We start from the raw sequence: 144,179 nt of genomic DNA on the forward strand, positions 1-144,179 counted from the left end.
GTTCAAATGATAATTAACAAACATATAAAGCATATTTGTCCACTCATATGTTGATAAGAGTATTAAAAACTTGAAAAATATCCCTCTAAGGTACATTTAGAACAGATAAATAATGTGCGATTAATTTGCGATTAATCACGATTAACTATGGACAATCATGCGATTAATCGCTATTAAATATTTTAATCGACTGACAGCCCTAATTTATATCTAAGAATATGTTTTGGGGTATTGACAGTTCAGCTACCAATAGCAAGGTGATATTGACCTGTATGTTTCATATTTGCACATTTATATATTTGTAAAATACTTTGTACTGAAGGTTAGACAGGAAACCGGGTACAGGAAGTAGGAGAATGTGAACTGAATAGCATGGCAGTCGACATCCATGAGCAGACTGCTACAAATGTTCCCTTTGCAACCTGAAGAGTAAAGGGTCAAGTCCGTCAGAAAGCAATGACTGTAAGTGTAAGTGTAAGCCTTACACTTACCAGTGGCGAGCCGTGAGCTTTATACCTAGGCCCTCTGACCCCCACCCCTTCCCTCGAAAAAAAGAAAAAAAAAGAGTTATTACGTCACAGCGTATACTTCAGCGGAATATCAAAACAACGGCCCAGGGTGCAAAACGCATCAATGACAGCGACCCTCTACCACACAAAACAACACCTGTGAACCCAATTTGTATTCTTTGACATTGAAAATGATATTGCATTGTGTTTGTTACTTTCGTTGCAGTTGTATGTCTTAAGTGTAATTTGGCATGCTTTTATTTTGAAGGCGAGTTCACGCTGTTGACAGGAAGTTGTTGTTGCTATGGAAACAAGAAAAGTTTCACAGCGGGCGGAACTTGTCATATAGTCCGCGATAATAAAACCCACCCATTTAGAGGGAAGATATGATTGGTCAATTGTACTGTCATTTGACATTACTCTCTCGTTCAGTTACTATAGCGGGCCCTCTGTGAATCGCAGAGAGGCCCGCTATAGTAACTGACATTCAAACAGAGACTGAACAGGCAGATTCGAACGATTTATTTATTTGGAAATGTTATTTTATTAAATCAAGTTTTTTTTCGGTAAAACAAATGAAAAATATAACAAAAATAATATTAAAAACATATATATTATAAATTTTTTTTTTTTTTTTTAATGTTTTTAAATATTTTTTTTTGGAATATCTTAGGCCCTCACAGAGGGCCTAGAGGGCCCTGACGGCTCGCCACTGACACTTACACACTGTAAGGATTAGTAACATGTATTGTGTTTATGTGATGACATTTGGAGATGTTTAAACACAATGAGAAAATGCGTTACCATTCGCGCTAGCATTTGCGTTAGCATTCGCGCTAGCGTTAGCATACACGGTAGTGTTAGCATACACGGTAGTGTTAGCATACATGCTAGCGTTAGCCATACTAGCCTGTACACATGCTTATTGCACAGCTAGCATTAGCTATATTTACCTTGTTTACACTTAGCGGTCCTATGTGTTAATCTGTGTATGTTACACTTGCATGTATGAGATCATCAAGTGCCTTGTAACTTCTTTTTTTATAGTTTCACTCCGTTTGAATGTCAGTGGACTGCAAATAATTCAATAAAGGAGCATGGCTGCTCATTCCCTGGCTCTCAAAAGAGTTTGGCTGGCTGTTTAATCTATGTTCACACAGAGACAGGACAACACATAGAGAGAACAGTACACCTATTGTGTAAGTACATACAAGAAGGTCACACAGTATAATCACAAATACATAAACTCTGTTTTTATTAAAAAGTACAGGCTGCGTATGTGTTCTCAGCCTTGGAGGAACTTGACATGTTTTGGTATGAGTCTGAACCTCTCCTTAGTGGTTCATTAATAAAACAGATATTTCAACGTGTGCCTACTTTGATCATGTACTGTTGAGGTTAATTTCAGTAGTTGTGTGCTATCATGTATTTACAAAGTGTGAAGAGGAGGCAACTTTAGAATAGGGAACCTGTTCAGATCAATTAGAGTCAAACTACTAGCTTATTGGTTATGAACAAGACTTCACTTTAAAATAGGGAACATGTTCTTAGATATAAATACCTAATTTTTAGTTATTTAGACTTAATTAACACTTATAGTTTCATGTCTTGTTACCTAAGAATAGATCATATTTGTTAAGTGTTATTATGGGATAATTACTATTCTTGTGGCACTACTGCCTTATTAGGCCCATATTGAGCAGCGCATATTAAGACCAAAACTCATGTACAACAACTTCCTTACTTGCAATAAATCAGCACTAATTAGAGGGTTATTGAGGAAAAACTCTCAACTAATGGCGTATTACTTGTAGAATAAGGCATTAATAAGTGTTTTATAATGACTAATAAAGAGCCAATATACTGATAATATGCATGTTAATTAACAACTAGTTGATGGTTAATTTGTGTACCTTAATATAAAGTGTTACCACGTATCATTTTCTCCTTTTGAATCTCAGCAGGAAAGATGGAGACTCTTAAAAAGATCCTCGTCAGCACTTTGGAAGATTTGGGGGAAGAGGACTTTAAAGACTTCAAGTGGACCCTGCAGCAGAAGGTCCTAGATATCCAAGGAATCCCAAAGAGTCGGCTGGAGCATGCAAACCGGAGAGCCACAGTGGATCAGATGTTTCTGAACTACGGCATAAATACGTTCAAAGTGACCATAATGGTTTTGGGGGAGATAAAGCGGAATGATCTAAAGGAGAAATTATCAAAACACCCTTCAGAACCTGCAGGTAGGTCATTAAAAAGATGCTACAAAGATGGGACTTGTATTCTTTATAACCCTGCATCGTGTTTTTTGACTGTAATATATACTGTGAGTGTAGAACAATGTGAAGTATAATGCATTTTTCATTGTGGGTTATACAAAATTATATTTGATTATATTAACTTTCGTTTAAATTATTTAACTACTATTAAATAAACTACTATTGTGTTAAATTAGGAAGATGTATTTAGACACGTGTTATTTGTAGTATCTCCTCTAATTTTCCTTTTTGCTTCATTCAGAGATTGTTTCTGAGTGCCAAACTGAACTCAAATCAAGCCTGAAGAAAAAGTCTGAATTCATATCTGAGAAAATCTCAAAAAACGAAAATGTAAAACCCCTGAATGAAATCTACACCGAGATCTACATCACAGAGGGGGGGGGGTGCAGAGGTCAACATGGAACATGAGGTCAGACAGATTGAAATAGCATCCAGGAAACCAGACAGACCAGAAACAACCATCAGACGAGAAGACCTCTTTAAAGCCTCACCTGGAAGAGATGCACCAATCAGAGTGATGACAAAGGGAGTGGCTGGCATTGGGAAAACAGTCTTAACACAGAAGTTCACTCTGGACTGGGCTGAAGGCAAAGCCCACCAGGACTTCCAGTTCATATTTCCATTCACTTTCAGAGAGCTGAATGTGCTGAGAGGGAACAAGTACAGCTTGGTGGAACTTGTTCATCACTTCTTCTCTGAAACCAGAGACGCAGGAATCTGCAGGTTTGATCAGTTCCCGGTCGTGTTCATCTTTGACGGTCTGGATGAGTGTCGACTTCCTCTGGACTTCCACAACACTGAGATCCTGACTGATGTCACAGAGTCCACCTCAGTGGATGTGCTGCTGACAAACCTCATCAGGGGGAAGCTGCTTCCCTCTGCTCGCCTCTGGATAACCACACGACCTGCAGCAGCCAATCAGATCCCTCGTGAGTGTGTGGACATGGTGACAGAGGTCCGAGGGTTCACTGACCCACAGAAGGAGGAGTACTTCAGGAAGAGATTCAGTGATCAAAAGCAGGCCCGCACCATCATCTCCCACATCAAGACCTCACGAAGCCTCTACATCATGTGCCACATCCCAGTCTTCTGCTGGATCTCTGCTACAGTTCTGGAGTACATGAAAACCGGAGAGGGAGGAGAGCTGCCCAAGACCCTGACTGAGATGTACATCCACTTCCTGGTGGTTCAGTCCAAAGTCAAGAACGTCAAGTATCATGGAGGAGCTGAGTCAGATCCACACTGGACTCCAGAGAGCAGGAAGATGATGGAGTCTCTGGGAAAACTGGCTTTTGAGCAGCTGCAGAAAGGCAACCTGATCTTCTATGAGTCCGACCTGACAGAGTGTGGCATCAATATCAGAGAAGCCTCTGTGTACTCAGGAGTGTTCACACAGGTCTTTAGAGAGGAGAGCGGACTGTACGAGGACAAGGTGTTCTGCTTTGTCCATCTGAGCATTCAGGAGTTTCTGGCTGCTCTTCATGTCCATCTGACCTTCATAAAGTCTGGAGTCAACCTGCTGTCAGAAGAACCAACAACCTCCCAGCAGTATGAGGTCAAACCTGAACTAACACATCTCTACCAGAGTGCTGTGAACAAGTCCTTACAGAGTCCAAACGGACACCTGGACTTGTTCCTGCGCTTCCTCCTGGGTCTTTCACTGCAGACCAATCAAAAACTTCTACGAGGCCTGATGACACAGACAGGAAGTGACCCAGACACTGAAGGGAAAACAGCGGAGTACATAGTAGAGAAGATGGATGAGGATCTGTCTCCAGAGAGAAGCATCAACCTGTTCCACTGTCTGAATGAACTAAATTATCATTCTCTAGTGAAGCAGATCCAATGGTGCCTGAAATTAGGAATTATTTCCACATATAATCTGTCTCCTGCTCTGTGGTCAGCTCTGGTCTTCATCTTACTGTCATCAGGAAAAGATCTGGACGTGTTTGACCTGAAGAAATACTGTGCTTCAGAGGAGGCTCTTCTAAGGCTGCTGCCAGTGGTCAAAGCCTCCAACAAAGCTCTGTAGGTGAACACATAACTATCCAGATTGAATGTATTTCTTTTTTATTCAGAAATAAATGTATAACTGTTTGTAATTGATTTAATTTATATAACTGATTCCTCTCCAGACTGAGTGACTGTAACCTGTCAGAGAGAAGCTGTGAAGCTCTGTCCTCAGTTCTCAGCTCCCAGTCCTCACGTCTGAGAGAGCTGGACCTGAGTGACAATGACCTGCAGGATTCAGGAGTGAAGCTGCTGTCTGCTGGACTGGAGAGTCCAAACTGTGAACTGGAGACACTCAGGTTGGTGTAAAGCTGTTTTAAAATGTTGACCATCTCAATTCTATGTTTCGTCATATACTATTTATTGAATAGACATGTTATTGAATTATTTCAGACTGAGTGGTTGTAACCTGTCAGAGAGAAGTTGTGAAGTTCTCAGCTCCAAGTCCTCTTGTCTGATTGAGCTGGACCTGAGTAACAACGACCTGCAGGATTCAGGAGTGAAGCTGCTGTCTGCTGGACTGGAGAGTCCACACTGCAAACTCGGAACTCTAAGGTAAGTGAAATGTTGTTCAAAAATGCTGACCCTCTGAACACCCAATTACTTATTATACTAACTGTTGGATTAACCTTTTATTGAATTATTTTAGTGTTTGCACATTGTCAAAGAGAAGTTGTGAAGCTCTGTCCTCAGTCCTCAGCTCCAATTTCTCTCGTCTGAGCTGGACCTGAGTAACAAGTTAAATGTTTAGGTTTTTCCATCATCATGTATTAAACGTGGCAGCAATGTTATAGGGAAGTTGATTGCTAATAAAATAACTTGAATCATATTAATCTCTATTCTAACGTGTGTGCGGCTGTGAGCTGTGTGTGTGTGTGTGTGTGTGTGTGTGTGTGTGTGTGTGTGTGTGTGTGTGTGTGTGTGTGTGTGTGTGTGTGTGTGTGTGTGTGTGTGTGTGTGTGTGTTTATTCAGTCTGTCAGGCTGTCTGGTCACAGAGGAAGGCTGTGTTTCTCTGGCTTCAGCTCTGAGTTCCAACCCCTCCCACCTGAGAGAGCTGGACCTGAGATACAATCATCCAGGAGACTCAGGAGAGAAGCTGATATGGAGACTCGAGACACTCAGGTATGGACACTCAGGTATATTTATTTATTCAGTCAGACAGACAGACAGACAGACAGACAGACAGACAGACAGACAGACAGACAGACAGACAGACAGACAGACAGACAGACAGACAGATATTGTATCAGATTGAACATAGTACAACAAATGTAATTCTAATCTCCGCCTAAAAAAACACATTACTTATAGTGAAAACCAGCCTTGAATGATGGGATAGTAGCCCAGAACCTTTAATATATCATAAGTACCCTGTGTAATTTTTTAGTGAGGTTTAGCACAGGTAGGTCAAGGTGGACTCGCCTTTGTATACATTTGGTTACCATCAGTGCCATTTGACCTTTCTCAGGTACCACACTGTAAAACTAATTTTACCTTTTTTGAAAATTCACCCAGCCCTCCATACCTTTTTTCGCCACAAAGCATTATGAGGCGCAAGCTACCAGTCAGACCTATGCATTACGCATGCATTATGATTACGCAGAGCTGTATCTCTGGAACCCATTGGTCAAATTGGGTGATGTACACCTCCTTGTAACCGTTGGAGCCAATAGAATCGAGGGGCAGTTCATAAATCCATGTAAACATTACCATTGGTCAGTTAAAATGACTCAGACACAGCATGCCCTAAAGCAGACGCCCCGGCCTGCTCAACATTATACCCCGTTTATTACCAATAACTATAATGATGGATTATCAGTAATAATTTCAAAGTGACACAGAGACGTTGGATTAACCTTCAGCAGCGTTTTATGGCCTTGAACACAACTTTTGATCACAAAACAGCAAAGGTAAGACTTAATCATCATGGCTACGTAAAGTGAAGTTGTTTTCTTGCTCTTTCCTGGCTGCTAGTTCAGTGAGTTTTCGTACAGTGATGAGACTTATACCCATGGAATACGTGGAATCTCAGCTTTCATATGACATGTCGTTTGTGCAGATAGCATGAAGTAGAAAAATCACTATTGCCACTTATGTGCGCTAGCACCGTTAGCATGTTTTCGTTAAGTGCTGATTTAGACGCTTGGTGTTAGACTTGTGTTCCGTTTAGGTAAAAATGGTTCATATCGTCAGTTAGCTGACTTTCTTCCCGTTAAGTGGGTATGCCACATTAATAGCTTAAATGTTAACAAGCCCTGGGATGGTGTTTCTTACAAGATGCGTCTGCCCCCGATGCCGGGGGCAATTGGCTCTAGAGGTTTTAACATGGTACCTTCCAACTGAGCTCATCTGCATTGATTGATTAAGTCTCTATTCAAGGCAGCATTATTCTGTTGCTCTGTTTGAGAGTCAGGAACACAATGACCAAATGGATTTATGCTTGTTTGAATGACTTTGAGTGGTTTAATACAAATAGTGACAATGTCTTCGTCACTTTCTTTCTGCAGGATGGACCATGGTGGTCTGCAGTGTTTGAAACCTGGTCTGAGGAAGTGTGAGTGTGTTGTGTTTTAAGTTTGATTCATCAGAGCTGCACGTAAAGGCCCCTATACCAAACAAACACCAAAGAACACGTCCCGACGGAACACGACTGTTGTGTCGCCTCACGTCTCCTGCGTCTTGGCCAAACTGTCGCACTGGAACACACCGCAAAGACTTCAGCCGACGGCCAAGAAGCACGTATGAACTGCGCATGCGTGAGTGGCAAAAGAGGCAACCAGAAGACAGACTGCGTGATATATACAAACAACAAATAGCTACATGCTCCACAGCTCCAGCCAAGCAGCACAGGGATGAAGTATGCCAATATTTTAACAGTATCGGTGCAGTGCCTTTTCAGTGGGGAAAGATATAGCAAATATGTGTGCCTATCCTGCTATTTGTGTTTATTCTTTTAATCACGCAGCATTAAGAAACCATAACTGTCGGTTGCAGCCGTAGCATTATTATTGGTTTAACTAGCCTACTAACAGTATATTTTTAAAACATTTTAAAATGACCATCTTGAACAGCTACAACATTAAAATACTTCTAGGCAGATTGTGGACAGTAACAAAGTACATTTACTTAAAGGGGACCTATCATGCAAAATGCACTTTTGTACGTCTTTTATACATGAATATGTGTCCCCGGTGTTCCAGGGAACTCACCAAGTGTCAGAAAACACAACCCTCTCTATTTTCCTCCATACCCAAATCTCTAAAAAAGGGGCTGCAACGGATCTGATAAAAACTGATCCAGATTTGAACACTGTCCTGACGTCAGGACGGTGGCGCTACGGCTATTGGACCAACTCCACCAATCAGGAGGAGACAGCCACGGCCATTGCCATTCGAAAGCGCTGGAGACGCTGTAGTACATATGCCAGGCCTGTAGGTGGTGCTGTTCTCACTGAATCTGCCCTTGCAAAAACAGGGGTAAAATAGTGCAAATTGAGCGAAATGAGGCATGGCTAAAATGCATGATCTGTTTGGTATTTTGAAAAAAATAAAGTATAAATATGCCTTATATAGGTATGGTCCTACACTATATTATTATAATATAGCATGATAGGTCCACTTTAAGTACTGTACTGCTCCACTCCCATTCAGGCAAATAGTGTTTCGCTAAACTGAACAGCCAATCAGAGTGATTTCTTTTGCCGACATCCTCCGCAGGCTCCGCGGCCGATTCAATGTTGAATCGGCCGCGGAGCCTGCGGAGGCTGTCACTCTGAAGGTGTCGGCACGGCCGAAAAGGCATGACGGGGCAGGACCAATCTGAGTAGGGCGACAGGACGCTCATCGGCGGCCAGACATCTATCGACGGCCGAAATCGGCTTGGTGTGTAGGGGCCTTTAGGCTACAGTTTTACATTTTCTTGGCTTTGTGTTTCTGTGGCTGCAGGGATCCACAAACACAACAAAGTGAACACAGTGATCCAACAGCACTAATAAATACATTTCAAATCAGCAGAAAGATAACTTCTTATTTTCACCGTTGTTGAGAACAAGGCGTGCAAAAGTATACGGGTCGTGCTGCAGCTAGATTTTCCTGTCCTCTGTTAGAAGGTGTCGGCGACGGACGTGCGAGGAAGAACGGCTTTCCACAGGCTGTTCCAATTTAAATACTTTATTGATTTCCAGGGTAGTGATTTTTACATGCATCGGTAATTGGATGGGTGTGGCATCTGTAATATAAAGATAAACAGGTATGAATAAACATGTATTATAGAGGGATAATGACCAGTGACATTGTTACCCCTAGATTCCACCGGGTCCGTCTGCGGCGCGTTACGGACGCGTTACGGCTGCGCCGCGGTGCTCAAGGTGATCGCGGCCACTCTAGTCAATGGGTGCTATTCCACCACACGGGGCGCGTTACGGCTCAGACGCGTCCCAGAAGCGGCTCGGCGCAGGGCTTTTCTAAAATTAGGATCGAATCCTATTTTTGTCGCGGCGCAGCCGTAACGTAAGGTCGGGCAGGCAGGAAGTGGAACGTTCAGAGCTATATAGACCTATATATATACACACACACAAACTAATTTTGCAGACCCTATCCCTCCGTAGTCTTTCAAGTAGGAGGAGAAATGCCAGCGTTCTCCTCCGGTTTACAGGCACTGTGTAAATTATATATATAGAATAATTATGATGATGAATGCATTTTTTTTACCACTAAAATACAGCAACACATCTTTGATTCATGTCGTTTATAACTGGAATATTACAGTTATTATTAACTTTGTCTGTACAAAGTAGCCTGTCCAGGAAATATGCCCAAATCAACAAAAACTGCGAGCCGGCAGGCAAGACTCTCCGCTTCTGAAATGCTTCTGAAACGCGCCTGGTAGGGTATGACGCCGGAGGAGGCCGGACCAAAACCGCGGCGCAGCCGTAACGCGGCGCAGACGGACCCGGTGGAATCTAGGGGTAACACAGTAAATTAGGTAAAGAAAGAAATGGCACAATTAGCTGGCCTGTGCTGCCCTCTATTGGCCAAAGGCCGCAACAGAATGGCGATTGAAATGACACGTTATTACATAAGTAATTAACTATTATAAACAATCACGCATGAACAACATACAGGAATGCACACAATGATGTCTCTATAGTGACTACAATATAAAGAACACTGCATATATTGGCCCCTGCATCAACTTGGCGTAACATTGTTCATTATGCAATGTGAGGGAGCGTGCCTGGTGTGGCCGCACCTCGTGCTGTCCCATAGTCAACATGGCAAAGTTAGCGGCTATTGCTAACTGCCTTCTATTGCAGAGTAAGCTCTGTATTATGAACATTAACCCACCAATAACCGAACTAGGCAAGAATATATGCACTTACATTTTCATGCACGCACACGCATGTCCACAACACACAAAATGAACAACACTCTCATTTGTCCGATCGCTACTAGTGTCCTTGCGATCTTGTTACGACAACAAGTGCACGTTAGTGCTGCAACATGGTTGAAACCATTCGGGCCTATGCTAGGGGGTGCAAGGAATAGTCCAAGTAATGGGGGAGTTTCATACAACCGTCATTATAGATATATTCTGATATTGTATTAGTGCTTTGTTGGCTTCAGATGCTCCTCGTAAACTTGTATTTCACTAGTCTGACAGATGTTTTGTTCAAGTAACCTTTAGTTTTATTCTTTAGACGTCTTTGTTGAAAGTTGTTAGACATAATTTATAGTGTTGAATATAAAACGTCAGCTTGAATTATTTCCTGTCAGTGATTGTCAGTAAAGTAGTTAATAAATGAACAGATGATAACCTGCAGCTGTTCTCTCCATCAGATGCCTGTGAACTGAAGCTGGCGACACGTGTGTGGAAGGAGCAGCCATATCCTGATCATCCAGAGTTTGACTTATTGGAACAGCTGATGTGTAGAGAAGCTCTGACTGGACGCTGTTATTGGGAAGTCGAGTGGAGAGGAGAGGTTGATATAGCAGTGACTTACAGAGGAATCAGCAGGAGAGGAGACGGAAAGGACAGTTTGTTTGGAGAGAATGATCAGTCCTGGAGTCTGAGATGCTCTAAATGGGGTCACTGTGTCAGCCACTCAAATATAAAAACAGACATCCCCTCCTCCTCCTTCTCCTCCTCCTCTGGTAGAGTAGCAGTGTATCTGGATCATCCTGCTGGCTCTCTCTCCTTCTACAGAGTCTCCTCTGACACACTGGTCCACCTCCACACCTTCAGAACCACATTCACTGAACCTCTCTATGCTGGGTTTGGGCTCTGGCCTGGTCCCTCTTCAGTGTCTCTGGTTCCTCAGGTCTGAGAGTCTCTCCTGACGACAGAAACTGACTGCAGATCAGCTGCTGAAATCAGTTCAGTGTGTTCACCATCACACACACATCTGTCTCAAACTCAGACACAATAATTTAACAAATATATAACATTTCTACATTTACATTTGCTTGTTCTATATTTAGCTGTCTTGTGTAGGTTCAGAGAAACGTGTGGTGTTCTTCGGGGTAACGGTGTGTTTCCTTTGGTCTCCTGAGGTGCCTTGTATCCTCTTTGAGCAGCGTCAGTGTTTGCTGCCATAAACTGATTCTGAATCCAGTTTGAAGCCACATGTTTACCATATGCAGTGTGGTATGCAATAATCAGAAATACTTTCTTTGTTTTGATTCAAAAGATGACGTATTGTTTTTATAATGGTACGAAACATCTGAAAACCAATTGCCTTCTTTAGCTTCCTCTTGAATAATACTGTAATGTAATAAATATAAAACTGATCTTTTTCTTGTAATGTTTCAAATTATTTTGAATAAAATATTTTCTTTTTATTCTGAGGCTAAGCTTTTGTTTTGTCATAAAGTAAAACTAGCACCAGAATCACTTCACACATCTTCTAACACCCCCCCTACTGGTTATACTACTACATATATTTTGAAGGATTAAATGCTAAAACATATTTGTGGAGAATATTCAATAACTCCACAGTGAAGTGCTAACAACAACACTTGGATGCTCTCCTTTCGTTATAGTTCAACACTTATTTTGAACATTTAGCATTATTATGGTGGTTTTAAAATAATAAATGAGTCCCCTGTTGGACAGTTGTGTGTCACGTTAAATGTGTTAAAATACACATTTCTTCTGTATTTTATTTTCACATTTATTTATTATTTTAATGTATTTATTCATACATTTATTTATACATTTATCAAATCAAATCAAATCAACTCAAGGTTTATTTATAGAGCACATTTAAAAGCGATTTTTGGTCGGGCCAAAGTGCTGTACATGTAATAACTACAATCACATAAAAACACATTTCTATAATCACAATAAAAGACAATAAATTACAACAGATATTTAAAAAGAAAAACACAGGGAAAAGTCAGGAGTCGTGCTCCGCTCTGACTAAAAGGCCAGGGAGAAGAAGTGTGTCTTAAGAGTAGATTTAAAAACCCCTAGGGTCTGGGCCGACCTCACATGGAGGGGCAGAGTGTTCCAGAGCCTAGGGCCAGCTGCTGCGAAGGCTCGGTGCCCTCGGGTTTTGAGCCTGGTCTTGGGCACTATCAGCAACAGCTGGTCAGCAGACCTTAAAGCTCTGGCTGGGGTGTAGCGCTGGAGGAGTTCAGCTATATAGGCCGGAGCCAGCCCATTTAGTGCTTTAAAAACAAATAAAAGGAGTTTAAAATCAATTCGGAACCGAATTGGAAGCCAGTGCAGTGAGGCCAGAATTGGGGTGATGTGGTCACGCTTTTTGTGGCCAGTGAGTAGACGTGCAGCTGCGTTCTGGACTAGCTGCAGGCGTTTAATTGATGCGTGGTCCATACCCACGTACAGAGCGTTGCAGTAGTCCAACCTCGAGGTAACAAAGGCGTTAATAACCCTTTCCAGGTCCTCAAACGATAAAAACGACTTAGTCTTGGCCAATAGTCGTATTTAAAAAAAGCAGGTTTTGACTACGCTGCTGACCTGCTTATCGAATTTAAAAGCGCTATTGAAGGTCACTCCAAGGTTCGTGACAGAGGGGAGGATATTATTTTTGAGGGAGCCCAGAATATCAACCTGGGAGGCTAGAGGTTGGGGTCCAAAAAAGATAACCTCAGTCTTGCTCTCATTGAGGTTGAGGAAATTTTGGCTCAGCCAGGATTTGATCTCTGCTAAGCAGTCCATCAATAGCTGTAATGAGTTAACATTTGAATTGAGTGGCAGATAGATCTGTACATCGTCGGCGTAGCAGTGGAAGGGGATGTTGTGTTTTGTGAGAATTGAACCTAGGGGCAGTATGTACAGTAGAAAAAGGATGGGGCCCAAAATCGAGCCTTGGGGAACCCCACAGGTAAGAGGGGCTATGGCTGAGGAGAAGGCACCTAGCTGCACTGAGAAGCTACGGTCTGTCAGGTAGGACCTGAACCATGCAAGGGCAGAGCCTGTGATGCCAGCGGACTGTTCAAGCCGTGACAGCAGGATGCTATGGTCCACAGTGTCAAAGGCAGCTGTCAGGTCTAACAGCACCAAGACAGCTGGGCTACCTGAGTCGGCGGCTAGGAGCAGATCATTAAAAACTCTTAAAAGGGCTGTTTCAGTGCTGTGCATGGGTTTGAAGCCAGACTGATACTTTTCATGGATTCCATGCGTGGTTAAAAAAGACTGCAGCTGGGCGTAGACTACTCGCTCCAGGGCTTTTGATAAAAAAGGTAGCTGGGAGATGGGCCTAAAATTTGCGAGAATGGAGGGGTCGAGATTTTTCTTTTTAAGTAGTGGCTTAACCACAGCATGTTTGAAGGCAGCTGGGACACATCCTGAGCTAAGAGAGGTATTTAAAAGTAATAAAATACTTGCTCCAACTGATTCTAAAACATCTCTGAGAAGGCGAGAGGGAATGCTGTCTGAGGTGCAGTTTGTCAGCCGCAGGTGCTTGACTACATCCGAGAGAGAAGAGAGGGATACAGGCTCAAAGTGGTCGAGGACAGCAGGGCACAGAAAAGGAGCAGGATCTGGGGTAGCACTAGTGTGGGCTAGCCTAAGAGCAGATACTTTTTCAATAAAAAATGTAAGAAACTTATCACAGAGAGTAGTCGATGGCACAATAGAAGAAACATCACAGGGATTAATGATAGAGTTGAGGACATTAAAAAGAACCTGAGGTTTATGGCTGTTTTTGGAGATGAACAGAGAAATGTGCTCTGTTTTGGCTGCTTTGACTGCCGTCTGGTAGTCAGAAAGGCAAGCACGAAGGATTTCTAAGGAGACATGGAGTTTATCCTTTTTCCATTTTCTCTCTGCACGCCTGCAGGTGCTTCTAAGAGCGCGAGTACAGTCATTGAGCCACGGCTCTGATAGAACTTTGGTGCGTCTAAGCGTAAAAGGAGCAACAGAATCCAGTATTAGTGTACATGTCGAGTCAAACATGGAGATAAGCTCATCAGCACTAAAAACACAGTTCACCTCTAATTTACAGATAGGAGAAGCATTCAAAACATCAGAGAACTGTGAGGCAGTCAAGGGGTTAATCGAACGCAGACGACGCGCAGGGGCACGTGATTCGACTCCTGCGGAAGGGATCGAGGTTGTAAACAGAACCGGTAAATGGTCTGAGATACGCGTTGCTGCACATATTTCATCCACAGATACAGACAGTCCAAACGATAATACTAAGTCCAAAGTGTGTCCTTTTTCGTGTGTTGGGCCAGCCACAGACTGAACGAGACCAAAAGAATCAAGGAGATTTAAAAAGTCCCTAACCAGAGGTTTGGACTCACAACACACATGGACATTGAAGTCTCCGGAGATCAAAACACGATCATATTTCACCATGATCCCGGACAGAAAGTCAGAAAAGTCATTTATGAAATCCTTATTGCACTTTGGCGGACGATACACCATGGCCGGTGGCACGGGGGGAGCTGAAGAATGTACAGTCAGGAGGAAGAAGTTCAGAGAACGATGTATACTCGCCAGCGTGGACCCAGGTCTCCGTCAGAAATATAAAATCCAGTTCACGAGAGGTGAAGAAGTCGTTTAGCAGGAACGTTTTGTTTGCTATCGACCTAGCATTTAGCAAAGCCATGCAAAGTTTTCGCTCCGGGCTTGCCGAAGGTGTAGTGCGTCTCAGCTGACGAAGATGTGCGTGTTGAACGCTGCACGGGCCGGGAGCAGTCAGTCGGGCAGGAGGAGCTGCCAGCGGGCCCAGCAGAGGCCGCAGCTCCGGAAAAACAGGGCGAATCCATCCATGTTTCTATCAGTTTATACTTATGCCATGTTCTGTCCTCCATACTAACCCCTTCACTGCTGTTCAATCCACCTTTAGTTCCACATCAGTTATTAGATTGGGTTTCACATGACAGATTATTAACCCTTAAATGTATAAACTCACCCTTTGTATCAGTGATGAAATAAATGGAGGCCCAATTCCAAACCACACCCACTCCCCCTCCGTCTGAAGTCAACACTCAGCTGAACGAGGCCCCCTCCTTTCAGACGGAGGGTGTAAATACAGCAGCAGCTTTGGAGCAAACTCCCCTCTCTCCGGCAGCAACAGGAAATGCCGTAACTTGTTGTAACAACGGTTTCAAATCAGCATCTCTTGGATAAAACATTTGGACACAAAAAAAAAAAGAAAAAACTCCAAAAATCTTAAATTGTGTTTATTTTTTTTGTAAACCTCTTTTAGTTTTAAAACCTTTTAAGCTTCTTATTTTTTTTCAACAGTCTGTAAATATACACAACTTTATAATATAATGCACACATTTACCGTTTTCTAGACTACACATGGGTATGATCCTGAGTTAAAAACAATACGAGGGAACAGGAAGTTGTTAACATCTGTATGAAGATATTAAACATCTATCTTGTTGTTCAGTTTATCAGTAAATGTTGGAACTGTTTGTAAGCAGCGTGTTTCCTGACGGACACACACACGTTGGTCGGTCAGGTGGAGCAGCAGGTGAAGTCAGGTGATGCAGACTCTCTTGATAAAACACTCCCCCTCCACACTCGTTGGTTTGGAACTGCACTTAAAGGTCTCCTATTGTACTATTTGTAAGCATATATTATAGGTCTCAGATATAAAAAACATGTCTCTGAAGGGTTTTGCTAACCCTCTGGTAGAGTAGCAGTGTATCTGGATCTTCCTGCTGGCTCTCTCTCCTTCTACAGAGTCTCCTCTGACACACTGGTCCACCTCCACACCTTCAGAACCACATTCACTGAACCTCTCTATGCTGGGTTTGGGTCAGGGTTCTCGTTTTGTGTTGATTCCTCTTCGGTGTCTCTGTGTCCTCTGCAGGTCTGAGAGTCAACATGTTCACACTTATACACATACTGATATACTATGTCAAATTTCTACATGGAATTGTGTGAAACGAGATGCTGACTGCAATGATCCACAGAATATTTTTTTTTTCTTGTTTTGATTGAGAAAACATTCTGTTCGTCAAATGATGAGCAACATTTGAAAACAATTAGTTTGGTAATTTCTATGACATTTGAATTATTCTGTAATGTAATGAGAGTTGTACTGTCCTATATTTGTTATGTTTCTAAAGACTTCTAATAAAATATTTTATTTTTTCTTTATTGCAATCTTTTGTTTATTCGTTTACTTTTGTCTTTCCTACGTTACGTATATGTTTATTTATGTAGCACATTCAAAGACAGCAAATTTAGAATAAAGTGATTCACAAAGAGATCAAATAAAAACACAGTCATGGAAAAGAAGACCTGGTCCTATGAACTCATGTACCCTTCATCGATTCCCAATGTGTTTTCTAAATGTATTATATGATATTAACACGTTCCTTTACCATACCAATTCATCTGTTACTGATAAATAATTGAGGGTTATTAATTATCAATACATATATCTGGTGCCCTCTGTGAGGCCCAATGTGAAGCAGAGTTTTTTTTAAAAGAGATTTCATAGCCTAAACTTCAGAAGAACTATGTAATAACAAGTTTCAACAGGTTGCTCTTGTTAGCGCAACACAGAGAGTAAGAAATCCACTATTCCGTCTAAACCCCGTCACACCACCCACCAACACCGGTGCACAATGGAAAGATTCCTGCACAGAGACAAGCTGTCCTTATTTGGGGAGACGACCTGACGCAGAGAGGGAGGAGGAAGAAGACTATAAAGAAGGAGGGAGAAGAAGGAACAGGACGGCTTGAGGACATTTGACTTGTGAACCTATTGCTATTGTATTTGGACTTGTTATCTTTATTATTTTTTAAGGATTCTTTTTAATCCTCAATTTTTGTTAAAACCTTAATAAATCCGGTTTGTACTTTGTACACTTCGACCCAAACTCCTGGTCTCTCTCTCGTGGTCTCTGAAGGTATCTGCTTGGTCTTAGAGTGAGGTAAGAATACCCTTCCTCCGTCTTAGGTGCCTTACAAACAATGGACGTCCACTCTCGGGAGCGTCGGAGTGGTGCGGTCACCCTAAGTGACAGATCTAAAGTATCCGGGATTCAGGCACCTTCCCTGGCTTGTACATTTTTGGTGATGCGCCCTGGAGGTATCAGACTATTTTAAACAACTTTTCCCCGCCTTTCAAACACTTATTCCGGGGTTTTAGTCAGTCATTTTGCACGATATCATTTAACATTGACGCTCTCCTGAAAATGCACATATTCTGTGCATTTTCAGGAGAGCGTCAATGTTAAACGATATCGTGCAAAATGACTGGCTAAAACTCTCTTCCAGACATTTAAAAATACTTTCCCCGACCATTTAAACATGATTTCTGGCTTGTAAAGTGCAGTTATGCGCCCTGGAGGTATTATACTATTTACAAAATGTATACCCAGGATTGAGGCACCTTCCCTGGCTTCTACATTTTTGGGGTGTGGGGTCCGAGCCATCTCCGAGCCATCTCTAGTCCGTGTTGATAATGAGGAAAAAGTACCCCAAAATAGTGCCTCATGACCCCGCAGGAGTCCCCTGTCGACTCCCGTGACATTCCTCCATGGTCAAAATCATCCAACTCAACTTTTGTGAGAACCGGGGAATAGGGTGAAAATGTAAAAATGATGCCCCAAAATAGTGGTTCAAAATCGGGTAGAGTCCCCTGTCGACTGCCCTTGCATTCCTCCATGGCTCAAAATGTCCAACTTAAAGTATTTGGAGAACCAGGAAAATGTAAAAATTATGCCCCAAAATAGTGGTTCAAAATCGGATAGAGTCCCCTGTCGACTGCCCTTGCATTCCTCCATGGCTCAAAATGTCCAACTTAAAGTATTTGGAGAACCAGGAAAATGTAAAAAATTATGCCCCAAAATAGTGGTTCAAAATCGGGTAGAGTCCCCTGTCGACTGCCCTTGCATTCCTCCATGGCTCAAAATGTCCAACTTAAAGTATTTGGAGAACCAGGAAAATGTAAAAATTATGCCCCAAAATAGTGGTTCAAAATCATGTAGAGTCCCCTGTCGACTGCCCTTGCATTCCTCCATGGCTCAAAATGTCCAACTTAAAGTATTTGGAGAACCAGGAAAATGTAAAAATTATGCCCCAAAATAGTGGTTCAAAATCGGGTAGAGTCCCCTGTCGACTGCCCTTGCATTCCTCCATGGCTCAAAATGTCCAACTTAAAGTATTTGGAGAACCAGGAAAATGTAAAAATTATGCCCCAAAATAGTGTTTCAAAATCTGAACCTCCAGCCCAGAAGGGGGGTGGTGGTGCCAATAAGAAGGCCGAATTTGGATGCTGATGGGCGGACATAAAAGCACCACAAAATCCACCCCCTTTAGGGTCACCAGGGGCACGAGAATACCCTCCACAGAAGGGGGGGTGGTGCCGTGAAGAAGGACGAATATGGATGCTGATGGGCGGACATAGAAGCACCATAAAAACCACCCCCCTTGTAGGGTCACCAGGGGCACGAGGTTCTGGTGGGTGTGAATACCTGTGTTTAGTCCGTGGGGGGACTGCTAAAAGCAGTGACTCTGCTGCCTGCATTTAAACAGATTCACCAGTTTCTAACAAGACTTTAGCCCTGATCAGAGCCCTGTTTTCTGGGTAAGACAGCGAGGTGCTGTACCCTGAGTCTCTGGCTCTCTGAGACCCTGCTAAAAGCAGTGACTCTGCTGCCTGCGTTTAAACAGATTCACCAGTTTCTAACAAGACTTTAGCCCTGATCAGAGCCCTGTTTTCTGGGTAAGACAGCGAGGTGCTGTACCCTGGGTCTCTGGCTCTCTGAGACCCTGCTAAAAGCAGTGACTCTGCTGCCTGCATTTAAACAGATTCACCAGTTTCTAACAAGACTTTAGCCCTGATCAGAGCCCTGTTTTCTGGGTAAGCCAGCGAGGTGCTGTACCCTGGGTCTCTGGCTCTCTGAGACCCTGCTAAAAGCAGTGACTCTGCTGCCTGCATTTAAACAGATTCACCAGTTTCTAACAAGACTTTAGCCCTGATCAGAGCCCTGTTCTCAAATCGTATTTTCAGAATCTGACCCTCTGCCGTAACTCCGCTCCCCGAGGTCCTAGAGACTCGGCGATGGTACCATTGGATGCGGGGTATGTGGAAATGGGGAGGTACAGAAAGGCCTGAACCGAACAGAGCTTGTTATCAAAAGTTATGGATTAGTAGCAAGATTTCACAATGTAGCTCTCCAGGGTGCTGAAGGTCATTAGTCCGTCGTTTGGGGCTCTGTGAGCGGGCAAAGTGGGGTGATTTCCCCCTGGTCTCTCCTGGAGGTGTGAAATAAACAGAGTCCCACTGTTAGGGAGTGCTGCTGGAGGTCTCTAGTCCGTCCTTGGGGGCTCTGTGAGCGGGCAGAGAGAGGTGATTTCCCCCTGGTCTCTCCTGGAGGTGCAGAGTCCCACTGTTAGGGACTGCTGCTGGAGGTCTCTAGTCTGTCCTTGGGGGCTCTGTGAGCGGGCAAAGTGGGGTGATTTCCCCCTGGTCTCTCCTGGAGGTGTGAAATAAACAGAGTGCTACATTATGTAAATAGCAGAATACCTCCATGGCGCATAACTGCACTTTACAAGCCAGGGAAGGTGCTTCAATCCTGGGTATACATTTTGTAAATAGTGCAATACCTCCAGGGCGCATAACTGCACTTTACAAGCCAGGGAAGGTGCCTCAATCCTGGATATACATTTTGTAAATAGTGCAATACCTCCAGGGCGCATAACTGCACTTTACAAGCCAGGGAAGGTGCCTGCATCCTGGGGTAAACATTGTTTAATTGTTTAAGTGTTTTTAAATGTATGGAACAGTGTTTTGTCTCTTTCAAAACTCTCCCGCCATTGGCCGGATACATGGGGACGATTTTATATTCACTATGGCCGTTAATATTCCAGTGAGACGAAGTACGTCCGGTGACGGGAGTGATCCCATGTTAATTTTGTCCAAAAACCAGAGCATTCCCTCACTTGGAAAAGGCTGACATTAGTTGATAATTTGGATTTAAATTGTTTAAGGGGAATAAAAACTCTGCTAAGGTTAAACTATAGTTTCACATTGGTTACTGTGGTTGATGTGGTTGACATATGCTCTGCTGATGTGGTGATGTCACTGCTGTGACATTGATGTTTGACTTTGGCTGTGTTTGATATTACATTTGCATTGTTTTGATTGATATATTTGGGGATCAAGAGAGGGTGGGGTTAGGGACTGTGGGTTCTGAAGCTGCCCTAATTACCAGGGAGTCTCCCATTAACAGAGGGATTCTCCTCCAGGGGCAGTTTTGATACTGCTCTGGGGTTCTACCAGCCCACCAACACCTACTACACCATACACACCGTTTTGCTATCCGAGCGGTCGAACATCCGTGGCTGGAGTGCCAGAAATAGGGATACGACGAAAAAGGCATTTTAAACAGTCATTAAAAAGCAACACAATCTACCTGCATTGCAATTACTCTAAACGTGTAATAACGTGCTTTAACCAGTAGGTGGTTTGGGTTAATAAGCTGTCAAGTTTACAGTGTTAACCTGTTAAGCCCTGAGCCTGTTTTTCAGGTCTCAGGCTCGAAAATGACATTCCCAGAACAAATGACCATATCTTCCCTTCTAAAAGGGTTACATTAATAATCTTTGTTCTCAAAGTAATGATAAACCTGTGAGTTGGATGTAGAAAAGTCAGAACAATATAGATGTTTTTTATTTTAATGAGAAAATTCAGATTTTACATAGTAAAAAACTGTAAATTATAGTGTCCGTCCAAAAATTATTTTTTACTTATAGTAAAAACTACCCTTGGATGATGGTAAGGTAAACTAAAAGCTTTAGGAATCCAAAGTACAACATATAATAAGTACCCTGTATCAAGATTGATGCAAAACAAGTGACATTTGACCTTTTTAGAGAGGTTTAGCCAAAAAACTCCACCTCTGAGGTGATTTGGGTGGAAATGTTTTTTTTTCCATATCTCTGGCCCCCCTTTGTCGATTTTGATGGTTGACACCTCTTTCTGACCGTTAGAGCCAATATAATCGAGGGGGGATTCCCCCACACACACACGTTGTAAAACAAAAAATGGGGGCTTTGCGCATGAGAGTGAAGCTATCGTTTTAATGCCATTGAAGACCACTTTGGAGCAGACTACAGAGACAAGGTAACCATGTTAGCATTTTTAGCTTCCTAGCGCCACATGTTTTGATGTCTGTTTTTGTTTATAACGTCGCAATTTCGTATAATTGAGTGATAATGAGGGTACCGTTCGATTCTGTGTCACCTCACGATGTGAAACGATGTCATGGATTTGGAGAAAAGATAAATAATAAGGTTTTGTGAGTGATTTTCGGTGCAGTAATCTGTTAGCATTTTTCGCTCGTTGCTCATTCAGAGGCTCAGCGTTAGTATTGTGGGGTTTTAAAAAAAAACAAAAAAAAAATTGTTTCTTCCCGTTACATGGATATAAAACATTCATAGTTTATTAAATGAACATGCCCTCAGACACTGTTTCCTGCAAGATGTTGCGGCAGTGCCCCGGTACCGGGGTCTCTCGGGCTTAACAGGTTAACAAAATAAACTAGAGAATGCAATTCCTGAAGAAATTGCTAGTGGGAATGCTTTTATGCTGAAAAGCTGACGCCAAACTGCTATGCTGAAATGTAATGTGTAAGAAGAAAGTGAAGAATTTAGATTGAAATGATACATGAACACTGGGGGCTTGAATGTGTGATGAGTGAAGAAAATAAAGTAAAAAGGCTTGGAAAAGCAGCAGAATATTTGAACTGCAAACTTTTGAACTAACTTGATGGTGAATGATCTGTCGCCATGGCAACGGCATTTGATGACACCCCATAATACGGTTAGATGCGTTGATGGCTGCATCGTTACCAAACCTGTGAAGTTTTGGGCCGTTTGGAGCATTTTCACTGAAGTTATGAGAAAACCGTGTTTCATGGCGAGCATTGTGTTGCCATGGCAACGGCATTTGAAGAAACCCCATAATTGACGTAGAGCTTTTGAGGGCTGGACCGGTGATATACAACCGAAGTTTGGGGGACAATTGGACCGTGTCCATTGGACTTACAGCAACATCATGCTTCATGGCGAGTGGTCTGTCGTCATGGCAACGGCATTTGATGACACCCCATAATACGCTTAGATGCGTTGATGGCTGCATCGTTACTAAACCTGTGAAGTTTTGGGCCGTTTGGAACATTGTGTGTGAGAGAGAGAGAGAGAGTGTGTGTGTGTCTGTGTGTGGTAGAGAGAGAGAGAGAGAGAGAGAGAGAGAGAGAGAGAGAGAGAGAGAGAGAGAGAGAGAGTGTGAGAGAGAGAGAGAGAGAGAGTGTGTGTGAGTATGAAATGAACAGTTAGAACTGACTGCTGTCAGTTGGAGTGATGACATCATCGTGTTCCATTACACAGGTGTTTATAGTTGAGCTAACGAGCTCTGTAGAGATCAAAGGTTTGCATTGTACTGAATGAGAGATGATCCTCTTACATGTGAACGTTTTGTGGAAGAACGATAACAGATATCTGTGAAATTTCAAAACGTGAAGCATGACAAGGAAGTTGAGTATCTGAAGTAATAATAATAATAATGGGTTCCATTTATAAAGCACTTCATATTTGATTTCAAATCCCGAAGTGCTACAAGCAGTGAGCATGAACAGTATAAATAGACATTACACAACACGGTAGAATTAATAAAAAGCAGTAAAAAAAAATAAAAGGGTGGTAAAAAGGTCTAGGCAAAGGCTCTTTTGAAGAGATGGGTTTTGAGGCCTTTTAAAAGCCTCCACGGTCTGTGGTGCTCTCATGTGGTCGGGGAGAGCATTTCACAGACTGGGAGCAGCCGAGCAGAAGGCCCGGTCTCCCATAGTACGGAGCTTAGTCCTGGGGGGTTTGAGCAAGTTGGAGTTGCTGGAGCGGGTGGTCCGCAAGGAGGTATGGGGGGTGAGGAGTTCCTTGAGGTAGGGAGGAGCAGTTCCATGGACACACTGGTGGGTGAGGACGGAGACCTTGAATTCGATCCTCAGTTCCACGGGGAGCCAGTGTAGTGCTTTAAGGATGGGGTTGATGTGATCATATTTGCGCACCCTCATCAGGATCCTAGCAGCGCTGTTCTGAATGTATTGGAGCTTCTGGATGCTTTTGTTAGGGATCCCGATGAGGAGTGCATTGCAGTAGTCCAGCCTGGAGGAGACAAAGGCGTGGACCAGCTTTTCGGCGTCAGACAGAGTGAGTGTGGGACGGAGTTTGGCGATGTTCCTGAGGTGATAAAAGGAGTTCTTGCACAGCTGTTTAATGTGGGCCTCAAAGGTCAGATGGGCGTCCATTTTAACACCCAGGTTGGTGACTATTGAGGAGAGGGTAATGTCCTGGCCGGAGAAGGTGATGGTGGTGATGGTGGATGACCGAACCTGGTGTGGGGTGCCAACTATAATGGCTTCGGTCTTGGAGCTGTTGAGTTTCAGGAAGTTTTGCTTCATCCACACCTGTATCTCCTCCAGGCAGGCAGTGAGTGTGGGTGAAGGCAGAGCTGCAGAGGAGGTAGGGTTGATCCTGAGGTACAGTTGGGTGTCATCAGCGTAGCAATGGAATGATACTCCATGTCGGCTGATGATAGAGCCAAGGGGGAGCATGTAGAGTGTGAAGAGGGTGGGGCCGAGAACTGATCCTTGAGGGACACCACAGGTGACGTTGTGGGTACCCGACTCTGCCTCGTGTAATTTTTGTGTACTTTCGGGTTAATAATGTGGCCTTTTTGGCAGTTTAACTAAAGGTGGGCGGCTGCTGCTGTGAAGGAAATATCTGCCTGAAATTACAATGGGCTTTAATGGAGACATGTTGAACGTTTTTGCCACTTCTTGCCCTCAAGAGGCATTTTGTTTAATTATTTTGCTTAATTATTATAGTTATTTTTCAAGCTAGGAGATGTTTTCCTACGTTTGTCATGAAAAATTATGTCTCAAGAATGTAGGGTTTGGGAATTATGGCAGTTTTAAAAAAAAATATGAAGGCACATTTCAAGAATTCCAAGCTGTGACATCACACACTCTAGTTAATGTTAAAATCTGAAGAAAACCTCTTTAACAAGGTCTGGACAATGTTTAATATCTCTAAAAGTAAGAATCACATTTAAAAGTAGTGTTACACGAACAATGTCAGAAAGATGTGTAACATTTTAAAGTTGGAATGAGGTTTCTGAGTGAAAGTATGAATGAACAGTTAGCAGTTGAAGTCGCATGAAGATTTGTTGAAGTCTGAAGAATGTCTCCATTGACTTCCATGTTAAAAATTGGATGAATTATGGGATGTATCTCTGGAATTATGAAAGTTATGAATGATAAAAGTAATAGCCATCGATTCCCGACCGAGCTTAACGTTTTGATGTTTGAACGGAGTTCATGCGATGTTGAATGTGGGAGGAGAAGAGGGCCAAAATAATTGGATGGAATAATAATAAGAATTTTGTCCGTAGCATAACATATAGTTGGAATGCTGTATCAGCATTCCCACTAAAATATACTGCTGTTTCCGGTTTAGTTTACGACAGATATATTTTGTTATTGTTTTGATATTTGTAACACAAAAGCGATGTAAAAAACCCACAGCAACACAGAAAAGATGGTCTTAACATGACACAGCGGTCGAGTAGTTAATAAAAAACAATAATATCAAAACAAAATATTACTAACTAACTTTATTGTGAAATTAAAACAGAACGGTAAAAGAATAGTTTCCGGTCTATTCTGTAGATAAATAAAGAACTACGACAGATGTGTAATATTTAATGCAGCCGAACCATTCATTACAATGCATTCATGTGATGACTTTCAAAGAGTAAAGCAAGCACTGCTGAATAAAGTATGATTTTATCTTTTACGAAAAGTTTTTTTTCATATGGAATGCAGTTGGAGGTCAACCAATCACAGAGCTTGAGAACTAATCACGGGGTTTGTCAAACAAAGCACATGGTGTAGTCCTAAACGATAGCTGAGGATTCTGGGTAATGTAGTGTCTTCTGCCATCCTAAACTCCGAAAAAATATTTGTTTCTCCGAATCGAAGGGGAAAAATACAAAAGCATTGCACACAATTTAAACCAATCAATGTTGTGTAATTAACAAGGATAATCTGGTGTTTTTGAGTTGATGAGTAGTGCAGATATCACTGTAAAATCAATCGACAGTAAGGAGAATAGTTACTTCTGGGTGTAAAATCCACCCTGCTGAAGATTAATCCAATGTGTCTGTGTCACTTTGAAATGATACTGATAATCCATCATCATATTTATGTCAATAACGGAGATTTCATATTAGCTGCTACGAGAGTGTATGACAGCTTCCGGTTTTGGGCATTCTGGCTGCGCATCACTCTATTCACCAAGGGGAAATGTTTAGATGGATTTTAGGAACTTCCCCTCGATTATTTTGGTTCTAACGGTTAAAAAGAGGAGTCAATCATCAAAATCGACAGAGGGGGGCCAGAGATATGACAAATGCACCCAAATGACCCCAGAAGTGTTGTTTTTTTGCTAAACCTCTCTAAAAGGTCAAATGTAACTTGTTTTGCATCAATCTTTATACAGGGTACTTATTATATGTTATAGTTTGGATTACTAAAGCTTTTAGTCTACCATCCCATCATTCAAGGGTGGTTTTCACTATAAGTAATGTTTTTCTTTTGGACGGACACTATAATTTACATTTTTTTACTAAATACAATCTGAATTTACTACAATATATTGTAGGGCCATACCTATATAAAGTATATAAATATAGTTTTTTTTTCAAAATACCAAACAGATCCTGCATTTTAGCCATGCCTCATTTCGCTCTATTTGCTCTTTCCAGCCCTGTTTTTGCAGGGGCTGATTCTGTGACGTAGCTTTAATGCAAATGAGCTGCAGCTGACCACGCCCCCCTGCAGGAGAGGGGAGCGTGCTTTGAGATCAGCTGCTGGGCTGTCAGAAGAGGGGGAGAAAAAGAGATCTCCGTCCTCCGTGTTTTATTCTTATATATGATTATATAGAGTCATTATTCATTTGTTTTAAAGCTCAATAAATAACAAAGAAGACCTTTGACCGGCACTTTTCTAATTTTGTCCGGAAGATTTAAACTTTAACGGACATGTTGACCGGCGAAAAAAAATCTAACTGAAACTCTGCCGCACGGTCCCCTCGTTCCTTGGAAGAGGCGGAGAGGTGGGTGTTTGTCATCTGCTGGTGGACTAACCGGAGAGAATTACAGTGCTTGCCTCGACGGGGAGGGATTGCATTGAATTACAGCAGCAGGAGGCACAAACACTTGCCTCAGGGGAGGGAGAAAAAGAGCCACAGCGGAGAATAAACAGAAGGGCAACCATGGTAACCATGCAAGGGAAGTCTTCTTCGCTGCTTTTGTGGCAGACTACAGTGCCACTTACAGGCCTGGCATATGTACTACAGCATCTCCAGCGCTTTCGAGCGGCAATGGCCGGCCGTGGCCCAACCCCACATTCCCCTGATAGGTGGAGAGTTGACCACTAAGCGGAGCACAACTTTTGTGACGTAGAAAATAATTCAAATCTGGATCAGTCTGTATCAGATCCGTTGCAGCCCCGTTTTTAGAGATTTGGGTATGGAGGAAAAGAGAGAGGGTTGTGTTTTGTGACACTTGGTGAGTTCCCTGGAACACCGGGGACACATATTCATGTAGAAAAGACGTACAAAAGTGCATTTTGCATGATAGGTCCCCTTTAAAATAAAAAAAGTTCTATATTGATTCTGATTTTTCTACATCCAACTCACAGGTGTATCATTGCTAAACAGAACAGTAGACATGCTGCTGTACTGATGTGTTGTGTTCACTGCATTGGTGGAGGCATCACAACTCAGAGGAAACAACAACAGTTTAGTTTAGATGAAGCTGAAATTCAGCCTGTTGGTACGTCACACTAAGTGAGCCGAAAATAGATACAGCTTGATGAGATCAATACATAAGAGCTGCAGGAAATGTCGACTTTAGTTCAGATTACTTAGGGTCAGGGTTTAGGCTAGTTCAGATTATTTAGGGTTAGGCTTTTTGCTCGTTCAGATGAGGGTTAGGGTCAGACCCGGCATCATGGGCGGGCCCCATGGGGCCGGGCCGGCCCATCCAGGATTTGGACCCGCCTAGGAGAAATCAGGGCTGAATAAAACATTTAAATGTTTTTATTATTATGTGTATTGTTGTTATTTGTAGGGCTTTGTCCTAATATTTTTTTTGTATTAAACTATGTTGAAAAAGTTTGTTTAATATCATTTTTTTATTTTGCTAAGAAATTCCGAATGAAATTCTGAATGAAAGTCTGAATGAAAGTCTGAATGAAAGTCTGAATGAAAGTCTGAATGAAAGTCTGAGCGCGAGGTTTTTCGCTGGGTTGAGTCGTGTGTGGGTTTTTGTTTTTTAAAGGTGGGTTTTGCGTGAGATGCGGCACAGCAGCCTGTCAGTTTACTCTCGCTAGATTGGTTTGGCTATTATAATTTATATTTATCTGCAGGGCCGCCCCTCCCTAAACGCAGATCACGCAGACTGCCTGGGGCCTCACCTCGTGGAGGGGGCCTCACCTCACGGAGGGGGCCTCACCTCACGGAGGGGGCCTCACCTCGTGGAGGGGGCCTCAACTCGCGGAGGGGGCCTCAACTGAGCACACCTTTATGCGCTTATGCGGCGCAATTAGTGTAAGCGTGCCACAGTTTCGCCGCTGCGAGGCTCCACTAGCACTCCATGGTGCGCCCTGGTGAACGTATCGTTCATCATAAAATACTATCATGGCGGCGGCGGAGCTCAAGTCGAGTTTTTCCGCCTGGAGATATTCTCACTATTTCACTTTTGTCGAGCACAAAGAAAAGAACGTTTTAGTTAAATGTAAGTTGTGTCTTGGCGGGTCAAAGATCCTATCTACTGCCCAAAACAGCAATTCAAATCTGTTGAAACATCTGCAGAAACAACATGCTGGGACGAAGCTAGTAGCTAAGACCACAGACCCAGACTCATCCGACGCCACTCCACCTCCACCTAAGCAACAGCGGCTGGATTTTAACCGAGGGACTGCTAGCCAGGGAAAAGTTGAGAAAGCCATTGCACGGTATGATGTAGAACACATGCAGGCTATTTCTACAGTGGAGTCACCCGCTTTCAGGGAGCTAGTAAGCATGATACCATGTCTGGGCGGCACACGGCATATGGGACGGAAAACTTGTTCTAACTACCTGGAGAAAGAATATACAAAAATGGAAAGCGAGCTAAAGAAAACATTTGAGGGGCTGGAGTACATCTCGACCACCGCAGACATTTGGTCTGTCCACAACAGAAGCTTCCTCGGGATAACATCTCACTGGATAAACCCCACCACTTTACAACGCCAGAAAGCTGCGTTGGCCTGTAAAAGGATAAAGGGTAGGCACACGTACGATATTATTGCTAGTGAGATTGACCACATTCACTCTTTGTATGGAGTGTCAACAAAAGTTACCTCCACGGTTACTGATAACGGCTCTAACTTTGTGAAAGCCTTTGCCATGTGTCAACCGGAATCGCTCTCTGACGACGATGATGATGATGAAGTTGAGGTTATCTTCACTGACGTTGCAGACATGCTTAACACCACCGCCCTTTTTTTAAAGTGGACCTATCATGCTATATTTGAATAATATAGTGTAGGACCATACCTCTATAAGGCATATTTATACTTTTTTTTTTTCAAAATACCAAACAGATCATGCATTTTAGCCATGCCTCATTTTGCTCAATTTGACATTTTTTAGCTCTATTTTTGCAAGAGCAGATTATGTGAGAACAGCACCATCTACAGGCCTGACATATGTATTACAGCGTCTCCAGCGCTTTCGAACGGCAATGGCCGTGGCTGTCTCCTCCTGATTGGTGGAGTTGGCCCAATAGCCGTAGCGCCACCGTCCTGACGTCAGGACAGTGTTCAAATCTGGATCAGTTTTTATCAGATCCGTTGCAGCCCCTTTTTTTAGAGATTTGGGTATGGAAGAAAATAGAGAGGGTTGTGTTTTCTGACACTTGGTGAGTTCCCTGGAACACCGGGGACACATATTCATGTAGAAAAGACGTACACAAGTGCATTTTGCATGATAGGTCCCCTTTAAGTAACTAAAAAGTTACTGTTCACAGTAACGCATTACTTTTTGGTGTAAGTAATCAGTAAAGTAACTGAGTTACTTTTGAAATGAAGTAATTAGTAATGGTAACTAGTTACTGGTTTTCAGTAACTAGCACAACACTGCGAATGGCGCATCACAGTCCCTGGAATATAGCATAACATGAATACTTTCCATGAGGGGACGAAGGCTGGGAACAATACAAACCTGCCGCTGTGAAAAAGTAGAGACTAAGGTCACACTTTTTACAGCGATAAACAAAAGGGGGGAACAAGGGCAGCTCTCTGCGTGCAGACAGGCAGGAGAGAGGCGCACAGCTGGATCCCTGACATCGCTCACTCTGACAAGACACTCAGTACAAAATGTGTCAGAGGAAAAAAGGAAACATCCCTCTCACAAGAGGGAAAAAGGGCCGCTCTCCACGTGCTGAGAGGCAGGAGAGAGGCGCACAGCTGGGTCCCTGACGTCACTCAATCTGACAGGACACTCAGCACAGGGTGTGTCAGAGAGGAATGGGAGACATCCCTCAAATAAAATTGAATAAATGAACAGGGGGAAGACCAAGAAGCTGCAGTGCAAATGTCTTCCACCGACATTCCTCCGTGCAAAGCCATGGAGGAGGAAAATTCCTCTGGTGGAGTGTGCACTGATGTTCTCCGGGGGATCCACCCCAGATGAGACATATGCCTGCGACACAGCCTCACACACAGCCAGTGTGACAGCCGTTGTGCAAACAGAGGCTGCCCGAATGAGCGCTCTCTGTAATACACAACCAGGCGCTGGGAAGGGCGCAAAGCAGCCGTGCGTGACACATAGCAGGACAGCGCGCGCACGGGACAGAGGAGATGAGATGTGGCTTCCTCCTCCGACCTGTGAGGGGGAGGAAAGAAGCCATCCAAGGTGATCACTCTTGACCTAAAAGAGCTCATGATGACCTTTGGCATAAAAGCCGGGTTAGGGTGTAAAACAGTTGAACTGCCATCTCCTTGGATCCGGAGACATGACGGAGCCACAGAGAGAGCAGACAAATCACTTACCCTTTTCGCTGTTAGAGCCAAAAGTAATACTACTTTGGCTGATAACAGTTTAAGGGGAACCTGATCTAAAGGTTCAAATGGGGCTTTGCTTAGTGCGCGTAACACCAAAGCCAAATCCCTCTGAGGCGCCAGTGCGCGTGACCCGCCAGTGTGCGTGACACAGGTCTGAGTCTCCGTAGTCCTCGCATAAAACGGCTGGGTGGCTGCTGATCGCTCCCTCCGCCTGGGAGAGAGTGTCCGGCAGTTCCCCTAGGATGCCACCTATCGCCGGTAGCGCTGTGGTGACGGAGAAGGGGACCGCATGTTCGGCCGCCAAGCTGGCACCTTGCTCCGACTCTGTCTCCCCCGTCCGGGGGAGAGGAGGGAGGGGAGAACCGAAGGAACCGTGGAGGGAGGCGGGGTAGGAGTCGTCCGACTCCCGCCCAGCACTCGGCTCCAGGGACACGAGGCCCCCGTCCACGGGCTCGTAAGCCTGGATGGGCCAATCGTCCTCCTCGGCCGCAGCAGCGAGAGCGTCCGCTCTTCGCTTCCTGTCGCCCGAGGGGCGAGTCCAGGGGCCGTTTTTCAGTCCCAGTCCCTCCCTGATAGATCATCCCATACTAAAGTGTAGGATCACACTAAGACTTTCTTACCATAATCTCCCAAGCTATGCTAAGGTAAGGCCATACTCTCTAATACAGTAGGCCTATTTGGGGTTTCATTTTATTGGTAACATAACACTAAATGTGTATTCTTTTTAGGTTCTTGCATTTACTTTGACTATTTCAATTGTTATGCCACTTTAAACTTCTCGAGAAGATTGACAAATAATCAGTCATTTAAATCATTTATTCAAAACTGCAAATAAGTGCAATAAAATATACATTAAGTACCAAAAGTAAAAAGTAATTATTATGTAGAAATTTGAGTTTATATTTAACAATATAATTATTCTTGTAAAAATAAAAGACATGTTTCTAATGCCTCAGGTAAGAGTGACTCTAATAAAATGACTTTATCTTTTTCTAATTATAATTTATTCTATGATTACATTTTGTATTAACCTGGCATAAATGTGTCATCCTTTAATCCTGTACCAAAGGAAGTGGTCACAGTGTCAGGCTGGAGCTGGACAATATCATGAAGGAATCATCTTTTAAAGGAAGAAGATGTTTCACCATCGTTCTCCTTCTGCTCATGGCTTTCTTAATATTCTTCCAGGTGAGAACTGTTATCTGGGATCACTAATAGGGTTGACTTATTGTGACATGTTTAACATTAGTCCGATTGTTTTAGGAGACAGGCCCTGCAGTGACACAGACAAACATGAGGGCACACAGTTAGTGTAAAAGAAACAGATTATGTCTAAATGATGCTACACGTATACTTCAACAACAACAACAACAACAACAGCGCATAAATATGAGAGGATGCATTTTTCTGAAATATAGGTACGAATTCTTTGCAAAGTACATTCAGGTATTTATTCTTTACATATGCTTTTATTCAATTGGAATAAAAAAGCATATTGTTTAATAAATAGATAATATAAAATCCATCAAATTCCAATTTCTGAACTGCAGGTATGAATTGAATTCAAGAAATGTTTTATATGTGGCTAAAACGAATGTTTTCTTTTTCAGCTTAACATATGGGACACATTGGTGAGTTATTTTTGGATGTGTGTTGTGCATGAGCCATCCACAGTGTATGTTATATGCAGTGGTGGCTGGTGGAAAATATTTTAGGTAGGGCTGTGGAAATGGTGAACAAACAATACTAGAGGGGTCCGGGGGGATGCTCCCCCGGTAATTTTTTTTGAGAAAAGACCCCTTAAATCATGACTTCTGGTGATGTTAGAGGGGGGGAGAAGGACAATTTGAGGCTTAAAAATATGAGAAGACTGATCAATACCTCCATAACTTCAGTGTGGTTAGCTATGAATCTTCCAAAACTTCCAAACACCTTGTCCTGGACATAGTTTCTACAGCATAAACTGTGCAACAGTACAGTAGGCCCACACAAACTGCAGAACACCGGGGCTTTGGGAACACTGATTTAATTCCCATTTAACCTGTTAAGGGGCTTTTTTCCCCCGTTTTTTTTCTCACGAAACTGTGTCTCAGGGCTTCTTAAAATGTAATAAACTATTCATGTGTCCTACTCAGAGGAAACGCATCTAACTGATGATATGAACCATGTTTACCGAAACAAAACACAAGTCTCACAAGAAGCGTCTAAATGAGCCCTGAGCGAAAAAATGCTAACGCACTCTAGGTATAAATCAATCGATATACTTATCAGATATGCACAAACAAGTTTACAAGCTGAGATTCCACATATTCTAGAAATATAAGTATCATCACTGAGCGATCATAACTCGCGACAGGGGAAGCAAATACAGACATCACACGACGTAGCTTTAGCTAGCAAAACATGGAGATATGCTCACCTTTTGTAGAATAACAATTCTGATCAAAAACGAGAAAAACGCAGCTGAAGGTTAATCCATAAATTAATCCAATGTGTCTGTCACTTTGAAAAATGATTGATGATCCATAATTCCATTTTTATGTCGAAAACTGAGTTTTCATTAGCTGCTAAATGGTAGCTTCCAGAGTGTATGACAGCTTCCTGTTTTGTCTCCTTGGATACGAGTCCAAACAACTCACAGACTGCACCGGGCACTCACGTAGGAGCCCTGTGACCATCATATTTGACGACACTGATTGGCTGAAATTATGTTTTCGCGGCATAGTTTACATGTTACAGATAGCAACAGTCAGCTGCTAGTGGCTGCTGCTGCACTGGTTGAGGGCTCCTCTCTTAGCGCCCAGACGAGAGAAGGTACATGGGCAAGGCCAGGCAGGAAACATGTGACTTATCAGTAACTTTAGACATCGTAACACAATTTTAAACGAGATTTTATTGTAGATTATACATTTTACTGATACCAATTATATAATATTTACCTTGTTCATTAAAAAAAAAAAAAAAAAAAAAATATTTTTTAAAATATATATATATTTTTTTTTAATATGGGAAGAGGTGGGGCGGCGCCCCTAGCGCCCCTATGGACCGGCCGCCACTGGTTATATGTTTGAGTCAGCCTGTCCTCCTACAAAAACGACCATATAGGCCGATTGTTCAAGTCATTATTACGACCCAGAGACACGTTTTAAAGTGCATGTTGTTTCTTACATGACCACTAGAGGTGCTCTAGTGGTCGTGTAAGAAACAACATGCTTGATTGCAAACGTTTATTCCCAAATAACCCTCTCTGGAAAATCCTAAATTGTGGAATAGTTTGGCCATTAAAATGCTTTTTGATTTGATTTCTAGCGAAAAGTGTATATTGTATTCTTAGAATCCACGTCCAGTCGATGTGTCGGATCTATAGTTTGATAGATAATACGAAGATGAGGTCCCCCTCCTGTTGTTCATTGATAAGCCTGAAACATGCACTTGTCAAGGTTCAGAGGCACATTTTGCAAATATGGCAGTAGCCATCGATCATCTTAAGATAAGATAAGATAAGATATACTTTATTGATCCCAAGTTGGGAAATGTTTTTGTTTCAGCAGCATGTACTACTTAGTTCTACTCCACTACATTTATTTTAGTTACTTTGCAGATTCTGATTAATGATTTGAAATATAAACAACCCTTAAATCAGACTTAAGTTACACCTGAGTCAAATTCAGGGAAGGTGATTGTACTTTGTCAGACTTAATATTTATCTGTGGATACCCCCAACGTTTCTTTTCTTATTCAAAAGAAGACCTTAACTTAACCTGTTCCACCCTGAGCCTGTTTTTCAGGTCTCAGGCTCGAAATGACATTCCCAGAACAAATGACCATATCTTCCCTTCTAAAAGGGTTAAATTAATTATCTTTATTCTCAAAGTAATGATAAACCTGTGAGTTGGATGTAGAAAAGTCAGAATCAATATAGATGTTTTTTATTTTAAAGAAAATTCAGATTGAACATAGTAAAAAACTGTAAATTAGTGTCCGTCCAAAAATTCTTTTTTACTTATAGTGAAAACTACCCTTGGATGATGGGTTAGTAGACTAAAAGCTTTAGGAATCCAAAGTACAACATATAATAAGTACCATGTATCAAGATTGATGCAAAACAAGTGACATTTGACCTTTTAAGAGAGATTTAGCCAAAGAAACCCACTTCTGGGGTCATTTGGGTGGATTTGACCTATCTCTGGCCCCCCTTGCTCGATTTTGATGAATGAAATCTCTTTATAACCGCTAGAGCCAATGGAATCGAGGGAAAGTTATATACACACCAAAACGTTAACAAATAAGGAGTGAGAGTGACGCGTGACCAAAACTTGAAGCTGCATACACTCTGGTGACTACCATTAGCAGCTAACTTTTTCTCTCCGATTTTTACATAAAAATTGAATTATGGATTATAAACAATTTTTTCAAAGGCACAGGTACATTATCAACCTATGGATCAACAGTTGTAGCCGCGTTTTTTTCCGTTTTAATGCCATTGAACACGTCTTTTGACCTAATTGACAGCTACGGTGAGACGATCTGCCGTAAAAGCTCCGTAAAGGTACGTGTTGTGATGTCTGTGTTTGCTTCCCCTGTCGCAAGTTCGGATCGCTCAGTGATGATACTATACCTAAATAATCTGTGGAGTCTCAGCTTTAATCGGATATATTGTATGTGCAGCTACGATAAGTAATAAGGGTATCTTTATCTTGAGTTGTGTGCTAAAGTACATTAGCATTTTTTCGCTTAGTGCTAATTCAGAGGCTTGGTATTACCCTTGTGTTTTGTTTTGGTAAAAATGGTTCATATCTTCAGTTAGCTGAGATTCTTCCCGTTAATCTGGTGCTACACATTAATAGTTTCATAAATGTTAAGAAGCCCTGAGACACAGTCTCGAAAAAAAACGGTGGGGGGGGGGGTCCACTGGGGGGACCGTCATCCTTAAGAGGTTAAAGTATTCTTTAATGTTTAAATAAAGCCTCATTAGTTTGTCTGTTTTGCACATCCTCCTATTAATATCTTTGGACGTCCTGCACTAAACTGTATTGTAGAGATCACTACAGTATCTTCTTGATATTATCTATTCTATATTTCTATCATTGACCTTCTACTTTCCCCCTATGAAAGTATGTACTCTTAATATTTTTTTCATCAAATATAACATAATTTCAACAAAATATAACATAATTTCAACAGAAAAACGCAATAACGTTTCTATCAACTGTGCACCGTTATGGTGTAAATATAACCTATCTACCAATTGGATCAAATATAAAAGTCAGCCGAATTAATGTTGATACTGCAAGGAGACGTATTTTGTGAAAATAAATGTAAGATGTTGTGTAATTGCTGATATATTTATGATTCACGTCACATATTCAGTTTCGGCTGCACTTCTTCCTGTTTGTCTAGAAGTCTTCTCCTCAGGGCTCTATAAATAAAGAACTACGGCAGATGTGTAATATTTAATGCAGCCGTACCGTGTATTACAATGCCGTTATGTGATGACTTCCAAAGAGAAAAGCAAGAACACTCGGAATAAAGTATTATTTTATTTTTCCGATTTCATATCACATAAACACCAAATCCCGACGTGCATTGCGTCTAAATCATCCAGGATTATGGGTGTAGTTCGATGTTTTAGCCTATCAAAACCTCTGAAAAAAGAAAGGTGTCTCTCAGAATCGAAAGAGAAAAACCTATGGGAAAAACACCAAAGCATTGTACACAATTTAAACCAATTAATGTTGTATAATTAACAAGGATAAACTGATGTTTTTTAGTGGATGAGTACTGCAGATATCACTGTTAAATCATTTGATCATTGGTTTTATTTCTGAAAACGTAGAGACCGGAAATACTGTTTTCAACCTTTAACTTTACATGGAAGCTACCGCATATACACGTTCTCCTGTCGAAACCTCAAATCATCTTCATAATATCTATCAAACTATAGATCCTACATATCGACTGGACGTAGATTCTAAAAGTACAATATACACTTCTCGCTAGAAATCTAATCAAAAAGCGTTTTAATGGCCAAACTATCCTACGATTTAGGATTTTACAGAGAGGGTTATTTGTGAATAAACGGCCATCTGTAACGTTTGGATTCAACGGGAGCACTAGAGGGTGAAAACTTTAAAACGTAATTATAGGTCGTATTAAGCGCTTGAACAAACGACACATTTGGTCGTAATAAGGGCTTGAACAATCGGCCCATTTGGTCGTATGAGTTGGAGGACTTGTTGGTTTGAGTGTAATGTGTTAGCACAGGTGTTGCTGATTAGATCAGATTTTCTGCTCAAACCAACATTAAAGTGCAGACACACGGAGAACATCAGATCATTTATCTACAATCACAGTCGAGTTGATGGCAATTGCACGAGGCATTACAGGGGAAAGAAGAGATGCAAATCCAAAGGATTATTCTTTGTTCAGATTTAAGTTCAGCAATAATGCCACTTCATTACATCTCATCGTAGGCAGGATATTGTGAATGACATTCATGAAACACCATAAAGATGAAGAAATAGAAATATCGAGATAACATTTATGTAGATAACATCATACAGAGGAATGAAGGGAAATGAAAATGTGACACATTAGCCAAGCAGTCTCTTAAACACGAGTAAATAATCAACATTGCACTCAGTAAATCTAAGGCAAATAACAAATATGAAAAATAGAACATCATTAAGGAGTGGCAACACAATTGGGACAAAAGAAACACAAGAAGACACCTATATGCACTGCAGCCAAAAATCAGTCAGGACACTTCAAAGAACCATCGATTTGGATAATGTGTTATCAAGGCTTAGATTAGGACATACTAGACTGAACAAAACATTACATTATTCATAAGGAAAACATCTATCTGGATTATATGAACACTGCCAGGTTGAGGAATCCGTAGAACATGTAATTCTGCAGTTTGCCAAATACAGTCAAGAAAGAGAAACTTTGAAGACAGAAATCAGGAAGCCTGGAATGGAGCAAACATTACACAACAACATCTCTTATCAACCCCCTTAACAAATATTCATAGATTTGTTGCATTTGTTTGACGTATCTACGTAAACTTCTCTCTGTCTCTCAAGCCCTTCAAGTTTCAGCCTAAAATGATCTCCACCATCGTCTACTCGAAAGCTACTACTGAAGTCCGCAGCATCTGCAACTTCCCACCATTGTCCCCTAAGGATGCTCTGGAGGAACGCCTGCTACTAGAATCTGTTGCTTGGCCTGAAACTCCTGCATTGCAATCTCCTCTTTCCCTGGAGCTGACCAGTGATCCAGCTCACAGCTCTTTCACCATTCTCCCAGCGAGAGGAGGAGGACAGTGGCACATAGGGGATCAGCTGGAAGTTAGCATCATCATCTCTGACTTCAAGGGACAACCCAAGAAGTCTGGGGGGGACTTTTTATTTGCCCGGCTGCACAACCTAACGCTTGGTGCAGGTGTAGCTGGGAAAGTGGTGGACCATCTCAATGGGAGCTACTCTGCTGTCTTTCCTTTACTCTGGGAAGGAGCAGCTCAGGTTGAGGTGATGCTTAAAGGGCCCATGTCATGGCCATTTCCACTGATCATAATTACATTGTTGAGGTATACTAAAATAGATTTATACTGTGCAATTTTCCAAACTCACATTGGTTTCGCATACAGCATCTCTGTCAAGCATGTGTATTCAGCAGTATTCACTTTCTCCACTAAACGACTCGTTGGAGCTCTTGCCCCCCCCTCCCTGTGAGCCTAGTGTGCTCCGATTGGTCAGCTCGGCCACTCGTTCTGATTAGTCAACCACCAGAGAGGCTGCGCCCATGTCTAACAGTGCTTTTCCCGGCTGCTCTCAGCGTAACATCAGTCTTATCATGGCGTCGGCACAGCCGTATATTTTATATACATATATATTTTTAACTGTTGTTATAGAAGAGTGTGACGGCCCCAGGGCCTTTGTCTTACGATGGGGTGGAGCTGAAGAGGCTAATCAGCACGATCACGGACACCTCCGGACACTACGGCCCCAGTCTCTCTCCAAAGCGGCTGCGGGAAGACTCTGCGATCCTCTCAACCACCTATTTCTCCATTTACCACAATAAATGTGCCGTGGTTTTGTAAACTCGTGTATGTCTCCTTGTCTTTGTGGCCTACGAGCCGCTCATAACAAAGAGTAAGTTATTTTTACCCGTTATAAACTACTACTGTTTGATGAGAAATCAAATCATGGTTTGCTATATATGAATTCAGGGAAGAAAGGATAGGCCTACTAAGTATTTCCATTAAACTTTATTTTTAGAAATGTACAAAATGAACATAAATATACATATATACACGGTATATCGTCCATTCCTCCTCCTTGCATCTTGCCTGCGCACAGTCGGTGCGGTGCCTTTTAGCACGACGCCTCAGTAGTAGTAGAAGTGCCTTTTAGCACGTCATGGATTGTCCGCCAGGATCTGGCTGGACGAAATCAAATGCAAATCACAAAATATTAGAGAAACTTAGTTGTTTTAGATTCGTTAGTAGTAGTTGTGTAATGAACAGCTTGCCTGCTAATATGCTAACCTAGCTTTGTTTACCTTGGTAGCTAACACGATATGAACGTTAGCTTGGAGGAAAGGCAACTATAATGCAGTGTAATAAAACTACTATGAACAAAAGCTAGTGGTTCATATTAGGCTAGCAATAACGTGTTTATAATTGCAATCGTATACGGGTATTCTGCTACCATACAATGTAACTTGCATGAATACATTGTTTTGCGTTAGCATACAGCTAGCCTCGTTAGCTACATGCAGTATATGTACGGTCACAATGTACGGTAAATCACAGTACAGTATACTGTATGAGTATTCCGTGTGTGTGAATGCAGACATTCTCCTGCTATGAGATACATGTATGCAAGGCCATCTGCTGATATTAGAGTTGATATATGGAAACTCTAGCAACTTAGTTAGCACAGTTAGCACTGTGTCAATGGCTTAGCAGTCCAACACAGTTTACACATTTAAACAGTCTTGTTTGATAAATACACAAATAACAATGCAAACTTACAGGTTGTATACCCAGATCTTCCCCTGCTCCAAACGGTCCAAACAAGCTGTGCATATCCGGCCTCAAACTGGGCAATGTTTTGGAAGCTTTCGTCTGTGAAATGCCGGTTCTTCCGAACCTCTGGAGGAGGAACACGCCGCTGCTGGTGTGGCCATAGCTCTTCGGGATTGGTCCATTTCGTTCCGGGTACCGCATGACATCAGGCGGTACCCGGAACTAAATGGAAGACTCAAATGGGCAGTGACGTATCTCCAACGAGGCGTTTTGGGGAGGTATTTTCTGTGTTAGAGTTTTACTCGCTACAGGGTGTACTTTGAGGGTTTTGACTCTGCACACCGTTTACATGCATAAAAACCTTCATAACACACAAGGGGACGGGTAATAACCGGAAAAGCATGACATGGGAGCTTTAAAACTATCTTTTTCTATGTGATTTTGCTGTAGGCGTGTCATTTGTCTTCCAACTGATTACTCACAAAGCCCCACCCCCTTTTAACTAATGTTGATACGACTTTTTATTTCAGACAAAAGCAGAGTCTAGCCACCAATTGTACATTTTCAACAAAAACTCTTGTTTTCTATCCAATCAGGTGACGCTAGTTCATCCCAGTGAAGCTATCACAGTGCTGAACAGGTTGACGAGTGAGGAACCTGACAGGGTATTTTTCATAAGCCTCTTTCTCTCAGGCTCACACTCTGAAACCACCATCTGTAACATCTGCCTGCGTCAAACCAAGCAGCCAATCTGCGACTTCACCGACCCTCGAACCGGCGACCCTTGGTTCTGCTACAAGCCAAAGAACATGAACTGTGATGCAAGGATCGCCCGCAGCACTGTAGGATACAAACAAACGCTCAAGGCCAAGGAGGATGAGCTCTTTCAAGGGTAAGGAAGCAAAGAGACTGGTCATTTGTGTGACTTCTTATAAATACATACATCATGTGTTACCTATTTATCTCCTTGGCTTGAAGTTTCAGAAGTTTGTCAGTACTTTAGATTAAAAGATAATATAAATGTAACCACTCAACCTTCATGTTTGATAGGATATAAACAGAGATGGGGTCGTTACTCAAAAAAAATATTATATTACATATTACTTAAAGTGGACCTGTCATGCTATATTTGAATAATATAGTGTAGGACCATACCTATATAAGGCATATTGGTGGAGTTGGCCCAATAGCCGTAGCGCCACCGTCCTGACGTCAGGACAGTGTTCAAATCTGGATCAGTTTTTATCAGATCCGTTGCAGCCCCTTTTTTAGAGATTTGGGTATGGAGGAAAATAGAGAGGGTTGTGTTTTCTGACACGGTGAGTTCCCTGGAACACCGGGGACACATATTCATGAATAAAAGACGTACAAAACTGCATTTTGCATGATAGGTCCCCTTTAAAAAAAAAGTAATATATTACTTTACTTCGTTACTCTCTACATTAAGTCACGCGTTACTTTACTCGTTACTTCACACGCAGGGCCGCCCCTCCCTACAGGCAGATCACGCAGACTGCGGAGGGTGCTTCATTTTGCGGAGGGAGCCTCATCTGAAGCGCAAATGCGGCGCACCTACGGTGTAAGCGCGCCACAGTTTTCGGAGCTGCGAGGCTCCACTAGCAGCACAGAGGGCCTCATCATATAACTTTGCGTGTTTGCTGTTTACTCGTTACTTTACTCGACATCCTCACTCTGGATTCGGAGGTCCTCCTTAGCTATTAGCTTCACGTTAGCATGTTGTCTTTGCAGGTGCTTGTTGAGGTTTGACATTGTGTTTGCAGCAGTGGATAAAAGTTTCTGGCCTGGACACAGTTTGCACCTCACCGTCACATTCCTGTCCTTTCTTCGGACGAACTCAAAATAATGGGCATACCTCCACCCCTCGAAAGTTATCGCTGTTGACTGAGCCATATTTATGCACTGCATGTGGACGCGCAAGTCGCGCAAACGTTACGTAAATATAAACCTGCGGCGGAAATCCCTCTTGTCTGTCAAAGGGAGAATCTAGTAATTCTTTATGTTAGTAGGTAACTGTAGTGTGATTACTGATTTTATCAAAGTAACGAAGTAACGCGTGTCGGGCAATGTTAGTAACAGTAGTGTGATTACTGAATTATAAAAGTAAGGCGTTACAATAATCTGTAAAACTCTGGATATAAAGGATATAAAGGGAAAATAAATTCTGTTTTAATTTTATAATGTTGTTTATCTGTACACATCTGTACACTTTTCTCTCATTCTCCCCGAGGTTCTTCTATTTTTTCCCTTTAATCCCTCAATTGTGGGGTTTCTTTTAGGGAATTTTTATCAATTTTTATCAATTCATAGTATTTCACTTCCGGACAGCTTTGGTCAAATACAAATTATGCCGTAAGGCTTAGTTCTAAGGTGTGAACCTTCCAAGTTCACACAAGGAAAATGTAGGCTGGCAAAAGCTGCAGCAAAAGACCCCTTATATCAATATAATGAAGATAAGATACAGCATGAAAAGTAGACCTTCTAAACTGTTTACCTCAGGTATACCTCCATGCCATTCCACAACCATGTAGAAAAGCTGCATTTGGGATATTAATGTTTATTGTAGTATTGTGTGTGTGCTTTTCTTCAGTCGTGTCAACTTGAAAGTTTGCATTCCGGCTTCAGGACCTGCCAGTGTCACTGTTTTACCAAAAAAGGAAGGTAAGGAATGCATTTATCACTGAATTCACGATCTAATGTGCTCCATGTACAGATGATGAAAGTGTAGGGGCAGAAAAAAACAACAACTCTTTCTTTTGGGTATCATTCTTCTGTTGAGAGATGTATTTAGCAGGCCAATTTGACAGGAGCAAAGGGAGCATGGAGCTCTCAGCTCAAACTTTGTCAACAAGGCACAGCTGTTGCAGTGTCTCTCAGGAGTAAGGCCATAAAATGTTCATACATTCAGTCTATACCTTGATTTGGTTAAGGTCAGTAACAAACGTAAAACAACCCCCCTATTATCCTTCAACTTTCTCTCGGGTCAACCAGAGGTGGAGAGCAGCATTGTGAACTTTCAAGCCTCTGGCTATTACTACCAGGGTTTATGGCGAGCACTAGATGGCACCAAAGTTCGCCAATTCACCGGCGCATCTGCCATCACTCAGTGTCTAAAAGACAAAGTGGTCCACCTGTATGGAGACTCTACCATCAGGCAGTGGTTTGAGTTCCTCAACGCAGCACTACCAGGTAACTAATCCACAGGGATTTCCGGCAACAGTTTCATTATGTTCACACTGCATCTTAATCTGTTTCCTCTGTAATACCTTTAGATCTTAAGGAGTTTAACCTGGGCAGCTCGAGGAAAAATTGACCTTTCCTGGCCTTAGACTATGAAAACAAAATCATGGTGACTTTCCGCCTCCATGGTCCTCCTCTCCGTTTTGACGGCTCATTTGAAGAAATTCGTTACATAGCCAATGAACTAGATGACTTAATCGGGGCTCCCAACACTGTTGTCGTTTTTGGCATCTCGGCTCACTTTGCTTCTTTTCCCATCGAGGTGTACATCCGGCGGCTACAAAGGATCCGCAGTGCGGTGGTACGGCTGTTGGACAGGGCTCCAAAAACGGTGATCATCATCAGGACTGCAAACCCCAAAGCTTTGTGGCTTTATGAGACGATAACCAACAGTGACTGGTTCTCGGTGCAGTGTGATAAGGTGCTAAGAGCCATATTTAAAGGACTGAATGTTCATCTGATTGATGCCTGGGAGATGGTCCTTGCTCACCATCTGCCAAACAGCCTCCACCCACAACCTCCTATTATTAAGAATATGATGGATGTTCTCTTCTCCTACACATGTCCTCAAAAGGGCGGCTAGATAATAATAATAATAATACATTTCATTTATCAAGCACTTATTCAAGAATTACGCCAATTGTAGTGTATATCATATTATTTGCAAGCTCTTGCGGGCCACATAAAATGAGGTCGTGGACCAATTTTGGCCTGCGAGCCTTGAGTTTGACACCCCTGGTCTAAACAATAGATTGATGTTTTCAAATGTTTTTTTAATAAATGAAGCTCAGCGCAAGTTCTTTCAGGAAGACTGGGTATTTACTCCCTACAGGGTGTACTTTGAGGGTTTTGACTCTGCACACCGTTTACATGCATAAAAACCTTCATAACACACAAGGGGACGGGTAATAACCGGAAAAGCATGACATGTCTCCTTTAAGATTAAATTACATCCAACTTAACTTCAAAAGTCATACTGTATATTCATAAAAATATACCTCAGAAGATTTGAAAGTGTTTTTTAAGGAACAGAAACCGGTTATTTTGATGATGGTAGGATGTTTATCAAAGTATTGGTGTAACACTGTTAATGTTGTCACGATCTGTCTGTGTTGTGTTTTGTCTTGTCTAGATCTGTTTTTGGTTTCCTGTTTTATTTTTGAAAATTATTCACCCCCGTCTTGCCTGTTGCTTCCTGTCTGTGTGTTCCCTCCTACCTGTTCCCTCCTACCTAATTACCCGATTGTGTTCACCTCTCCTCACCTGTGTCTTGTTTGTTTCATTAGTCCTGTGTGCATTTAGGTTCTGCTTTTTCTGTTAGTCTTTGGGAGATCCTTGTTTGTTGTTGACTGTGTTCACGGGGGAGATAGTTCTGCTGTGTTTGTTACTTGTAGCCTTGAAATAACTGTTAAACCTGCATTTGGGTCTTTCCTGCTTCGCTCAACCCTGACAAATGTATTACACATACACAAGATGCTGTTTTGACATCATAATGATGAGTCAATGAATGTTTACTGTTTTGTGCTTTTAGTTGTGGGTTGATAAGTATGAGTTATTTTTTGGGCGAAAGCCTAAAAGGGTTATCATGGGTTAAGATCAATTCACACAACAAAATACTTAAAAAGAAAAACTCAACGAAATAAAAAAATGAAATAAGGAACTGCCCCATAATAAACTTTATTTAGTAAATGTGATGGGATGTATTGCCAACAGCCATGCAATTGCTCTGTGTTCTGAATGAATTGTATTGCAGAGCGACCTAAATCTAAGAAATACAAAATACTTGTGGGCAGTGGCGGCGCTAGGGGGTGGCTACTTGCGCTCAAGCCCCGGGTGTTTTCTGAAAAGCCCTGAATGTTTCACTTGAAGCTATTTTTCACGTCTCGTGAGTAATGTGCAGTACCGGAGTCCAACGGAGAGGCAGCAGCTGCGGGACAGTAGCCTGCGTACTGCTTAGCCTTCCCTGCCCTGAAGAAGAAGTGATCCTTGTTAGCTTGAAGAGTCTGATTTATGTGCTCCGCAGTAGCCCGGCCCGCTGCGAGGCTCCGGCGAGTTCACAGTTCAGTTCATGAGCGTGTTCCTGTTTATCTGCAACAGTGGAAATCACGCCGCAATGCACGTCGGGATATGGTGTTTATGCGATATGAAATCGGAAAACATTTAAAAAAAAAAAATAATACTTTATTCCGAGTGTTCTTGCTTTTCTCTTTGGAAGTCATCACATAATGGCATTGTAATACACGGTTCGGCTGCATTAAATATTACAGATCTGCCGTAGTTCTGTATGTATAGAGCCCTTATGAGAAGACTTCTGGACAAACAGGAAGAAGTGCAGCCGAAACTGAAAATGTGACGTGAATCATAAATATATCAGCAATTAAACAACATCTTACATTTATTTTCACAAAATACGTCTCCTTGCAGTATCAACATTAATTCGGCTGACTTTTATATTTGATCCAATTGGTAGATAGGTTATATTTACACCATAACGGTGCACAGCTGATAGAAAGGGACAGCTAGTGGTTAAAAAACGTTATTGAATTTTTTGTTGAAATTATGTTATATTTTGTTGAAATTATGTTATATTTGATGAAAAAAATATTAAGAGTACATACTTTCATAGGGGGAAAGTAGAAGGTCAATGATAGCAATAAAGAATAGATAATATCAAGAAGATACTGTAGTGATCTCTACAATAAAACAGTTTAGTGCAGGACGTCCAAAGATATGAATAGGAGGATGTGTAAAACAGACAAACTAATAAGGCTTTATTTAAACATTAAAGAATACTTTAAAGGTAGGGTAGGTAAGTTTGAGAAACCGGCTTGAGATCGCTAGAATTTGAAAATACACAACCGGAGAAAATCTGCCACTTCCTCACAGAGCCCCTCCTCCAACACACACAAACGTGCACATGTCCAATGAGGGCACGAGATAAGTCTGTGCACAGATGGAAGGCTGACAGGCAGGTAGGCCATCCAGTTATTTTAGCCGGGCCGGCTAAAATGATTGGTCGTACTTTTTACAGTATTACGGCTTCCACAGATGACATTTATTTATGGATTTTTTGTCAAAGCACTTAAGATATTCATTGCTATCGGGATGTTAAGAGCATTTCATGGAATATAACAAAAAGTGTATCTCGAGCCGGTTTCTCAAACTTCCCGACCCTACCTTTAAATTAAGGTCTTCTTTTGAATAAGAAAAAAAACGTTGGGGGTATAGAAGATAAATATTAAGTCTGACAAAGTACAATCACCTTCCCTGAATTTGACTCGGGTGTAACTAAAGTCTGATTTAAGGGTTGTTTATATTTCACATCATTAATCAGAATCTGCAAAGTAACTAAAATAAATGTAGTGGAGTAAAAATACCAGGTTCACCTCTGAATTGTAGTGGAGTAGAACAAAGTAGTACATGCTGCTGTAACAAAAACATTTCCCAACTTGGGATCAATAAAGTATATCTTATCTTATCTTATCTTAACCTGTTAAGCCCGAGAGACCCCGGAACCGGGGCACTGCCGCAACATCTTGCAGGAAACAGTGTCTGAGGGCATGTTCATTTAATAAAACTATGAATGTTTTATATCCATGTAACGGGAAGAAACTCATCTAACTGATCATTTTTATTTTTTTTCAAAAGAAAACCCACAATGCTAACACTGAGCCTCTGAATTAGCAACCAGCGAAAAATGCTAACACCTTACTGCACCGAAAATCACTCACAAAACCTTATTATTTATCTTTTTACCACATCCAACACATCGATTCACATCGTGAGGTGACACAGAATCTATTGACACCGACATTACCACTGAATTATACGTATTTGCGACGTTATAAGCAAAAACGGACATCAAAACAGGTGACGCTAGGTAGCTAAAAATGCTAACATTTTTACCTTGGCTCTGTAGTCTCTCCAAAGTGGTCTTCAATGGCATTAAAACGATAAAAACGCTGCTGAAGTTAATCCATAGGTTAATCTAATGTGTCTGTGTCCCTTTGAAATTATTTCTGATAATCCATAAGCATTAAAACTGCTTTTCCGTTTCCAGATGTCAAAGCTAGAGATAGGTTCACTCTGATTGAAAATGACATGCGCGAAGCCCCCACCTTTTCTCTTCACAACGTGTGTGTGTGGGGGACTCCCCGTTAGATTCTATTGGCTCTACCGGTCAGAAAGAGGTGTCAACCATCAAAATCGACCAAGGGGGGCCAGAGATATGGAAAATCCACCCAAATGACCCCAGAAGTGGTTTCTTTTTGCTAAATCTCTCTAAAAAGGTCAAATGTCACTTGTTTTGCATCAATCTTGATACAGGGTACTTATTATATGTTGTACTTTGGATTCCTAAAGCTTTTAGTCTACTAACCCATCATCTAGTCATGTGGGTATATTAATGCTGCCCATTATGGACACAAGCAATTTTCACCCATTTATTAATTATATGTTTTAAATTTGATAACACCACTGTGTTTCGTATCGTAAAGCTTTTGATTGAACTTTTGTTTATTTTGTTTGTTTTTATTATGCCTCCTGTAGCACCTTGGGATTGCTGTTAGCAATGAAAGGTGCTTTATAAATCGAATTTATTATTATTATTATTAGTATTATTATGATGTGTTTCGTATCCCCTAAACCTCCAGGGTGTACACAGTTTAATACTGGCAACTTCTAATTGTGGGAAATACGAAAACGTCTTATAAAACTACAATTCCCAGTAGAGACGTGCCATAGAACATGTTGCGAAACACACAATAGCCAGCATGTGTAATTCTGGGGGGGGAGGGCTGGGCTGGACCCGTCCGAGTCCAGTTTTGGATAGTCTGCCGTGGTTCCATTCCATTTCAAAGAGCTGTTAACGCTTGGCGTAACCTTGTCGCACTGCCACTCCAACATCCAATCACAGGGCTTGAGGACTAATCACGGGGTTTGTAAAGCAAGGCGGATGTTGTAGTCCCAAACGATAGCTGGGGATTCTGGGTAGTGTAGTGTCTTCGGAAACTCTGTCGTGTGTAAATTCAGAAAAAACTATTTGTTTCTCCGAATCGAAGGTTAAAAACACAAAAGCATTGTACACAATTTAAACCAATCAATATTGTGTAATTAACAAGGATAAACTGATGTGTTTTAGTGGATGAGTAATGCAGATATCACTGTGTAATCATTTGACAGTGAGGGAAATACATCCGGTTTTATTATGAAAACTTCGAGACCGGAAAAACTGTTTTCACCCACGCTAACTTTACATGGAAGCTGCCCCATATACACGTTCTCCTGGCCAGACCTCAAATCATCTTCGTAATATCTATCAAACTATAGATCCTACACATCCACTGGACGTGGATTCTAAGAGTACAATATACACTTCTCGCTAGAAATCGAATCAAAAAGCATTTTAATGGCCAAACTATTCCACAATTTAGGATTTTCCAGAGAGGGTTATTTGTGAATATACGTTTGCAATCAAGCATGTTGTTTCTTACACGACCACTAGAGCACCTCTAGTGGTTGTGTAAGAAACAACATACACTTTAAAACGTGTCTCTGGGTCGTAATAAGGGCTTGAACAATCGGCCTATATGGTCGTTTTTTGTAGGAGGACAGGCTGACTAATAAACACATAACAGACGCACCAACAGAAAGCTCACTTCTTCTCTTCATTGTCTTTAAAGATATATTCTGATATTCAGGGTTACTCTCAAATGTATTTCAAGGGTTTTATTATCATGTGCACAGTAGCTGCAGTGTAGATATGGCAATGCAAATCTGAAGCCTTGGGCTCCTCCAACAGTGCAACATATTATATAAAGGACATAAGACAACAAAATAACAATAATAATAATAATACAAAAATAAATAGTGCAAATGGACAGTAATGGAGTAAGATACATTTGAATGAAATAGTGCAGGTGAAAGAAACAGAATGTAAGCTTAAATATTGTACAGTGAAATACAATTAACTATAAAGATTATGATAATAAACTAAATAGTACATTCTAAAGATTCAACCAGATGAATGCTTTGGGTTCTGGAAGCACTCAAGATACCAACAAAGTTCACAACACCAGCAAATAGTACTGTTTAAAAAAGTAAAATAAAATCTGAGGAAACAGAAATTATTCAGTTTTAGTTTAATACATACAGTTAAGCTCACACCATACTAACTGTTTTAACTTATAGTACAGAACAGTAGAGCTCGCAAATAATTAATTAAATCTGCTGCTTTTACAACAAACAGAACTCTTCCTGTATACGTGTTAAGATCCCCACAGAGATTTGAACTCATCACCTGCTGCATTTAAAAAATAAGACTGAAAGTAACGTCTTTGAGCACCAGGAAAAGCGCTTTATAAATACCATGTATATTATTATTAGTCTAAATCATGGGTGTCCAAACTTTTTTTCCACAAGGAGGTATAATGCCTCATAAGTTCAGTTATAAGTTAGCAAAATCAATCAAATGTAGGTACATGATGCTTGTGAGTGTTGGCAGCTCATCCCTTAAAACAGAAGCTTCAGAGTGATTATACTAAGGAGAAATATGAAGGGTCTATTTCAAGCTTGTTATGGAAATAAGTCATTGGGCTTTTCTTATCAACTAAGATGTGTTAGAAAATGTGTCCAACTTTAATTAAAAAATATATATATTTTAGTTATATTTTTCATTAGTTTTACCAAAATAATTAGATTTAATTGTATTTAAAATAAAATTTCCAAAGAAATAAATCCTTCGAATCTGCCTATTCAGTTTTTGTTTGAATGTGAAGGGTTAAATGAAAGAAGCTTGTCTCTGCGAGTTACTGTTAAGAGAGGAATAGTGGAGTCTGGACTGCTCTAGTGGTCATTACTATGTCAGTCACAATAAGAGACAAACACACACTTCCTCCCCCTCTCTCTTCTCTGGTAGAGTAGCAGTGTATCTGGATAATCCTGCTGGCTCTCTGTCCTTCTACAGCAGGGGTGTCAAACTAAATTTAATCTCGGGCCACATCAGCATTATGGCTGCACTCAAAGGAAGGATAAGTGTAGGGCAAATAATTGACATTTAAATCAAAAAGAAGTGACATTTTGAAAAAAGGAAGAGACATTTTGAAAAAGGGAAGTGACATTTGAAAAAAAGAGTCAAATTCTGAGAAAAGTGCACAGTCTAAGAAAAAAAGGCATATTTGAAGAAAAAATTCGGAGAAAAAAGTCTAATTTGAGATGCATTGTGGGACATGTGCAACGTAAATCATGTACCCGTATAATAAACATATAGTATTCTTTGCAAGCTCTTGTGGGGCCACAGAAAATGAAGTCACGGGCCGGATTTGCCCCCGGGCCTTGAGTTTGACACCCCTGTTCTACAGAGTCTCCTCTGACACACTGATCCACCTCCTCACCTTCAGAACCACATTCACTGAACCTCTCTATGCTGGGTTTGGGTTCTGGTTCAGGTCTGGTTCCTCAGTGTCTCTGGTTCCTCTGCAGGTCTGAAAGTCTCTCCTGACGACAGAAACTGAATGCAGATCAGCTGCTGAAATCAGTTCAGTGTGTTCACCATCACACACATATCTGTCTCACACTCAGACACAAAACATTTATCTGATTTCATCCCTACGGCTAACATCATTTTTAAACTAACAAATAAATAACATTTTTACATTTACATTTGCTTGTTCTATATTTAGCTGTCTTGTGTAGGTTCAGAGAAACGTGTGATGTTCTTCGGGGTAACGGTGTGTTTCCTCTGGTCTCCTGTGGTGCCTTGTATCCTCTTTGAGCAGCGTCAGTGTTTGCTGCCATAAACTGATTCTGAATCCAGTTTGAAGCCACATGTTTACCATATGCAGTGTGGTATAAAATAATCAGAAATACTTTCTTTGTTTTGATTGAAAAGATGACGTATTGTTTTTATAATGGTACGAAACATCTGAAAACCAATTGCCTTCTTTAGCTTCCTCTTGAATAATACTGTAATGTTATAAATGTAAAACTTTTTCTTCTAATGTTTCTGAATATTTTGAATAAAATATTTTCTTTTTATTCTGAGGCTGAGCTTTTGTTTTGTCATAAAGTAAAACTCGCACCAGAATCACTTCACACATCTTCTAACACCCCCTTACCGGTTATACTACTACATATATTTTGAAGGATTAAATGCTAAAACATATTTGTGGAGAATATTCCATAGGCGCGTTCACACCAAGTACTTTGCAGTACTTAGTTCCGGCACTCAGTGCCCCGGCGCTTTTTACCCCAGGGCACTTAGTACCAATCGCGTTCACACCGGAGTACTTTTCCCTGAGGGAAGATTACGCAAATGAGTCGCTGACGTCACTTCTTCTTCTTCTGCTTTGGCTTTACTGGCAGGCCACAAACCACTTCACGGCGAGTACAGTAGGTGGCGGTATACACCTTAAAGTTGTTTGCAATCCGCTACAAAAACAAGAGAAGAAGAAGAAGAAAAACTTCCCGCGTATACTGCGACGCCCACCCACTCGTTCTACATTAGGCGTCTGTTGTTTACCTTCCGACCTCAGACATGATGGAGATGGAGTCGACTGAAGTTGTGCTGTTTGTGCTCATGTTATACAGCTTTGTAACTGAGTTAATGCAGCCTGAGCAACTTGCGTACAATAACAAAACAAGCCGAGCACGAGTGGTGGTGGAGAACGCTTTTGGCAGACTGAAGGGCAGGTGGCGGTGCTTGATGAAAAGAAACGACTGCAAGATGGACAAGATCAAAATCCAGGTGGCAGCATGTTGCATATTACATAACCTTTGTGAAAGTAATGATGATGAGTACAGGGACGAATGGACTGCCTTACCGGCGACCCAGCTTGATGGGCCAGCGCCAGCCATTGCCGAGGCTGGGGGGCAAGACACGCGCACAGCCCTTATGAGGCATCTGAACAGCGTGTAAATTGTACATTGTAAACATTTTGACAATAAAGCTGATCTTTTGTACAGTGCTTTTGTTTCCCTCTTTTATTTTCCAGTCAAGACAGGCAACATTACAATAGTGTACAGTGTGGCAATATAATAACAATAAACTGTGCCAGGTGTGTTGTATGCACAGTAAATAGGCTCAGCAGCAAACCCACCTTTATTATTTATTATATATCTTCCTGAGACCCACTGCATCCGTCTGCCATAAACACTATGGAAACCTACATGTTAGTTTTGGCCCATAGTGGACTCCATTTTGTGTTGTGTGAAACGGGGGGGGGAATTAAAAGTTTGCAAATCCCCATGTCCTCCTCAGACGATAATCATAAAAACATTTAGTTTTAGGTCAAATCATATTTAAAATTATATAAATTATCATGTTTGTGTATGTGCCACTGCCATTCCTCCACAAGGTTGCAACATTGATGATAAATAAAGGACAAATAAAGCTTCGCCAGTTTATAACCGATGAAACATGATGGTATCAGAATAATCACTTACATGTGATGTATAGGATGCTACACAGGTCACTAAAGATAAAGTGTAAGGAGAAATAAGTAAGATACAGGATCTGTTTAATCGCCATGTAGGTTCTCTTTATTGCACTCTCAAGACATAACAGTAAATAGGCCTTGGTTAACAGCACCATCTGATCCCCGTGCATCGACTCTTTCACTACGGCCGCTCAAAGTGCCCTTATTTATTGTTTTGTATTTTTGAAGAGTGCTTCAAAAATACAAAACTAGTCATGTATGCTACAGGACAAAGTAGTCATGTAGCATACAGGACTACTTTGTTTGTAGTTCTGTATGCTTGAACTTTGTTTAATGTTGTTGAGGCAAGTTTTCTTACCGGAAGTCATGTGACCTCTAGCCCGGATGTTTACAATGTTTGTGAGAGAGTAAAAACGGCATGAAAATGTGTAAACGCCGGTCTAGGCGAATACGTTTTCACGCTGTTTCATAATTGTTCCAAGAAGGAAATAAACGTGATTGTGAACATCAGTTCGATGCGTAACGTTCTTTGAAGACCAAGTTACAGTGTGTATACCTTTGCGTTTGGTTGCTGGTAAGGGGGACGAGCAAGCGCTGTGATCTGGAAGGGAAAGCTCGCTTGTTTCTAATCCTGAGAGTTGTCCAGCCTCGCCTGAAACACACGATTAGTTCCATGAGTTAGTGAAGCAAATTACAGAAACACTGCACAGTTATTCACAAGTCAAAACGTTTTCATAGCGGCCGAGAATATCTAGCTAGCCTAGCATGGCTAGCTTTATCTACTGAGCAAATAAAAGTACATCTGAGACCATTATTGTGCAGATTAAAACCCCAGTGCATGTAGTTGATTTTACCTTCGTCGTGGTCGCCCATTGAATCCGCCGTTTGAGCGGCCTCCCACACCATCGTGCCCGAATCGAAGCTCGATGCTGTCCCGGAGAAAAGGTCTGTGGCCTAGCAGAGCATCCAAGCGCTCGTACCATTTACTGGTCTTCCGGTCGTTACCACACCGACACCTCCTCATCACCCCACCGCTTCGATTATTTATTGATGCTTGCCATAACTGCTTTCAAAACAAACTACTCTCCGTTGGTGCGCTGGGTTTTTGTAGCGAGCAAATAAAATGGCGGCTCTACAAAACATTTCAGAGTTTTACGGGGCGCGGTTTGCAATTCGCCCAGCCAATCAGAACTGGGGCACTTTTTTCCCCAAGGAAAGTACGATCTCTCAGCAGGCACTAAAAATGGGGGTAAAAGTTCCCGAGATTAAGTACTCTTTTTGGTGTGAACGCAACATAAGGGGTACTAACGGAACTAAACGCGAAAAGTACGGTGAAAAGTACTCCGGTGTGAACGCGGCTCATAACACCACAGTGAAGTGCTAACAACAACACTTGGATGCTCTCCTTTCGGTTATAGTTCAACACTTATTTTGAACATTTAACATTATTATGGTGGTTTTAAAATAATAAATGAGTCCCCTGTTGGACAGTTGTGTGTCACGTTAAATGTGTTAAAATACACATTTCTTCTGTATTTTATTTCCACATTTATTTATCCTTTTAATGTATTTATTAATACATATATTTATACATTTATGTTTCTATCAGTTTATACTTATGCCATGTTCTGTCCTCCATACTAACCCCTTCACTGCTGTTCAATCCACCTTTAGTTCCACATCAGTTATTAGATTGGGTTTCACTTGACAGATTATTAACCCTTAAATGTATAAACTCACCCTTTGTATCAGTGATGAAGTAAATGGAGGCCCAATTCCAAACCACACCCACTCCCCCTCCGTCTGAAGTCACACTCACAGCTGAACGAGGCCCCTTCCTTTCAGACGGAGGGTGTAAATACAGCAGCAGCTTTGGAGCAAACTCCCCTCTCTCTGGCAGCAACAGGAAATGCCGTAACCCTTCGTAACAATGGTTTCAAATCAGCATCTCTTGGATAAAACATTTGGATGCAAAAAAAAAAAAAAAAAATCCAAAAATCTTAAAGGGGACCTATCATGCAAAATGCACTTTTGTACATCTTTTATACATGAATATGTGTCCCCGGTGTTCCAGGGAACTCACCAAGTGTCAGAAAACACAACCCTCTCTCTTTTCCTCCATACCCAAATCTCTAAAAAAGGGGCTGCAACAGATCTGATAAAAACTGATCCAGATTTGAACACTGTCCTGACGTCAGGACGGTGGCGCTACGGCTATTGGGCCAACTCCACCAATCAGGAGGAGACAGCCACGGCCATTGCCGTTCGAAAGCGCTGGAGACGCTGTAGTACATATGCCAGGCCAGTAGATGGTGCTGTTCTCACTGAATCTGCCCTTGCACAAACAGAGCTAAAACATGTCAAATTGAGCAAAATGAGGCATGGCTAAAATGTATGATCTGTTTGGTATTTTGAAAAACAAAAAGTATAAATATGCCTTATATAGGTATGGCCCTACACTATATTATTCAAATATAGCATGATAGGTCCACTTTAAATTGTGTTTATTTTTTTTGTAAAGCTCTTTTAGTTTTAAAACCTTTTAAGCTTCTTATTTTTTTCAACAGTCTGTAAATATACACAACTTTATAATATAATGCAGACATTTACCGTTTTCTAGACTACACATGGGTATGATCCTGAGTTAAAAACAATACGAGGGAACAGGAAGTTGTTAACATCTGTATGAAGATATTAAACATCTATCTTGTTGTTCAGTTTATCAGTAAATGTTGGAACTGTTTGTAAGCAGCGTGTTTCCTGACGGACACACACACGTTGGTCGGTCAGGTGGAGCAGCAGGTGAAGTCAGGTGATGCAGACTCTCTTGATAAAACACTCCCCCTCCACACTCGTTGGTTTGGAACTGCACTTAAAGGTCTCCTATTGTACTATTTTTAAGCATATATTATAGGTCTCAGATATGAAAAACATGTCTCTGAAGGGTTTTGCTCACCCTCTGGTAGAGTAGCAGTGTATCTGGATCTTCCTGCTGGCTCTCTCTCCTTCTACAGAGTCTCCTCTGACACACTGGTCCACCTCCACACCTTCAGAACCACATTCACTGAACCTCTCTATGCTGGGTTTGGGTCAGGGTTCTCGTTTTGTGTTGATTTCTCTTCGGTGTCTCTGTGTCCTCTGCAGGTCTGAGAGTCAACATGTTCACACTTATATATACATATACTGATATACTATGTAACATTTCTACATGGAATTGTGTGAAACGAGATGCTGACTGCAATGATCCACAGAATATATATTTTTTCTTGTTTTGATTGAGAAAATCACATTCTGTTCGTCAAATGATGAGCAACATTTGAAAACAATTAGTTTGGTAATTTCTATGACATTTGAATTATTCTGTAATGTAATGAGAGTTGTACTGTCCTATATTTGTTATGTTTCTAAAGACTTCTAATCAAATATTTTATTTTTTCTTTATTGCAATCTTTTATTTATTCGTTTACTTTTGTCTTTCCTACATTACGTATATGTTTATTTATGTAGCACATTCAAAGACAGCACATTTAGAATAAAGTGATTCACAAAGAGATCAAATAAAAACACAGTCATGGAAAAGAAGACCTGGTCCTATGAACTCATGTACCCTTCATCGATTCCCAATGTGTTTTCTAAATGTATTACATGATATTAACACGTTCCTTTACCATACCAATTCATCTGTTACTGATAAATAATTGAGGGTTATTAATTATCAATACATATATCTGGTGCCCTCTGTGAGGCCCAATGTGAAGCAGAGTTTTTTTTTAAAGAGATTTCATAGCCTAAACTTCAGAAGAACTATGTAATAACAAGTTTCAACAGGTTGCTCTTGTTAGCGCAACACAGAGAGTAAGAAATCCACTATTCCCCGTCACACGTTTAAAATGAGAAAAAGATTGTCTGAGACCACCCACCAACACCGGTGCACAATGGAAAGATTCCTGCACAAAATGTCAGAAACTGTTACAAGGAAGTTCTTCCGTCAGCACGGTCTGGACTTGGCTGAAGCTGCTGTCTGCAGGTCGACAATGTGATGGTCTTTGTGGTCATGTGACCCTAAAGAGTCCTGATGTTGTTTGTGTGGAATAAGGAGGGCAACGCAGGATCTGTGGAGGAGAACTGTAGGCACAGATGCTTTGGCACAAGCTGTTGTTGACAGTTCTGCTGTGAAAGTGGCCGTGTCAGACCTGACCTTTGCCTCACATACCTCTATTAAGCTTACCATTGATAAAAAGAGGCTACATTGGCTGTGAATGGAAAGGATGTATGTTTCCTTCTTTGTTGTTACAGACATGTGAAACTAGATAGAACATTCTGAACTTTTGACCTATACACACACACATTCTAGATGGTGCAATAAAAGCGTAAAAGTTCCAGCTACCACCTTGAGAGCGGTTACAGCGGGTATGAAGACAATGAGGCACAGGATGCAGGCGGCCTGTGCACAGATTTTAATCAACTTCCTGGGCCAGCGAATCGTAGAGACAAGCTGTCCTTATTTGGGGAGACGGCCTGACGCAGAGAGGGAGGAGGAAGAAGACTATAAAGAAGGAGGGAGAAGAAGGAACAGGACGGCTTGAGGACATTTGACTTGTGAACCTATTGCTATTGTATTTGGACTTGTCGTCTTTATTATTTTTTAAGGATTCTTTTTAATCCTCAATTTTTGTTAAAACCTTAATAAATCCGGTTTGTACTTTGTACACTTCGACCCAAACTCCTGGTCTCTCTCTCGTGGTCTCTGAAGGTATCTGCTTGGTCTTAGAGTGAGGTAAGAATACCCTTCCTTGGAAAAGGCTGACATTAGTTGATAATTTGGATTTAAATTGTTTAAGGGGAATAGAAACTCTGCTAAGGTTAAACTATAGTTTCACATTGGTTACTGTGGTTGATGTGGTTGACATATGCTCTGCTGATGTGGTAATATCACTGCTGTGATATTGAATATTTGACTCTGGCTGGTGATGTCACTGCTGTGACATTGATGTTTGACTTTGGCTGTGTTTGATATTACATTTGCATTGTTTTGATTGATATATTTGGGGATCAAGAGAGGGTGGGGTTAGGGACTGTGGGTTCTGAAGCTGCCCTAATTACCAGGGAGTCTCCCATTAACAGAGGGATTCTCCTCCAGGGGCAGTTTTGATACTGCTCTGGGGTTCTACCAGCCCACCAACACCTACTACACCATACACACCGTTTTGCTATCCTAGCGGTCGGACATCCGTGGCTGGAGTGCCAGAAATAGGGATACGACGAAAAAGGCATTTTAAACAGTCATTAAAAAGCAACACAATCTACCTGCATTGCAATTACTCTAAACGTGTAATAACGTGCTTTAACCAGTAGGTGGTTTGGGTTAATAAGTTGTCAAGTTTACAGTGTTAACCTGTTAAGCCCTGAGCCTATTTTTCAGGTCTCAGGCTCGAAAATGACATTCCCACAACAAATGACCATATCTTCCCTTCTAAAAGGGTTAAATTAATAATCTTTTTTCTCAAAGTAATGATAAACCTGTGAGTTGGATGTAGAAAAGTCAGAACAATCTAGATGTTTTTTATTTTAATGAGAAAATTCAGATTTTACATAGTAAAAAACTGTAAATGATAGTGTCCGTCCAAAAATTATTTTTTACTTATAGTGAAAACTACCCTTGGATGATGGTAAGGTAAACTAAAAGCTTTAGGAATCCAAAGTACAACATATAATAAGTACCCTGTATCAAGATTGATGCAAAACAAGTGACATTTGACCTTTTTAGAGAGGTTTAGCCAAAAAAACTCCACCTCTGAGGTGATTTGGGTGGAAATGTTTTTTTTTCCATATCTCTGGCCCCCCTTTGTCGATTTTGATGGTTGACACCTCTTTCTGACCGTTAGAGCCAATAGAATCGAAGGGGGATTCCCCCACACACACACACACGTTGTAAAACAAAAAATGGGGGCTTTGCGCATGTAGTTTTGCATGAGAGTGAAGCTATCTCTCGCTCTGACATCTAGAAACGGAAAAGCAGTCTTATTGCTCATGGATTATCAGAAATTATTTCAAAGGGACACAGACACATTGGATTAACCTATGGATTAACTTCATCAGCGTTTTTATCGTTTTAATGCCATTGAAGACCACTTTGGAGCAGACTACAGAGACAAGGTAACCATGTTAGCATTTTTAGCTTCCTAGCGCCACATGTTTTGATGTCTGTTTTTGTTTATAACATCGCAATTTCGTATAATTGAGTGATAATGAGGGTACCCTTCGATTCTGTGTCACCTCACGATGTGAAACGATGTCATGGATGTGGAGAAAAGATAAATAATAAGGTTTTGTGAGTGATTTTCGGTGCAGTAATCTGTTAGGATTTTTCGCTCGTTGCTCATTCAGAGGCTCAGCGTTAGTATTGTGGGGTTTAAAAAAAAAAAAAAAAAAAAACGTTTCTTCCCGTTACATGGATATAAAACATTCATAGTTTATTAAATGAACATGCCCTCAGACACTGTTTCCTGCAAGATGTTGCGGCAGTGCCCCGGTACCGGGGTCTCTCGGGCTTAACAGGTTAACAAAATAAACTAGAGAATGCAATTCCTGAAGAAATTGCTAGTGGGAATGCTTTATGCTGAAAAGCTGACGCTAAACTGCTATGCTGAAATGTAATGTGTAAGAAGAAAGTGAAGAATTTAGATTGAAATGATACATGAACACTGGGGGCTTGAATGTGTGATGAGTGAAGAAAATAAAGTAAAAAGGCTTGGAAAAGCAGCAGAATATTTGAACTGCAAACTTTTGAACTAACTTGATGGTGAATGATCTGTCGCCATGGCAACGGCATTTGATGACACCCCATAATACGGTTAGATGCGTTGATGGCTGCATCGTTACCAAACCTGTGAAGTTTTGGGCCGTTTGGAGCATTTTCACTGAAGTTATGAGAAAACCGTGTTTCATGGCGAGCATTGTGTTGCCATGGCAATGGCATTTGAAAAAACCCCATCATTGACGTAGAGCTTTTGAGGGCTGGACCGGTGATATACAAGCGAAGTTTGGGGGACAATCGGGCCGTGTGCATTGGACTTACAGCAACATCGTGCTTCATGGCGAGTGGTCTGTCGCCATGGCAACGGCATTTGATGACACCCCATAATACGCTTAGATGCGTTGATGGCTGCATCGTTACTAAACCTGTGAAGTTTTGGGCCGTTTGGAACATTGTGTGTGAGAGAGAGAGAGAGAGAGATAGAGTGTGTGTGTGTCTGTGTGTGGTAGAGAGAGAGAGAGAGAGAGAGAGAGAGAGAGAGAGAGAGAGAGAGAGAGAGAGAGAGAGAGAGAGAGAGAGTGTGAGAGAGAGAGAGAGTGTGTGTGTGTGTGAGTATGAAATGAACAGTTAGAACTGACTGCTGTCAGTTGGAGTGATGACATCATCGTGTTCCATTACACAGGTGTTTATAGTTGAGCTAACGAGCTCTGTAGAGATCAAAGGTTTGCATTGTACTGAATGAGAGATGATCCTCTTACATGTGAACGTTTTGTGGAAGAACGATAACAGATATCTGTGAAATTTCAAAACGTGAAGCATGACAAGGAAGTTGAGTATCTGAAGTAATAATAATAATAATGGGTTCCATTTATAAAGCACTTCATATTTGATTTCAAATCCCGAAGTGCTACAAGCAGTGAGCATGAACAGTATAAATAGACATTACACAACACGGTAGAATTAATAAAAAGCAGTAAAAAAAAATAAAAGGGTGGTAAAAAGGTCTAGGCAAAGGCTCTTTTGAAGAGATGGGTTTTGAAGCCTTTTTTAAAAGTCTCCACGGTCTGTGGTGCTCTCATGTGATCGGGGAGAGCATTCCACAGACTGGGAGCAGCCGAGCAGAAGGCCCGGTCTCCCATGGAGTTGCTGGAGCGGGTGGTCCGCAAGGAGGTATGGGGGGTGAGGAGTTCCTTGAGGTAGGGAGGAGCAGTTCCATGGACACACTGGTGGGTGAGGACGGAGACCTTGAATTCGATCCTCAGTTCCACGGGGAGCCAGTGTAGTGCTTTAAGGATGGGGGTGATGTGATCATATTTGCGCACCCTCATCAGGATCCTAGCAGCGCTATTCTGAATGTATTGGAGCTTCTGGATGCTTTTGTTAGGGATCCCGATGAGGAGTGCATTGCAGTAGTCCAGCCTGGAGGAGACAAAGGCGTGGACCAGCTTTTCGGCGTCAGACAGAGTGAGTGTGGGACGGAGTTTGGCGATGTTCCTGAGGTGATAAAAGGAGTTCTTGCACAGCTGTTTAATGTGGGCCTCAAAGGTCAGATGGGCGTCCATTTTAACACCCAGGTTGGTGACTATTGAGGAGAGGGTAATGTCCTGGCCGGAGAAGGTGATGGTGGTGATGGTGGATGACCGAACCTGGTGTGGGGTGCCAACTATAATGGCTTCGGTCTTGGAGCTGTTGAGTTTCAGGAAGTTTTGCTTCATCCACACCTGTATCTCCTCCAGGCAGGCAGTGAGTGTGGGTGAAGGCAGAGCTGCAGAGGAGGTAGGGTTGATCCTGAGGTACAGTTGGGTGTCATCAGCGTAGCAATGGAATGATACTCCATGTCGGCTGATGATAGAGCCAAGGGGGAGCATGTAGAGTGTGAAGAGGGTGGGGCCGAGAACTGATCCTTGAGGGACACCACAGGTGACGTTGTGGGTACCCGACTCTGCCTCGTGTAATTTTTGTGTACTTTCGGGTTAATAATGTGGCCTTTTTGGCAGTTTAACTAAAGGTGGGCGGCTGCTGCTGTGAAGAAATATCTGCCTGAAATTACAATGGGCTTTAATGGAGACATGTTGAACGTTTTTGCCACTTCTTGCCCTCAAGAGGCATTTTGTTTAATTATTTTGCTTAATTATTATAGTTATTTTTCAAGCTAGGAGATGTTTTCCTACGTTTGTCATGAAAAATTATGTCTCAAGAATGTAGGGTTTGGGAATTATGGCAGTTTTTTAAAAAAATATGAAGGCACATTTCAAGAATTCCAAGCTGTGACATCACACACTCTAATTAATGTTAAAATCTGAAGAAAACCTCTTTAACTCTGAACAATGTTTAATATCTCTAAAAGTAAGAATCACATTTAAAAGTAGTGTTACACAAATAATGTCAGAAAGATGTGTAACATTTTAAAGTTGGAATGAGGTTTCTGAGTGAAAGTATGAATGAACAGTTAGCAGTTGAAGTCGCATGAAGATTTGTTGAAGTCTGAAGAATGTCTCCATTGACTTCCATGTTAAAAATTGGATGAATTATGGGATGTATCTCTGGAATTATGAAAGTTATGAATGATAAAAGTAATAGCCATCGATTCCCGACCGAGCTGAACGTTTTGATGTTTGAACGGAGTTCATGCGATGTTGAATGTGGGAGGAGAAGAGGGCCAAAATAATTGGATGGAATAATAATAAGAATTTTGTCCGTAGCATAACATATAGTTGGAATGCTGTATCAGCATTCCCACTAAAATATACTGCTGTTTCCGGTTTAGTTTACGACGGATATATTTTGTTATTGTTTTGATATTTGTAACACAAAAGCGATGTAAAAAACCCACAGCAACACAGAAAAGATGGTCTTAACATGACACAGCGGTCTAGTAGTTAATAAAAAACAATAATATCAAAACAAAATATCACTACTAACTTTATTGTGAAATTAAAACAGAACGGTAAAAGAATAGTTTCCGGTCTATTCTGAAGCCCGATCTCTGTAGATAAATAAAGAACCAATGCGGTGCTTCCATGAGCGTCAAATACCGCCGCCGATGGGAATACATTGCAATCAGTTGAAAGCTCTTTGCGTCCGTTTATGAAGCTGAAGGAGCCTCGGCGCGTCCCAACTGCACGCCACGGGACCCTGACCAAGCGTCGCTCCTGGACGTTTAGGGAGTGAGAGTGTGTTGTACCAAGCTTCTGAATTAGCCCTGAGCGAACACACTTAGCACAAAACTCACGGTAGAAATACTTTAATACTTATCAGATCTGCACAAACAAGATATCAGCTAGCAAGCTGAGATCCCACACATTCTAGAAATATAAGTATCATCACTGTGCGATTGAAACTTGCGACAGGGATGATGGTAAGGTAAACTAAAAGCTTTAGGAATCCAAAGTACAACATATAATAAGTACCCTGTATCAAGATTGATGCAAAACAAGTGACATTTGACCTTTTTAGAGAGGTTTAGCCAAAAAAACTCCACCTCTGAGGTGATTTGGGTGGAAATGTTTTTTTTTCCATATCTCTGGCCCCCCTTTGTCGATTTTGATGGTTGACACCTCTTTCTGACCGTTAGAGCCAATAGAATCGAAGGGGGATTCCCCCACACACACACACACGTTGTAAAACAAAAAATGGGGGCTTTGCGCATGTAGTTTTGCATGAGAGTGAAGCTATCTCTCGCTCTGACATCTAGAAACGGAAAAGCAGTCTTATTGCTCATGGATTATCAGAAATTATTTCAAAGGGACACAGACACATTGGATTAACCTATGGATTAACTTCATCAGCGTTTTTATCGTTTTAATGCCATTGAAGACCACTTTGGAGCAGACTACAGAGACAAGGTAACCATGTTAGCATTTTTAGCTTCCTAGCGCCACATGTTTTGATGTCTGTTTTTGTTTATAACGTCGCAATTTTGTATAATTGAGTGATAATGAGGGTACCCTTCGATTTTGTGTCACCTCACGATGTGAAACGATGTCATGGATGTGGAGAAAAGATAAATAATAAGGTTTTGTGAGTGATTTTCGGTGCAGTAATCTGTTAGGATTTTTCGCTCGTTGCTCATTCAGAGGCTCAGCGTTAGTATTGTGGGGTTTAAAAAAAAAAAAAAAAAAAACGTTTCTTCCCGTTACATGGATATAAAACATTCATAGTTTATTAAATGAACATGCCCTCAGACACTGTTTCCTGCAAGATGTTGGCAGGGGAACCCAGACATCACACGACGTAGCTTTACGGAGCAAACATGGGAAATATGTCTTACCTGTTGCTGTTTCTGATCAAAAGTTGTGTTCAATGACATTCAAACAATAAAAACGCTGCTGAAGATTAATCCAATGTGTCTGTGTCACTTTGAAATGATACTGATAATCCTTCATCATATTTATGTCAATAACGGAGATTTCATATTAGCTGCTACGAGAGTGTATGACAGCTTCCGGTTTTGGGCATTCTGGCTGCGCATCACTCTATTCACCAAGGGGAAATGTTTAGATGGATTTTAGGAACTTCCCCTCGATTATTTTGGTTCTAACGGTTAAAAAGAGGAGTCAATCATCAAAATCGACAGAGGGGGGCCAGAGATATGACAAATGCACCCAAATGACCCGAGAAGTGTTGTTTTTTTGCTAAATCTCTCTAAAAGGTAAAATGTAACTTGTTTTGCATCAATCTTGATACAGGGTACTTATTATATGTTATAGTTTGGATTCCTAAAGCTCTTAGTCTACCATCCCATCATTCAAGGGTGGTTTTCACTATAAGTAATGTTTTTCTTTTGGACGGACACTATAATTTACATTTTTTTACTAAATACATTCTGAATTTACTACAATATATTGTAGGGCCATACCTATATAAAGTATATAAATATAGTTTTTTTTTCAAAATACCAAACATATCCTGCATTTTAGCCATGCCTCATTTCGCTCTATTTGCTCTTTCCAGCCCTGTTTTTGCAGGGGCTGATTCTGTGACGTAGCTTTAATGCAAATGAGCTGCAGCTGACCACGCCCCCCTGCAGGAGAGGGGAGCGTGCTTTGAGATCAGCTGCTGGGCTGTCAGAAGAGGGGGAGAAAAAGAGATCTCCGTCCTCCGTGTTTTATTATATAGAGTCGTTATTCATTTGTTTTAAAGCTCAATAAATAACAAAGAAGACCTTTGACCGCCACTTTTCTAATTTTGTCCGGAAGATTTAAACCTTAACGGACATGTTGACCGGCGGAAAAAAACCTAACTGAAACTCTGCCGCACGGTCCCCTCGTTCCTTGGAAGAGGCGGAGAGGTGGGTGTTTGTCATCTGCTGGTGGACTTTCCGGAGAGAATTACAGTGCTTGCCTCGACGGGGAGGGAATGCATTGAATTAAAGCAGCGGGAGGCACAAACGCTTGCCTCGGGGAGGGAGAAAGAAAGCCACAGCGGAGAATAAACAGAAGGGCAACCATGGCAACCATGCAAGGGAAGTCTTCTTCGCTGCTTTTGTGGCAGACTACAGCGCCACTTACAGGCCTGGCATATGTACTACAGCATCTCCAGCGCTTTCGAGCGGCAATGGCCGGCCGTGGCCCAACCCCACATTCCCCTGATAGGTGGAGAGTTGACCACTAAGCGGAGCACCACTTTTGTGACGTAGAAAATAATTCAAATCTGGATCAGTCTGTATCAGATCCGTTGCAGCGCTGTTTTTAGAGATTTGGGTATGGAGGAAAAGAGAGAGGGTTGTGTTTTGTGACACTTGGTGAGTTCCCTGGAACACCGGGGACACATATTCATGTATAAAAGACGTACAAAAGTGCATTTTGCATGATAGGTCCCCTTTAAGTAACTAAAAAGTTACTGTTCACAGTAACGCATTACTTTTTGGTGTAAGTAATCAGTAAAGTAACTGAGTTACTTTTGAAATGAAGTAATTAGTAATGGTAACTAGTTACTGGTTTTCAGTAACTAGCACAACACTGCGAATGGCGCATCACAGTCCCTGGAATATAGCATAACATGAATACTTTCCATGAGGGGACGAAGGCTGGGAACAATACAAACCTGCCGCTGTGAAAAAGTAGAGACTAAGGTCACACTTTTTACAGCGATAAACAAAAGGGGGGAACAAGGGCAGCTCTCTGCGTGCAGACAGGCAGGAGAGAGGCGCACAGCTGGATCCCTGACATCGCTCACTCTGACAAGACACTCAGTACAAAATGTGTCAGAGGAAAAAAGGAAACATCCCTCTCACAAGAGGGAAAAAGGGCCGCTCTCCGCGTGCTGAGAGGCAGGAGAGAGGCGCACAGCTGGGTCCCTGACGTCACTCAATCTGACAGGACACTCAGCACAGGGTGTGTCAGAGAGGAATGGGAGACATCCCTCAAATAAAATTGAATAAATGAACAGGGGGAAGACCAAGAAGCCGCAGTGCAAATGTCTTCCACCGACATTCCTCCGTGCAAAGCCATGGAGGAGGAAAATTCCTCTGGTGGAGTGCGCACTGATGTTCTCCGGGGGATCCACCCCAGATGAGACATATGCCTGCGACACAGCCTCACACACAGCCAGTGTGACAGCCGTTGTGCAAACAGAGGCTGCCCGAATGAGCGCTCTCTGTAATACACAACCAGGCGCTGGGAAGGGCGCAAAGCAGCCGTGCGCGACACATAGCAGGACAGCGCGCGCACGGGACAGAGGAGATGAGATGTGGCTTCCTCCTCCGACCTGTGAGGGGGAGGAAAGAAGCCATCCAAGGTGATCACTCTTGACCTAAAAGAGCTCATGATGACCTTTGGCATAAAAGCCGGGTTAGGGTGTAAAACAGTTGAACTGCCATCTCCTTGGATCCGGAGACATGACGGAGCCACAGAGAGAGCAGACAAATCACTTACCCTTTTCGCTGTTAGAGCCAAAAGTAATACTACTTTGGCTGATAACAGTTTAAGGGGAACCTGATCTAAAGGTTCAAATGGGGCTTTGCTTAGTGCGCGTAACACAAAAGCCAAATCCCTCTGAGGCGCCAGTGCGCGTGACCCGCCAGTGTGCGTGACACAGGTCTGAGTCTCCGTAGTCCTCGCATAAAACGGCTTGGTGGCTGCTGATCGCTCCCTCCGCCTGGGAGAAAGTGTCCGGCAGTTCCCCTAGGATGCCACCTATCGCCGGTAGCGCTGTGGAGAAGGGGACCGCATGTTCGGCCGCCAAGCTGGCACCTTGCTCCGATTCTGTCTCCCCCGTCCGGGGGAGAGGAGGGAGGAGAGAACCGAAGGAACCGTGGAGGGAGGCGGGGTAGGAGTCGTCCGACTCCCGCCCAGCACTCGGCTCCAGGGACACGAGGCCCCCGTCCGCGGGCTCGTAAGCCTGGATGGGCCAATCGTCCTCCTCGGCCGCAGCAGCGAGAGCGTCCGCTCTTCGCTTCCTGTCGCCCGAGGGGCGAGTCCAGGGGCCGTTTTTCAGTCCCAGTCCCTCCCTGATAGATCATCCCATACTAAAGTGTAGGATCACACTAAGACTTTCTTACCATAATCTCCCAAGCTATGCTAAGGTAAGGCCATGCTCTCTAATACAGTAGGCCTATTTGGGGTTTCATTTTATTGGTAACATAACACTAAATGTTGCCTTTAACCTAATATCAATGTGTATTCTTTTCAGGTTCTTGCATTTACTTTGACTATTTCAATTGTTATGCTACTTTAAACTTCTCGAGAAGATTGACAAATAATCAGTCATTTAAATCATGCATTCAAAACTGCAAATAAGAGCAATAAAATATACATTAAGTACCAAAAGTAAAAAGTAATTATTATGTAGAAATTTGAGTTTATATTTAACAATATAATTATTCTTGTAAAAATAAAAGACATGTTTCTAATGCCTCAGGTAAGAGTGACTCTAATAAAATGACTTTATCTTTTTCTAATTATAATTTATTCTATGATTACATTTTGTATTAACCTGGCATAAATGTTTTATCCTTTAATCCTGTACCAAAGGAAGTGGTCACAGTGTCAGGCTGGAGCTGGACAATATCATGAAGGAATCATCTTTTAAAGGAAGAACATGTTTCACCATCGTTCTCCTTCTGCTCATGGCTTTCTTAATATTCTTCCAGGTGAGAACTGTTATCTGGGATCACTAATAGGGTTGACTTATTGTGACATGTTTAACATTAGTCCGATTGTTTTAGGAGACATGCCCTGCAGGGACACAGACAAACATGAGGGCACACAGTTAGTGTAAAAGAAACAGATTATGTCTAAATGATGCTACACGTATACTTCAACAACAACAACAACAGCGCATAAATATGAGAGGATGCATTTTTCTGAAATATAGGTACGAATTCTTTGCAAAGTACATTCAGGTATTTATTCTTTACATATGCTTTTATTCAATTGGAATAAAAAAGCATATTGTTTAATAAATAGATAATATAAAATCCATCAAATTCCAATTTCTGAACTGCAGGTATGAATTGAATTCCAGAAATGTTTTATATGTGGCTAAAACGAATGTTTCCTTTTTCAGCTTAACATATGGGACACATTGGTGAGTTATTTTTGGATGTGTGTTGTGCATGAGCCATCCACAGTGTATGTTATATGTTTGAGTCAGCCTGTCCTCCTACAAAAAACGACCATATAGGCCGATTGTTCAAGTCATTATTACGACCCAGAGACACGTTTTAAAGTGCATGTTGTTTCTTACACGACCACTAGAGGTGCTCTAGTGGTCGTGTAAGAAACAACATGCTTGATTGCAAACGTTTATTCACAAATAACCCTCTCTGGAAAATCCTAAATTATGGAATAGTTTTGCCATTAAAATGCTTTTTGATTTGATTTCTAGCGAGAAGTGTATATTGTACTCTTAGAAACCACGTCCAGTCGATGTGTCGGATCTATAGTTTGATAGATATTACGAAGATGAGGTCCCCCTCCTGATGTTCATTGATAAGCCTGAAACATGCACTTGTCAAGGTTCAGAGGCACATTTTGCAAATATGGCAGTAGCCATCGATCATCTTAAGATAAGATAAGATAAGATATACTTTATTGATCCCAAGTTGGGAAATGTTTTTGTTACAGCAGCATGTACTACTTAGTTCTACTCCACTACAATTCAGAGGTTAACCTGGTATTTTTACTCCACTACATTTATTTTAGTTACTTTGCAGATTCTGATTAATGATTTGAAATATAAACAACACTTAAATCAGACTTAAGTTACACCTGAGTCAAATTCAGGGAAGGTGATTGTACTTTGTCAGACTTAATATTTATCTGTGGATACCCCCAACGTTTCTTTTCTTATTCAAAAGAAGACCTTAACTTAACCTGTTCCACCCTGAGCCTGTTTTTCAGGTCTCAGGCTCGAAAATGACATTCCCAGAACAAATGACCATATCTTCCCTTCTAAAAGGGTTACATTAATTATCTTTGTTCTCAAAGTAATGATAGACCTGTGAGTTGGATGTAGTAAAAGTCAGAATCAATATAGATGTTTTTTATTTTAAAGAAAATTCAGATTGAACATAGTAAAAAACTGTAAATTATAGTGTCCGTCCAACATCTTTTTTTTACTTATAGTGAAAACTACCCTTGGATGATGGGTTAGTAGACTAAAAGCTTTAGGAATCCAAAGTACAACATATAATAAGTACCATGTATCAAGATTGATGCAAAACAAGTGACATTTGACCTTTTAAGAGAGATTTAGCCAAAGAAACCCCACTTCTGGGGTCATTTGGGTGGATTTGACCTATCTCTAGCCCCCCTTGCTCGATTTTGATGAATGAAAGCTCTTTATAACCGCTAGAGCCAATGGAATCGAGGGAAAGTTCTATACACACCAACACGTTAACAAATGACGAGTGAGAGTGACGCGTGACCAAAACCGGAAGCTGCATACACTCTGGTGACTACCATTAGCAGCTAACTTTTTCTCTCCGATTTTTACATAAAAATTGAATTATGGATTATAAATAATTTCTTCAAAGGCACAGGTACATTATCAACCTATGGATCAACAGTTGTAGCCGCGTCTTTTTCCATTTTAATGCCATTGAACACGTCTTTTGACCTAATTGACAGCTACGGTGAGACGATCTCCCGTAAAAGCTCCGTAAAGGTACGTGTTGTGATGTCTGTGTTTGCTTCCCCTGTCGCAAGTTCCGATCGCTCAGTGATGATACTATACCTAAATAATCTGTGGAGTCTCAGCTTTAATCGGATATATTGTATGTGCAGCTACGATAAGTAATAAGGGTATCTTTATCTTGAGTAGTGTGCTAAAGTGCATTAGCATTTTTTCGCTTAGTGCTAATTCAGAGGCTTGGTATTACCCTTGTGTTTTGTTTTGGTAAAAATGGTTCATATCTTCAGTTGGCTGAGATTCTTCCCGTTAATCTGGTGCTACACATGAATAGTTTCATAAATGTTAAGAAGCCCTGAAACACAGTCTCGAAAAAAGACGGTGGGGGGGGGGTCCACTGGGGGGACCGTCATCCTTAAGAGGTTAAAGTATTCTTTAATGTTTGAATAAAGCCTCATTAGTTTGTCTGTTTTGCACTTCCTCCTATTAATATCTTTGGACGTCCTGCACTAAACTGTATTGTAGAGATCACTACAGTATCTTCTTGATATTATCTATTCTATATTTCTATCATTGACCTTCTACTTTCCCCCTATGAAAGTATGTACTCTTAATATTTTTTTCATCAAATATAACATAATTTCAACCAAATATAACATAATTTCAACAGAAAAACGCAATAACGTTTTTTAACCACTAGCTGTCCCTTTCTATCAGCTGTGCACCGTTATGGTGTAAATATAACCTATCTACCAATTGGATCACATATAAAAGTCAGCCGAATTAATGTTGATACTGCAAGGAGACGTATTTTGTGAAAATAAATGTAAGATGTTGTGTAATTGCTGATATATTTATGATTCACGTCACATATTCAGTTTCGGCTGCACTTCTTCCTGTTTGTCCAGAAGTCTTCTCATCAGGGCTCTATAAATAAAGAACTACGGCAGATGTGTAATATTTAATGCAGCCAAACCGTGTATTACAATGCCGTTATGTGATGACTTCCAAAGAGAAAAGCAAGAACACTCGGAATAAAGTATTATTTTATTTTTCCGATTTCATATCACATAAACACCATATCCCAACGTGCATTGCGTCTAAAACATACAGGATTATGGGTATAATTCGATGTTTTCCAGGTTTTCAAAACCTCTGAAAAAAGAAATGTGTCTCTCAGAATCGAAAGAGAAAAACCTATGGGAAAAACACAGAAGCATTGTACACAATTTAAACCAATTAATGTTGTATAATTAACAAGGATAAACTGATGTTTTTTAGTGGATGAGTACTGCAGATATCACTGTTAAATCATTTGATCATTGGTTTTATTATGAAAACGCAGAGACCGGAAATACTGTTTTCAACCTTTAACTGTACATGGAAGCTACCGCATATACACGTTCTCCTGTCGAAACCTCAAATCATCTTCGTAATATCTATCAAACTATAGATCCTACATATCGACTTGACGTAGATTCTAAAAGTACAATATACACTTCTCGCTAGAAATCTAATCAAAAAGCGTTTTAATGGCCAAACTATCCTACGATTTAGGATTTTACAGAGAGGTTTATTTGTGAATAAACGACCATCTGTAACGTTTGCATTCAACGGGAGCACTAGAGGGTGAAAACTTTAAAACGTAATTATAGGTCGTATTAAGCGCTTGAACAAACGACACATTTGGTCGTAATAAGGGCTTGAACAATCGGCCCATTTGGTCGTATGAGTTGGAGGACTTGTTGGTTTGAGTGTAATGTGTTAGCACAGGTGTTGCTGATTAAATCAGATTTTCTGCTCAAACCAACATTAAAGTGCAGACATACGGAGAACATCAGATCATTTATCTACAATCACAGTTGAGTTGATGGCAATTGCACGAGGCATTACAGGGGTAGAAGAGATGCAAATCCAAAGGATTATTCTTTGTTCAGATTTAAGTTCAGCAATAATGCCACTTCATTACATCTCATCGTAGGCAGGATATTGTGAATGACATTTATGAAACACCATAAAGATGAAGAAATAGAAATATCGAGATAACATTTATGTGGATAACATCATACAGAGGAATGAAGGGAAATGAAAATGTGACACATTAGCAAAGCAGTCTCTTAAACACGAGTAAATAATCAACATTGCACTCAGTAAATCTAAGGCAAATAACATAGTGAAAAATAGAACATCATTAAGGAGTGGCAACACAATTGGGACAAAAGAAACACAAGAAGACACCTATATGCACTGCAGCCAAAAATCAGTCAGGACACTTAAAAGAACCATCAATTTGGAAAATGTGTTATCAAGGCTTAGATTAGGACATACTAGACTGAACAAAACATGACATTATTCATAAGGAAAACATCTTTCTGGATGATATGAACACTGCCAGGTTGAGGAATCCGTAGAACATGTAATTCTGCAGTTTGCCAAACACAAATCAAGAAAGAGAAACTTTGAAGACAGAAATCAGGAAGCCTGGAATGGAGCAAACATTACACAACAACATCTCTTATCAACCGCCTTAACAAATATTCATAGATTTGTTGCATTTGTTTGACGTATCTACGTAAACTTCTCTCTGTCTCTCAACCCCTTCAAGTTTCAGCCTAAAATGAGCTCCACCATCTTCTACTCGAAAGCTACTACTGAAGTCCGCAGCATCTGCAACTTCCCACCATTGTCCCCTAAGGATGCTCTGGAGGAACGCCTGCTACTAGAATCTGTTGCTTGGCCTGAAACTCCTGCATTGCAATCTCCTCTTTCCCTGGAGCTGACCAGTGATCCAGCTCACAGCTCTTTCACCATTCTCCCAGCGAGAGGAGGAGGACAGTGGCACGTAGGGGATCAGCTGGAAGTTAGCATCAGCATCTCTGACTTCAAGGGACAACCCAAGAAGTCTGGGGGGGACTTTTTATTTGCCCGGCTGCACACCCTAAGGCTTGGTGCAGGTGTAGCTGGGAAAGTGGTGGACCATCTCAATGGGAGCTACTCTGCTGTCTTTCCTTTACTCTGGGAAGGAGCAGCTCAGGTTGAGGTGATGCTTAAAACTATATTTGTCTATGTGATTTTGCTGTAGGCGTGTCATTTGTCTTCCAACTGATTACTCACAAAGCCCCACCCCCTTTTAACTAATGTTGATACGACTTTTTATTTCAGACAAAAGCAGAGTCTAGCCACCAATTGTACATTTTCAACAAAAACTCTTGTTTTCTATCCCAATCAGGTGACGCTAGTTCATCCCAGTGAAGCTATCACAGTGCTGAACAGGTTGACGAGTGAACAACCTGACAGGGTATTTTTCATAAGCCTCTTTCTCTCAGGCTCAAGCTCTGAAACCACCATCTGTAACATCTGCCTGCGTCAAACCAAGCAGCCAATCTGCGACTTCACCGACCCTCGAACCGGCGACCCTTGGTTCTGCTACAAGCCAAAGAACATGAGCTGTGATGCAAGGATCGCCCACAGCAGTGTAGGATACAAACAAACGCTCAAGGCCAAGGAGGATGAGCTCTTTCAAGGGTAAGGAAGCAAAGAGACTGGTCATTTGTGTGACTTCTTATAAATACATACATCATGTGTTACCTATTTATCTCCTTGGCTTGAAGTTTCAGAAGTTTGTCAGTACAGGCAGTTTAGATTCAAAGATAATATAAATGTAACCACTCAGTCTGAATCATAGTTGACCTTCATGTTTGATAGGATATAAATCTGGATTTTCAATTTGATAATGTTGTTTATCTGTACACATAACATCTACACATGTCTGTACCTCCTCGGAGAAGTAACTCGTAAGTCTTAGCTCTGATTATTTTATCAATTCATAGTATTTATAGACAGCTTTGGTCAAATACAAATTATGCCGTAAGGCTTAGTTCTAAGGTGTGAACCTTCCAAGTTCACACAAGGAAAATGTAGGGTGGCAAAAGCTGCAGCAAAAGACCCCTTATATCAATATAATGAAGATAAGATACAGCATGAAAAGTAGACCTTCTAAACTGTTTACCCCAGGTAAACCTCCATGCCATTCCACAACCATGTAGAAAAGCTGCATTTGGGATATTAATGTTTATTGTAGTATTGTGTGTGTGCTTTTCTTCAGTCGTGTCAACTTGAAAGTCAGCATTCCGGCTTCAGGACCTGCCGGTGTCACTGTTTTACCAAAAAAGGAAGGTAAGGAATGCATTTATTACTGAATTCACGATCTAATGTGCTCCATGTACAGATGATGAAAGTGTAGGGGCAGAACAAAACAACAACTCTTTCTTTGGGTATCATTCTTCTGTTGAGAGATGTATTTAGCAGGCCAATTTGACAGGAGCAAAGGGAGCATGGAGCTCTCAGCTCAAACTTTGTCAACACGGCACAGCTGTTGCAGTGTCTCTCAGGAGTAAGGCCATAAAATGTTCATACATTCAGTCTATACCTTGATTTGGTTAAGGTCAGTAACAAACGTAAAACAACCCCCCTATTATCCTTCAACTTTCTCTCAGGTCAACCAGAGGTGGAGAGCAGCATTGTGAACTTTCAAGCCTCTGGCTATTACTACCAGGGTTTATGGCGAGCACTAGATGGCACCAAAGTTCGCCAATTCACCGGCGCATCTGCCATCACTCAGTGTCTAAAAGACAAAGTGGTCCACCTGTATGGAGACTCTACCATCAGGCAGTGGTTTGAGTTCCTCAACGCAGCACTACCAGGTAACTAATCCACAGGGATTTCCGGCAACAGTTTCATTATGTTCACACTGCATCTTAATCTGTTTCCTCTGTAATACCTTTAGATCTTAAGGAGTCTAACCTGGGCAGCTCGAGGCAAAATGGACCTTTCCTGGCCTTAGACTATGAAAACAAAATCATGGTGACTTTCCGCCTCCATGGTCCTCCTCTCCGTTTTATTGGCTCAAATGAAGAAATTCGTTACATAGCCAATGAACTAGATGACTTAATCGGGGCTCCCAACACTGTTGTCGTTTTTGGCATCTGGGCTCACTTTGGTTCTTTCCCCATCGAGGTGTACATCCGGCGGCTACAAAGGATCCGCAGTGCGGTGGTACGGCTGTTGGACAGGGCTCCAAAAACGGTGATCATCATCAGGACTGCAAACCCCAAAGCTTTGTGGCTTGATGTGGTGATAAACAACAGTGACTGGTTCTCGGTGCAGTGTGATAAGGTGCTAAGAGCCATATTTAAAGGACTGAATGTTCATCTGATTGATGCCTGGGAGATGGTCCTTGCTCACCACCTGCCAAACAGCCTCCACCCACAACCTCCTATTATTAAGAATATGATGGATGTTCTCTTCTCCTACACATGTCCTCTAAAGGGCGGCTAGATAATAATAATAAAACATTTTATTTATCAAGCACTTATTCAACAATTACGCCAATTGTAGTGTATATCATATTCTTTGCAAGCTTTTGCGGGCCACATAAAATGAGGTCGTGGACCAATTTTGGCCTGCGGGCCTTGATTTTGACACCCCTGGTCTAAACAATACATTGATGTTTTCAAATGTTTTTTTTTAAATGAAACTCAGCGCAAGTTCTTTCAGGAAGACCGGGTATATCAGAGGTCGCGTTAACCGAATATTTTCCGTCTATGACGGAATTTTTCCAAGAATGACGGAAAAATCTGAAAGCAGTCCGTCATTTTGACAGATTAGAACACAACTCGGAACAGCGCCAAAATGTCCACCAGCGGCCCACATTATATTACATCCTTAGTGGCCAGGTCGACTGAGGGAGAATGTCTATAAATATATATAGATACATTTTCATAACAAAACAATGGGGTTGCTAAGCCGTTGCTAGGCCAATTGTTGGAGTTGCTATAGCAACTCCAAGCTACCCCCTGGCGCCGCCCCTGCCTCGTTGTTTAACCGGCTTTAGCAATCGCAAAATGTCACTGAGTGTCCGAAGCTTTTTTAATAAGCCCAGTAATTGTGATGGTGTGAATAAACGAGGTGAAAAAAGAGGGATTGATGCAGTGGAGGACGAAGGACAAGCCAGTAAGACTAAAACTGACAACGTTCAGCTAGCCAAAAAGTTTGCCCTTCCCCTGCCCTATATGCTCACGGCTGCATTTCCCCCTTTAGATATACGATTTCAGGATCGGGGTCTAATCACCAAAGACTTAACACTTATCATATGGCATGTGTCAAGTTGAGAGATATAACAAATTATAATACCAGCCTTAATATTAAATTATATCCAACTCAACTTCAAAAGTCATACTGTATATTCATAAAAATATACCTCAGAAGATTTGAATGTGTTTTTTAAGGAACAGAAACCGGTTATTTTGATGATGGTAGGATGTTTATCAAAGTATTGCTGTAACACTGTTAATGTATTACACATAAACAAGATGCTGTTTTGTCATCAGAATTGGGTTCTGGTCTGGTTCAGTGTCTCTGGTTCCTCTGTAGGTCTGAGAGTCTCTCCTGACGACAGAAACTGAATGCAGAACAGCTGCTGAAATCAGTTCAGTGTGTTCACCATCACACACACATCTGTCTCAAACTCAGACACAATACATTTTTCTGATTCCATCCATATGGCTAACATCATACTTACAAATAAATAACATTTCTCCATTTACATTTGCTTGTTCTATATTTAGCTGTCTTGTGTAGGTTCAGAGAAACGTGTGATGTTCTTCGGGGTAACGGTGTGTTTCCTCTGGTCTCCTGTGGTGCCTTGTATCCTCTTTGAGCAGCGTCAGTGTTTGCTGCCATAAACTGATTCTGAATCCAGTTTGAAGCCACATGTTTACCATATGCAGTGTGGTATAAAATAATCAGAAATACTTTCTTTGTTTTGATTCAAAAGATGACGTATTGTTTTTATAATGGTACGAGACATCTGAAAACCAATTGCCTTCTTTAGCTTCCTCTTGAATAATACTGTAATGTTATAAATATAAAACTGATCTTTTTCTTCTAATGTTTCAAATTATTTTGAATAAAATATTTTCTTTTTATTCTGAGGCTAAGCTTTTGTTTTGTCATAAAGTAAAACTAGCACCAGAATCACTTCACACATCTTCTAACACCCCCCCTACTGGTTATACTACTACATATATTTTGAAGGATTAAATGCTAAAACATATTTGTGGAGAATATTCAATAACTCTACAGTGAAGTGCTAACGACAACACTTGGAGGCTCTCCTTTTGGTTATAGTTCAACACTTATTTTGAACATTTAGCATTATTATGGTGGTTTTAAATAATAAATGAGTCCCCTGTTGGACAGTTGTGTGTCACTTTAAATGTGTTAAGTGTGTGTGTGTGTGGTGGGCTCAGCATAATGTGTGTGTGTGGTGTGTGTGTGTGTGTGTGTGTGTGTGTGTGTGTGGTGTGTGTGTGTGTGTGTGTGTGTGTGTGTGTGTGTGTGTGTGTGTGTGTGTTGGAGCTATGTGCAGCTCAAGGCATATATGCCTGTGTGTATGAGCTGTGTTGCGGCACTATCCGTGCTGAGTGTGCTGTCTGGCTACCTGCATAAAGTCAAGTGCTCGGCGCAGTTGTCGGCGAAATGTCGCTCCTCTGTTTTCATTGAAACAGCTCCTTATATCCGTTAGCTCAGCTAGCTAGCACCAGATGCTAACAACAACACGTAAGGTGTGCTTCGCTCGCGCCACACATACACACACCCTCCCGGTCCTCCCGATGGCCAGTCCGGGCCTGCCGGTGAGCGTGGAAGTGTGGTCTGCCACAAGCGGGCAACAGGAGCGGGACTGTCAGCATCAGCTTGTAGATGGTATTTTAAACTTGATGCGCTCTGAAACTACGGCGGCCGAGGACAAAAAATACACATGCGTTAATCGCGTTAAAATAATTAGTGGCGTTAATTTTTTTTTGCGTTAACGCGTTATTAACGCGTTAACTTGACAGCCCTAGTTAAAATACACATTTCTTTGTATTTTATTTCCACATTTATTTATTATTTGAATGTATTTATTCATACATTTATTTATACATTTATGTTTCTATCAGTTTATACTTATGCCATGTTCTGTCCTCCATACTAACCCCTTCACTGCTGTTCAATCCACCTTTAGTTCCACATCAGTTATTAGATTGGGTTTCACATGACAGATTATTAACCCTTAAATGCAGTGGCGGCTGGTGGAAAATATTTTAGGTGGGGCTGTGGAAATGGTGATCAAACAATACTAGGGGGCCTTTTTTTGAGAAAAGACCCCCTAAATTATGACTTCTGGTGATGTTAGAGGGGGGGGGGAGGACAATTTGAGGCTTAAAAATATGAGAAGACTGATCAATACCTCCATAACTTCAGTGTGGTTAGCTATGAATCTTCCAAAACTTCCAAACACCTTGTCCTGGACATAGTTTCTACAGTATAAACTGTGCTAACAAGCTGAGATTCCAGATTCTATAAATATAAGTATCATCACTGAGCGATCAGAACTCGCGACAGGGGAAGCAAATACAGACATCACACGACGTAGCTTTAGGTAGCAAAACACGGAGATATGCTCACCTTTTGCAGAATAACAATTCTGATCAAAAACGAGAAAAAAGCAGCTGAAGGTTAATCCAATGTGTCTGTCACAAATGATTGATGATCCATAATTCCATTTTTATGTCAAAAACGGAGTTTTCATTAGCTGCTAATGGTAGCTTCCAGAGTGTATGACAGCTTCCTGTTTTGTCTCCTTGGATACGAGTCCAAACAACTCACAGACTGCACCGGGCGCTCATGTAGGAGCCCTGTGACCATCAGATTTGACGACGCTGATTGGCTGAAATTATGTTTAAAGATAGCAACAGTTGGCTTCTGCTGCACTTGCTGCACTCTCGTCTGGGCGCTGTGCATAGCGCCCAGACGAGAGGGAGTAATGATACACGGGCAAGGCCAGGCAGGAAACATGTGACTTATCAGTAACTTTAGACATCGTAACACAATTTTAAACGAGATTTTATTGTAGATTATACATTTTACTGATACCAATTATATAATATTTACCTTGTTTATTAAAAATAAAAATACAAATGAAAAATATATTTTTTAAATATATATTTTTTTTATTATTTTTATTTTTAATGTGGGAAGAGGGGGGGCGGCGCCCCTAGCGCCCCTATGGGCCGGCCGCCACTGCTTAAATGTATAAGCTCACCCTTTGAATCAGTGATGAAGTAAATGGAGGCCCAATTCCAAACCACACCCACTCCCCCTCCGTCTGAAGTCACACTCACAGCTGAACGAGGCCCCCTCCTTTCAGACGGAGGGTGTAAATACAGCAGCAGCTTTGGAGCAAACTCCCCTCTCTCTGGCAGCAACAGGAAATGCCGTAACCCTTCGTAACAACGGTTTCAAATCAGCATCTCTTGGATAAAACATTTGGATAAAAAAAAAAAAAGAAAAAACTCCAAAAATCTTAAATTGTGTTTATTTTTTTTGTAAACCTCTTTTAGTTTTAAAACCTTTTAAGCTTCTTATTTTTTTTCAACAGTCTGTAAATATACACAACTTTATAATATAATGCACACATTTACCATTTTCTAGACTACACATGGGTATGATCCTGAGTTAAAAACAATACGAGGGAACAGGAAGTTGTTAACATCTGTATGAAGATATTAAACATCTATCTTGTTGTTCAGTTATCAGTAAATGTTGGAACTGTTTGTAAGCAGCGTGTTTCCTGACGGACACACACACGTTGGTCGGTCAGGTGGAGCAGCAGGTGAAGTCAGGTGATGCAGACTCTCTTGATAAAACACTCCCCCTCCACACTCGTTGGTTTGGAACTGCACTTAAAGGTCTCCTATTGTACTATTTGTAAGCATATATTATAGGTCTCAGATATAAAAAACATGTCTCTGAAGGGTTTTGCTATCCGTTTAGTAGAGTAGCAGTGTATCTGGATCTTCCTGCTGGCTCTCTCTCCTTCTACAGAGTCTCCTCTGACACACTGGTCCACCTCCACACCTTCAGAACCACATTCACTGAACCTCTCTATGCTGGGTTTGGGTCAGGGTTCTCGTTTTGTGTTGATTCCTCTTCGGTGTCTCTGTGTCCTCTGCAGGTCTGAGAGTCAACATGTTCACACTTATATATACATATAATGGTATACTATGTAACATTTCTACATGGAATTGTGTGAAACGAGATGCTGACTGCAATGATCCACAGAATATTTTTTTGTTCTTGTTTTGATTGAGAAAATCACATTCTGTTCGTCAAATGATGAGCAACATTTGAAAACAATTAGTTTGGTCATTTCTATGACATTTGAATTATTCTGTAATGTAATGAGAGTTGTACTGTCCTATATTTGTTATGTTTCTAAAGACTTCTAATCAAATATTTTATTTTTTCTTTATTGCAATCTTTTGTTTATTTGTTTACTTTTGTCTTTCCTACGTTACGTATACGTTTATGTATGTAGCACATTCAAAGACAGCAAATTTAGAATAAAGTGATTCACAAAGAGATCAAATAAAAACACAGTCATCGAAAAGAAGACCTTATATTATTCCAAAGAGTTTGATGCAGGCTAAATGCTGACCTCTGCTGGTCTACTTCTGGTACTGCAGCTACTGTTTGTGGAGGAATTCAAGTGAAGACAGGAAACACCTTTCTATCAGTCTTTGAAAGTCAGTGTATTGTTTTTTTTAAATTAAAATTAATGCCTGTATCTGCAGTAAATTAACAGAAGTACTCATTTCAAGCTGAAGATTGGTTGTTGTTGTGGTTTAAACATAACCAAGTGGTTAAGAGGGGTTGATGAAATTGCCTCTAACTGTATTTATAGTCAAATCTATAGCAGATTTGACTATAAATAAAGTCATTGGAATCATAGAGAAATACATTCTTTAACACAGATCAGAGGAAGAGTCTTTTAAAGGCTCTTTATTTGGCTACAGCTGTTTTCATTGGAGTAGACAGGTGTTGCTCTTCCTCCTCTGACGGCTCGTCCCTGATACACCGGTTTCCCCGTGACTCTGAGGTGTTTTTATGAGGGTGTGACGGCGTCCTCAGATCAGACGCATGCAGACACAGGACAGACGAGGACGAGCTGAGTTTCCTCCACACATGAAGAGAGTCTGTGAGTGGACCTGGAGAGAGTCTGTGAGTGGACCTGGAGAGAGTCTGTGAGTGGACCTGAAGAGAGTCTGTGAGTGGACCTGGAGAGAGTCTGTGAGTGGACCTGGAGAGAGTCTGTGAGTGGACCTGGAGAGAGTCTGTGAGTGGACCTGAAGAGAGTCTGTGAGTGGACCTGAAGAGAGTCTGTGAGTGGACCTGGAGAGAGTCTGTGAGTGGACCTGAAGAGAGTCTGTGAGTGGACCTGGAGAGAGTCTGTGAGTGGACCTGGAGAGAGTCTGTGAGTGGACCTGAAGAGAGTCTGTGAGTGGACCTGAAGAGAGTCTGTGAGTGGACCTGGAGAGAGTCTGTGAGTGGAACCTGGAGAGAGTCTGTGAGTGGACCTGGAGAGAGTCTGTGAGTGGAACCTGAAGAGAGTCTGTGAGTGGACCTGAAGAGAGTCTGTGAGTGGACCTGGAGAGGAGTCTGTGAGTGGACCTGGAGAGAGTCTGTGAGTGGACCTGAAGAGAGTTGTGAGTGGGGACTGGAGAGAGTCTGTGAGTGGGACCTGGAGAGAGTCTGTGAGTGGACCTGGAAGAGAGTCTGTGAGTGGACCTGGAGAGAGTCTGTGAGTGGACCTGAAGGGGGACGGACCTGGAGAGAGTCTGTGAGTGGACCTGGAGAGAGTCTGTGAGTGGACCTGGAGAGAGTCTGTGAGTGGACCTGGAGAGAGTCTGTGAGTGGACCTGGAGAGAGTCTGTGAGTGGACCTGGAGAGAGTCTGTGAGTGGACCTGGAGAGAGTCTGTGAGTGGACCTGGAGAGAGTCTGTGAGTGGACCTGGAGAGAGTTCAGCAGGTGAGAATGCTCCCAGAGGAATCTGTCTCATCATCAGGATCACTCTGATCACATTGTGCTGTGTCACCGTTTACCTGGACATGTTTCTTGATGCTGATTCTAAATATCTGTTTGAAATATTGTGTTTCTCTCTGAGTTAAAGCAGAATGAATTTAGAAAGATTTCCATGTTCTGTTGTCAGTGTTTCTGAGGTAGAAAGAGCAGCAGTCTGATTGTTATCGTAGATCACTAACATACAGAACACACGTCATCAGTGAAAAATGCAGCGCATGTCAGAACCTGTCTCGGCCCGTCCACACAGCGGCTTTGGAAAAAGCTTGCCGGCGGGCGTGTCTGAAGCTCGACCAACAACCAATCACATGAATATCCCGCCCCAGACATACAAGCAGCGGTTTGATTGGCTAGAGCTTGTACTGGCATATGATTTGATTGGCTGACGCTTCCACCGACAGCTTCAGAAGCTTCAGTGGAAGCGTCAGCCAATCGAATCATATGCCAGTACTGTCACATATGCATACAATGCATACAGAGTTAAGGCTGTTACGACAGTGTTGCGACATGCTTTACGGCATGCGAAGGACTGCTTTACTTCAGAGTAAGCCTGCCAGTTGTCATGTTGCTGCTTACTGTAATGTCTTGACTTACTGTATAATAAACCTGAGTCGTGAAAGATACTCGACCCTCGATCATTCTACATGGTGTCAGAAGTGACCGGTGAGTCACAGGAAATAACAAGAATGGCCAAGTTTAATCCCCCAGCGAACTTTTCTTTTGATAAGCCGACTGAATGGCCAGAATGGAGGCAACGCTTTGAGCAGTACAGACTTGCTACTAAACTCGACAAAGATGACGGGAGAGTGCAGGTGAGCTGCCTGATTTATGCCATGGGCAACGAGGCAGAAAACATATTCAAGTCGTTCACTTTTGCCGAAGAAGATGACGGCGATGACTTTGCCGTTGTGGTGGGAAAGTTCAACGAGTACTTTTTCCCGAGGAGGAACGTTATCCACGAGAGGGCATGTTTCCACCAGCGTGTCCAGCGGCCAGGGGAGAAGGCAGAGGGTTTCATCCGAGCCCTGTATGATCTATCAGAACACTGTGAGTTTGGCGCAAGCCGAGATGAGAATATCCGCGACCGAATTGTCGTCGGGATACGAGACAGAGAGCTCTCGCGCAGGCTGCAGCTAACGGCGGACCTAACACTAGCACTGACGATACGGACCGTCAGGCAGTCAGAGGAGGACCTAACACTAGCACTGACGATACGGACCGTCAGGCAGTCAGAGGAGGTCGCAGCACAAGTGAGTCTGCAGGAAGACACAGTGGGATCAGTACAGGAGGTGAGATTCAAAGAAAAAATGGAAACCTCAACAACATCAAGGCAAGTCAAAAGACAGAAAATGGGGGGGAAGTGAAAGGAAATGTGGTAAATGTGGGAAATCACAGCATAGCAAGGAAGAAGGGTGTCCTGCAGCTAAAGCTACATGCCACAAGTGCAATAAAATAGGACATTGGGCCAGAGTGTGCCGAAACAGCAATAGATCAGTGAATGAGGTCACAGGGACTGTACAGGCTGAGCAGACCCATTATTTCTTAGGCTCAGTGGACAGTACAGCTCCAGGTGGATTCTACTACAATGGAATTTAAAATTGACACAGGAGCTGATGTCAGCGTCTTATGTGAGGATGCATTTCACACACTGAAGCCAGCTGACATCCCATTAGACAGCCCAGGAGGTGAACTGTTGTGTCTGGGACGCTTTAAGTGTTTTATTGTGATACATTATCTTTCAAGTATAAAGTATTACAATCACCTTTCTATCAGTCTATGAAAGTCAGTGTCAGAAGTACTTATTTCAATCTGAACCTTGATTTGTTGTTGTTGTTGTTTTTTAAACATAACCAAATACTTAAGAGGGGGTGCTGATCTCGTGTCCCCCTATATTTGCAGCGAAGCTCTGCAAATATAGCGATTTTTGACTATAAAAAAAGTATTGGAATCATAGAGAAAAAACATTTATAACACAGATCAGAGAAAGTGTATGTTAAAGGGGACCTATCATGCAAAATGCACTTTTTGATGTCTTTTATTACGGTGGCCGGCAGGTGCAAACGCTCAACAACGGCCAAAAATGCATACATAAGCAGGAAACACCTGCAAATAATGAAATGAAAAACACACAAACCCCGAAAACAAACGCAACAGAAAAACGCTGCAAATACAAAAACGATATGCAAAGTCAAAAACACATACAAACCCAAAAACACAGACAAAAAAAAACATACCGGAAGTGCTCCAGGCCTCTAGGGGGCGCGTTATGTGGAACAGATTGATGTCTGACCAGACATAGAGAGATCGAACGAGAGTGATGGAAACTGAAGCCGGAGGAAAGAAAGTTGATTGAAGTGGACAAAGTCGATATATATAAGAAGGTACGTTTTTTTTTTTTATACAAAGAGCATCATATTTACGCAGCTAGCGTTAGCTTGTTTTGTAAAAGAGCTTACCAGAGACAGCATTGTGCACCTAAATGTAACTCTTGATCATATAGATATAGTATAGGTGCAGAGAGGAGTTGGTTTATTGTGCCCCAATGTAAATCCTAATCTACATCTCACACAAATGTTGTGTTCGATTTAATCCTTTCTGATTTATGTCAATGTATTAATTCAGGATTCAAACCAACATTTGATGATAGGTGCAGACGGAGGGGAATAATTATTTTTTATTTTATACTTGTATCAATCATGACACTTTTTTTTTTCTTAGGTTACACTGGAACATCTTCAAGTGAAGAGGACAGTGTGGTCCAAGTCAATTTGCCATCTGGAGACAGTCCTCTTTCTGACACCTTGGTCAGTTTGGATTTATCGTGGCATTTATTCTTAATTAAAGTGAATATATTTAATTTCAGTCAGTCATTTGTGTGTATGCAGGTGTGGGACATTCCAAATGTTCCAAAAGTGAGCACTCCAAGAATCGACAACAGTTTGCCTGGGTAAAATAAAACATTGTCAACATATTATGTTGTGCCACAAGAAGCAGAATGTTTTAACAGTACAGTAGTTTGAATATATTTTTTGTTTACCTTTATCAGACCTCTCAGGCACCCACAACCAGCGTCTGATCGGGTAAGACTAATTAAAAATGTAATTATACCATGTAGGTTTGAATTTGTGAACATGAAATCAATAAATACCTTTGTGTGCTAATGACACTGTCATTAGATCAACTGCACTTATTTCCTGGGTACAAATAGGATGGAGCACCAACCCCATTCCAGGAAGAGGTCCAATCTGCCCCGGGTCAGAACACCTTCTATAGGTAAACGATGTTGACAGTTGCATCGTGACACAGTTGTTTGGTGTGTATCGTTATTTTTACATTTGTTTGTTTGTATGGCCTCCGATCACAGTGGGTAACATTGCCAGGAAGCAGAACAATTATACTTTTATACATTTCCAAATGACACCCACAACATCTTAGTGAAGACGATACAAAAAACACCCACAAATATTTTTCAAGGATCAGATATTGTTTCTTGCATCCATTTCAAATGTTTACAAGGATTGTGCAGGAGTATGACAACAGTGCTGTTGTCAGTTTCGAACCCAATGTATTGAAAGAAAACAGGAAGAGGATCGACATCCTTTTGTAAATATGACTGTCATGCATATATTATGGATTTGAAAGTAATTATTGAACTGTCTTCTCACTGCAGCAACTACACAAATGTGTATGCACCTATCATTGATAGCCAGTCTGAGCCAGAAGACAAAATGGAGCAAACTGCAGAGGAAAGGTATTAATTGCTACGATTACCACTTAATTGTTCTATTCTATTCTATACTGTAAATCTTATTACTAGCTTCATCATTTAATATTACAATACATCAGTGTGTCTTTCCCAGCACAGAATACCTGACTGCGGAGGACATTGTTGCAGAACGCTCTACAAAAATAACAAATACATCTTGCAGCAGGTTCAATATTAATTGAGCCAATGTATGGGATGGAGCAATCCGCGGCTTCAAAGGTGTCTCATTCGACCCCTCTCATGAGATGTCAGTTGAGTTCACTGATGATGAGGGACAAACTGAGGATGGAGTGGACACTGGTGGTCCCAAGCGTGAGTTCCTGACCCTCCTTATGGAATGCCTGAGAATACGAAGAAAACATAATGTCATAGCAACTGTTTGTGCCCCATGGCGGTGTGACTTTCCCAGCCGCTCACTGTCTCAACATCTGATTCTAAATGTATAATGTTCTCTATAAAGATAGAACTAATACACAATTATTAATGTATAATATAAGCTGTTTTGTGTATTTAATGCATTGGTCTACAATTTAATGATGGCTTGTACATATTTCACAGACAATGAACAAATGTGTCCTTCATGCTGATAACTAGTGTATGCATCTGCCAATTAGTATTCTAAACAGAGTAGTGTGTTGAATCCTTATTTCTTGCATTTGAAACAGATACAATACAAAAAAGTGAACTTACTGTTGTGTTCAACTTCTGCCAAAAAGTGTACATTTTTGCCACAGGAGCCACAGAACACTTGAACTGTCCCCAGATGTTGGCCACAGAAAGGACAACACATTGATGTAGTAAATCAATCAAAAACACATAGTCTAAATAGTGGTTAGCTAAATAAATAGAAAGATACATAATGTTTACCGTTGAATCTGTGTTTTGTCTCTCTCTCCTTGAATGTCTTCTCTATATTGGTTCTTGAGCATGTCTAATGCACACTACTATCCTGTCAATACTTTGTCCCTCTTCACATTTTGTAACCTCTCTCTCTCTCTCTCTCTCTCTCTCTCTCTCTCTCTCTCTCTCTCTCTCTCTCTCTCTCTCTCTCTCTCTCTCTCTCTCAATTCAATTCAATAGCTTTATTAACATGACCATAGTTACATATAGTATTGCTAAAGCTCTGTATAGTTGCAACATCTATACATAAATACATACATATAAACAAACTGCTAAGAATTTCTCTCTCTCTCTTCAAATGTCCTTTTTCCGCGGTACTCACTATGGCCCGTGTTATTTACCTGCACTTGATTTGTCATCTCTTTTAACAATGTTCTTCCCTCACTTTATCTTCTCTTCACGTGAAGCTCTCCTCTCCTCAGCTGGTGTAGTAGTTACTGTAGGCAAGCTAACGCTAGCTGCGTAAATATGACACTCTTTGTATAAAAACAAAACAAAACGTACCTTCTTATATATATCGACTTTGTCCACATCAGTCAACTTTCTTTCCTCCGGCTTCAGTTTCCATGGGCTGCGTCTCAGGCTGCGTCTCAGGCTGCGTCTCAGGCTGCGTCTCAGGCTGCGTCTCAGGCTGCGTCTCAGGTCGACTATTTTCATTTCCTCGCTCCTCGGTCTCGGTCTCACCGGAAGTTGATTTGTCTGCGCCATCTTGAGTAGCGTCCCATGACTCTTATTTCTGCCGGAGGATCAAGGATCGAGGAGCGAGGAGCGATAATGGAGGAGCGATAACCGAGGAACCACCAGACCATCCTCCGGTGAAATCCTCAGATACTCTCCCCGCCCCCTTACTGTGTATCGCTCACTGATTGGACGATGCAGCGCATGCACTGATCTGATGCTTCTTGACATGAGAGCAGTTTCCCAGCGGAGTGAAGAAAACACATGAAACTCACAGAACTCACTCCTCAGTTTATACCGTGTTTTGTTTCAATTAATGCATCATTCAGTTACAAATATGTGATATATCTGAACAACAAAGTGGACAAAAATCAATTTATTCATTTATTGGAAACCTTTTCATGATCGCTTTTTCGTTTTACATTTTCATTTATTGTCATTTCCATTCAGTCAGTCATTAAGTGCTATTTAACATGTTAATGTGCTACATATCCACACAAACAGACAAAGTGTGCAATCCAATGAATGTTAATCTAACTGGGTTTTGATAGATAACATATCTCTTTTTCTTCTCTCAATTATTTTATATATATTGTGCACTCTAATCAATATTAATCAAACTATTGTTCGTTTATACATTTTAAGAATGGCATTTATCTTTTTTGAGAATGAGTTCTTATTTTATTTTATTTATTTGGGTCTACAACAGATGATACAAATGTTTGTGTCAGTAAGTGTGTACTAATACCCCTTTCACACCAACGGTGTTTCGGGGCCGGTTCGGTGCTGGTGCTTGAAAAGCACCGGGTTTTCCTGTTCACACCGCAGCGGAGCAGCGTCATAGCTCCGGAATCCGGTTCGTTTCAAGCACCAAAAAGTTGTCCGTCTAGAAAGCCAGCACCGCATACGTCACGCTTACGTTGGAGGCGGGGGCATGGGCAGGGGCGGGATCAACCTCTAACAACAACAAAAAGCCTGCGTGTTATCCAGTTCGTACACAACGATGGAAAACCTAAGACTTAACAAGCAGCAGTGGTCCACCGAGGAGACGAGCTACCTACTGGGAATCTGGTCTTCGGAAGAGGTTCAAAGGAAGCTGGAGGGGACCACGCGGTCCAAAGCAATTCTACAAGAATTGCAGCAAGACATGGCAACCGCTGGGTTTGACCGTTCAGTTGAGCAGATTGCCAACAAATTGAAGAAGGTGAAGAAGGATTATCGGGACCAAAAGCGAGACCTCGGACGGAGTGGCAGCGGTCGTCCTAAAGCAAGTCCACATTATGAGTTGCTAGACTCGGTCCTCGGAGACAGACCGACGAGTGGTTATGGATCGACGGTTAACTCGCTTTCTCTCTCGTCAATTGTGTCGCAGGTCGAGTCGCTGAATGTGCAGAGCTCATTTGCCGGTGAGTTATGCATTACCGATTTGTTTTATTTGTGACTTTTTGTTTTACAACCATCTAGCTATCGACAGACCTGGCAATAAAGCTAAAGTTTAGCTACTACAGCTACCGGATGTGCATCCAAACCAATAATAGCGCTAGCATGCTAATGCTAACAAAATAAACAAAGGTATCCCCATGGCAAAGACAGCTAACGCCTCCAATGTATCTTCTTTCTTCTCACTAACGATTTATGATTTGTTGAAGGGCTACTTTTATTCATTGTGTTTATATTGTGTTTACACAAATATCTGGTTTGGAGCGTACTGTGTCGGAACCACCACTACCGTCGGCCTGCAGCTCGCCCATGCGGATGGAAGGGTCTCCTCTTACGGCAAGCAGCTCTTCCCAGGAATGTCTGGTGAACCTAATCCAGCCAGCGGGCCGAAACAAACAGGGTAAGGTTTACAGTGATCATTATAGTAATACTGTTCCCTGTTTCCATGTGCATTTATCATGGCATAGTCATTGTAGTAGTTGTTCAAGTTATGCAACTGCAGCCATAATAACAATACAACATTTCATTACACAGTATATAATATACATCTCATAAAATGTCATGAATACTGTGTTGACTTTATTATTTTTCCCTTTGTAGTTAAAAGGAAGCGGGATTTGTCATCTGGCCTTCTGAGTTATATGGAGAAAAGTGACGTGAGGGATGAAAGGCTACTGGAGCAGGGCCAGGTGATGCTTCAGGAGGTGCATACTGCCAATACTGCCAATGCTGACTTCCTAAAGGTGTTCAGCAAAATTGAGGAGAACAGCCACTCAATGCTTGGCTTGGTAGACAGGATTGTGAAGGTGATGGAGACCAACAAGCGCTGACTTTTTTTTTTGTAATTTTATGTAAATAGTTCCTACTTTTTTTGTTCATACCTTTTTTTTTACACACATTCTTGTTTTTTCCACATTATTATAGTATATAAAGTATATTCTCCACACTTTTTTTGAATAAATCTTGTTTATATACGAATATTGTCCATACTTGTCTTTGATTTGTATATAAAATACACAAAAGTCCTATGTCTGATATTATAGTTTCATATAATCTTACTTACAATAATCCCCCCCATGCACTACACAATAGTCTTGAATTTTCATATATTACATATATGCTACATTCTCTTATTTCTTATTTCAATGATATAAAAGGCAAACATATCTCGATGCAAAGTGTAAGCTGCTCTGCTTTTCTTTACATTTAAATGAGTATTATAGATTGAAATTGGACAATTCAAACATTATGACTTAGCTCATAGCAAACAAATGTAGCTCATATACTGGATTTTACGTAAACTCTTAATTCCTCTGATAGCAAGAATAGCAATTTCAATGTTTGTTTTTCACAATGTATATACATTACCAGAACTAAAGCAAGCTCAATTTTTACATTTTGATCTTCCAAATGTTTCTGTATTGCACACACATAAATACACATAAAAATACTGAACTCATTTTTGGGAGAGGTTACAGTAGTAGATTTAAACATCTCTAATTTATATTTAAAATGCATACCAAAACATCTTAACAAACGAAAAGAATGTCAATATGCTCTTTTTCTTAATGTTCAAATACGGTGTTCAGCCACCCGGTGGTGGTCGAATGATGTCCATTAAGAAAATGCCATAACAGAAAAATGTATTAATACTTGTATCCTGCGATGTCATGTCCTCAGAAGGGTCAAAGGTCAGAGAGCAGTCATGGGTTGGCTAGTTGACTGCTTATTTATTTTTTGGAATAAATCTTGTTTATATACGAATATACTTGTCTTTGATTTGTATATAAAATAAACAAAAGTCATGTCTGATCCATTGATGTTATTGGGAAAAAGGATAGGCATGATACAATTAGATCAACTCATTTTACCAGTGTTATCCATTATTACAATCATTTAAGCTTTATTAGTTCCATGTTTAATATGGGCAATGAGTTTTGCAATAAACATTGAACCAGTCCGGCCCTCGACTAGTACCGATTTTTTAATTTTGGCCCACTGTGTATTTGAGTTAAGAATATAGTCTAAACCGTTTGGGTATGCACTTTTTCTATAAGAATGTAGTCTAAACACTTTGGGTATGCACTTTTTCTATAAGAATATTGTTCATACCTGTTTGTATCTAGATTCTGTGATTTGTATACAAAATAAACACAATTGAAGTGTGATCCAGTGATTTTATTGTAATAAAAAAAATAAGAGACATGATACAAAATAGATCAGGTTTAACTGCAGTAATATTAGTGGTCCTCCATGTTGAAATAGTCCATCAATGCGGATCTAACGTCAGCTCCTTCTTGTCTACCATTATCTGGAAAGGGGTGTAAAGGGGGTTGGTTGTACACAACACGTTCATGGCAATCTTCAGTGAAGTTGTCACTATGTGCCTCACATATGTTGTGTAGTACACAGCAAGTCACTGTCATTAATTTGCTGAGCTCCAGCTCGCAGTCGTTCCTTTTTAGGAGGCACCTCCATCTTCCTTTTAGCCTTCCAAAAGCCATCTCAACAACCGACCGTGCACTGCTCAGCCTGTAGTTGTAGGTGTGCTGTTCAGGGGTCAGTCTCCCAGTGTCCGAAAATGGTTTCATTAGCCATCTTTGCATTGGATAGGCTGGGTCACCAATCAGGTAATGTCCCACATCACAGCCAGAGATGGTCATTTTGTTTTGGCCTAGCAACACTCCATCACTGATAGCCACCCAAAGATTGGATTGTTTTAGCACTCTAGCATCATGTACACTACCTGGGTCGCCAACACACACATCCCAGAACATCCCCCTGCCATCAACAACAGCCTGTAGAACAACAGAATGCCATCCTTTTCTGTTATAATAGTCCTTGGGATACTTTTGTGGTGCTAAAATAGGGATGTGGCTTCCATCTATTGCATCAACACACTGTGGTGCTCTCCAACGGCTGTTGAAAAAAGTGGCCATTTCCACCAACTTCTCCACATCAGGAAATTTGATATGTAGTGGAAGCAGCATTTCCATGGTTGCCCTGCAGAAATCCTGAACACAGAGGCAAACGGTGCTTAGGCCTACCCCGAAAAGATGGCTGATGGTCCTGTATTCACCTCCGGTGGCCAGCTTCCAGAGGGCAATTGCAACACGTTTTCTATTGGGTATACACAGACGGTAATTTGTGTCTCTTCTCCCCAAAACGCCGCTGACCTGGTTGCAGATGTAGTCAAAGGACTCCCTGGACACGCGGAAATTCTGCATGAATTGCAGAGAGGAGAAGTCTGAAGCAATGGTGTCCCACCAGTCGGAAGATCTGGGCTGTGTCCAAATAACACGCGACATCCGCCTTTCCGCCAGCTTCAACATGATCTGTGGAAATAACATTGAGAATCAGTTTTAATGTTATACCATAGTAATTAATGCTGCAAAGCTGGGTATGTTGAGCTTGGCGCATGCAGAGGCTAACAACAGCTAGCTCTAACGCCATCGAATAGGACGTATATTTACCTTCTTTCTCCTAACGGATCGTCGTTGAAGTTGATGATGATGATTGTAAAGAAGTCTTGAATGTAACATGTAACGACTATGAAGTTGGTAGTAAAGTCGTCCCATTTGTACCATTTGTTCCATTTCGTTTCGACAGAGCAAAACCACAACGAGTAGCGCTTCAATACAATCTGCCATTGTTGTTGTCGATGTGAGGGGTTTCCGCGCGGTTTGGCTTTATGAAGCAGGCACGCAAACGGTTACGTCATGACGCAAATGATGACGCAATGACGCAGCACCAGTCGGACTCTGGGCGGTGTGAAAAGAGCGGGAGCTGAACCGAAGAACCGGTTCTGAACCTGAAAAGCTCTAGCACGGAGCTTGAACCGGAGTTGCGTTGGTGTGAAAGGGGCATTAACAGAGGCGGGGGTGTTTGTGAAAATAACGGGGACAGAGCTGCTGTCAGACGATCAGCTGGGCGGAGTCATCACAAACGGACATCGCTTCACGTGACGCTCCGGAGGAAAGGACGTCCCATTGCTCTTAAAACTCATTTCCCTGCTTCTCGTGGTATCTCTCGTGCTTCCCTGGTGGGAGGGACTAGTCGCAGGGAAACGACGCAAGTGAGGGACGCAAGGAATCCATTTAATCGACCTGAGAAGCAGCCCATCACTCTCGTTCGTTCTCTCTATGTCTGGTCAGACATCAATCTGTTCCACATAACGCGCCCCCTAGAGGCCTGGAGCACTTCCGGTATGTTTTTTGTGTATGTGTTTTTGCGTTTGTTTTCGGGGTTTGTGTGTTGTATTGAGTTTGCATAATTTCTGTAAATGCAGCGTTTTTTTGTTGTGTTTGTTTTCAGGGTTTGTTTGTTTTTCATTTCATTATTTGCAGGTGTTTCCTGCATATGTATGCGTTTTTGGCCGTTGTTGAGCGTTTTCACCTGACGGGCCACCATAGCTTTGGATAAATAATATTTTTTATTTAAAGGTGGAGTAGGTAAGTTTGAGAAACCGGCTCGAGATACACTTTTTGTTATATTCCATGGAATGCTCTTAACATCCCGATAGCAATGAATATCTTAAGTGCTTTGACAAAAAATCGAGCTGGTTTCTCCAAAATTACCTTCCCCACCTTTAATAAAAAGCATTTTTTAAATGAAAAAACTATTTTGATATGATACCATATGCTGCCACAGGATGGAGCTGATGTACAGCTAATGATTCACATCACTTTATCTCCCTTCCTGTTCTCCGTGGGGACTTCCGGTGTCAGAAGTTACTTTCACTTTGTTCCCGTTTTGATGCAGAAGTTTTCCTCGTCGTTAAACTCTTGGTAAGTGACAGTTTTCAGAGTGAAATGACTCTCAGCTGATCTCTGCTCTCACCTCAGACTCATCTCTCTAACGTGTTTATTGTTAAGTTATATATATTATTGATAATAACAGCTGCAGCTGCTCTAACCGCATGCTAACAACATGCTAATATGCTAACTAAAATCAATACTACATGAATGAGATGAGAAGGGGTGGGCAATTATTTTTTACAAGGGGCCACTTCAGAAACTCGAGCTGTGTTGGGGGGCCGAATCAAAAATAAGTTGAACTTAATTCTGCTCAATATACCAATACTGAAAAGGTGTTTTACAGTATGTTAAAGATAAGAAATGAATCAGCTTTATACAAAAAGAAATGAGTGCTTTTGATTTTTGTTTTTCAGTTAATTTTACTTGTTCAGTGAGAAAAATCCAGTCTGTCTTGGGCTTGAACAAGTGCACGGAAATCTGGTTCAATGTCTGAGGTGGATATGCGAAGGACAGCTGAGAGGTGATCATCAGTGATAAAGGATCTGTATCTGGATTTGTTGAACTTCATCACTGAGAATGTCTGTTCACATATGTAGGTAGATCCAAAGAGGACCCTCATCTTCTGAGCACGTCTCCTGATGTGTGGAAAGTTCTCCTCTTTCAGGGAAAAGTAAAACTCAGGCAGTGAGACTGACCTAAAGTGCTCTGACAGAAGTGTGTCAGACTGCAGGTCAATGAGTTCAAGCTGAACATCACTGGGTGCATCATCCACATGGCATGTAAATGGGGAAAATATCATGTTCATTTCATTCTCAACTGTTTTGAAGTCTTTAAATCGCCTTGAAAACTCACCATGCAGTGCTTCTAACATGGATGAGTACCTCTGGAGGTGATCAGCTGATGGTGTGGCTTCCTTCAGTGTTGGCAAGTGCGCGAGAATGTTGTCCTCCATTTGGCTTGAGAGAAGCGTAGGAAGATGAGTAGCTGGGCAGTGTCACGTACATCGCAACTCTCATCCAAAGCCAAGGAAAAAAAGTCAAAGTTGACCGCTCTGTTCTGCAGCTGAAGCTCCAGATTTCCCGCGATGTCCTCAATTCTCCTCGTAACAGTGCGTCGGGAGAGCGGCACTTTCTCAAATGCCTCCTTTTTCTCCGGGCATATTAGTGCGGCAGAGTCCAACAAACACTCCTTAATGAACTCTCCGTCCGAAAACGGTTTACTTTTTTTTGCAATTTTGTGGGATAAGACATAACTCGTCTTGACAGCTGCATCTCTGGATGTGGAATGTTTTGTGGAAATGTGTCGTTGGCTTTGCAGCTTAGCTTGCAAAGCATCCGACCCCTTTGCCCGCTCTTCCTCAGACAGGTTCTTGTATTTATCTGCGTGTTTGGTAGCATAGTGGCGACTCAAATTGTACTCCTTGAACACAGCGACCTGCGCACCACAAACTAAACACACAGCTTTACCTTTCACTTCTGTAAATAAATACTTAGCGGTCCATGTCTTGTTGAAAATGCGGCATTCAGTATCGATCTTTCTTTTTTTGCCCTTAGCGGACATTTCGAGGACTAGCCGGCCAGCATCACTCGTAGCTGTTCACGGCATGCACGTTTACGTAAATAAATTTAAAAAACAGCAGCGCCCTTTTCAAAATAAAAGCAACACAGTTAGAAAAGTATTTACGCCATGCAAGCAATACAGCTGTGTTGCTTTTATTTTGAAAAGGTTGCTGTTTTTTTTTATTATGTTATAATTTATGATCAACCTCACACGGGCCGGCCAACGGGCCGGATGTGGCCCGCGGGCCGTAAAATGTCCACCCCTGGTCTGAAGGGTGGACAAAAGGGGCGGCGGGTACTGTAGGCTAGGGAAGCCTTCCCAAATATTTTTGTCACTGCAAAATTGGTAAAAATCTAATGTATAATGTTTGTGTCTTTCACATTAGCGCTGCTATGCAGCCACCAGTGCCCAAAGCCAGTTCAACAGACCCTGGATAGGTTTGAGTTATCTTAACTAACCCAAAACAAACAAGATCTCGCTAAGCGGTCCTATGACGCTGGTTATCAACTCGGTAAATCAACCCAGGGTTTCTCTGTCCAGCTGAGAGCGCGTTCACATGAAAGGGGCGGGGCTAGCAACATTTGACCAATCACAAACAGGGACAAGCATACTGACAGCGAAGCGTCATACTTCCTGAATGAAAAGTAAACTATAATATTAGACAAATATGAAGTTATATGAAGTTAAACTTTAAACATTCATGACTTAAACACATAATCCAGGATACAAGCCACATAGTTTCACCTGCAAGGTGAATACAGAACAGCTGGTTAAAATAGTGTTCGAATGCGTACATTAACAGTTTTATGATATCACTGCCCCGTCTAAGACACGAGTGGATCTGACTTTAATTACATTTGAGTTGAGTGTTTCGTCAACTCAATGTGTTGCTTAACCTGTTAAGCCCTGAGCCTGTTTTTCAGGTCTCAGGCTCGAAAATGACATTCCCAGAACAAATGACAATATCTTCCGTTCTAAAAGGGTTAAATTAATAATCTTTATTCTCAAAGTAATGATAAACCTGTGAGTTGGATGTAGAAAAGTCAGAATCAATATAAATGTTTTTTATTTTAAAGAAAATTCAGATTTTACATAGTAAAAAACTGTAAATTATAGTGTCCGTCCAAAAATTATTTTTTACTTATAGTGAAAACTACCCTTGGATGATGGGTTAGTAGACTAAAAGCTTTAGGAATCCAAAGTACAACATATAATAAGTACCCTGTAACAAGATTGATGCAAAACAAGTGACATTTAACCTTTTTAGAGAGATTTAGCAAAAATAAACCACTTCTGGGGTCATTTGGGTGGATTTTCCATATCTCTGGCCCCCCCTTGCTCGATTTTGATGGTTGACACCTCTTTCTGACCGTTAGAGCCAATAGAATCGAAGGGGGAGTCCCCCACACACACACGTTGTGAAGAGAAGAGGTGGGGGCTTCGCGCATGTAATTTTGCATCAGAGTGAACCTATCTCTAGCTTTGACATCTGGAAACGGAAAAGCAGTTTTAATGCTCATGGATTATCAGAAATCATTTCAAAGGGACACAGACACATTGGATTAACCTATGGATTAACTTCAGCAGCGTTTTTATCGTTTTAATGCCATTGAAGACCACTTTGGAGAGACTACAGAGCCAAGGTAAAAATGTTAGCATTTTTAGCTACCTAGCGTCACCTGTTTTGATGTCCATCTTTGCTTATAACATCGTAAATACGTATAATTCAGTGGTAATGTCGGTGTCAAAAGATTCTGTGTCACCTCACGATGTGAATCGATGTGTTGGATGTGGTGAAAAGATAAATAATAAGGTTTTGTGAGTGATTTTCGGTGCAGTAAGGTGTTAGCATTTTTCGCTCGTTGCTAATTCAGAGGCTCAGTGTTAGCATTGTTGTTTTATTTTGAAAAAAAAAAAAAAAGATCAGTTAGATGAGTTTCTTCCCGTTACATGGATATAAAACATTCATAGTTTTATTAAATGAACATGCCCTCAGACACTGTTTCCTGCAAGATGTTGCGGCAGTACCCCGGTACCGGGGTCTCTCGGGCTTAACCTGTTACGCACGGCCCGCCCGGTTCCGGGCGGATAAACGCGTCATTTGCAGGAAACAACGTCTAAGGAATCTTAATATTGAATAAAACTATGAATGTTTTATATCCATGTAACGGGAAGAAACTCAGCTAACTGATCTTTTTAATTTTTTTTTTCAAAAAAAACCCACAATGCTAGCACTCAGCCTCTGAATTAGCCATGAGCTAAAAAAAAAACCTAAAACGGCACTTAAACTCACACTAACTCCCTTATTACTTATCCTAGATGCACAACCAACCACTCGTTGTTGGTGTCCTGGAGACACTGAATCTAGTGGTGCCCTCCTCAACACTCAGTGATAAACATTTGCGACACTATAAACGAAAGCGTACATCATAACATGTGGAGCTAAGTAGCTAGAAACGCTAACATGGCTTACCTTGGTCAAAACTGGTCTTCAATGGCATTAAAACGATAAAAAAACGATGCTGCAGTTAATCCATAGGTTCATCCAATGTATCTGTGCCCTCTTTGAAATGATTTCTGATAACCCATAAGAAATAAAACTGCTTTTTAGTTTCCAAATTCCAGAAGGAGATATTCTTCCAATCTGCTTTCGATTTCCAGACGCGCAGCACCCACCTTTTCTCTTTACAATGAGTGTGTATGTGGGCCTCCCCCTTCGATTCTATTGGCTCTAACGGTCAGAAAGGTGTGTCAACGATCAAAATCGAGCAAGGGGGGCCAGAGATATAGAAAAAAAAACATTTTCACCCAAATCACCTCAGAGGTGGGGTGGTTTTGTCTAAACCTCTCTAAAAAGGTCAAATGTCACTTGTTTTGCATCAATCTTGATACAGGGTACTTATTATATGTTGTACTTTGGATTCCTAAAGCTTTTAGTCTACTAACCCATCATCCAAGGGTAGTTTTCACTATCTGTAAAAAATAATTTTTGGACGGACACTATAATTTACAATTTTTTACTATGTAAAATCTGAATTTTCTTTAAAATAAAAAACATTTATATTGATTCTGACACGTCTACATCCAACTCACAGATGTAACCTTGCTTTGATAAAATTAATTATTCATATAACCCTTTTAGAAGTTAAGTTGTAGTCATTTGTTTTGGGCATGTCATTTTCGAGCCTGAAACATGAAAAACAGGCTAGGTGCTTAACAGGTTAACAGGTTAAAATAATACTTCTGCATACAGTATGTGACACTGTAGGCTGTTGCACGGTCAGATACGGCTCGAGAAGCTGACTCGGATATGGAGATATATAATATATTATGATGTGATTGATGATGTGACACGTCGGCGTACGGCAGTTTAAAATGTATTTCCTTTATCCTGTAATATCACTTGATAGCTTTAAACTCCGCACACAGAGCTCTGAATGGTCAGCAGGCGGTGCTTTCACTGAGTTGATCTCTTATCTATAGATGCCGAAGGCGGGCAGCGTCAGGTAAAAAAAGTTATTTAGCCTTCCCAAACCTGAGTCTCACGCGCCGCCTATGGACAAAACGTATTCTTCATATTTCAAACATACAACTCATAATCAATAAAGCAGTCTTTCCCCTGCAGCCAACGCCCTTACATCACCAGTACACAAGTACTCAGATCATGTACTTAACTAAAAGTAGAAGTACTCAGATCTTGAGTAAAAGTAGAAGCAAAAGAGCCAACCTAAAAAGCTCTAGCCCCAAAAGCTTCCAAAAGCCCCGTTTCTCTTCCCTCATCATCTCTAAAGGCCGCTACACACCCACCTGAGACCAAACAACACGTACCGAAGGCGTCCCGACTTTTACGTCAGCTACGTCGCCTGCGTCGGCTACGCCGCCCGCCTACGAACACACCACAAATACTTCAGTCGACGAGTGGCAATAACTGTCCTTACCAGCAGGCGGCGGTAGTGTGAACAGCCAATCAGAGTGATTGCTTGGGCCGACTTTCTCTGACCTCCCGCGGCCGATTCAACATGTTGAATCGGCCGCGGGAGGTCAGAGAAAAAGGTGTCAAAAGGTGCCGTAAAGAGACAACGGTGCGGGACACACCAACCTGAGTAGGGCGCCGCGAATGCCCGACTGCCTCTGACGGCCTCTGACTCCCAAAATCGGGTTGGCGTGTAGCCAGCTTTACAGTCTCTTCCCTCCTCCCTCTCTGCATCATGGGTCATCCCCTTTCCTATATTTAAGTGAGAAGGAGGTCACATATGTTCAACTTTTACTTAATGAACAATTACAAATGTAAAGTTAAAATTAAACAAATAAAGACTATAGTAATGATATGCAATTTTAACAAGAGGGTATATGAATATTTTTCATGAAAGCAGAACACGTTGTCAATGTCATGTTTAGAATTTAGATTTCTTTTAACTTCAATTTAAAATATGCAAACTTTATACTTTAATTTATTAACGGAAACAAACTTAACAAAACTGTCACTATTGTCTCTAAGATGTGTTGCTCCTGGATGTTGGACCTAAAATCATCAAGTCTGCACACAGTTCACTCTCATCCTGTGTGCATTGTTGTCCTCAATCGTTGTAACCGTTGTCAAGGTGTCAAAAAACACAACGCCTTCCTACAATTGTGGTGGAAACCTTTATGCTTTGCTTGCACCTTCTAAATTGCACAATGTGCATAGGTCAAAAGTTCAGGATGTTCTGTCTGGTTTCATATTTCTGATAAGACATTATTGAGAAATACTTCCTTTCCATCAAACCAAATTTAAAGCAAATTTAGCATTTTTTATCAATGGTAAGCTTAATAGAGGTGAGGTTTGGGTGAGGTACGCGAGGTCTGTCACGGCCACTTAAACAGCAGATCTGTCAACAAAAGATTTGGGGATAAATATAACGGTTGTTTTGTTGCATAAACAGGGAGACATTTTGTAAAAAGGCCTTTAAAGAAAAAAGTGTTTGGAGCCAATCGGTTTTAAGAATAGATTTGAAAGCAGACGCCATCTTTTGAAGTGGTTACTAATCGGATATTGAGGAATTTCACTAGTATAAGAATCTACTACTAACTTTCTGGTAATGTGACACACTTAACTCTACTGTTATCTTTCTTACAGTGCAGACGCTTTTCTGCTTGCTCTTGCCTCTGCTTACTTTTTATGCTGATTTTCCTATTCTTATTCTCTGAAAACTTCGAGCAGCGGCTCCTGGACATTAACTTATCACTGGGACAGTTATTCATCGTAAATAGACGGAGGGTTTCAGCCATATTTCAACATTTTTACGACGACCTCAGTCTTACAGTAGCGTGGCCTAGCAACAGCTAAAGCCTGGTAGGCTACTGCATGCTATTTAGCTTAAGCTAGTTGGTAGCAAAATGCCTCCGTTCTCTACAGATGACTTCCACAAACTTCAACAGAAGATGGCTGTGTTGGAAATGAAAATGCAACGGTTGGAAGTTAACGTGGAAGTGAATGGACTATGTTGTGGGAATAACACCACTTTACCAGTGTTGCAAGATAATGGAAAAGGGTATGCTAACTCACAGCTAGTTAGCAGCTACAAGGTTTCCAAGGAACAGGAGGGCTGTGTACTGGGTAATAAATCTACAAGTGGTAGTCCTCCCTGGAACTCTCTGGGTGCAAAGCCTAAGAGTAAATCATTTCCATGGGATTTGGGAGGACGAATAACAGGCAGAGCCCAGCGCTCTGAAATCTGTGATGCGACCGGCTGGCCTGCATTGTTATCACCCAGGAAGAGTGCCTCTTCAACCCCTATTCATACTAGGAAACAGCCGTGGACAGCTGCTAAAGGGAGAACTACAAACAATCCTCCTAAACCACCAAGTGTGCCAATCCAGAACAGATACGCTCCGCTGACCGAGAACCGGAGATCTCTTTCTGATGACCTGGATAACCCGTCCTCTTCACACAGCAGGGTAAGGACCAATAGCTACTCCAAAAGTAAAAGGCTAGAGGGAAAGCTAACGGCTGGGCCTGAAACTCTGATTGTGGGTGATTCTGCTGTAAGAGATGTAAAAGGTCTGTGTAGTAAGAACAACACCAAAGTACTCTGTTTTCCCAAGGATATGGTCTCCGACTTGGCTGAGAAAATCCTGCATATTGGGGCTGAACATCCGACTGTGAAGAATGTGGTACTACATATTGGAACAAATGATGTTGTGAAACAACAGTCAGAAGCGCTGAAAGAAGACTTTAAATGTCTGTTGGAAACTGTCAGCTCTCTAAATGCGGAGGTGTTCATCAGTGGCCCTCTACCGCCAGTCAGAAGAGGAGTGGAGAGATTCAGCAGACTGTTTGCATTGAACATGTGGCTTTCAGCTGCCTGCACTGACCATTCTGTCCATTTTATTGACAATTTTAACTTTTTCTGGGATCGCAGACATCTTTTTAAGGCAGATGGAGTTTGCCTGAACAAGTCAGGAGTGAAATTGTTTATCTCTAACATATTCAACTGCCTGCGTCAGCAATCTGTTCCCTCTGCCAAGGACAAGCGGCAAGAGGAATCAAAACAGGAGAAAGACACAACACATTGCGCAGAAAACCCTGAAGAAGTATCACTGCACCCGCCTGAGGAATGTTCTGATTATGGGAGACCTATGACACAAATGGAGGAGTCTCCACTGCCCGTCACCCCCCCTGTCAACGCCTTGGAGGATACTCTTCATTCATCTCCCAGCTCTCTCTACTCTCCGCTCACCCTTTCACCCTCGCCCTCCCCCCTGGAGTTCGATGACCGCATGAAGGCGAGATGCAGGGTTGGCAGCATGTCCTTTACCCCCGCCCCTCAACGACGCCCACCAAAATCACCGAAGCAGAGACGCGCACCATCTCCCCCGTCTTCATCACTGTGCCTATGTCAACCACCTCCCATCCCTTCAAGAAAGCATCTGCAGTCTCCGAAGCCTGATAAGGATGTGTGTGTACAAAACGCAACACACTTTTACTGATATGTGCTGGGTCCAGGCTCAAGGGCATATGGCACTCTCAACTCTTTCCAGCACATGCCGGGGCCCTGCCTGCCAGTAGCTTTGCCGATATCTGTGTTGATAGGTAATAGATTAAGAGCGGTAAATCAGCTTAGAAACAGGAAGTGCTCAAACGTTTGTGTGAGGTTATCAAATTTAGCAGTGATTCCATGTCAGCCACAGCTTGTCACAAATTTGTTTACTGATAGTGTATTTAACAAACTTAAACTAGCTTTATTAAATGTCAGGTCTTTGGCAGGAAAAACATTTTTAATCAATGATTTTATCACTGAGCACAATCTCGATTTTATGTTTTTAACGGAAACTTGGATTGAACAAAATAACAGTGCAGCTGTTCTTATCGAATCAACCCCTCCCAACTTTAGTTTTATGAGTCAGGAAAGAATGCATAAGAAAGGGGGTGGAGTTGCTATTTTGTTCAATGATTCCATTCAATGCAGGAAGACATCTTATGGGGACTTTGCTTCTTTTGAATATGTGGCCCTTCAGCTGAAATGCTCCTCTCGAGCTCTGTTCCTAAATATCTATAGACCACCCAAATACTGTGCAAGCTTTTTTGATGATTTTACTGAACTGCTGTCTATAGTGTGTATTGACTTTGACCGTTTAGTCATTGTTGGTGATTTTAACATCCATGTTGACAACCCCCAGGACAGAGGGGCTAAAGAACTGTTTTGTGTTCTTGATAACTATGGACTGACTCAGCATGTGGCGGAGCCCACGCACAATAAGGGGCACACTCTGGACTTAATTATCTCAAAGGGTCTGAATATCTCAAAGGTTGTGGTGACTGATGTTGCACTCTCTGATCATTCCTGTGTTTTCTTTGAGAGCTCTATTTCTGTTCACAAAAATGTTCAGAAAGAGGAAACCACAAAGCGATATTTAACTGAAAATACTAGAGAAATGTTTACTCATAATTTCTCATCCACACTTGCCCCTGCTAACATCTCAGTAAATGAGCTAGTAGATCATTTTAATTCAAAAATTAAAAATGTTATAGATACCATTGCTCCAACTAAGGTAAAGGAAGTGATTAGCAAGAAAATATCTCCATGGAGAAAGGCCATGACCGTGAGAACAGAAAAAAGAGAGTGTCGAAAAGCTGAACGTAGGTGGCGAAAAACAAATCTCCAGGTTCACTTTGAAATCTATAAAGAGAGACTTGGCCTTTATAATTTGGAATTGAAAAACGCACGACAGTCTTTCTTCTCTGACATCATTACCAAAAACAAAAACAACGCACGTGCCTTGTTTGCTACCGTCGACAGACTAACTAACCCCCCAGTGTCAGTAGCCTCTGAATTTCTATCCACCAGGGCGTGCAATGATTTTGCCTCCTTCTTCACTGACAAAATTCAGAAAATTAGACAAGCAGTCAGTGCCTCTACATCAGGTACAGCAAATGTTTTGTCCCTATGTCCACCTAATATCAATTCAAACACCATGACACAATTCCATCAGATTAATGGTAAAAACTTAGAGGACATTATTCAACTTCTGAAATCCTCCTCCTGCTGCCTTGATATTATTCCAACAGGATTTTTCAAAGATGTTTTTCCTTGCATGGCCTCAGATCTACTTCATATAGTAAACACATCTCTTCACTCAGGTATTTTTCCAGAGGCCCTGAAAACTGCAGTCATTAAACCGCTCTTAAAAAAGAATAATCTAGATGCCTCAGTAATGAACAATTACAGGCCAATATCAAACCTGCCATTTCTAGGTAAAATCATTGAAAAAGTAGTATTTCAACAGTTGAGTAACTTCTTGCATTTAAATAACTCTTTGGATGTGTTCCAGTCAGGATTTCGTCCAAACCACAGCACTGAGACTGCTCTTGTAAAGGTCTTCAATGACATCCACTTAAACACAGACAGTGGCAGAACTTCAGTGTTAGTATTATTAGATCTCAGTGCTGCATTTGACACTGTTGACCACAACATATTACTAGACCGACTAGAAAACTGGGTGGGACTTTCGGCAACAGTTCTAAATTGGTTTGAGTCCTACTTAAAGGACAGAAAAAACTTTATTTCTATAGGTAAATACACATCTGAGTTGACAAATATGACATGTGGGGTACCTCAAGGCTCCATCTTGGGGCCTCTTCTCTTTAACATCTACATGCTACCACTGGCTCAGATAATGAAAAACAACAAAATAAGTTACCATAGCTATGCGGATGACACACAAATGTACGTAACAATTTCACCAGGAGATTATGCTCCAATTCAAACACTGAGTAAGTGCATTGAACAAATCAATGACTGGATGTGTCAGAACTTTCTCCAATTAAACAAAGATAAAACTGAGGTAATGGTTTTTGGAGCCAAGGCAGAACGTATAAAAGTTAGCGCTGAGCTTCAGTCTGCAATGTTCAAAACAACAGATAAAGCCAGAAATCTAGGTGTAGTCATGGACTCTGACCTGAGTTTCAACAGTCACATTAAAACAGTTACTAAATCAGCCTACTATCACCTAAAGAACATATCTAGGATTAAAGGACTAATGTCACAGCAGGATTTGGAAAAACTTGTCCATGCTTTTATCTTCAGTAGACTCGACTACTGCAATGGTGTCTTTACAGGCCTCACTAAAAAATCTATTAGAAAGCTGCAGCTAATTCAGAACGCCGCTGCTCGAGTCCTCACTAACACTAAGAAAGTGGATCACATCACTCCTGTTCTGAAGTCCTTACACTGGCTTCCTGTGTGTCAAAGAATAGATTTCAAAATATTGTTGCTGGTTTATAAAGCTTTGAATGGTTTAGGCCCAAAATACATGTCTGACCTACTGCTAAATTATGAACCATCCAGAACCCTCAGGTCTTCAGGGACTGGTCAGCTTTCTGTCCCCAGAGTCAGAACTAAACATGGTAAAGCAGCGTTCAGTTATTATGCTCCAAATATCTGGAACAAACTCCCAGAAACCTGCAGGTCCGCTGCAACTCTTACTACTTTTAAATCCAGGCTGAAGACTTTTCTTTTTGCCGCTGCTTTTAATTGAACTATTCACATCTTAAACTGCACTGTAACTTTTAACTTTTATCCATGTATTTTTTCTTTTAATGTTTATTTTATTATCTTTCCTTTTTAATGACTGATTTTAAATGCCATTTTTAAAATGTCTTCCATTTTTGTAAAGCACTTTGAATTACCTTGTGTTGAAAGGTGCTATATAAATAAACTTGCCTTGCCTTGCCTTGCCTTGCCTTAAAGGTGGGGTAGGTAAGTTTGAGAAACCGGCTCGAGATACACTTGTTGTTATATTCCATGGAATGCTCTTAACATCCCGATAGCAATGAATATCTTAAGTGCTTTGACAAAAAATCCATAAAAAAAATCATCTGTGGAAGCCGTAGTACTGTAAAAAGCACGACCAATCATTTTAGCCGGCCCGGCTAAAATAACTGGATGGCCTACCTGCCTGTCAGCCTTCCATCTGTGCACAAACTTATCTCGTGCCCTCATTGGTCATGTGCGCGTTCGTGTGTGTTGGAGGAGGGGCTCTATAAGGAAGTGGCAGATTTTCTCCGGTTGTGTATTTTCAAATTCTAGCGATCTCGAGTCGGTTTCTCAAACGTACCTACCCCACCTTTAATCGAATATTTATAAAAATCAAATTGAGGTTTATTATAAGTTTGCAGCAACTTGTGAAATACACATACAGATGTAGCACCTCATTTCGGACTCCCCTACCGTAGTGGGGCCGTGACCGGCACGGGGTCGGCCCTCGCTGAAAGGAAAACCCCCGCATGACTTGATACGCCCCCTTGATAAATTATAATGAAACCAGCTGCAATGGATCATGGATCCACCAGGGGGAGCAGTGATTAAAAAGCTGCCATTCTGGAACTCATGTGAAATAAACAGCTGATAGATATATCTGATATAACGGATCTTTGTTAAGATCCATATGTCACGGATCATATTCTGTGCTATATAAGAGACATTTAATCATTTACAAAACATCACCTTGTTTTTATTTAACAAAATAATGTTGTTTAATCCACGTTGGCATACTACAACTACAAAAACAATCGGTTATTTTTTTCATCAGGAAATGCAGCCCGGCTCAAACAAACAATCTTTTATTTCAACTTGACTACATGGAAACAGTGCTACTTGGTGATTTTAACTGGGACTGGTTAACTGCAGGATCAGAGGATTTTAAAACCTTTGTATCTCATTGAATGTTACTCAGATTGTTGACAGTCCTACTCGCCCTAACATTAAGTTCCCAAATAGATCCTCCTTAATCGATCTCATCTTAACTAATGTTCCCCATAAATACTCATCTGTGGGAGCATTTGCTAATGATTTGAGTGACCACTGTGTTGTAGCCACAATTAGGGACACTAAGGTCCAAAAGGTTAAACCTCGCATTATCAGTAAGAGAGACACAAAACATTTTGTGGAGCAGGGTTTTGTTCATGATCTGTTTGGTTTTGATTGGGAAAAAATCGATCTGTGTGCTGATGTAGAAACTGCATGGTCTTGTTTTTATCTTGGTTTTATGGAAATGATTGATAGACATGCACCCCTGCGTACATTTAGAGTAAAGGGACGAGACAATCCTTGGTTTTCTGCTGAATTATCTAACCTCCTTCATGAAAGAAACAAGGCCTGGGCAAAGGCTAGGAAATCAGGCTCAGAGGTAGAATGGCTACGCTTTAGGCAGCTAAGAAATAGCTTCACTTCACAAATAAAAAGTGTTAAGTCGAAGTCTGTCAGTTACCACAAAGAACCTGAATAATCCTAGAACATTTTGGAAAGCCATAAAATTGATATCCACCGGTGAAATCCGTAATGAGCTACCTCTGTGCCTTACCACAGCATCTGGCTCTATATCGGACAGGGCTACTATGTTAAATTGTTTTAATGAGCATTTTGTGTCCTGTGGCTCTCTGTTTGATTCTGTGACTAACTCTGCTTCTGTGAACACAGTCTGTGTCTCTGAACAATGTGGTCTGGAAAACCCTTTCAGTTTTACTCATTTTACTATTGATGTTGTTCGTGAAGCTTTAACCAAGTTAGATCCTAAGAAACCGGCCGGCCCGGACAACGTAGCACCTTTCTTTTTAAAGATAGCTGCAGATTTTATTGCTCCACCTCTCACTTCTCTTTTTAACCTCTCCCTCAGCACAAATGCAATTCCAAAAGTATGGAAGTCAGCGTATGTCCTGCCTCTACTAAAAGGAGGGGAGGCAACTGTTTTAAATAATTATAGGTCCATCTCTAAATTGTCAGTTCTGGCGAAGATGCTCGAACGCCTAGTGAGTGAACAGGTAAAGGAGTTTTTATGTACAAATGACATCCTGTCTAAACATCAGTCAGGCTTCAGAAAGCAACATAGCACCATCACTGCGACAATGAAAGTGGTGAATGATATGGCGAGTATTTTAGATATTAAGCAGAGTTGTGCAGCTCTATTTGTTGACCTGTCCAAAGCGTTTGATACCGTCGATCATCGCATCTTGAAGCAGAGGCTACTCAGTATTGGCATATCCAGCCATGCAGTAGGGTGGTTTGTGAACTACCTCTCTGAAAGGTCCCAATGTGTTCACTTTGATGGGCTGTCTTCTGAGTGGTTAAACATTACTAATGGTGTTTCTCAAGGTTCTGTTTTAGGTCCACTTTTATTCTCCATCTACATCAATAGTTTAGGTGAAAATGTCGATGGAGCAACCTTACATTTTTATGCGGACGATACCGTGATGTACTGTGCATGTCCCTCCATTAAGGAGGCGGTTGTTGAATTGCAAGCTGTTTTTAACATTATTCAGACTCAGCTCTCTGAACTAAAGCTTCTTTTAAATGTTGAGAAAACCAAGGTAATGCTCTTTTCAAAAGCTAAAAAGACACCAGAGCCTGTTTTAGATATCGTAACTACGCAAGGAATAAAACTTGAAGTGGTTGTTATAAATACCTTGGTATCTGGCTTGATGACTGTCTCACTTTTAAACTTCAGGTCATTAATCTGCTTAAAAAACTGAGGGTTAGGCTAGGTTTCTTTTTCAGAAACAAGTCCTGTTTCTCACTTGAGGCCAGAAAAAGGCTAGTCACTGTGACCTTTTTACCTGTGCTGGACTATGGTGATTTAATTTATATGAATGCACCTGCCCATTACCTGATCAAGTTAGATGCTGCGTGTCACAGTGCACTGAGATTTGTGACAAACTGTAAAGCATTAACCCATCACTGTGCCCTGTATGCAAGGGCAGGTTTGCCTTCACTAACTGTACGGAGGCTCAGTCACTGGTGCATTTTTATATACAAAGCCATGTTAGGGAAACTTCCATCCTACATCTGCTCCCTAATCTCACGGCGAATTGTAAGTGGCTACTGCCTGAGATCGCATGCTGTGGTTTTATTAAATGTGCCAACTGCTAGGACTGTCTTAGGGAAGATAGCATTTAGATGCGCAGCTCCACTGTCTTGGAATAGTCTGCAAATTAAATGGAAACTGAGCAATCTGGTGCCACTAAATGTTTTCAATGCTCGGTTGGATGCTACTCAATCGGATGCTGTTGGTACCTGTTCATGTGGATAGTTATTGTAAATTGTAATCCCTGTAATGATGCTGTATGATGTCCTTTTTGTTGTTCTGTTTTATGTTTTTATGTTTCATGTGGAACCTACTTGAGCAGGTCTCCCTTGAAAAAGAGATCAATGATCTCAATGGATTCACCTGGATAAATAAAGGTTGACATTTTTTTTTACAAAACATCACCTTGTTTTTATTTAACAAAATAATGTTGTTTAATCCACGTTGGCGTACTACAACTACAAAAACAATCGGTTTGTTTTTTCATCAGGAAATGCAGCCCGGCTCAAACAAACGATCTTTAATCATTATCCTTGCGACGTGTTCAATGGCATTAAAAGGAAAAAAACAATTCTACAACTGTTGATTTATAGGTTAATAATGTCCCTGTGCATTTGAAAAAAATATTTATAATCCATAATTCAATTTTTATGTAAAAATCGGAGCGGAAAGGTTAGCTGCTAATGGTAGCCACCATAGTGTATGCAGCTTCCGGTTTTGATTGGCTCTAGCGGTTATAAAGAGATTTCATTCATCAAAATCGACCAAGGGGGGCCAGAGATAGGTCAAATCCACCCAAATGACCCCAGAAGTAGGGTTTTTTGGCTAAATCTCTCTAAAAAGGTCAGATTTAACTTGTTTTGCATCAATCTTGATACAGGGTACATATTATATGTTGTACTTTGGATTCCTAAAGCTTTTAGTCTACTAACCCATCATCCAAGGGTAGTTTTCACTATAAGTAAAAAATAATTTTTGGACGGACACTATAATTTACAGTTTTATACTATGTAAAATCTGAATTTTCTTTAAAATAAAAAACATCTATATTGATTCTGACTTTTCTACATCCAACTCACAGGTTTATCATTACTTTGAGAATAAAGTTCAAATTTAACCCTTTTAGAAGGGAAGACTTAACGTATAATAATTAATTATATTTATTCCGTTTTGGATGTAAGATTTTTGACTTTGTTTAGAGCAGTGATCTTCTCTTCCTCTCTGCAGCAGAGAGCTAAGCGCTGTCAGACCGGTCAACGTCTGTAAAGGCAGACGGGCGTCTCTAGTTCCCCCTCGACACATAGACTGATCCTTTTTGTTGTCCATGTCCGATTGGCTTAGACCAGGGGTCGGCAACCCCTGGCACGCGTGCCACCATTGGCACGCGGCACCGTAACCAGTGGCACACTAGGAATAAGTGGAATAAGTGTGCAAAATATTTAAATTATATTTTTCGGATCCTGAACGAGACCGCCGCCAGAGCGCGTCTCCCCGTTACCTGCAGAAGGAAGCCATGCACGCAACGCAGCCCCGCTCTCTTTAACTCCAGGCGACTTTCTGACGCTTTCCTCCGTAATGCAGTGCTGATAGTTTCACCACAGAGGAAAGCACTTCACAAATTGCAGTACCCATAAGGAGCTGTAAAAATGCCGCAGTTTTTGCGTGGCGATCGATATCGGCCGATACTCACATTATATGTAGATATATCGGTGCTCTCTAAAAATGCCGATCGCGAGACGTAAAATACATGAGACTTTTCTCTGTGCGCGGCAAAACAAGCTCGCCAAAATGGCTTCACTAGTCTGGCAGTATTTTAAGTGTCCGAAAATGACAATAAAATAGCGGTATGCAACGTGTGTGTGAAGCAGAAATCCTGCAGCTCCACCCGCTGTGACGGACCGGTGAGCGGAGCAAAACACACAAGAGTTAGACCTAACACACTTAGCTATTTGATCTACCTCTGGAACTAGTGTAACGTCCGAGGTGTTAAGGCTTCAAGAATATTTCTGTGTAACAAAAACTCAGGAACTTAGTACTTTTTGGAGCGTCACATATAGCGCCTCCGTTTATTTATCGTCGAGTCACACCACCCTTTCCTCTACCACTCCAGGACAGACTGCCCATGCTCACAACACATGACCTCTCAACCCAATGCTGACACTAGTTATAAATATATGTATTCTTCACTGTCGGGTCACTCATTACTGGATCAGTGAGCTGCATGAGATACTGACGGGCTGTCAGGAGAGAGAGAGAGAGGAAAAGAGAGCGCTTCAGCTCATTTCTCCCGTGTTATTATCCAAAGTTAATGTAAACTTGAATAATGTACTTCATTTGAATGTAACAATTATGTTGGTTGTTGTTTGTGGAAGCGCCAGTGAATGAGCCCCATTAACTGAGTTTTAAACATTTCTTTAAATGGAAGATCCCCATAGGACCCGCCCACTCGATCGGATCGGCGATCGGAGCATCCCTAATGTAAGTTGCGCTGACAGGGTCCACACACTGCTTCCCCGCAGCGAGGCTCCCCCGCCCTCCTGTTGACAGTTCACGAGCGTCGAGCTCTTCACCCTCGCCCCCCCCCCCCCGTTGATGATTCACAATCGTCGGCACCCTGATAACAATTTTTTTTTTTAATGGCACCCCTGGCTTATGCTGCGTTCACACCGGACGCGATGCGAATATTCGCTTCGCTCTAATCGCTCCTATCGCATCGCTCTAAGCGCTCGAGTTTCACCGCGGCTGCCAGCTGTGTTTACTCGCATCATTCAAACAAGACGCGCTGGCTCGGGAGCTACAACAACATGAACATATTTTACCGTGATTAAATTGTAATACACGTTTATAAATGATGCCGAAGTAACAACATAATGATACCGGTTAGTAAAAAAAAAATAAAGAAGTGTAAACATTTACATTATTATTATGATTATTTAATATATAAAGACCATATATTATTGAATTACAATTAAAGGGGACCTATCATGCAAAATGCACTTTTGTACGTCTTTTATACATGAATATGTGTCCCCGGTGTGTCAGGGAACTCACCAAGTGTCAGAAAACACAACCCTCTCTCTTTTCCTCCATACCCAAATCTCTAAAAAAGGGAACGGAGCTGATACAGACTGATACAGATTTGAAATTGTTCTGACGTCAGAAACAGGGAGCTACGCCTGTATGGGCAGCTCTCCATCTATCAGGGGAATGAGAGGTTGCCGTGGCATGGTAACAGCATGGTAACAGCATGGTAACAGCATGGTAACATGACGCTCGTGCCTCGCCCCCCTCCTTTGCAGGGCGGCGTGGTCAGCTGCAACTAATTTGCCACAGAATCAGCCCTTGCAAAAACAGGGCTGGAATACAGCAAATAGAGCGAAATGAGGCATGGCTAAAATGCCTTAGCATAATTCTCCTTTTGAATCTCTGCAGGAAAGATGGCGACTCCTAAAAAGATCCTCGTCAGCACTTTGGAATATTTGGGGAAAGAGGACTTTAAAGAGTTCAAGTGGTACCTGCAGGAGGAGGTCCTAGGATTCAAAGGAATCCCAAAGAGTCGACTGGAGGATGCAGACCGGATGGACACAGTGGATCAGATGTTTCTAAACTACTGCATAAACACGTTCAAAGTGACCATAATGGTTTTGGGGGAGATAAAGCAAAATGATCTAAAGGAGAAATTATCAAAACACCATTCAGAACCTGCAGGTAGGTCATTAAAAAGACGTTACAAAGATGGGACTGGTATTTTTTATAACTCTGCATTATGTTTTTTGACTGTGGTATATACTGTGAGTATAGAACAAAGTGAAATATAATGCATTTTTCATTGCGGGTTATACAAAATTACATTTGATTATATTAACTTGTGTTTAAATTATTTAACTCAATATGGAAACCTCAGCAGAGTCTTGACCTCTTGAAGTCTTTGGGTGGGCTCTCTGGGTCAGGGCACCGGCTGGGGATACATACACAATCTGGAAGACTGTAGTTTATTGGTATACTCTAAATATCAGAGTAGCACATTGCTCTGCCTTTCTGAGATTGCTCATGCAGAAGTGTTCATACATTCAGAAGGCCCATTGTAGATTCCATTCAAGTCCTTAACAAGGGCCCAGTGGTTACATTTGCAAGGAGGTGTCAGTGGAGTTTGCCCAACCACCTGTCTTCTGGAAGGAAGGGAAGGCTTTTTACTCTGTTGATGTTAGGCTACTATGTTACTATGCTGTAGGAAAGCCATCCAATACTTTAATAACTGGAATAAAAGCTTTGTTTATACATCCTCAGTAGGGGTTGGGCTCTACCAGGGTTATACCTCAGCTCCAAGCAGCAGAATAAGAGTCAGTCAGGTTTAGGGCCATGGTTCTCTACTGTAAATCAGAATACTCACTCAGCGTTGGATATTAATTGTTGTCAATGACAATATGTGTTGCTTGCTACATATGATTATGCAACAAGATACAGGGTCTTGATCCTTGAAAAATATTCTACTATTGTTTTAAATTAGGAGGACGTATTTAGACACATGTTATTTGTAGTATCTTCTCTAATTATCAATTCTCCTTTTTGCTTCATTCAGAGATTGTTTCTAAGTGCCAAGCTGAACTCAAATCAAACCTGAAGAAAAAGTCTGAATTCATATCTGAAAAAATCACAAAAAAAGGAAATTTAAAACCCCTGCATGAAATCTACACCGAGAACTACATCACAGAGGGGGAGGATGCAGAGGTCAACATGGAACATGAGGTCAGACAGATTGAAACAGCATCCAGGAAACCAGACAGACCAGAAACAACCATCAGACAAGAAGACCTCTTTAAAGCCTCACCTGGAAGAGATGCACCAATCAGAGTGATGACAAAGGGAGTGGCTGGCATTGGGAAAACAGTCTTAACACAGAAGTTCACTCTGGACTGGGCTGAAGGCAAAGCCAACCAGGACATCCAGTTCATATTTCCATTCACTTTCAGAGAGCTGAATGTGGTGAGAGAGAACAAGTACAGCTTGGTGGAACTCGTTCATCAGTTCTTCACCGAAACCAGAGACGCAGGAATCTGCAGGTTTGATCAGTTCCCGGTTGTGTTCATCTTTGACGGTCTGGATGAGTGTCGACTTCCTCTGGACTTCCACAACACTGAGATCCTGACTGACGTCACAGAGTCCACCTCAGTGGATGTGCTGCTGACAAACCTCATCAGGGGGAAGCTGCTTCCCTCTGCTCACCTCTGGATAACCACACGACCTGCAGCAGCCAATCAGATCCCTCCTGAGTGTGTGGACATGGTGACAGAGGTCCGAGGGTTCACTGACCCACAGAAGGAGGAGTACTTCAGGAAGAGATTCAGAGATCAGGAGCAGGCCGACACCATCATCTCCCACATCAAGACCTCACGAAGCCTCCACATCATGTGCCACATCCCAGTCTTCTGCTGGATCTCTGCTTCAGTTCTGGAGGACATGTTGAAAACCAGAGAGGGAGGAGAGCTGCCCAAGACCCTGACTGAGATGTACATCCACTTCCTGGTGGTTCAGTCCAAAGTCAAGAACGTCAAGTATCATGGAAAAAGTGAGAGACATTCCCACTGGAGTCCAGAGAGCAGGAAGATGATGGAGTCTCTGGGAAAACTGGCTTTTGAGCAGCTGCAGAAAGGCAACCTGATCTTCTATGAGTCCGACCTGACAGAGTGTGGCATCGATATCAGAGCAGCCTCAGTGTACTCAGGAGTGTTCACGCAGGTCTTTAGAGAGGTGAGAGGAACGTACACGAATGAGGTGTTCTGCTTCGTCCATCTGAGCGTTCAGGAGTTTCTGGCTGCTCTTCATGTCCATCTGACCTTCATCACCTCTGGAGTCAACCTGCTGTCAGAAGAACCAACAACCTCCCAGAAGTCTGAAGTCAAACCTGAACTAACACATCTCTACCAGAGTGCTGTGGACCAGGCCTTACAGAGTCCAAATGGACACCTGGACTTGTTACTCCGCTTCCTCCTGGGTCTTTCACTGCATACCAATCAGAAACTCCTACGAGGCCTGCTGACACAGACAGGAAGTGACTCAGAGACTGAAGAGGAAACAGTCCAGTACATCAAGAAGAAGATGGATGAGGATCTGTCTCCAGAGAGAAGCATCAACCTGTTGCACTGTCTGAATGAACTGAATGACCATTCTCTAGTGGAGGAGATCCAACGGTACCTGAGTTTAGAAAATCTCTCCAGAGTTAATCTCTCTCCTGCTGAATGGTCAGCTCTGGTCTTCATCTTACTGTCATCAGAAGAAGATCTGGACGTGTTTGACCTGAAGAAATACTCTGCTTCAGAGGAGGCTCTTCTGAGGCTGCTGCCAGTGGTCAAAGCCTCCAACAAAGCTCTGTACGTGAACAACTATCCAGATTGAATTTAATATTAATGTATTCAGAAATAGATAAATAACTGTTTTCAATTGATTACTACTATATTACTGATTCCTCTTCAGACTGAGTGGCTGCAACCTGTCAGAGAGAAGCTGTGAAGCTCTGTCCTCAGTCCTCAGCTCCCAGTCCTCTAGTCTGAGAGATCTGGACCTGAGTAACAACGACCTGCAGGATTCAGGAGTGAAGCTGCTGTCTGCTGGACTGGAGAGTCCACACTGAACTAAAGACTCTCAGGTTAGTGAAAAGCTGTTTAATAATGTCGACCATCTGAACACCTAATTACTTCATATATTAACTATTGGATGGACCATTTATTGAATGATTGCAGTGGTTGATTGTCAGAGAGAAGCTGTGAAGCCGATGATCCAACTTATCCTCAAACAAATCCTAGTAAAACAACTCTACTCAGGTCAAAACTGGCTGTTCCTACCTTTCACAACCTCCAGATAGCCTATCTTTGTCTCTTCTGAACATTAAAATCACTCAGCAGAATTATAAAATCACTGTGTGTGTGTGTGTGTGTGTGTGTGTGTGTGTGTGTGTGTGTGTGTGTGTGTGTGTGTGTGTGTGTGTGTGTGTGTGTGTGTGTGTGTGTGTGTGTGTGTGTGTGTGTGTGTGTGTGTGTGTGTGTGTGTGTGGTGTGTGTGTGTGTGTGTGTGTGTGTGTGTGTGTGTGTGTGTGTGTGTGTGTGTGTGTGTGTGTGTGTGTGTGTGTGTGTGTGTGTGTGTGTGTGTGTGTGTGTGTGTGTGTGTGTGTGTGTGTGTGTGTGTGTGTGTGTGTGTGTGTGTGTGTGTGTGTGTGTGTGTGTGTGTGCAGTCTGTCAGGCTGTCAGGTCACAAAGGAAGGCTGTGTTTCTCTGGCTTCAGCTCTGAGCTCCAACCTCTCCCATCTGAGAGAGCTGGACCTGAGCTACAATCATCCAGGAGACTCAGGAGAGCAGCTGCTGTCTGCTGGACTGGAGACACTCAGGTACAGACAGACAGACAGACAGACAGACAGACATATTGTGTCACTGACTGAGGGACTCTGCTTCCTGTTTAATGGTGGATATGAGTGAAGGTATATGCAGTTGATTCTGTCTGTGTTTCTTCCTGCAGGATGGACCATGGTGGACCGCAGTGGTTGAAACCTGGTCTGAGGAAGTGTAAGTGTGTTTTAAAGTTCTCCTATCATGCTATTTTTAGGCATATATTATAGGTCTCAGATATATAAAAAAATACTAAAAACATGTCTTTGAAGTGTTTTGCTCAAAATACCAAACCACCAAATACCAGAGCATCCCCCTATATTTCAGCCCTGTTACTAAAGGGCTTATTCTGGCTATAAAGCTTTACAATAATAAAATGAAGAAAAAGGGGCGGAGCTTATGCCTGCTCATGCGGGAGAATTCTACCGGCAGATACAGCTAAATGCTCCCGTGATTAAACGCCATATCATGTTCAAAACCACATCAAGGATTATTTCTGAAACAGTATGGGGCTCAAACTCTTTCTCTCTCAGGTTTACCACAAGGTGAGTTCCTTTTTATTTCCTGCTTTTTTACACATACTCTCTCCAGTACAGCGTTGGCTCTGAGTGTTAGCGATGCTTGCTAATATAAACAAAGACCATATTACGTCCAGAACAGTCGGGCATTGTTTCTGACGGCAACGTTTCTGATAGGGCCGTTGGTGTAAAGCCAGCCCACATTTCAGATATTACATTATATTGCACCAAATCTGGATCAGCTCCGTTGTTCCCCCGTTTTTAGAGATTTGGGTACGGAGGAAAAGAGAGAGGGTTTTATTTTCTGACACTTTGTGTGTCTCCTGACACACTGGAACACATATTTATAAAAGACATCAACAAGTGCATTTTGCATGATAGGTCCCCTTTAAGTTTGATGCAGGAGAACTGCACATGTTACACTAATAAACACATTTCATAACAGACGCACCGACAGCTCATTTCATCTCTTCATTGTCTTTAAAGATATATTCTGATATTCAGGGTGGGGAGGGTTACTCTAAAATGTATTCAGTTACAGTTACTAAATACCTGTTAAGAAATGTAATCAGTAACTTAAAGTGGACCTATCATGCTATATTTAAATGATATATTGTTGGGCCATACCTATATAAGGTATATTTATACGTTTCTGTTTTCAAAATACCAAACAGATCATGCATTTTAGCCATGCCTCATTTCGCTCTATTTGCTGTTCTCCAGCACTGTTTCTGCAGGGGGCTGATTCTGTGAGCTGCAGCTGACCACGCCCCCCTGCAGGAGAGGGGAGCCGTGCTCTGATCAAGTCAAGAGGGGGAGAAAAATAGATCTCCGTCCTCCGTGTTTTATTATAGCCTATTATTATATAGAGTCGTTATTCATTTGTTTTAAAGCTCAATAAATAACAAAGAAGACCTTTGACCGGCACTTTTCTAATTTTGTCCGGAAGATTTAAACCTTAACGGACATCTTGACCGGCGAAAGAAAACCTAACTGAAACTCTGCCGCACGGTCCCCTCGTTCCTTGGAAGAGGCGGAGAGGTGGGTGTTTGTCATCTGCTGGTGGACTAACCGGAGAGAATTACAGTGCTTGCCTCGACGGGGAAGGATTGCATTGAATTAAAGCAGCGGGAGCAAACGCTTGCCTCAGGGAGGGAGAAAAAAAGCCACAGCGGAGAATAAACAGAAGGGTAACCATGGTAACTATGGGCGGGAAGTCTTCTTCGCTGCTTTTGTGGCAGACTACAGCGCCACTTACAGGCCTGGCATATGTACTACAGCTTCTCCAGCGCTTTCGAGCGGCAATGGCCGGCCGTGGCCCAACCCCACATTCCCCTGATAGGTGGAGAGTTGGCCCAATAGCCGTTGCGCCACCGTCCTGACGTCAGGACAGTGTTCAAATTTGGATCAGTTTTTATCAGATCCGTTGCAGCCCCTTTTTTAGAGATTTGGGTATGGAGGAAAATAGAGAGGGTTGTGTTTTCTGACACTTGGTGAGTTCCCTGGAACACCGGGGACACATATTCATGTAGAAAAGACGTACAAAGGTGCATTTTGCATGATAGGTCCCCTTTAATCTAAGTATCACAATATCAAAGTAACTTCACTTGATTACTTTTGGACTACTTTAAAGGTCCCATGACATGCTTTTCTGGTTATTACCCGTCCCCTTGTGTGTTATAAAATAAGATAAGATAAGATCTTTAATTTGTCATTGTACAACAAAATTACAATGTGAACTCAAGGTGCCAACGCGCAACAACAAGACAATATAAAAACAACAAGACAATATAAAAACAAGAAATGGGCCCATGTAATGGCCATTTCCACTGATCATAATTACATTGTTGAGGTATACTAAAATAGATTTATACTGTGCAATTTTCCAAACTCACATTGGTTTCGCATACAGCATCTCTGTCAAGCATGTGTATTCAGCAGTATTCACTCTCTCCACTAAACGACTCGTTGGAGCTCTTGCCCCCCCCTCCCTGTGAGCCTAGTGTGCTCCGATTGGTCAGCTCGGCCACTCTGTTCTGATTAGTCAACCACCAGAGAGGCTCCACCCATGTCTAACAGTGCTTTTTTCGGCTCGCTCTCAGAACATCAGTCTTATCATGGCGTCGGTACAGCCGTATATTTTATACGCTAACTAACCGAACTGTACCTACAACTGTTGTTATAGAAGAGTAAGTTATTTTTACCTGTAATAAACTACTACTGTTTGATGAGAAATCAAATCATGGTTTGCTATATATGAATGATATGTTATAGGAGCAAATAATTCAGGGAAGAAAGGATAGGCCTACTAAGTATTTCCATCAAACTTTATTTTTAGAAATGTACAAAATGAACATAAATATACATATATACACTGTATATCATCCATTCCTCCCCGTTGTCGGCATCTTGCCTGGGCGCCAGGATCTGGCTGGACGAAATCAAAAGCAAATCACAAAATATTAGAGAAACTTAGTTGTTTTAGATTCGTTAGTAGTAGTTGTGGTAGGAGTGTGGATCTATCTAATCCATCTATATAATCAACACAGTAAGCTTGCCAGCTAATATGCTAACCTAGCTTTCTTGTTTACCTTAGCAAACACGATATGAACGTTAGCTCGGAGGAACGGCAACTATAATGGAGTGTAATAAAACTACTATGAACAAAAGCTAGTTGTTCATATTAGGCTAGCAATAACGTGTTTATAATTGCAATCTTATACGGGTAGTAGTCTGCTACGTTCGGTCATACAATGTTTCCCGCTAGCATGTATAGCTAGCCTCGTTAGCTATACATGCTATCAGCGTCGGAGGAAAGCTAACTGTAATGTACCGTCCTTTGGGGTCTGTGAGCGGGCAAAGAGAGGGGATTTCCCCGTGGTCTCTGCTGGAAGTGTGAAATAAACTTAGTTGTTTGATGTTCGTCAGTTTGCCAGCTGGATTACAATGCTAATCTACGTTTGCTAGTTGTTCAGTTGTTCAATATGCTATACTATACTATGAACAACAGATAGTGGTTCATATTAGGCTATCAAGCACATGTTTACAATTGCAATCTTATATGGGTAGTCTGCTACATTCATTGTAGCTGGCATAAAAAAAATGTTTTTCCGAGCAAACTCATGTCTAGCTCTTAGTAGCCTTGTTGTTTAGCTCGGTAACATACACGCTACGCCAGCTATAATGTAATTACGTTTCGCGACTGACCGTACGGCAAATCACCCGGAGTATACTGTCTATGAGTATTTGGTGTGTGAATGCAGACATTCTCCTGCTATGAGATACATGTATGTAAGGCCATCTGCTGATATTAGAGTTGATATATGGAAACGCTAGCAACTTAGTTAGCACAGTTAGCACTGGCTTAGCAGTCCGAAACATGTTTACACATTTAAACAGTCGTGGTAGATACCTTGTTTGATAAATACACAAATAACAATGCAAACTTACAGGTTGTGTACCCGGATCTTCCCCTGCTCCAAATGGTCCAAACAAGCTGTGCATATCCGGCCTCAAACTGGGCAATGTTTTGGAAGCTTTCGTCTGTGAAATGCCGCGCACACAGTAACGTTCTTCGAACCTCTGAAGGAACAGTGTTAAAAAGAAATTTCAACCACTGACTTCGTCGTGGTTCTTCCGTCGGTAGGACAAACAGCTCAGATTTCTCCTCACATTTCAGGAAACAGGTCCTTGGCAGTGGCATGACTGGATCGATTGTGAACTGAACCAGAGCTTCCAACAGTAAATGTTAGGCTGGCAGAGGGTGCGGCCAGCGCCGCTGGGTGTGGCCATAGCTCTTCGGGATTGGTCCATTTCGTTCCGGGTACCGCATGACATCATGCGGTACCCGGAAGAATCAAATGGGCAGTGACGTATCTCCAACGAGGCGTTTTGGGGAGGTATTTTCTGTGTTAGAGTTTTACTCGCTACAGGGTGTACTTTGAGGGTTTTGACTCTGCACACCGTTTACATGCATAAAAACCTTCATAACACACAAGGGGACGGGTAATAACCGGAAAAGCATGACATGGGCCCTTTAATAAATGAACAGATGATAACCTGCAGCTGTTCTCTCCATCAGATGCCTGTGAACTGGAGCTGGACCCAAACACAGCACACAGGAACCTTGAACTGTCTGACAACAACAGGAAGGTAACATATGTGAGAGAGGAGGAGCAGCCATATCCTGATCATCCAGAGAGATTTGATGGCTGGCCTCAGCTGATGTGTAGAGAAGCTCTGACTGGTCGCTGTTACTGGGAGGTCGTGTGGAGAGGAGACGCTTATATATCAGTGACTTACAGAGGAATCAGCAGGAGAGGAGACAGTGAGGACTGTGTGTTTGGAGGGAATGATCAGTCCTGGCGTCTGGAGTGCGCTACTGGTCGTTACTTTGTCTGTCACAATAACAAAAAAACACGCATCTCCCTCTCCTCCTCCCCCTCCACCTCTGCTAGAGTAGCAGTGTATCTGGATCATCCTGCTGGCTCTCTCTCCTTCTACAGAGTCTCCTCTGACACACTGATCCGCCTCCACACCTTCAGAACCACATTCACTGAACCTCTCTATGCTGGGTTTGGGTTTGGGTTTGGGTTCGGGCTTCGGTTTTCTGGTTCCTCAGTGTCTCTGGTTCCTCTGCAGGTCTGAGGGTCTCTCCTGACGAAGGAAACTGACTTCAGATTAGCTGCTGAAATCAGTTCAGTGTGTTCACCATCACACACACATCTGTCTCACACTCGGACACAAAACATTTATCTGATTCCATCCCTATGGCATTTACATTTGCTTGTTCTATATTTAGTGGTCAGTGTTTGCTGCCATAAATTGATTCTTAATCCAGTTTGAAGCCACATGTTTACCATATGCAGTGTGGTATGCAATAATCAGAAATATTTTCTTTGTTTTGATTCAAAATTCTGTATGCAAAGGCTGGTTTGCCTTCGCTAACTGTACGGAGGCTCAGTCACTGGTACATTTTTATATATATGGAAGAGAACTCTCTGCTCCATAGTTTCTCTAGAAATAAAACCACCTTGTACATTTTACTCACACATAATCTGTTTCATATTTAATACTCCATAATTCCATATATTTTGAATATATATATATTTGTATATATATATAATATCTGTATGTATATTTTCTATTTTGTATTTTGACATGTATATTTTATATTTTATTTTATATTTTATTTTATTTTATTTCTATTCTTGTATATTTTGTTTTATTGTAAAATGCCTTTTATGCTGCTGTAACAAAAACAATTTCCCAATTTGGGATCAATAAAGTACGATCTATCTATCTATCTATAAAGCCATGTTAGGGAAACTTCCATCCTACATCTGCTCCCTGATCTCACGGCGAATTGTAAGTGGCTACTGCCTGAGATCGCATGCTGTGGTTTTATTAAATGTGCCAACTGCTAGGACTGTCTTAGGGAAGATAGCATTTAGATGCGCAGCTCCACTGTCCTGGAATAGTCTGCAATTGAAATGGAAACTGAGCAATCTGGTGCCACTAAATGTTTTTAAAGCTCGGTTGGATGCTACTCAATCGGAAGCTGTTGGTACCTGTTCATGTGGATAGTTATTGTAAATTGTAATCCCTGTAATGATGCTGTATGATGTCCTTTTGTTGTTCTGTTTATGTTTTTATGTTTCATGTGGAACCTACTTGAGCAGGTCTCCCTTGAACAAGAGATCAATGATCTCAATGGGATACAACCTGGATAAATAAAGGTTTGAAATGAAATGAAATGAAAAAGATGACGTATTGTTTTTATAATGATACAAAACATCTGAAAACCAATTGCCTTCTTTAGCTTCCTCTTGAATAATACTGTAATGTTATAAATATAAAACTGTGATTACTACTACATATGTTTTGAAGGATTAAATGCTAATACATATTTTTGGAGAATATTCAGTAGTACCGTGAAGTGCTGCCAAAAACACTTAGATGCTCTCCTTTCGTTATACTTCAACACTTATTTTGAACATTTAGCATTATTATGGTGGTTTTAAAATAATAAATGAGTCCCCTGTTGGACAGTTGTGTGTCACGTTAAATGTGTTAAAATACACATTTCTTCTGTATTTTATTTCCACATTTATTTATTCTTTTAATGTATTTATTCATACATTTATTTATACATTTATGTTTCTGTCAGTTTATACTTATGCCATGTTCTGTCCTCCATACTAACCCCTTCACTGCTGTTCAATCCACCTTTAGTTCCACATCAGTTATATAGAGTGGTGAAGTCACGCCCATCTACTTCCGGTCCATGGGACCTTATTTCGGAAAAATAATGTATTGAAGTCAATGGAGAGAGAAAACTTATCTTTCGATCCCGTTTGAATTGTGCCATGAATTACACATATGATGTTTGTCAATCTTAAAAAATAATTTCCATGTCAAAAAAGTCACAGTTTGTCGTAAAACTGTTGAAATATAAGACTATGAAAAATACGCAACTAGAAAGACTACAAATCCCAGAGTCGCGTTTCACACAAACAAATGTGTTACTTCACAGTTTTCCGACACATTTTTTTTTTTTGACTTGCAAAATTATCTTTTAAATTGACAAACATCATATGTGTAATTCGTGGCACAATTCAAACGGGATCGAAAGATAATCTTTCTCTCTCCATTGACTTCAATACATAATTTTTCCTAAATAAGGTCCCATGGAGGTCCACCGGAAGGGGAGGGACTTCGCCACTCTATATCACACAGGCTCCGCCCTCTACTGGACTCTATGGGTATGACTCTCTATCATGCTATGCGGGCATTCACCTACTGAGTTGCATAAATGTAGCCGGCCAATCGGGGCGAGCCTACCTGAATGCGCGCGCCGGCCAACAGTATATAAGGCGGCTCCGCCTCCCGACTGTCATCCTTTTTCTCTTCAGCGAGCAGCAACAACTGAAGCTAAACGTAAAAGAAGATAAAGAAATAGGAAAATAATATGGACTCAACACTCCTTGAAACTCGGCCTTGCCCTACATGCCCTGGCTTAATTGCGGGCGCTGATTCCCACCGCTTGTGCTTTTTGAGTGTTTGGGACCCGACCACGCTGTGGAGGGCATCAAACATTCTCCGTCCTGCAGTGCCTGTTGTGCGCTCCCGCGGCTCAGACGCCAACATCGCCTGGAACATTTCCAGGCGCATGATGTCTCGGCGCATGATGTCTCACCGGATGAGGCGCAGGACCATGAACAGCTCGAGGTGGTGGAAATGGAGGACCAGGAGGTGGCCGAGGAGGTGCCATTTGTGTTCGCCATTCCGGCGGGAAGGGAATAGCCTGGTCCATGGCAGTGTTTCCCCTACCATTGTCTTGGCGGGGCGCTGCGCCCTGCCAACGGAGCCCCGCGCCCCGCCTGCAATTCAAGGTATGTTTTTTAATTTTTTTTTTAATTTATTTATTTAAATTAAAAATATATATATATATAGCACCAAATTGCAACTGAAGTAATCTATCTACGGTCACTTTTCACATTGAACATGTGCTCTTTTATTAAAGTGGACCTATCATGCTATATTTAAATAATATATTGTAGGGCCATACCTATATAAGGCATATTTATACGTTTCTTTTTTCAAAATACCAAACAGATCATGCATTTTAGCCATGCCTCATTTCGCTCTATGTGCTGTTCTCCAGGCCTGTTTTTGCAAGGGCTGATTCTGTGACTTAGCTTGAGCTGCAGCTGACCACGCCCCCCTGCAGAAGAGGGGGGCGTGACACGGCCCCGGCACGAGCGTCATGTTACCATGCTTGTTTTGAAAACTAGACGAGAAGAAACAGGCTACATATATCATACAATAAACATTTATTCATTTATTGACTTCTTCATACAGGTGTACATGTGGAAATTGCGCCACAATGCTCTTTCGGAACCTGAGAATGTGTGCTGCATTGAGATACCACAGGTAACATTTTTGATAGCTTCACTAAGTTCTCTGTTTGGAGAATACATTTTTCACATGTCATTCAATATATGTTTATCTCACTAGGTGTCAAGACGGATGCAGGAACTTGAGGACTCGGTGCGTTGTATGGTGGACCATCCTGGTTTGGAGCCTGTGTGCCTCAATGTGTTCTCCCTGCAGAATGCATTGAATATATACAGAGCTGAATATGGGAGACTACAGTTGAGGCAAATACAGCAGTGAGTGGTTTGTTTCTTTTGACTGAATTTGTAAAACGTATGCTAATATTGTTCATGAAAATAAATACTGGTGTGTATGGTTTTATGCAATCTTTCATTTCATTCTGTCATTGTACATGGCGTTACTATTATATTGCAACACATCCTCACTCCCAGGTCGGCGTATGTTGACGTTATGTCAAGGTCCCCTGTGGTCTTTTTCCAACGCAAGGGGGGTGGCCCTTAGCGTACATTTTCAACTTTCCGGGATGTCCATAGGCTTCTATATAGCCACGAAACGTGTATTACAATGCCGTTATGTGATGACTTTCAAAGAGAAAAGCAAGCACACTCGGAATAATGTATTATTTAAAGGGCCCATGTCATGCTTTTCCGGTTATTACCCGTCCCCTTGTGTTATGAAGGTTTGTATGCATGTAAATGGTGTGCAGAGTCACAAACCCTCAAAGTACACCCTGTAGCGAGTAAAACTCTAACACAGAAAATACCTCCCCAATACGCCTCGTTGGAGATACGTCATTGTCCATTTGATTCTTCCATTTCGTTCCGGGTACGGCATGATGTCAAGCCGTACCCGGAACGAAATGGACCAATCCGTGGAGCCATTACGTTAGGTCCGCAGAGCCGTTACGTTAAGCCCCCGCTGATTGGTCCAAATTAACCAATCCACGGACTTCCTCACACACAGGCAGCTCTGCTGATTTCTCCTCCCTGGCTGCAGGCTGATAACAGACAGTTGGGATCGCGGCGAAATTCTCTCTGCAGACCCATTCTCTCTGCAGACCCAATCTCTCTGCAGACCCATTCTCTCTGCAGACCCATTCTCTCTGCAGACCCATTCTCTCTGCAGACCCATTCTCACAGCGTTTATCAACCTTTTTCTTACTCAATATCAAGCCACACTTATTGTTTTTAATCCGGCTGTGAGTTTGTGTGTGCTCAGGATGAGTTTGGCTGTGTTTGGCTGTGTATCGCTAACAAGGAAACAACACCTCCACGGAGCTCAGCGCGATTCACAACGTCCCGACCAATCAGAGCACACTGTGCTCACAGGGAGGGTGGGGGCTGGAGCTATTGGAGCTACAACGAGCCGTTAAAGGCAGAGAGTGAAATTCAGTGAATACACGTAGTTTACAGAGATGCTGTTTGAGAAACCAATGTGAGTTTGGAGAGATGCTGTATGAGAAACCAATGTGAGTTTGGAAAAATTCACAATATAAATCTATTCTAGTAGACCTCAACAATGGAATTATGATCAGTGGAAATGGCCATGATATGGGCCATTTAATTTTTTTAAATGTTTTTCGGATTTCACATCGCATAAACACCAAATCCCAGCGTGCATAGCGGAATATCAGTATGAGAAAACGGCATCATCTGTCCTTTGACCCTCACATCGTACAAGGAAAAACTTCCAGAGAAAGACCCACAGTTAATATACACACATTCCTTCACATTTAAATTTGAATTTACATTAAAGTATTTCGTGAGGCCTTCTAACATGTTTTTAAATATAACAACGGTTGTAGTTGAAGAGTTTGTAAATTAACATGAACCGAAGCTGTTGCCTGTTGCAATATACAGTCTATGGTTGCTACAGAGGATTGTGGGTAATGTAATGTCTTCGGCCATCCAAAACTCATAGAAAACGACTTGTTTCTCAGAATTGAAGGGGAAAACGTGACAAAAGCATTGTACACTAAAACCTATCAATGTCGTTTAATTAACAAGGATAATCTGGTGTTTTTGAGTTGATGAGTAGTGCAGATATCACTGTCAAATCAATCGACAGTAAGGGGAATACTTACTTCCGGGTGTACAATTCTCCGTTATCCAATGGGAATGGACGCTCACATTGCCTTTAACAGCCTCCGACACAAACGGATGCGGTGCTTCCATGAGCGTCAAATCCCGCCGCAGATGGGAATACATTGCAATCAGTTGACCAAGCGTCGCTCCTGGACGTTTATGAAGTGAGAGTGTGTTGTGCAGAAATGTGTGTCCCCACCACGTAATGCGGTGTTAAGGAGTCGTGTTCATTTCACGTATTTTGGTGAGACCAGGTTGCTATGGGACGCCCTGCCCGTTGAAAACTGACGCTCGAGGGGTACCCAGTGCGTAATAAGGTGACGTGAAGGGGCCCTGACCGATCGCCAATATGTGTGACGAGTTGGGAGTGAGAATGTGTTGGAATAAGATGTGTGTCCCCCAATGTATATGGTAAATTCGGCATTGGTTTTACATGAGAGATTATTAACCCTTAAATGTATAAACCCACCCTTTGAATCAGTGATGAAGTAAATGGAGGACAAATTCCAAACCACTGCCACTCCCCCTCCGTCTGAAGTCACACTCACAGCTGAACGAGGCTCCCTCCTTTCAGACGAAGGGTGTAAATTAAGCGGCAAGCATTGGAACAAACTCCCCTCTCTCCGGATGAAACAGGAAATACCGTAACTTTCAAATCAGCATCTCTTGGATAAAAAAAAAAAAAAACTCAAAAACTCTTTAATTGTGTTTCTTTTTTGTAAACCTCTTTTAGTTTTAAAACCTGATGTTTATAAGCTTCTTATTTTTTGTTGTTCAGTTTATCAGTGAATGTTGGAACTGTTTGTAAGCAGCGTGTTCCCTGACGGACACACACACGTTGGTCGGTCAGGTGGAGCAGCAGGGGAAGTCAGGTGATGCAGACTCTCTGTTGGAGGGCTTGATAACCCACTCCTCCTCCACACTCGTTGGTTTGGACACTTAAAGGTCTCCTATTCAACTATTTTTAAACATATATTATAGGTCTCAGATATAAAAAACATGTATGTGAAGGGTTTTGCTCAAAATACCAAACAGATCACCCATTCTAGCCTCAAACCCCTCTATTGCAGCTGTTACTAAAGTGCAAGAGAGCTCATGCAGGAGAATTATATTCAGATAAATGCTCCCGTGATTAAACGCCATATCATGTTCCAAACCACATCAAGGCTTCTCTCTGAAACAGTATGGAGCTCAAACTCTTTCTCTCTCTCAGGTTTACCACAAGGTGACTTCCTTTTAATTTCCTGCTTCTTTACACACTCTCTCCAGTACAGGTTAGCTCTGAGTGTTAGCATGCTAATGTAAACACAGACCATATTACTTCCAGAACACGTCTCATTGTTTCTGATAGCAACGTTTCTGATAGGCCCGTGGGTGTAAAGCCCACCCACACTTTAGTAATGTCGTCATGACGCAGCAAATCTGGATCAGCTCCGTGTGGGTACGGAGGAAAAGAGAGAGGGGTTTATTTTCTGACACTTTGTGAGTCTCCTGACACACCGTTATGTATAAGAGACATCAAAAAGTGCATTTTGCATGATAGGAGACCTTAAATGTGGCGGAAGGGTATTGTTTAGGGTGTAGGGGGCGGTTTGGAATTGGGCCATTGTCTCCATATAATATCTTATCTGAACTATCTTGCTAACAAGATTTGTGTGATATAAATAATGCAGTGATTTGGTAAAATACATTTTAAAATATATGTTACTTATTATTATTGGGAGATTTCACAAAGCAGTTTCCGATGTCGTAGCATTTTTAGATTGAATGCTAACGTGCTAATCCTCCACGTAGATGCACAACCCTAATGCCTGCACCGTTTAAATGTAGGACTCTAAGCCACCTTATTGTAGGCCAACACACACACACACACACACACACACACCCCTCCACACACACACACACACACACACACACACACACACACACACACACACACACACACACACACACACACACACACACACTTTCAGCCTCAGACAGCACTAATGGGATTACAGGGGTTCACCCAGTGCTGAGGCTGAAACTGTGAGCCTGCAGAATATCAGCTTACATACAAAACTAAGACACACCAGGCTGAAATACATGAACACACACACACACACACACACACACACACACACACACACACACACACACATTTTGGGGATGACTCACTGAAAACTCACCTGTTGACGCTGATAAAAGTGACATTACTTAATACATTGCTTTTTATTAATCAGAACCTGCTAAGTTATTCAAGCTTTGAAATCAAATGTAGTTCAAACCAACATAGTTTAGTACGAAATCAAAAGGTTGTGGAAATATTCATCGTATAGTATGTTATTAAAAGATATTTTAAAAAGTCATAGATTAATTTGTCCTAAAAATTATCACAAGTCATAGTGCAATTTGTTATTAAAGATATTGTTAAAAAGTCAAAATTTGGAATGACATTTAAAAATGATTATAATATTATTATTATCATTACTTGTATTATACATTTTACTTAACATTTAATAATTTTAAAAAGTATTCTTGTTTTATGTATTATTTTTTTAAGCATTATACATCCTACATGGAAAATAATCAATAATAAAAAAAAGAAAAACACATTTTTTTTAACTGTCTAAACGTGTGATATTTAATTATCTGTTGTATTAATAATAATAAAGCATGTTGAATGGTGCAGGTGGACAGCAGCATGAGCAGCTTCACACGGCCTACATCTGTCACTGTCAGATCAATAGAGATGATAGGAGAAGAAGAAGGGATGCTGCACTCTGATTGGCTGATCCTCCAGGCCCCGCCCCCTTAGTGGAGACATATAAATGACAGGCGAGACACCTCTGATCATCAGACGATTATCTGTGTCCTCTTTACCCCCCATGTTTACTCTTTCTGCAGGAAACGCAGGCTCAGAGTTTTAAATCATCTTTCTTCAACGTTTGACTATTTTTTATTGGACCTTAAAGTAGCATCAGAAAACCCTTTTTTACGGAGTGTTTGAACGCACCGCTGAAGCAGTTTTTATTTGAATTGTTCTGCTGACCTGGATCAGGATGGAGCTGAAGGATTTCTGTCTGACAGACGAGTGTCGCTTCATCGGCACACAGTGGTGAGAAACCTCTTTGTTTTTCTGTTTCCATCTTCTTCTCATCGAAACACCCTTCAGACGTATGTTTAGATGTTTGTTTCATAGATTTGTTTAACCTTTATTAAAACCAGGAGGGAGTTGTAATCACGAACAGCAAAAATAAAATGTCAAAGTAAAATACAAACATCTCAAAATCGACTTAGTTTCTTTACACCTCTGAAAAACATTTAAAGTGGACCTATCATGCTATATTTGAATAATATAGTGTAGGACCATACCTATATAAGGCATATTTATACTTTTTTTTTTTCTCATTTCGCTCTATTTGACCATTTCTAGCTCTGGGCTGATTCAGTGAGAACAGCACCACCTACTGGCCTGGCATATGTACTACAGCGTCTCCAGCGCTTTCGAACGGCAATGGCCGTGGCTGTCTCCTCCTGATTGGTGGAGTTGGCCCAATAGCCGTAGCGCCACCGTCCTGACGTCAGGACAGTGTTCAAATCTGGATCAGTTTTTATCAGATCCGTTGCAGCCCCTTTTTTAGAGATTTGGGTATGGAGGAAAATAGAGAGGGTTGTGTTTTCTGACACTTGGTGAGTTCCCTGGAACACCGGGGACACATGTTCATGTAGAAAAGACGTACAAAAGTGCATTTTGCATGATAGGTCCCCTTTAAGTATAGTATAAATACAATGATAGGTCCCATTTAAATGAACATTTAGTACGAAAAGAAAGAGCACAACAGTTTGAGGACTTTCAGAATAAAAGCATTTCATTTTAAGATTCTTCATCTCCATCTCTGTTTGCTCTCACCCTTCCTCCTCAGCTTCATGGACTGCTCTTCCTCCTCCTCTTCCTCCTCGTTCTGCCTCACTGATGAAGCTCCGTCTCCAACCTCCTTCCTCCTCTCCTCCCCCCAGAGCCCGTCTCTCCGCCTGGACACCATGCCCTCCCTCAGCCCCTCTCACCGGGCCTCCTCCTCCTCCTCCTCCTCCTCGTCTTCCTCCTCGTTCTGCTGTGCTTCTGGGTTCCCCTCCAGCAGCGGAGGCATGGCGGTGTCCGAGGCCTCCGTGTGTTTCTCAGTGTCGCAGACGGACTCGTTTTCAGCACAGGTGAAGATCTTTTTTATATTCTTTGTAAACTCAAAACAACCAAGAGATGCAACCAAACACTTAGAGTGACAAACAGGTGCACAACAACACTCCAAACCCTCTTAAAGAGACTCTAAATTAGGTTTAAGGGGCAGAAAAACATACGCAAAAATACTAAAGCCGACATAAAAGGACAACAGAAAGACTCAAAATAACAAGAAGGAGCTCAAAGAGTCACAACACTGCTTTAAAGAGGCGACAAACAACAACAGGGTGTCAAAAGGACGACCAAGGAAGCACAACACCAAAGAGACACACTTGAACAGATGACTAAAAAGACTTTAAGGAAATTCAAAATGATCACTTGTTTTAGTGATCATTTAGAATTTCTAAAATCGAAGCCTCGAAATGAGAGAAGCAGAAAAACTACTTTTACGGTCATCAAGAAACAGGTAAGACAGCTAATGCTATGCTAACGGAGCGCGGACGACACATCGCCAAATCATGATCTGAAAGTTTCAGGAACAAAGATTCTCTCTCTTTTTGATCCATTTCTATAAAAACCTGTCTGAAAATGAGCTGATCAGATTTTGGCCACTTGATGATGTCATAACGATGTTTTGTCTTGTGTAACCATTAGCCAATCAGCAACCAAGGTAACCCCCCCCCCCACCTTATCACCTGAATCTCCTCCTAGAGCACCATTGAGTTCTTTGTAACCAAATCTCTCTCAGAGGGGCGTGGGGAGGGGCTCCTTATTTTCATCTAAAGTAACAGACAGAGAATCAGCACTTTGGAAACAGGGCTGAAACAGAGGGGATTATGGGTAATGCTGCAATGATCTGTTTGGTGTTTCAGCCAATCAGAGACAGGCTCTGGATATATCTGAGACCTGTGATCTATTGATGAAAGAGAGGATAATAGGGGACCTTTAAGCTTAATTCTTTTTGCAGAAGTGCAGATGTTGAGTGTTGGCCTCCTCTTCACAGGTGGACTCCATCCTGAGGGGGGACTTCCTGCCTCTGGGGGCCCCGGGGCCTCGGAGGCTTTGTCTGGTCTGTGGAGACCGAGCCTCCGGGTTCCACTACGGCGTCGCATCCTGTGAAGCCTGCAAGGCCTTCTTCAAGAGGAGCGTGCAAGGTGAGGGGGAAGGAGGAGTACTCAGATCTAGTACTTGAGTAAAAGTAGAAGTACCAGAGTGTAGGAATACTCTGTTACACTAAAAGTCCTGCATTCAAAATGTTCCTCAAGTGAAAGTAGAAAAGTATTTTCATCAAAATATAGTTAAAGTACCAAAAGGATAACATACCATATCAATAGTGCATTGATTAGTGTGTGAAGCAGCGAGAACACACACCAGCTGCAGCAGGACTCAGACCAGAGCAACAGAAACCCATTGATTGGTGATTGATTAGTCGTGTCTGATCGATTCTTTAATCTGTGTGTGTGTTTAAACACGTGCATGCGAGCAAAGAGGCGATACAGATCAACGACTATGAGAACTTAAGTTGAGGTCACTCCTTTTCTACTTTCTACTTCAAGACATTATATTATAGTGTTGTTGGTTTTGTTTGGTTAATGTCAGCAGGATTAGAACAAGGAACATGTTATAGCCGTGTATCATACCTCGAGCTGTTCCTCTAAATGAAAAGATGTACCCGAAACATGTGATGTACTTCCTCTGCAGATGCATGTGTTTTCTCGGGATGTGATCATGCTTCATGTAATACAACGGACGGGTTCAAAGTACCACTCAAATATCGCCTTAAAGCAGCCAGTCTCTGCGAAAACAAAGACACACATGTATAACTATTGGTATTTTGAAATATGAAAACCTTTCATATTTTCATAGTTGACGAGACCCTCACATCTGTTCGTAAAGGCCAGCTCCTCAAACACACGGAAAAAACTGAAAAGTTGACTTTTATTAAATGTATTATGTCAACAAATGTCACATAACTGTATTAGGTTAGTTTGAAGCGTTAATATTAAGTTGAACCTAATATTTTTTTAATTCAACTTAATATTATTGCTTTCAACTAACCTAACAAAATTATGTGAAATCAGTTGACATACTACCTTTAAAGGGGACCTATCATGCAAAATGCACTTTTGTACGTCTTTTCTACATGAATATGTGTCCCCGGTGTTCCAGGGAACTCACCAAGTGTCAGAAAACACAACCCTCTCTATTTTCCTCCATACCCAAATCTCTAAAAAAAGGGGCTGCAACGGATCTGATAAAAACTGATCCAGATTTGAACACTGTCCTGACGTCAGGACGGTGGCGCTACGGCTATTGGGCCAACTCCACCAATCAGGAGGAGACAGCCACGGCCGTTCGAAAGCGCTGGAGACGCTGTAGTACATATGCCAGGCCAGTAGGTGGTGCTGTTCTCACTGAATCTGCCCTTGCACAAACAGAGCTAAAAAATGTCAAATTGAGCGAAATGAGGCATGGCTAAAATGCATGATCTGTTTGGTATTTTGAAAAAAAAAAAGTATAAATATGCCTTATACAGGTATGGTCCTACACTGTATTATTCAAATATGATAGGTCCACTTTAAGTCAACGTTTCAATTTTTTCAGTGCACTTAAAGTTAAAGTTATGATGAAAACATTGTGTTGTCAGCTGTGTCTCGGAGAGAGGGTGTGATGTCGTTTGACTTCCTGTTTGTTGTTGCCTAGGTAACATTGAGTACAGCTGCCCGGTGGCGAGCGAGTGTGAGATCACGAAGCGCCGCAGGAAGGCGTGTCAGGCGTGCCGCTTCCAGAAGTGTCTGCAGGCCGGCATGATGAGGGAGGGTACGTTCAGCTCCCATGAGCCTTTGCAGCGATGTCAAGAGTCTGCTAGGAGTGAGAGAGCTCAGTTTTAATGTTTGCAGAGACGAAGCAACTACAGAAAGGCATTAAATTACTATAAAGACACAGAAAATGACTACAATAGACAGAAAACTACTTCTAAGAGACACAAAACAACGACAGAGACACAAAACTACTACAAAGAGACGGAAAAGGACTACAAAGGGATGCAAAAATACAACAAAAAGACATTAAAAGACTAATTACGACATTTTGAGTTGGACAAATACAACTCAAAATGACCTCAAAGACATTCATCATGACTCCAGGGAATCAAAGAGTTAGGAGGAAGATGTGAAGTGACAACAAGAGATGCAAATTGACCATAAAGTGACAAAATAATTTGCAAACATTCTAGAAAAAAAAGGAATTACAGCAAATGCATCGTCCTAAAATGTGCACTACAGCAAAGAGAGATACTCTTTGTAGCCAAGAAAAGTTATAGCTGATTTGTAGTCATTTTATATTTCATTCGGCTGCAGAGATTCAGATTTGATGGTTTCTGGTTTAAAAACCTTTAAAAGCTGTGGGGAGAGGAAAGGAGGAAGCAGATGAAGCTGAAAGGTAACCCCCCCTCCCCCCCCCCCCCCCCCCCCCTCTGTGTTTCAGGTGTTCGTATGGACAGAGTGAGAGGAGGGCGTCAGAAATACAAAAGACCGACGGAGAGCGGAGTCACTTTTTACTGCAAAACCCCCATCAGCCCCCCTGCCAGCTGCCGTGAGTTCAAACAACATGGAGTCCATCTGTTAGTTTATTAAAGCTCTCCTATCATGCAAAATGCACTTTTTGATGTCTTTTATACATCAACATGTGTCCCCGGTGTGTCCCCGGTGTGTCCCCGGTGTGTCCCCGGTGTGTCCCCATTGCGTCGGGGAACTTACACAGCGTCAGGAAATAAAACCCTCTCTCTTTTCCTCCGTACCCACATCTCTAAAAACGGGGGAACAACGGAGCTGATCCAGATTTGCGTCCGATATGACGTCATATCTGAAATGTGGGCGGGCTTTACACCCACGGGCCTATCAGAAACGTTGCTGTCAGAAACAATGAGACGTGTTTTGGACGTAATATGGTCTGTGTTTACATTAGCATGCTAACACTCAGAGCTAACCTGTACTGGAGAGAGTATAAAGAAGCAGGAAATACAAAGGAACTCACCTTGTGGTAAACCTGAGAGAGAGAAAGAGTTTGAGCTCCATACTGTTTCAGAGAGAAGCCTTGATGTGGTTTGGAACATGATATGGAGTTTAATCACGGCAGCATTTAGCTGACTATCTGCTGGGTAATTCTGAGCAGGCATTAGCTCCGCCCCCTCTTTTTTTAAGAGGGATGTCTAAAATGCATGATCTGTTTGGTATTTTGACCAAAACACATCATAGACATGTTTTTTTATGTTTTTGTATATATCTGAGAACTATAATATATGCCTAAAAAAAGCATGATAGGAGATCTTTAAAACCTGTTTCATTAATTATCACATGTTCCGTTTTAAATCAGGAAATAAGGTGATTTCCCACCTGCTGCTGACAGAACCCGCTCCCCTGTCCGCCACTCAGGACGAGTCGACCAATGAGAGCAGCCTGAGCACCGTGCTGACCCTCTGTGACCTCCTAAACCGCCAGCTGCTGCTCCTGATTAGCTGGGCCAAACAGATCCCAGGTCAGTCACCTTTCACACTGAAGAATATCGTTTTGATTACTTCAACACGTTAATACAGTATGTCGTGATTATCCTTTTTTGGTCAGTTTTTCTACACTTTTTTGACTGTAGTTCTCTTTCATATTTTTTAATGTCGTATTTTTCACTTTTTTCGACTGTCGTTTTTTTTTTTTACCTTTTAGAGTCTAAAAGGTAAAAAAAAAACGACAGTCAAAAAAAGTGAAAAAAACAATAGTCTAAAATTTAGACTATTGTTTTTTTCGCTTTTTTGGTCTGTTTTTTCACTTAATTTGACTGTCGTTTTTTTTCGACTGTCGTTATTTTTAACTTGTTTCTATTGTCTTCTTTCCCACTTTTTTCGACAGTTACGGACTTGTCATCTTTTTCACTTTTTTTCGACATGTCATCTTTTCGTCTGTTTATTTTCCACTTTTTTTTTACGTCCAGACTCACCTGTTCTGTCTCTCAGGTTTCGCCGCGCTCTCATTGGTCGACCAGATGCTGCTGCTGCAGAGCGGTTGGATGGAGGCGCTGCTGGTGGGCGTGGCCTGGCGGTCGCAGGGGGAGGAGCTTGTGTTCGCCGAGAACCTGCGATTGGACGAGGCTCAGTGTCGAGCCGCGGGATTGGCCGATCTCTACGAGGCGCTGCGACACTTGAGCGCCAAATATCAGGCGATGAATATGAGCCCTGAGGAGGCGGTGATGCTGAAGGCCATGGCCCTCGCTAACACTGGTACACACACACACACACACACACACACACACACACACACACACACACACACACACACACACACACACATGATTTAGTTTTCTTTACCAATTACTTTTAATTACGACGGTTGTCACACACTTGTAAAATGTTCTCTTATTTAACTGGATTTTAAATAACACACACACACACACACACACACACACACACACACACACACACACACACACACACACACACACACACACACACACACACACACACACACACATAATCACAACATTTTATATATGATACGAGATATTTTCTGTTAAATCGTGAAACGTTCTATGAAGTACACGATTTTTATTTAGAATTAGAAGAAGTTTTCTTCTAATTATGAAATAATTTCATTAGTGCGAATGCTGTGCCACAGCATTCCACTATAGTACTTCAAATCTTTATTCTTCCCCTTATTATTTCAGCCAATACTTTGGCACTCCATAACTTCAGCTTATTTTCAGCTACAGAAACCATTCAAATATTAAACTATTCAGCCTGTTCAGGAATCGATGGGAAACCTTCAACTTTTTAAAAATATTTTATACTTTTTGAAATATTCAGCTTTTTAAACTCTTTTTTTAACATGGAAGTCAATGGGAGATGCCTTCAAATCCTCTTTTCCTACACCTTGCGCCAAATGCTACTCCTTCCACATACTTTCAGCTAGACACTTCATTCCAACTTTCAAATGATCACAACACCTTCAGCTATTCAAACTTGACTTTTATTTTTGATATCTTTTACACTTCTTGAGATAATTAACTTTGTTTGGAGCTTGGTAAAGAGGCTTTCTTCAGATTTTAACATTAGTGTGGATGGAGCAGCTCGTTAAGTCTAGAGTGCTTTGATCTCAAAACAGAGTGCAGCAGTGCTCCCCAAAAAATGTTTTAAACTTGCCATAATTCCCAAACCCTACACTCCTCAGACATATTTTTTCATGAAAAACGTAGGAAAACCTCTCCTAGGTTGGAAATAAAAAAAAATTAAAAAGAAATATTAAACAAAATGCCTCTTGAGGGCATGAAGAGACAAAAAGTCCACCTAGCTCCCAATTGATTCCCATGTTAAATCTTTCCGGAACTTTCTTCAGAACAGAGAGAAGTACACTTTAGACAAACTGCTCCCATCTCCACATTTTACACACAAAACCAAAAAAACCAACATATATCAGTTCATTGGGGTTCCCTGATGCTCACGGTCTGGTCATTTTTTGATAGGAGCCATGGTTTTTGAACAGGTGGCAAAATTGTCAGATACAAACCTCAATGCATTCTTAATGGGACTCAGTGCTGCAGTGGGTAAATTGTCATAAGTCGTCACCATGGTAACCTTTCATCTCTGGGTTTACACACACAGGTGTTTGTAAACATTCACCACTACCTCTCTCTCTCTCTCTCTCTCTCTCTCTCTCAGACAGACAGAGAGACAGACTCACACTCACACTCACACTCACACTCACACTCACTCTCTCTCTCTCTCTCTCACAGACAGACAGACACACACTCTCCTCTCTCTCTCCCACACACACACACACACACACACACACACACACACACACACACACACACACACACACTCCCTCTCTCTCACAGACACATCAAGAGAAGTGAGAGAGGGTGATAGAAGAGTGATAGGGTGATCAAGAGAAGAGAGAGGGCGATCAAGAGGAGAGAGAGAGGGCAATCAAGAGAAGAGAGAGAGAGGGCGATCAAGAGGAGAGAGAGTGGGCGATCAAGAGAAGAGAGAGAGGGCGATCAAGAGGAGAGAGAGTGGGCGATCAAGAGGAGAGAGAGAGGGCGATCAAGAGGAGAGGGAGAGGGCGATCAAGAGGAGAGAGAGAGGGCGATCAAGAGGAGAGAGAGAGGGCGATCAAGAGAAGAGACAGAGGGCGATCAAGAGGAGAGAGAGAGGGCGATCAAGAGGAGCGAGAGAGGGCGATCAAGAGAAGAGAGAGGGGCGATCAAGAGAAGAGAGAGAGGGCGAGCAAGAGAAGAGAGAGAGAAGAGAGAGAGGGCGATCAAGAGAAGAAAGAGAGGGCGATAGAAGATTGAGAGGGTGATCAAGAGAAGAGAGAGGGCGATCAAGAGAAGAGAGAGAGTAATGTAACCTCCTAATGTAATGTATTACTCCTATGAATGTTCAAAAAGTGCTCAAACTTCACATGTGTGCTAACAGTCCAGCCGTGAAGACATATACGGGACAGTTTTGAGATTTCTTCAAATGCCGTTGCCATGGCAACACAATGCTCACCATGAAACACGGTTTTCTCATAACTTCAGTGAAAATGATCGAAATGGCCCAAAACTTCACAGGTTTGGTAACGATGCAGCCATCAACACATCTAAGCGTATTATGGGGTGTCATCAAATGCCGTTGCCATCGCGACAGATAATTCACCATCAAGTTAGTTCAAAAGTTTGCAGTTCAAATATTCTGCTGCTTTCCCAAGCCTTTTTACTTTCTTTTCTCATCTTAATACAAATTCATTCACTACTACTTACATCTGATATTTAACTCCTTCAGCCTATTTTCAGCTGCAGAAACCATTCAACTATTACATTATTCAGCTATTTCAGGACATCAAGGCTATACATGTTTTTTTAAATCTTTTCTTTTAAATATTAAGCTTTTTCTGCATTTTTGTAGCTAAAAGCAGCTACCATTCAGCTAATAACATATTCAGCTTTTTCTGCATTTTCAGCTAAATTCATTCACAGTTTACAGCATTCGCACGCATTTTCTGCAGGAAATGCATTTTCTAGTTATAATATATTTTTCTAGCAATTGCAATACCATATCTTACAATTTCCAAACCTTTTTAATTTCATTTAAGCTTTTTTTTTAATAACATAGTCTTGTATTGGAATTACAAATATTTTTTATTACGATCGATCATAACCCACTTGTAAAATATTCTCTTTTAATAACTTTATTTTTTAAGGCAAGGCAAGTTTGTTTAGGCCCCGTCCACACGGAGATGAAACCGATGGCGCTGGTGGAGTGGTTAGTGCGTTCGCCCCCCACTACATTTCTTTTACAACGTCTCGTGAGTAATGTGCAGTACCGCAGTCCAACAGAGAGGCAGCAGCTGCGGGACAGTAGCCTGCGCACTGCGTAGCCTTCCCTGCCCTGAAGAAGAAGTGATCCTTCGTTAGCGTGAAGAGTCTGCTTTATGTGCTCCGCAGCAGCCCCCGCTACGAGGCTCCCGCAACTTGACAGTACATGAGCGTGCTCCACAAGCACCCCCCCCCCCCCCCCCCCCCCCCCCCCGGTAAACAACTTCAAAATTCAGGGCTATAAAAAAAATCGCTGGCCCCCGAAAATGTCTCTCGGAATAATTTGGGCCCTTGGACAAATGTAGTTGGTGATCCCTGGTCTATACGATAAAGAACTTTAGCGGATACAACTGATATCGTCTCCGTGTGGACGGGGCCTCATACAGCACTTTTCAACAACAAGGCAATTCAAAGTGCTTTACAAAAATGAAAGACATTAAGAGCATCAAACACACATTAGAAACATTAAAAAGCAAAGATAATAAAACATGAATAACAGGTTCATGAATAAAAGTTACAGAGCAGAGTGAGATGTGAATAGTTCATTTAAAAGCAGCGGCAAAAAGAAAAGTCTGGATTCAAAAGTAGTCAGAGTTGCAGCGGACCTGCAGGTTTCTGGGAGTTTGTTCCAGATATTTGGAAATACCCCTCACCAGATTCTCTCATTCCTCTACCTCTAGTCTTCCCGTGAAATGATAGTTCTTTTGACACTTCTCTAACCTTCTCAGTCTTTCTGGTGTGATCTGTGCCATCCCTCCCCCCGTGCCCCTGACCCTGACACAGACACATGAATACTGATATTGATTTAAAATTTGAGAGGAGAAGTTTTTGGGGGGAGGGCGTCAGAGCGTATTGATCCAGAGGAGTGTTTCTGATATTGATCAGAGGCTGGGAGCTGAAGCAGCTCAGTATTGATTAGCCCCAATAACTTTTGGGGGGAATGGCATTTGGTCTTTTCTAATTCTGGTGTAATCGGTTTAAATATTGGTTCTTTGTCAGCGGGATTACGGAAATACTACGAGCCCAATTGATATGAAACGTAATGAAAGTGTGTATCATGGACTAGCATGCTTGCAAAACCTTTGATCTAACACATGCATTAATTAAAAGTGTCGTTAACAATGCGATATCTGAGGTCTGTACACTCCAAGTGTCCCTTATAGTTCATTTAATTACTTGGACAATGATGATTTTGTTGTTGTTTCTTGTGTGTATTTAAGTACATATATGAGGTACTTTACATGTGTATTTTTACCATGTCATACTACCCGCTACAGTGCTACACGTCAGAGTGAAATACTGTATCATTACTGCATTAATATGACAGTTTGCATTTGTTGCCTTGTGATTTACCTCATGAGGAATTGCATATTAAAAGCGTAACAAAACGTCATATTTTATAATTTGTTCATATAGATTAATCATTGTTTGTCGCCCGTAATATATATACAATGTCCTCCTTAAAGCACTGGCTGCTCAGTTCAGATGTATTAAAACAAAAGGTGGAAACATTGCATTGGGACTATTTTCAGCGGCGGATGAATCCTCATTTGATGCTGTAGTGATTTCTTTTTGGACAACAATGGAACGATTTAGCTCAAAATAGGAAACCCTTTTTTAAATAGAGTTGTTGTTGATGCTGTGTTTTAACAGCTGATCAATATCACTGCATTACACACTCCTGTTGAAGCAGTGCATGCTGGGACACTTCCAGCTGAAGTCTGGTCAGTCTCCCACTGTCTGAGCCTCGGGTCAATAAAGTTTATTGATAGACTCGGTTCTGGATCTATAAACTGTTAGCTGTGTGTGTGTGTGTGTGTGTGTGTGTGTGTGTGTGTGTGTGTGTGTGTGTGTGTGTGTGTGTGTGTGTGTGTGTGTGTGTGTGTGTGTGTGTGTGTGTGTGTGTGTGTGTGTGTGTGTGTGTGTGTGTGTATAAACACCCACAGGCTGACCTTGACCTTTCTTTGGTTTCCCACTTGACTGTCTAGTGACCTGTGATTAACACAGACTCTTTTTTTGAAATTCAGTCCCTGAAACACTGTACTGCAAAATGTTATAAAACACCTTAACCTCAAATATATTAATCATAACTATAAAAAAATAACTTAAAGGACAGTCAAACCTTTACACTACTTATTGTTTAGTCTACCATCAGTACAAATACAAAGTCAAATGTCAGTAAATTGGACAATTTGAAAAGCTGGAATCTGTGGAAGCCCATTATGCCTTTAATATATAGATAGGTGCATAGAGCAGACTTATCTTATCAGCTTTAAAGGTCACCTAGTATGCAACATCCACTTCTCCATGTCTCTTCTTCATCAACATGTGTCCCCTCTTCTTCATGTCTCTTCTACATCAACATGTGTCCCCTCTTCTTCATGTCTCTTCTTCATCAACATGTGTCCCCTCTTCTTCATGTCTCTTCTACATCAACATGTGTCCCCTCTTCTTCATGTCTCTTCTTCATCAACATGTGTCCCCTCTTCTTCATGTCTCTTCTACATCAACATGTGTCCCCTCTTCTTCATGTCTCTTCTACATCAACATGTGTCCCCTCTTCTTCATGTCTCTTCTTCATCAACATGTGTCCCCTCTTCTTCATGTCTCTTCTACATCAACATGTGTCCCCTCTTCTTCATGTCTCTTCTACATCAACATGTGTCCCCTCTTCTTCATGTCTCTTCTACATCAACATGTGTCCCCTCTTCTTCATGTCTCTTCTTCATCAACATGTGTCCCCTCTTCTTCATGTCTCTTCTACATCAACATGTGTCCCCTCTTCTTCATGTCTCTTCTTCATCAACATGTGTCCCCTCTTCTTCATGTCTCTTCTACATCAACATGTGTCCCCTCTTCTTCATGTCTCTTCTTCATCAACATGTGTCCCCTCTTCTTCATGTCTCTTCTACATTAACATGTGTCCCCTCTTCTTCATGTCTCTTCTACATCAACATGTGTCCCCTCTTCTTCATGTCTCTTCTTCATCAACATGTGTCCCCTCTTCTTCATGTCTCTTCTACATCAACATGTGTCCCCTCTTCTTCATGTCTCTTCTACATTAACATGTGTCCCCTCTTCTTCATGTCTCTTCTACATCAACATGTGTCCCCTCTTCTTCATGTCTCTTCTTCATCAACATGTGTCCCCTCTTCTTCATGTCTCTTCTACATCAACATGTGTCCCAAATACCTGTACTTTCTACTTCTCACATTTTCCAAACAGGCTGGTTACTTTAGTTTGAATGTGTGTTTGGTGGCGTGGTCATTATTATTTGGAGTCATTGCATGCCTATTGATTTGAACACGATCCGTGTATCCATCATTTCCAGAGGCCTGTACTACGAAGCTGGTTCAACTTAACCTGGATATGTTTGAGTTAGCCTGTTGGCCCAATCCAAAACATACGCGCTCTCACTAAACTGTACTACGACGCTGGTTATCAAGTGGATCGCTCAAGCCAGCCGTGTCCTATCTAGTTAGGTGCGCGTTCACATGAAAGGGGTGGTATTTGGAGCATTCGACCAATCACAAACATGGACAAGCGTACTGACAGCGCAGCGTCATACTTCCTGAATGAAAAGTGAACTTTAATATTAGTCAAATATGAAGAAGTTAAACTTTAAACATCCATGACTTAAACACTTTATCCAGGATCAAAGCCACATAGCTGCACCTGCAAGGTGAATACAGCTGGTAACAGAAAAAGTGTTTGAATGCGTAAATTAACAGGTTTATGAAATCACTGCCCCGTCTAAGACACGATCTGACTTTAATTACATTAGACTCGAGTGTTTCGTCAACTTAATGTGTTGCTTAAAATAATACTTCTGCATACAGTATGTGACACTGTGAGTGTTGCACGGCCAGATACGGCTCAGCTGACTCAAATAAGGAAATATATGATACATTATGATGTGATATGATATGAATGATAATGGGACACATCGACGTCTGCACTCACAGTGCCGCGGACTGTACGTAATGTTACTCTGATCCGGTTACTTATGTTGTGGCAGATATTTAAGTAAGCTTTCTTAACGCTAATGTTATAATAGTCAGATTGCTCTGAAGATAGGAGGGGATATTCTATTCATTTTCACGTTCACACAGTCAGTTGATTTTTGTCGGCCGTCTTTCCTGCAACGGCAGTTTTTTCTGTATTTCCTCTATCCTGTAATATGACTTGATCGCTTTAAACTCCGCACACGGAGCTCTGATTGGTCAGCAGGCGGTGCTTTCACTGAGTTGATCTCTTAGCCTGCAACCTAACCTCCTCCCGAGGAGGTTTGCCGCTCAGCATAAGTTACCATGGAGATCTAGCCTGCTAAAAAGAGAACCAGCGTCGTAGGACCGGAAAGCCCGAGTTTTCCCTGAAGTCAGCTCAGAGAACATCCAGCTTCGTAGTACAGGCCTCTGGTCTTCTCTAAAGAAGAGGGACCAATGAAAACGTTGTCATGTTGCCGTTGTTCAGCATGGAAACATTCATTAGCTAACAATGACATTATTGTTCTATTAATATAAAGGGAGGTCAGGTACTCTTTAAAACAGCTGCTAGTTATGGGTACTTTTTACTGAAGTACATTTCAAAGCCCTCTTTACTTTGACTTGAGTAAAGAAGTTTAGTCAGTACTTCTACTTTCACCAGAGTATTTTTAAACACGAGTATCTGTACTTCTACTTGAGTAAAGGATGTGTGTACTTTTGCCATCTCTGTTTATTCTGTATATTTGCGCGTTCACACCGGAGTACTTTGTACATAACTAAAGTCCCCCTCTCCCCCCCCCATCAGACGCGGACCCTCTGGACCCTTCCTCGCTGCAGCGGCTGCAGGACGGCCTGCAGGGGGCACTGCAGGAGCTCCAGGCCTCCAAGGGGGGGGGGCACCGGGGGGGCCGGCTGCTGATGAGCCTCCCCCTCCTCAGACAGACCGCTGACCGGGCCGTGAGGAATCTGCTGAGGATACACCGGGAGCAAAGAGTACCGCTACACAGACTGCTGCTGGAGATGATGCTGTAGACACCTTCATCATCATCATCATCATCATACACAGGCTTCTACTTGAGATGATGCTGTAGACACCTTCATCATCTTCGTCATCATCATTGCATTTAATTGAAGTATCATTTTCAATGTCTCAACCAAGGATCCAATGGACAGAATAAAGTACTTTAGTTTATCCTAATTCTTCCCTGTTACTCAAGTACAATATCTGAATACTTTTACTCAAGTACACGATCTGAGTACTTCTACTTTTACTCAAGTACAAGATCTGAGTACTTCTACTTTTACTCAAGTACAAGATCTGAGTACTTCTACTTTTACTCAAGTACAATATCTGAGTACTTCTACTTTTACTCAAGTACAAGATCTGAATACTTTTACTCAAGTACACGATCTGAATACTTCTACTTTTACTCAAGTACAATATCTGAATACTTCTACTTTTACTCAAGTACACGATCTGAGTACTTCTACTTTTACTCAAGTACAAGATCTGAGTACTTCTACTTTTACTCAAGTACAAGATCTGAGTACTTCTACTTTTACTCAAGTACAAGATCTGAGTACTTCTACTTTTACTCAAGTACAAGATCTGAGTACTTCTACCAAATGTGTATACTTATTATAGTAGAAATAGTTGTCTTAGATGTAAACGTGACGAGTTGAGAAACCTGGACCATTTATTTTTGTAATAAAAAATATATTTTATTAATATAAAGGTATTTTTTTAAGTGAACTGTGAACTTGTCTCTGAAACGTTTTGAGGTCATAAAGTGTCCTGTTGTTGTGCAGAGACGTTTTCAGAATAGCTGGTCACTAGTTGATTAAATGCTTTTGAAATAAAAGGTTTTATGAGTCCATTATTTTATTGTTTTTAATACAAAGTCTGTTAAAAAAAAACACGGTTATACAAACGATCCATCGTATCAAACGCAAATACTCAGTGTCTCTACATTCACTAGGAGCTGTTTAATACAGTTTACATGAAGAGCCACAGATGCTGCATTCACAGGCCGTAGGAAATATGGAAATCCAAAAGGAAAAGAAGAAAACTAAATTAAGTGTGGAATGTTTTGTATAAACAGTGACAATTAATGACAATATTAACTAAAATAAATATTCACAACCTTTCCCAGGACAGATGAAAGATATTGCAAATGATGGGTAATTTTTAGAACTGCAACGATTCTTCTTCTTAAAGGTCCCCTATTATCCTCTCTTTCATCAATATATCACAGGTCTCAGATATATCCAGAGCCTGTCTCTGATTGGCTGAAACACCAAACAGATCATTGCAGCATTACCCATAATCCCCTCTGTTTCAGCCCTGTTTCCAAAGTGCTGATTCTCTGTCTGTTACTTTAGATGAAAATAAGCAGAAAATGTGTGAAGTGAAAAGTAATATTTCGATGAAGCCGTAAATAGAAAATACA

General features: G+C 41.6%; 6 protein-coding genes and 1 pseudogene across 6 annotated transcripts in view; 6 read left to right on the top strand and 1 right to left on the bottom strand.

Moving 5' to 3' along the window:
* The first annotated feature begins 2,478 nt into the window (after positions 1-2,478).
* Positions 2,479-16,114, top strand: LOC117477008 (NLR family CARD domain-containing protein 3-like). Its single transcript, XM_034123706.1, is given in 9 exon segments — positions 2,479-2,749; positions 3,027-3,154; positions 3,156-4,813; positions 4,921-5,094; positions 5,189-5,350; positions 5,769-5,918; positions 7,304-7,350; positions 10,634-10,973; positions 15,936-16,114. Coding segments are annotated over 9 exon segments (3,093 nt in total). The 3' UTR covers positions 16,099-16,114.
* An 872-nt stretch (positions 16,115-16,986) lies between these two features.
* On the top strand, positions 16,987-43,485 carry LOC117477038 (annotated as a pseudogene).
* Positions 43,486-56,698: 13,213 nt separating this feature from the next.
* Positions 56,699-75,955, top strand: LOC117477039 (NXPE family member 3-like). Its single transcript, XM_034123749.1, has 8 exons — positions 56,699-56,909; positions 66,863-66,981; positions 67,398-67,418; positions 71,569-72,003; positions 72,193-72,488; positions 73,069-73,139; positions 73,460-73,666; positions 73,750-75,955. Exons 2-8 carry the CDS (start codon positions 66,901-66,903, stop codon positions 74,298-74,300), a joined length of 1,662 nt encoding a protein of 553 aa, XP_033979640.1. The 5' UTR covers positions 56,699-56,909; positions 66,863-66,900; the 3' UTR covers positions 74,301-75,955.
* A 16,476-nt stretch (positions 75,956-92,431) lies between these two features.
* Positions 92,432-120,253, top strand: LOC117477033 (NACHT, LRR and PYD domains-containing protein 3-like). The gene is given in 8 exon segments (XM_034123737.1): positions 92,432-92,496; positions 110,797-111,072; positions 111,944-113,732; positions 113,836-113,985; positions 113,987-114,007; positions 114,590-114,742; positions 114,871-114,917; positions 119,340-120,253. Coding segments are annotated over 7 exon segments (2,997 nt in total). The 5' UTR covers positions 92,432-92,496; positions 110,797-110,801; the 3' UTR covers positions 119,906-120,253.
* On the top strand, positions 103,162-104,043 carry LOC117477048 (the record flags this gene model as incomplete). Its single annotated transcript, XM_034123760.1, has 1 exon — positions 103,162-104,043. A coding segment is annotated over one exon (882 nt), but the record flags the coding sequence as incomplete, so codon positions are not given.
* A 9,101-nt stretch (positions 120,254-129,354) lies between the features above and the next one.
* On the top strand, positions 129,355-142,761 carry LOC117477009 (estrogen-related receptor gamma-like). The gene is made up of 7 exons (XM_034123708.1): positions 129,355-129,432; positions 130,401-130,551; positions 132,101-132,217; positions 132,884-132,991; positions 133,772-133,933; positions 134,403-134,666; positions 142,535-142,761. Exons 1-7 carry the CDS (start codon positions 129,370-129,372, stop codon positions 142,759-142,761), a joined length of 1,092 nt encoding a protein of 363 aa, XP_033979599.1. The 5' UTR covers positions 129,355-129,369.
* Positions 142,762-143,602: 841 nt separating this feature from the next.
* shkbp1 (SH3KBP1 binding protein 1) overlaps positions 143,603-144,179 on the bottom strand; it is a 21,674-nt gene continuing 21,097 nt past the window's right edge. Inside the window, 1 exon segment of the mRNA XM_034123741.1 lies at positions 143,603-144,179. This exon segment is cut by the window's right edge and continues 1,204 nt beyond it. The gene's annotated coding sequence lies outside the window, so the exon portion shown is untranslated.

This window comes from Trematomus bernacchii, unplaced genomic scaffold, assembly GCF_902827165.1.
Source record: "Trematomus bernacchii unplaced genomic scaffold, fTreBer1.1, whole genome shotgun sequence".
NCBI classification, from domain to species: domain Eukaryota; kingdom Metazoa; phylum Chordata; class Actinopteri; order Perciformes; family Nototheniidae; genus Trematomus; species Trematomus bernacchii.

What these genes read in the sequence shown, in the direction of transcription:
- LOC117477039 (XM_034123749.1), top strand. Translation starts at nt 66,901, where the DNA reads ATGAAGGAATCATCTTTTAAAGGAAGAACATGTTTCACCATCGTTCTC. An exon ending in CTTTCTTAATATTCTTCCAG is followed by an intron (nt 66,982 to 67,397) that starts GTGAGAACTGTT and finishes TTCCTTTTTCAG; the next exon opens with CTTAACATATGGGACACATT. An exon ending in TTAACATATGGGACACATTG is followed by an intron (nt 67,419 to 71,568) that starts GTGAGTTATTTT and finishes AACCCCTTCAAG; the next exon opens with TTTCAGCCTAAAATGAGCTC.
- LOC117477009 (XM_034123708.1), top strand. Translation starts at nt 129,370, where the DNA reads ATGGCGGTGTCCGAGGCCTCCGTGTGTTTCTCAGTGTCGCAGACGGAC. An exon ending in CGGACTCGTTTTCAGCACAG is followed by an intron (nt 129,433 to 130,400) that starts GTGAAGATCTTT and finishes TCCTCTTCACAG; the next exon opens with GTGGACTCCATCCTGAGGGG. An exon ending in CATGGCCCTCGCTAACACTG is followed by an intron (nt 134,667 to 142,534) that starts GTACACACACAC and finishes CCCCCCCATCAG; the next exon opens with ACGCGGACCCTCTGGACCCT.